The sequence below is a fragment of the Ambystoma mexicanum genome, chromosome 3q, assembly GCF_040938575.1.
Source record: "Ambystoma mexicanum isolate Mex_15411 chromosome 3q, UKY_AmexF1_1, whole genome shotgun sequence".
Lineage (NCBI taxonomy): Eukaryota > Metazoa > Chordata > Amphibia > Caudata > Ambystomatidae > Ambystoma > Ambystoma mexicanum.
The window spans coordinates 173121264-173265442 of record NC_090926.1 but is presented as its reverse complement, the minus strand read 5'-3'; the positions used below and the strand labels follow the sequence as shown (position 1 = coordinate 173265442).

Below are 144179 nucleotides of genomic sequence, written 5' to 3'. Positions count from 1 at the left end.
GGCAACAAACAATCCAATCTTGCAGCATCGATAAAGCCACTTGCCCTATATCACGGTGACCTTATGGTGTGCCGAAGCTTTGTGCATTGTTTCCACAAGCCCCGATTTGAAGGACCCTTTGAAGTTAAAAACGTCACACAAACAGCAGTGAAGTTACGTGGAAGGCGTGCCTGGATGCATCTTGGCGATGTCAAACTGTTACAAAGGCAAGACTCCCCAGCCACAACTCCCAGAAGTTGAAGACGCAGAAGAAATGAAGCAAATCCAAACAAGATTAGTCCCAAATAGAAATCAGCAATTCGGGGCTTCCAGAAAACAGTGAATTATTTGATTATATAAAATGAATTAAAAGAGACAAAGGAGATACAGCATTCTGTCTTAATGATGACAAAACCGACCTACTCCTGGTCGGTTCACAGAATCAACTAAAAAAACTAGTGACCAATTAAAATCCTTTAATATTGATAATATAACCATCACAGTTTCGAAAGAAGTCAAAACACTGGGCATATATTTAGATTCAGCCCTCACTCTTACCAAACAAGTAAATGCAACTGCCTTAGCGGCCGCCTACACCTCAGAACTTATAAGTGCATGAAGACCCTTTGGGCCTCATTACGACCCAGGCGGTAAGGGGTTAACGGCGCCGTAAAAGGTGGCGGCACCGTTAACCCCTTACCGCCTAATTACGAGGTCCCTTTGCGGGTCCCTGCCTTAAGGATTGGACCCGCAAAGGGACCTTGGAGGTAATTACGGTACCGCAATTTGCAGTAACGTAATTACTGCCTTCCCCATCTCCATTCAGCCCTATGGGGGCAAAAATGGGAATGGGGAAGGGCCAATGGTGAATGGGGAATTACCGCCCCGCCAACCTTTTAATGGGGCGGTAATTCCGCCATTCACCGTGGCGGAATCGGTAAAATACCGGTGGCAACCATGGCGCTATTAGCGCCATGGTTACCGCACAGGTCGTAATGAGGCCCTTTGTCTCATCTGACAGTTGCATTACCCTGGCCACGGCCCTCATAGTGTCCAGACTGGATTATTGCAATGCACTGTTTGTTGGGACCAATAGTCGTAACCTAGAAAAACTCCAAGTCCTACAGAATAATCTGCTAAGAGTGGCTCTCAACATCCCTAAGACTAGCCATATCTCAGTGGCCAGAGGCAACGCCCACTGGCTCCCTGTTCAGGACAGGATTGTATTCAAAACGCTATCACTTGACCCACAAGTGCCTATCTAATGTTGCGCCAAAATATCTAGCCAACAAATTCACCTAGACGTTCTACCTATGCTCACCGCCTAAACATACCCATACTCCTTACTTTCTCCTAGGCACTTACTGTATCAGAATTGTCCATGGACCTAGTATGATAGCAACCTCGTCTGTCGCTCCCCCTTCCCTTTACTGACCCCCTCCCCCACTTCCTCCAGCACTATCTGAAACATTGTCAGGCCTAGTACGATAGTCGCTTGTTTTGTTTCTCCCCTCCCTTTCTGCACCCCTCTCCCTCACCTTTTGTTTTTCTCCGGATCTACCAGAAATGTCATCAGGCATAGTACGGTAGTCGCCTGTCTGTTTCCATTTCCTTCCCACTCTCCCCTCCCTTGCTTATCTATGTCTTAGCTCTTGCACTATATGAAATGTCGTCAGGCCGAGTACGATAGTACATTTCACATCCTTACTATTCATGGTTGGAAGAATGTCATTGTATTTTCCTTTGTTCCCTCCCTTGCCTTGAAGCGCTTTGAAACACATTGTGTATAGGCGCTATATAAATAAACTATCATATCATATCATTCAAACTACAAAAATCAGGAAGTAACAGTTTCCCAGTCCAAGCAGCGAAAATCTGGAACACCATACCCTTGTCCTTAAGAGCAGAACTGTCCTACTGAACTTTCAGGAAGAAACTAAAGATGTGGTTTTTCATGCAAAAGTGTTAAGTCTTCAATAAATCCTCACCTACATTTACATCGGAATTACCTGACACTTGTAATAACTCTGTATCAAACCTTTACTACAACTTCTGTAACTCTTGCACCCTGTACTGTAATGATGTAATCAATCTTGATGTACTTACAATGTATAATTGTACTATAACTGCTGATATGAAGAATGTACTGAGATACCCCAGGGTTAGGTGCGCTATATAACTAACGAACTAAATAAATAAATAAATAAATGAAGCTTACCTGCACAACACCTTCCTTTGCCTTTCCTTTTCAGGAGAACTCAAAGTATTGAATGTCGCTTATAAAATTCATTTTCATTTTGGCATTGGCCTATCTGGTAAAAATATACCCTACCTTCAGAATACAAAGCATAACCTTTGCTGATCCGGCTAGTGAACATAAAAATATATGCTGTGTTTGAAAGGACGCTTCTGGCTGTGCTGACACCACAATTCTTGTGAAAATGTGATGATTTTCTTTTGCAGGTAAAAAAATGTCTCTCGAGAGACAAACAACACACCCTCCTCTCTACTGCCTCATTTATCTCTCTACCACACCCCCTCTCTCTCACCCTCTCTCTACCACACACCTGACCTCTCTACAACACACCTGATCTCTCTCTCTCTTCCACTCCTGCTCTCTAGAACATCCCCATCCCCACTCTCTACCTACCACACACCCCTTACTCTCTACCACAGTTCTTCCACTATCCTGCTCCTTCCTTTACCACAGCTCGCTCCTCCACCACACCTACTTCCTCTACCACGCCTTCTTGTACCACACCCCTATCTTCTAACTCACCCCCTTTTTATACCACATCCTTCCTCTACCACATAACCTCTGTCTACCACACGCCCCTCTCTCTCTACCAGCCCCTCCATATCACCCCCCTCTAATGTCCCCTCTCTTTACCACACCCTCTGTAACAACCCCTCTCTACAGACCTCTCTCTCTATCACACCCCTTTCTCTCTACAAAACATATGATCTCTCTACCGCACACCTGATCATTCTCTCTTCCATTCCGATCTACCACCCCTGTTTTCTAGCACATCCCCATACTCTCTCACTGAGGACCACACCCCTCACATTCTCTGCCACACAGCTTTGGCTCTCAGAGACCTTCTTCTTTTCTCTGCCACACCCGTTCCCCTATTATACTCCCTCTTCTATCTCACCCCTTGCTCTTCCTCACCCCTACCTCTACCAGACACCCTTCTTCTACCACATCACCTTCTTCTACCACATCTCCTTCCTCTTCACTGCACTCCATCTCTCTGCCACACTTCCTTCCTCTCGGTCACCCCTACCTCTCTCTACCACACCTCTCTCTCTATGACACTCCCTCTCTATGACCCCGCCATTGTGCTGCCATATGCCCTCTCCTTCTCTACTTCACACCATATCTCCCTCTACCACGCCCCTAATCTCTCTACCAGACCCCCCCACCACTCTACCACACCCCTCCTGCTCTACCGCACCCTGTCCTCTCCCTACCATGCCCCCTTGTTAGGGAGAATTCTCCAGAATGGCTAATTTCCCTTACCCACTGAGTCCCTCAGCAGCTTTGCAGGATTTCTAGGATTTGTTTTTTTTTACCTGGTAAGAGTGTGAACCTTTTTTCCCACCCTTGCATGTGTTTTGCTGTGTGTATTACATTTTTGTGTTCATAGACTGTGGAGCCTCACCTACTCCATAGGCATCATCTTTTTACTATGCGTCACACAGCACCTTTAGTGCAGTGACACAGGGTTGTCTTTTTTCGACTTCCCACTTTAAACTCCATTTTCTGGGACTGACTATGTCTACCAGAACATGTAAAGTTGCCATTGACTTTATTAGTCTTTTTAAATTCACAGACTCAGTACAAACTATCTTCCATAGAGTACTGGAAAGCATTAATAGTTATCCCTTTTTATCTGTTTCTCATGGAACATTATTTTGTTCCCCTTTCTTTAAAATTTGGTTGGTGGCAGTGGTATCTACCATATTATTCCTACCACGGTCTATGAAAATAGCCTTGGTACTGTTTTAGGATATGTTAGTACCCTAGAACTTTAATCCACCGGACCTCATTTAATTTTATTTGCTTCTGGCTGGGTTTATTCGCCATTTCTTTTTGTAAAGGTCTTTCTTGTGTTTTACTCTGAGCGCCAAACCAAGTTTGGTTCCTTTGCTGCCCTTTGGCGGGCTTCTGCACAGAAGCCCTCTTTAGGTACCCGACAGTCTAGGTAGACAGGATGTGAGGGAGGGGTTTTAGGCCCCCTGCACAGGGTCTCCTTGGAGACCCAAGTCGCACTCTTGTTTGATTGGCTAGGTGACTGTCCTGCCCAGACAGCCAGACTGCTGTTTGAATGACAGCCAGGCTGTGTGAATTGGGGAAAACTGCATGAAAAGCAGGTCTCTGGGACTAGGAAGGCAGAGTCGCCACTGGATCGAGAGAGCCAAAGAGAAGCTGAAGGAAAGGACTGCTGCAACTAGTGAACCCCCCGGTGAAGCCCTACTGCGGGTACAAATCTCCTACACTTTGACGACAGAAAAGATCTGCAAGGAATCTTCTTTCCTTGAGCTGGAGGGACCAACCAGTTCGCCAAACACCAAGCAAGGCCTCCCTCCCCTGGTCGAATTTGCTGTGCATCGCTGCAGTAAACCGGATAGCAAGGAGCCTCGGACCCTGTTTGCGTTTTAGGGAGCGCACCTTTTATTTATTGCTTTGCTCTGCTGCTGGTTTCTTCCCTGGGCAGTGCAGGTCCCTCCAGTCTTCCTCCTTTGTGTCAGTCCGAAAGTCGCTCCAGGAACCGTGAATCTGCAGGACCTGCCAGGAACTTCTGCCTCTGCTACAGCCTTCTTCTTCATTTAAGATACTGTTCAAACCCGGTTGTTCGTTCCGTCTGACCGTGGTGAAAGTATTTGAAATCCTTCGCCAATCCGAGCGCTTGTCCTTCTCTACTCTTTTAAGTAACTTTTCTTCTGACCAACTTCGTTTCGAACTCTTGGCAAAGACTTAACCGCAAACTGATCCTCTGTAAAGACTCTGAACCCTTAACATTGGCCCAGGCCTATTGATTTGAATCCTCATTGTAGCAAGCCTTTTCTAGATTGCCCTGCCTACTTACTTGTTGGTGCTGCTTAATGTTGTATAACCTTGTTTTTCCCTCCCTTTTAAATTGCTGGAGTGCTCACACTTCATTTTGAGCTTAACTTGTCCAGAATTCATCAGGTGTGTAGTATATTAAGAGTGCAATTTTTCTGCTGCTTTACTTAGTGAACTGTTTTACAACTGATGTATAAATAAAAGTATATTATTTTACTCAGAAACCTTGAGTCAGTGTTTGTTTGAACAATAGTAATTTGTTGTCCTTTGTGTAACTATTGATACCGCTCACTTTATTATTGAGATAAGTCTGGCACCTCAGCCATCGCTACCACTTTACTGTGTAGTACAGGCTTGTACCAAAGGTGAATTTGTACTTGCACTTGTAGTCTTAATTGTGTGTGGTGTTCCCAAAGGGTACTGCATATGATTCTGCCTAACACTAAGGTATCTCTCAACCTTTTTCGGTTGATCGGAGAGTTAAGACCGTTAATGTTGAGCGATAGAATCTTTAATAGGTTAGCTAGAGCCATGTTCGGTGTCCCGGGGTCCGGTTGACCCCATGGGAAGTCCCCTTCCTCTTGGTGTGTGCTGTCCTGCCCTCCTTTCTCTCCTGGCTGGCCCCCCCTTGTTTTGTCTCTATAATGGAATTGCTGCTCCATTCCCCCAACCCCCCTGTTCCCACTTCCCTCTCCCTCTCGCTGGGTGAATCCAACTGGCACTTAGCCCCCTTCGTATGTATACGAGAGCAGGACCCTTCTGCCCAGCGTGTCCCCACGCAGGAAATCCCATTCCCATTCCAAGTGCCTTTCTCTCCCCCTGTTGCTCCCGCCCCCCTGAATTCCTATGGTTTCATGTGTCTCTAACTTGTAAACTGCTTTGTTGTGTGCCCTCCGCTGGGTGTTCGTGGTTAGTCGAGTCTGGGCCTCCTGTTGTTTGTCATTCGTCTTGTGTTGCTGCTTGCCCTGCCCTAGCGTGATCTGCGTTAGAGGAAGAGCTGCAACAAAGGGATCCTCGCCCCGCTTTCTTGTTTTTCTTGGGCTCTATCGTTGTCCATTCCCAGGTCTTCTGGTTAGCCTTTTGGGTGGGTGGTGAGGGGTGCAATGTCTGGTTATCCTCTTGGATTCCAAGGATGGCTGCATCTTCCTCTATGCAGTTTCCCTTGCCATGTGAAGCTCAGTGCCAATGGGTGTTGCCATCTGTACCGCACTTGTTGGCTTTGTTGGCCGAGGGGTCTCCTCCCCTCGTTGTTGGCCTGTGGGCCGCTGTTTGGGGTGGATGAGGCCCCCTGGGCCCTAGCGTCTTGGGGCTCCTAGGTGTTGGGTGAAGTTCGGTCAGTGGCTTCAGGTAAATGTGGCTGAGTGCTGGCTGATCCCTTGTGTCCCTGTAGCATCTTCGCTGCGGTGCCTCCTGCGTCTCCTGTTGCATCGCAGCACCTTGGCTGTGCGGCGGTGCCACCAGGGAGGAGCTGCAGACACTTTTATATCGGCGAGCTGGCAGTGGCGGGTCAGGGAATGCCCCTGCATCCTTGTCCTCGGGGGTTTTCCGGGCCTCCCCAACTGCGCCACCCCGGGTGTATCACCGCTGGGGACCCGCTACTGAGCGTTTGTGAGTCTCTTGTGGGGGGCAGTGGGGCCCCGACCCTAGTCTGTGCCGCCCGTTGCTGTTCTTCCCGTGCAAGGGGGCGCCGGGCAGGCTCGGGGACCGCAGTGCCCAATTGAGTTGGTCTGCTGCAGAGTTAGAGGGCACTTGGGTCTGGCCCCTGCTTCCCTTGCCTTTGTCTCGAGTTCTGTGCTGGTGGCTCAGAGCAGTGGTTCCAGGGGAGGGGTTTTCCACTACGTTTTATGCCATTTTCTGGCCTTTTGATGCAGGAGCTCGGGGGACATGGTGCTTACACCCTGGCGGCCATCTTGGAATCGGTGAGTTATTTTTTAATAAACTTCCGAGTGCTTTCCTGTTGGACAAACTCTCTTGCCATATTCAACCTCCAAAACACAACATTCATAACCCAAGCGATTCAACCATTCTACATGTTCCAAAATGTATGTTAGGGTAGTACTTGCATAGAGGTATACTATCAACATGGGATTAGATATATTCTCGCAAATGTCTACAATTCTGATGTCATTACTATGGATGTGTCACGACCCTCGCCCAAAACTCCCTCTGGCAAACCCATTGGCCAGGTGGAGTCAGGACTCAGGCTCTATGGCGCCAGGCTCATACACCATGAAAAACAATGTGCTTGGGAACTACTTTATTTTATTGTCAGCCAACATGGAGGCATCCACATAGCTTGGTTTGTAAGAACCAAGCTATGCGGTCTAGTGTTTTGGGTGTGGTAGCCTAGGGACTACTTTACCTGTACTATTTGTTGGGGCTATTTAAAACACACCGAGCAAGAAAACACGCTTTGCGTTACTTTGCAGCTTGCCACGTGACGCTCACCATGTCCAGCTATTCCCTCGAACCTCGGAGAAGCAGAACCTGCAAGGAGACAAAAGGAACATCATTAGCAGCAGCATCTTACCTGCAGTCTTCATCTTTAAACACTCGCAGCTACTGAGACCAGCTTCCTCGAATCTGCACGCCTCCCAGACAGAACGACCTGAAAGAGGAATATAGAGGCAACATTAAAGAAAGCAGTAGAGACATTTACAAATTACGAACTACTCAAAAGGCTTACCTGGCTGGTCGCCTCTCGGCTGACACCACTCCAGACATTCCACTCGCTTTGAAAAACACCGCGACCTACAAGGAAGGAAAACACAGGTTAGCAAAGGCAAGACTTTGCAGCGCTCCGCATAGCGCTTACCGCATCATAGCGCTCTTAATGCGCCATCATTTACCAGCGGGGCTCAACCAAGCCAGTTTGCCGTGCTGAAGCTCTGCATACCTAAGGGAGAAAAAAGAGACATTTTAAACAAAGAAAGGCATGCAGGATAGCAACAAAACTAAAGAACAGCAATAAGACCTACCTGAACAATATCAAACGGGCCGGCGTCAGTGAAGCAACTGGACCGCACTCGCCCATGAAAGACAACGCGCCCCTGCAAAGAAGGCAGGACGGAGAGCACGCCTAATTCTACCACAAGGTGAGGAGAGGGCGCCAGAGGGACTGAAATCATACGGGGGTGGAGGGAAGATACTTATCCCAGTCGGCCAGTCTTGAACACAGTCCTCCTGTATTTTCAGGCAGAACATTCCCCGCAGACCACATCAGGGCAAAGCTGAGAAGCATACCAGCGAGTAACCCGGCTGGGTGGCGTCCCTGTGGATACCAGGTGAGCGTAATAGGATGTGTCTTAGAGGAATGATAATGTGGAATAAAGTCAGCAAACAGGATCGATTTAGAGGCAAGCCATTGTTGTTGCTAAATAAACTCTTAATTTGGAGAGCCTGTGTGCTGCAAGTTCGTTTTCCGGTTGGCTGCCTGCGATCGCAAGGCCCGGTTGTAAGAGGATTGGCCACTGCTGCTGCCCCAAAGAGTGGAGACGTTGTACGAGATCCCAGTGGCTGCCGAAGAGATGAAATAAAGTGGGCTACAATGTTCCCTCCTTGGTTTCCTGGAGGTATTTTGGGTAGAGATTTAAATATATAGGTACAGTACTGTGGGGTCACCCCCGAGGCAAAACATGAGCTTCTCTGTGCTGCATATGGGGCCCATGTCCTTAGACGCAGGGTTCTTGCTAAAGGCATTTAGCGTACTTCTGATTGATGTAGCTGGATGCAGTCCGGAGGGGACAGCGGGGGTCACAAGTTTGAAAGGGTCATTAAATGCTTCCACATTCCCCTTGTCAATTACTGCACAGTTGATATCCGGTATCTGGCTAGGGATGCTGGGGATCCTAGACCCAAAGAGTGGGAATAAAGCGTTAGTTGAGGTGAGAGATACCACTTTTTGGTTGGAGGGGTTGTTACTCTGCTGTGCCTTCCTCGTTGTTTTCTTTTTGGAGGCTAGCAATTTATACATTAAGGTCGGGCCATGTGTTTTCTGCTGTTTTCTCCCAGCGAGCGTATGGGGTTCCCCAATATCCATGAACATTGGTTGTTTGGTGGCATGCTTCTGGGTGATAGATGGCAAATTAACCAGTGCTGAGGATTCGTCGCTCGAGGGGTTCATTGAGATGGTAGATGTATAGACCAAAGAACAGACATCTTCCAAGACTAACATCTGGGCAGCCAAGTGGTTGTGTAGAGTCACAGTCAAAGCACTATTTTCCATGAATTGTTCCCCATATGCGCTCATCTTGTCCTCAATGGACTCACTGTCATGAGACAGGGGCACCGGTGGTCTCTATGGCAATGCTGGAAGCATATCGCATTGGTTTCCCTATTCCACCCCAAGATGGCGACCAGCAGTGTTTGTTCCGCTCCAGTCTGCCGGCTGCCTTGTATGCATTGGGCTCCGCCCCCTAGATCTGCAGGAATACATATGGAGACACGAACCAAGTGACGTTGCGTAGCTGCTCTCTTTAGCAAGCACACCGTAAATTTGTTTCTGCCTTTCTGACATCGTACTTTCGTAGAATTGCCCTGTCCTTCCTAACCTTGGTTTTCTTTCTTTAGATTTACACACGTTTCCCAGTCCTCCCTGCTGGCTTCGACTGACGCCCTTGTTCCGGGTACGAGTCTGAGTCTTGGTTTCCTAGGCAACCCGCGTTACACTGGCTATCATTAATCTCTCCTTCCTGTTTCTCCCGCTTGACAGCTGTATCTCCATGCTTACGAAAACTTTGCACAGTCACTACGGAGGCTTCACACTGCCTTAATTTCATTGTCAAAACCATCTCGAACACCCACGAGCCCCACGGTCAGCGCTTGACAAGAACACAATCACAGTTGGGCTCCCTGACAACCGGTAGGCGGTAGTCTTTCTCTTTACTCCGCATAATGCTCTCCGCTGCCCCCCTTCCTCTTGGGAGGTAACGATCATTCTGATTCTCCGTAACTTCTCAGAAGGCAGACTCCGGGCTTCATGTGACACTCGGCCCACATTCCTCAGAATCCTTGAATTCTGGAACCCCAGAACTCTCTCGCCACACTAGAAGAAAGCACAGGTAATCACATCCACAGCATTGCTCATACCGGGGAAGGGTGTTTACCTCTATCACTAACTCCCTTTCTGTTGCAGTTCCATAAGTCCATTTGCATACTGAAATTGGTTCCTGGGTAGACGATGCCTCCAGAAAGCCGTAGACCCAACTGTTGATACATCGAAACACCCATTGGTAGAGGCGCTGCAGGGTTTTATTCCCCAGAGGGTTTCCCTGGAAACCCTTTCTGTTCTTTGCCATCTTGGCAGGAGGCGGCGGGGTGACCAGGAGGATTCTCCTATCTTCTACTGCTGCGACTCCCCAGGTCAGTGGTGTAACCTTTTGCGATTTATGATCATTTGATGTACAGATATTACACTCACACTTGGTCAAAAGTACAGTGAGCGTAGCTTCTAAAATGTTAAACATTGCTACAGAACAGATACTTGCTTCTCTTAAGTCCAGGTCAATCGAGTTGCCACTAGACGATACTGAGGGGAGGTCATTTTGACGAAAGAGTTTCACTGGATGTTGGCTCAGAGAGACAGTCAAACCGTCCGGGTCTGAGGGTGTAGTCACTGGCTGCCCTTTTTGCTCCGGTTCTGATGGAAGCTTAACAGGGTATGTAGCACATTGTTGTTGCTGCAAAATTGGTACCACTGTTGCTTCAGAATGGTCAGCCGGCTCAAAGCCATGCATCAAGGCCTCCACTACAGTGACTATAGTTTTAGAGCCGAGGCAGGAAAGTGACGATGTAAATTCCGCCGTCAGCTCCTTGTTTAAGGTTTTAAGCGGGTTCACATAATCCTCCTTGATTAAGATGGTGTTTGCTCCTTTTGAATCATTAGCCAAAGGGAATGTCAGTCATTGGCTTTGAATTTAACATTCCCCCTTGGTGTCGGGAGGCTTTTCCCCAATTTGACTGTGTGCTGAGGGCAAGTGCGAGCTGTCTGCCAGGTGTTTATGGCAGGATAGTCTTTACCAGATAACAGAAGTCCATCATTTTTGACACCTTCTTCCGAGGCCTTTTCACATGGAAGCTCCTGTCCCCCCTCCGGCGTAGGGCAGATAACACCCAGCGAAGCGGAGGGTGCTGAGGCGCAACATGAGGCAGGTAGGGAGGGCTGGAGTGGAATGCTGGAAAAGGCTGATACCACTGTTAAAACTGGATTGATTAAAATGCCTAGAGGTGAATTTGTCATACTGGCAGAGTCAACCCTCATGCTATGTATATGCATGGTCGCCCACTTGTTATGCCGCACTGAGGGGCTCCCTGCACAGCGTCATAGCTCTCAACTCACACGCCTTGTAAACAGCTGACTCACCCGCCAAGCCTCCTGCACACCCATTCCTTTCAATGGGCCTCTCTCCCGCCAAAAATAAAATCGTGTCTTTTCACCCGCCTTTGTGACACAAATGGTTGAGAGCTATGCAGCGTTTACGTTTATATGGCAACGTAGTTGGACAATAGTACTGATGGCATACAATGAAAGGGAGGGCAGCTAAAATGAACCGGACAAGCTGGTCGCACTAATCAGACTAAGGACTAGAGGCAGTCAGATGATCAGGCAATCAGTAGGGAGTGGGGAGTGGAGAGAAAGGTCCAGACAAAAAAGTTTCCAACAGGCAGTTTAAGCAATGAAAGCTGTGAAACTGTGTAACTGCACACAGCCGCACACTGCACACATAACGTGCCGGGTGCAGGCTGTGTAGTCAACACGTGATAGCACTGAGAAGAGTAAACGAGGCACACGCCATCTTGCCCAAGATATGCATAGATTAATATATCCCTTAGCTTGCCCTGATTGTATCTGTATTCTTGGCACCGAAGGCTCCAGTATTACAAATATATATACTTTTCTTGTGTGACGCATGTGTGAACGCTTAATGTTAGCCTTAAAACAATTTTGCACTGGATAGCCGCTCTGAACTCCCTAAAATGGCGGCCCTTGAATGATAAAGTGAGTGCCTTGCTGACGAGCTAGTCTCGCCAGAGGATTATCATGTGACCATATATACAGCAGCGCTTTCTTTACGTGCAGCTACTTGATAACAATGCCGACATTCGGCTTGTCCATGTCTGGCGGGCTCCTTCGGCAACTATACGGTCCGTAGAGCTGCGAAAATACAAAGTAAGTCTCTCAACACTTGCAAATTTCTCATTGGTTTTTGCGTCCATGTGCAGTGACAATAATTTTGTCCATGCACTGGTTGTTTTGTCCTGTCGTATATAGGAATTGACGGACGCAAGCCGTTTACCGCGAACCACACGAAGAAGCATTTGTCTTCACCTGCAGACGAGCAATAGCTGCCTCATTAGGTAGGAAATATGAGCCCATCTTTTCCTTTTGCCTAACGAACACGCAGCTTCCTAAATTTAGCTAGACTAATTGAACACTTTGATGTGTTTGTTTTCAGTTATCAGTCGATACGGAACTTTCGAAAATGGGGATCCTTCTAAGAAACTTTGTGTTTCTTATTCATGTATAAATGAATATATGAATATATGACTAACAAGAAGCCATAAAGGTATATGTGAGTTCCCAAACTTTTGTCTCTTCCGCTAAATAAAAAATGTAGATAACTTTTTTTTTCAAATATTTTTCAAACCGTCAAAAATCGAATAAGTTGATAAGTGTTTTAGTAGCTTAAAATACAGGTGCCCAATGGAAAAAGGGAAAAATAGAATACCCTATAAAATGTAGGGCATAGAGTTAAATGACACCAAAAGAAGTAATCAATAGCACTGTAAAAATCAGATAGTACAGTAATATGCAATAAAATGTATGATGCCCACCGAATTAGCTTGAGAGGTTGAAAATTTGGCCTCATCCACTCCTTGACAAAAAATACTGTGAATAATGAGAGGCTCTTCGCTCGTGTATAATAATGTGTATGTCTCTGTTTTTATAGATATTGAGAGACAACTTTGCAACAGTACTTGTGACATTCTGCATCCCCCAATATGAGGGTTTGATGTGTCCTGAGGAAAGCCTTACACATACGACCAACCAGCACAAGAACAAGGGACAGTCATTGTGTTAATTAAATATTAAGGTTGGAAATAGATCTACTCATGTCGACACAACTCAAATGGGGACTTTATATCAAAGCAGGCATGAATGGGCCATTCTAAAGTCACTCATGTGTAACTAACATCACCTTTTATATAATGCACTTTATGAATGAACGCAAGGATCTTAATTGTTGAAACAATTGTCTGTTTTATGTTGTTGAGATTTGCAAATGTGACCTAATGGTCTGTTTTATGATCTACCATAGAATAATAAATATATGACTTATATTTTTTTGCAACACCTGAGCCTTCCATCTCTTTATATTTGTTAAAAGAAAGATGGTTCCACAAGTATATGTGGATTGAAACCTAGTCTTGTCACCTCTGGTGTGGACATCGAAAGGTAGCTTGTTGGGATCCTCCTGTATTACTTGTGTAGTAAACACGCCTCCAGGAAGAAGAAACAGCAAACAGACTGCAGGCAGGACTCCAGGCACCACCAGGCGCTTCCAGGCTCTGTGTAACTGGACAAAGGCGCACACCGGCATTAATTCCAAACAGGCAAAACTGTAAGAAGGGCTTTTGTCTGCCTGCTATTAAAATGTGCCTACTGGCTGTGTTCATAATAATCAATCAAATGTGCATTTGCATTCACAACAATAACAGTTTAGCATTTTATGTGCATCTCTTCAGATAACATTCACGTTACTTCTAAGTGCTACCATGATGCTGAATGCAAGGGTTTGCTGTTTGCATGAGATATTTATGGGGGATAAATGCTCACATCTGGCTTGGAGCTAAGGACTTCATAACAGCAATGGGAGGAGTGAGGTGGTACGGCCAGCTCCCAAGAACCCTAAAACATGAGTTGAAGAAGAATAGCATGAAAGATTGGGTGTTAACTGTAATATCTGTCAAACAGGGTACATTGCTATTGTCTTTGTATCCCAATTATAAACACGAGTGTATGATACAGGATTAGAGGGTACAGAAAGACGGAGAATGATGTACTGTTCACTTCTTGGGTTTTTGTTGTGTTATATATGTACAAGAATAATATATTTTCTCTACATATAAAAATGCATCCATTTGTGCTGTGATTCACTCTGTACAATCATATGTTATTGGAAATTCAACTGGAATTAATCAAATGAGTCTCAGTGGGACCCCTTCCCTTGTTAGCAAGACTATTGCATTTTTGGATGCATTGTAACATCCCGCTGCTATCCCTGATTTGCTCATAGGATATCCTATGTGTACAATATTGAAAGCTAGAAAGAATTGGTTTATTTTATTTTCTTGGATTGTTATATTTACATGTAAAACATGAACACTAGAGTTTTGTCTAGTATATGTAGGCTCTTCTCTGCATTAGAATGTGCTTCTCTGAAGAATTCAGGCAATTCAATTGTTTGGTTGAGATGACATTCAAGGATTAATTTTGGTTAGAATCTTAGATGTGCTAAAGACCACAGGATCCGTGTGTATTGCAAGGAAGGTCTCTTCCACTAACATGGCCTACAGTTCTCTTACCTTTCTTGAGCAAGAGAGGCAAAGCTCCACCTCACTGATGAGGCCCGACTAGGCTGAAACATGTGTCTGGGGTTGCTGTTGGTACTCTTGTTCAGAGGAGAATTGCCTAGCATTTTGGTGCTGTTTGGTGCTGGACTGCCCCTGGGCAGGACAAAGACTGATATGCAGAGAAATGTCTCCTCTGTGAAAGGGGCAGTGAGCTAAAGACTTGGTAGAGTCTCTCCCAGGGGCCATCCACCTAAGAACAGGTCAATGGGCTGTGTCCGTGCTGGTAGAGGGACTCCAAGAACCCCCTTGTTTTGCATATTAAGTAACTTTGGGTCTCACCCTAAGTTACCTGGGGAATCCAGACGTGGACCCCTTGCTCACTGTTCTTAGAGAGGCACAGCTCCACCTCACTGATGAGGCCCGACTAGGCTGAAACATGTGTCTGGGATTGCTGTTGGTACTCTTGTTCAGAGGAGAATTGCCTATAATTTTGGTGCTGGACTGCCCCTGGGCAGGACAAAGACTGATATGCAGAGAAATGTCTCCTCTGTGAAAGGGGCAGTGAGCTAAAGACTTGGTAGAGTCTCTCCCAGGGGCCAGCCACCTAAGAACAGGTCAATGGGCTGTGTCCGTGCTGGTAGAGGGACTCCAAGAACCCCCTTGTTTTGCATATTAAGTAACTTTGGGTCTCACCCTAAGTTACCTGGGGAATCCATACGTGGACCCCTTGCTCACTGTTCTTAGAGAGGCACAGCTCCACCTCACTGATGAGGCCCGACTAGGCTGAAACATGTGTCTGGGATTGCTGTTGGTACTCTTGTTCAGAGGAGAATTGCCTATAATTTTGGTGCTGGACTGCCCCTGGGCAGGACAAAGAATGATATGCAGGGAAATTTCTCTTCTGTGAAAGGGAGAGTGATCTAAAGACTTGGTAGAGTCTCTCCCAGGGGCTATCCACCCAAGAACAGGTCAATGGGCTGTGCTTGTGCTGGTAGACGGACTCCCAGACCCCCCTTGTTTTGGAAAAACATACAAGACTGCAGCTGTGAGTACAGTGACAAAGTCAAATGTTTTGGACTCGATGATGGGCCTAGGATGACCAGGGGTGCCAATTGCCCCCACCCACTATATGATGTTGGCCCCAGAGTAGGTAATAGGTAAAGGGAGGATCGTCCGGGTTCCTGCGCTCACCACCATCCTAGGCAGAACCACTCCCACAACATAACTCACTGGACTCTGGGAGAGGGGAAACTGGCACCCCAGGAGAGAGAGGGAGCAGGAGAAGGGAAAAGACAGGGACCATGCCAAGGGAAAATGGTACTACCTTTGAAAAGAAGAAGCAAGAACAATTCCCAAGTCGCCCCTTTCCCATGTCAGGTCCCTTAAAAGCATTGATCCCTGTCAGCAAAACAGTCAACTGGCGGCCACAGAGCCGGAAGCCTGCCACAGCGAATTCCGAAACCTTGTGAGATTCAAGATGTTGGCCATCCATCTTCAAATTCGGTTTGTGCGCTGCACCAGCTTTGAAGGGAATTTTGAAATCGGATAACCAATCTCTATAATCAGCTTGTGCACCGTTACAGAAGAATGCAGTTTGGACTTCACTGCCCCTGAAGGTGGGTCTGTGCTATTATTTAGGCAACCTTCATTCAATGCTGGGTAGGAGAAAATGATATGAGGTAGAGGAGTTTGGAAAGACCTGGGCGAGGAATAAAAGTGCTAGAAAGTTTGGAGGAGACCGGAAACATCTGAAAATGAAACAGGAAAGGAAATTGGAAAGACCTGGACGAGGGATAAAAGTAGAGGATGTAGACATTTGAGAGAGCAGAAAGAGGTAGAGATAAGAAGAAAGGAGGTAGAAACACAACTGAAGAGTAGAAAGGCCTGCAGAGGGCAGTAAAATTCAGAGGAAGTGGAAAGTTGACAGGTGGAGGAAAGAGCTAGAGAAGGGATTAGTAAATTGTGGAGGTGGGCAATTAGAAGGAGAGTAAAAAGGCGAGACAAGAAGAAGGTGAAAAGATCTAGAGAGAAGGACAATGAAAGGATGAGATACAGTGGAAAAATGTAAGAGGGAAAGAGTAGGGAAAGGTAAGGAAGTAAAAACAAAAGTGGAACAAGGAGAGAAAGAGAGAGAGAGTAAGTAAAGATGGATGAAAGATAGCCCACAAACCTAAGAACAACAGATTAGCACACGAGAAAGAGAGAGAAGGAAGGAGAACCGGGTATAGTGATGTAGGACAGAAAGGCTGACTTGCCATAGGCTCTAAGAGAGGAAGAGGTGAGCAATTATGTGACAAAGGAAAAGGAACTAACAAAACCTGCTGACAAAAGAGACCGTCTATAAACTCAGTATCATATCCATGACAAAGCTAGAGAAAAGCATCATCCAAACCAAGAAAGTCGTGCAGTGGACACTTGAAACCCCAATGACTTTGAGTGACTTCCAAGGGGGTGACACAGAAGGAATGGTTGGACCGATGGAATATTGTCTTTAGGCAAGCTGAAATTGCTCCCTTTTCATTTCTTTAAAAATATATGGGGTTCACTTCATTTGACACCAACTGAATGCATGATATAATCATTCTGAAGATTTTTATCACATTCCTCACCAGCAGACCATGTGATGTCTTGGTAAAGGCAATCCATTGCATCTTCTTTTACTATGGAAAAGCTAGTGCCTGTTGGGAATTCAACATGGCTACCAGGAATGTTGTGTTTTGTGTTTGGAGGTAGACTAGACATTTCCACAGTCATCATAAATCTCAAGTGATCTAGTTAATGCACTGAAATGCCACAGTGCACCTTGAACTGAGAGGCAGTGTATGGGTGAGCATGTACTGTTTTTTTGGTCGATGTTTTCTTTACTCTTGCACTTTGACCCCAGATCCTCTCTCTGATACTTTATGCTATATACTATTGTAGATTGACAATCTCACAGTAGATAAGATCTCACAAAAGAAAACGTATCAAATGCCACGAGTTCTCACTGTTGCTATCATCACAGAGTACACTAATGATACAGTTACGGATATCACTATCTCACTGCTGATGACATCACAGGACACACTATAAAAGCAATTGAATGCATCATTGAGTGCTGGGTGGCCCCATGGAGCACACCATTTTACTGTTCATGGTATCACAGAGCGCACCATCTTACTAATGGTGAGGTCACAGGAAGGACTATTGCACAGCTGCTAGCATGTCATCCGAGAACGTAATACTCATTCTCCCTATGTTAGTACATAGTGCAAGAACATCTGGTAGCCACACACAAGAACATCAGGTAGCCACACACAAGAACATCTCGTTGCCACACACAATAATATCCAGTAGCACGTATCTGAATGTTTCATGTTATAATTTCAATGCTTTGTAGCAATGTGGTTTAACAAGGTGTGTGGCTATTTCTTTCTGGGGCAGGTTGCTGCTGTTTTCATCATCGTCAAACCAATTCCTAAGTGTGCAGCTGAAAGCATGCTGAATGATGCTTTCACAAGGTCGCCACGTGGATCTCAGGATTCAGCTAATCTCATGTCTGCCCAGCCTGGAGATCCAGACAAGAGATGTGGAACACCATTATAGAAGCTCACTGGCCCAATATCGCTCAGTAGACATGGCAGATAAGAGACTAGACACACATTGGCTGCAGTTATCCGGTGATCGCAGCCAAACAATGGAATTCCATTCCCCTGGCACTAAGATCAGACCCCTCCCTCTGGTCCTTCCGTAATGGCCTTAAAACCTGGCTCTTTGCCCAAGACACTGAGTAGATTCACTTACCTTTACCCGCTCCACCCTCTCACCACCACCATTTTCCTAATAGCCTTCTTCCAACCAACCTTCACAAAGAACCACTCTATCACCAGATAATGCAACATATGTAAAGTAACAACTTCAGTCACTATGCATCCATGATTAACATGGCAACTCAATGCACAATCATATAGACCCTTGCCTAATGCATTTGGTACTCAATGTTACTACCTTCTGTAATTTATGCAAACAACATCTGTAACCTATGTAAGCGATGTCTGTATTCCGACAGTGCTGATGTTACCCCGAATGCAAGTACTGATAATGGAGAGCGGCCACCTTGAATCAGAAATAATTCTGATGCTTGTCAAGCACTGAAAAATAAAAATAAGACTCTTTCATGTTGATTGTGGTCCTATAGCATCTGTGCTGAATTAAGGATTTGATGTACAAAAGTGTTGTCATTTTTGTGACCCCACAAATCAGTCGAGTGGCCTGACATTAATTATTGGTCTTAATGCTCTGTCTTTCTTTGGAACGAGGAAGTGGAATAGAAACCTCTGTTTCTTTTTTCTCTGGGACCTTAAGCTATTTCCCTCTTCTACGGGAGGATTTTCACCTCTACTAGCAGAAGAGCTTGATGGCGTAGTCTTGTTCTCTCTGCCCTGGGTGGTAAATGGCACAGGTTCCTTCTCTCTGGCCTGGGTGGTAAATGCCATGGTTTCCTTCTCTCTGGCTTGGGTGGTAAATGGCTTGGTTTCCTGTTGAACTAGATGCAGTACCCTTGCTTATAGGACACTTCTCACACACTTGCTTGTGGTGATACCACTCCATCATGTTGCTATAAGCTGTAATGCTTCCCCTGTGCGGGGAAAGTGTGAGAGAGCACTGTTTTAGGGAGAGTGTTCCCATGTAGGGGCCTCCCTGTCCTCTGTTTCAGTCTATCTGACAATGTATAAAGTTTTGTCAGTATGGTCTTTGTGTGTAGTGTGGTTGGTAGTGTTGCCATCATGGTGCTGAGGTAAGAAATGAGTGTTGATAAGCTGGTGTTGCCTGGCCTCTATACCCTATCATAGCAGCTGGATCACTGCTTTTATGAGATGGTATAGTATAAGCTCCACCCAATGACTGTGCATTCGCAATCTCCTTTTTGGGACGCTCCATTGGCTCATCCAATTGATTTCTAATCAGGGATTTTCCCATCAGTACTATAAAGATGATTGCTGTTTCTGTTTCAGATTAAAAACCTAAAATAACGGTGTTACCTGTGTGTGGAACACTTGCATCCCCTGAACACTCAGAGTCTTTGACAAAAACAAACAATGCTTAGTACAAAATTATCTGAGTTTGTCGGGTAATTTAAGGATGTGGAGTGTCCACATAGGTCATTCGTACACAAACAATTTTACAAATTCACTTGTAAGTGTTTTCATCAATAATCATAGGCTGTCATATAAAATATAATAGTAAATGTTCTACAATATTTCAATCATATTGTCCATAACACATATATCCATATTTTTCCTTTTCCAAAGTAATAACAATGAGCTCTACGCGTTTTGGGATCCCTTAGTCAGGAGCAATTTGTCATTTAATTTTCATAATTCGTGTTCCTTTCCTGAGTTCAATTTGAATAATTGGCATAACATGGTGGGAGCAAATGATAAACTAAATGCATATTAGCTACACTCCAATTGCGGATGGCTCTTTACATTGAATATTCCCTGGTAAACTAGTATCATACCTCTCATAAGTGCCGCCTGGACAACCATTTGTGTTAACGTCTGTAGGCTTGTGAAACACATTTGTCGTCATCTTACCATCTCTCAGCTCCAGTTGCACATCCAAGTAATGTATATTTGGGGTTCCCAGTTTAAATATGACATAAAACTATCTAGTTCTTCCCTCTCGCCTGTCCAGATTATAAAGATATCATCGATGTACCTCTTCCAAGTTATTAGTTTCTGGCCCCAATGTTGGTGGTTAATTATGAATTGTGTTTCCAGATGATGCATAAAGAGATTTGCATAAGCCAGAGCCTTGGTTGAACCCATGGAGGTGCCGGATGCCTGTAGGTAGAATTGCTGCCCAAATCTAAAAAAGTTATTTTATAGAATTATCTTAATCAATTTCAATATGAAGAGCTTGGAGGCTTTGCAGTGTTCTTTCATCAGTAGAGCCCATTCTAATGCTTCGAGACCCCCCTCATGGGGTATGGATCTATAAAGAATCTGGACGTTAAATGTCACCAAAAGATCACCTTGCTGGAGTCCCTTGATTTCTTGCAGTGTGTTCAAGAAATGTGTTGTGTTTCTCAAGTAAGTACTTGATTTATGTACTATAGGTTGTAGGACTTGGACCACATAGATTGCCAGAGGATCACATATACTCTCAGTACCGCCTACTATTGGTCTGAGAGGTGGGTTGTGAAGCTGTTTGTGGATTTTTGGAAGTCAATAGAAGACAGGAGTAATGGGATTGATTTTATGAAGTAATCTCTGCGTCTTTTGGGTAATCCAACCATTGTCCAACACCTTTTCAAGTGTGGTTTCGATTATTGTCATGATCCCCAGTGTTGGGTCTCCACCGATGGGGACGTAAGTATCAATGTCATTGAGGAGTGTCAAACACTGGGCGTTATAAAAGATAGTATCCATAATGACAATTGCTCCCCCTTTATCAGCCAGTTTTAGAGTGATGGTATGATCATCTGCAAGGTCTCTGATTATTTGACTCTGATGTTTTTCGATGTTATAGCTGTTTGTCTTGCTGTAGTTGATCTTTTTAAGTTCACTGAGCATCTGTGACTCAAAGAGTTTCAATGCTGTGTTGTTTATCTGAGGATCAAAGACGCTTTTAGGTTTCATTTCCAAGTATTCGCAGACCAGTGGTTCTTCAAAGGGGGTTATATTTCAAAAAAGATCGTAAGTCGCACCTTTCTGATTCTAAACAAATTGTTTCTTTCCTCCATATGTGTGGAGTTCTGTGTCGGGGTGAAAGATAAAGCTAAATTGAGGCCTTCTAACTGACTTTTAGACAGATGTTTAGAAGATAAATTCACCACTCGGTGTTTCCTTGCTTGTTCCTTGATCTTAAGTTTCCTGTAGCCTTTTCTTGTCTTTTTTTGTCTAAAAGAGAGACCTGGGCTGTAGACGATGTGGAACCCGGTTGTTAGTTGTGGAAGATAGAGTTAGGTAAATTAGTAGCGACTGTTGATTCCAAGTTCTTTGTGCCTATAGTTATGGAGTGTTCTCCACTCGTGGGGGTCTGGCTACTGATGTTACTTCTGTATTGTCTACTTGGACGCGATGGACGGGTATTTTTCTAATATTCCTGCCAAGAATAGACTATATCTTGTGAGTAGTCCAGATTGTCTCTTCTGAACTTGCAAACCCTACGTTGTTCTATGTCTTTTTTGTAGTGGTCCAATGATGTATTGATATCCTCAAGTATGTTTTTTGGTTTCTCACTACTCTTCAGGGCCCCAGTTGCTCACAAAGAACATTTGTCTCAATGTCCAGTTTCAATACTGATTTAACCAGTTCCTCGATGGTCAATAGGATCAGGTCCAATGAGCACTTGTTTAGGATTTGTTACCACATTTTTACTAAATCAGGCACCTCCTTACATAAGGTTGGTCGGAGATAAACTCATAGGCCTCTAGGAATTCTTTGTGTGCGAAAATATTGCGCTAAGGTGATTGTGTGAAGTTTTTGGGAGATCTCGCTTTGTATCAATTTCTCCAGTTGAGAAATAATGCGTTCTGGATTGGTTGCAGTTGGTGTGGTAGTTTCAATATCCTTAATTAACCACCATATAAGGGTAGCTTCTTCTTCATTAAATGCAAAAGTAGTTGCATGCTTATCTGTGATAGTATTGATCTTGGAGAATGACATATTCTATCTATGCAAGTAAATGGTGGGGTGCTGTCCGTATGTTTGTGTCACACACTATTAGCTGTTTTTTAACCTTCACATTTAGGACAAGATTTCTTGGGAGACAGGCTACTGCCCTCCACCATTATACCTAAGAAGCCTCAGTTACATGTTCACAGAAGGTTGTCCAGGCGGCACTTATGAGAGGTATGATACTAGTATACCAGGGAATATTCAATGTAAAGAGCCATCGGCAAAAGGAGTGTAGCTAATATGCACTTTGTTTATCATTTTCTCCCACCATGTTATGCAGATTATGCAGACTGAACTCAGAAAAGGAACACGAATTATGAAACTTATATGAAATATTGCTCCTGACAAAGGGATCTTTATCCCGAAATGCGTAGAGCTCATTGTTATTAGTCTAGAAAATGAAATATAGGGATATATGTGTTATGGACAATATGATTGAAATATTGTAGAGCATTTATTATTATATTTTATATGACAGCCTACGATTATTGATTAAAATACTTACAAGTGAATTTGTGAAATTATTTGTGTACAAATGACCTTTGTGGACACTCCACATCTTTAAATTACTCGACAAATTCAGATTATTTTGTACTAAGCATTGTTTGTTTTTGACAAAGACTCAGAGACTAAGAGCGTGCAGGGGATGCGAGTGTTCCACAGACAGTGGACACCGTTTTTCTCTAAATCGCAACCTAGTGTCAGGGTTGCTACACACTCAACTGCACCTCACTATAGCCTTAAATAAATTACACTTATACAATAATCAGGTGTGCGCCTGCATAATTTCTTCCTCAGATTAAAAACCTGCCACTCTGTGCCAAGAGTATCTTTTTAACACTCACCATGTGGCTGCTTGTCTCCCTTGCATCTCTGATGCACCTATCATGCACCATATGATGTCATGCAATGCAATTGGACCCTCTTGTAAATTGGTCTGTCTGTGCACTTGCTTCCTCTGGTAGCTTACTTATAAAAGGTTGGATCTGTGTGAATAGTCATACCTTACTAGTAATGATGTGACATTCGAATGCATATGCTGTACATATCTGTAGTAGCCGTCATCTTTTGCAGTGCATGAATGTGCCTGCTTTCTATGTCAATGAGTGCCTGCAATGTAGATGATTGGGTGCTGCATCACCTGATGACTTGAAATTGCTCGATGTAAAAGGCCAGAATCCCCAGTTACACAGCATTAAAATAGTCCAAACGAGGCTGGATTTTAGCTGTAACCCAAGAAACCCACAAGAATGAGTGAGGAAGGGAAGGGTTTGTCTGAGCACATGCAGTTAAAATAAATTACCTGTTTGATTTGGGGTCAAAATTCAAAGTAATGATTAATCTTGAACCCATAATTTTAGAGCACAAGGACTAGGTGCGTGAATTGGCCCACGGTGTCAGGCCACATCTGAGGCCTGCAGAACCATGGATTGCTGGTAACCAAGAGGACCTTGGCTTTATCACGTTTCAATTTCAGATTATTGTAGGAGTTGACATTCCGAGACTGTTGGAACTTACTTGAGAAGCTGCGTCATCATCATAGGAATAGAAAATAAATCCAAAGGAGTGAATATTTTTTCCCGGTGAGGAAGATAGATAGTAAAGAATAGAGGGCAATGGGAATATTGCTATAGACCCCCACAAGGTATAGACTGAAACGTAGATGCAAAGGGGATAGGAGGAATCGCCTGCTTTCTGTGAGAGGAAAAGAATGACCCACTGCAAAGCACTGCGGGTACAACAGTAAAGGTGAAGGAAGCAGATAAGGACCTGATGGTTGATTGTCTGGAAGGCAACTGAGAGATTTAATATGGCCATCACCCAAACACTGCCAATGTTTGACAAAAGATGGATGCCACTGACCGGAGCCACAATAACCTATTCAGTGCTACATCCAGGGTGAAGCAGGATGGCCTGGACAGGATGGAGAAGAAATGGTACCTAAGGGTATTTTGAAATACTTCAGCAACCCATCCTAGTTCATGCATTAGTCTGTCCTCCTCATGGCTTCTAGCACTTAGATTTTTGAGATAATTTAGTGTTGTTCTACTTTGTGGGATTATCATTTTCTTGGGCATTTGCTGTAATACTTCAGCAGTCCTTCTCCTGGAACAGGCATCTTGAGGTTAGTTGTAATGCTCCTCATACGGGTGCACAGAGCTGATCATTTCGAATAACGAACTGACTTTCGTGTCTTTTTTGACACGCATTTGGTTCTTTTTGGAAGTGATTGTTGCAGCAGATCTACCTTGACATAATATGAATGTAAACAGGATTCCTAATTTCAGTGATACTGGTTTATTCAGAGAAGGGCACATAAGCTACTAAATGCTGAATCCTAGGTGCAAATAACCAGATGCATCTTATGCTGTTACTGCTGATAACTGTCCATAAACCCATATTCATTTCATTCTGTGTAGGTAAAAGTGATTATATTGATCCTTTCTTCATACATTTCCAGTTCCTAATCTCTGGTTAAAGGGGGGCTTTTTTTTTTACAATTAATGAATTGGTCCATTTCCAAGCCCTGCAAAGTCAGAGTATTCCTATACATTTCACTGATTTGAAAAATAAATATTTTTACAATCTCTTTGTTTCTTATTTCAAATGACATATGTTTTACTTTCTTTCAGACAAACAAAGCAGCAACGGTACTAGTTTACAGAAACTCGCAGCAAATTACACATATCCAATCAGAAGTGACACTCCAGGAGGAAGCAGCATCTCCCCCAGTGACTCATGAGGAGAAGAGGTCTGGTGGCTAAGTTGCCGACTTCGGAACCTGGATACCTGCGCTCTGTTTCCAGCTTTGGAACTTGACCAACAAATTTGGCCAGTCAGGGCAAATCAACTTCCTGAACCTGAAATTGAAAACATGTTCATGTAAATATTCAGAAACCAACTCTACAGTGTCTATAACCAATCCACTAACATGCCCTCACCCACTGATCACACTATGGTTTCTGTAATACATTGTCAACCTGACCCATCAGACTGTCGTGTTGTATGTACAGCATCTCATGGTTGAGACTCTCCTTCTACACTAAATCGTTCCCTGAAAGTGATTGGCTGTCATTCGACCTAGGGACACCATTTTTCAACTACTGGCACACAATTCAGTAACTTAGGTGGAACAAACCTTAGTAAATAGTGCATGGAAGGGCGGTTATTTGATTGCATATCCAATAATGTGAGGTGCAGTAGGTCGCAAAGGAAGTGGAGCCCTGATGTGCTGCAGCTTCATCTCTGAGAATGGAGCCTTCTCCAGGTCTTTCCAGGTCTCTCTGCAGAGGTTGCACCCGGCAAAGACGCATTTCCAGGAGGGATCATATATTTTTTGGAAAATATAGGTCCAGGTTGAAGGATCTGCACATACGTGCTCCATAAAGAAGAATGCTCCACCCTGAAAACAACAATTCGGAAAAACTGTAAATAATGTTATTTTATCAATACAATAAATGTGTAAAATAAGGCAAGATGGGAGTTTTACAATAGACCAAAACATCTCCTTTAAGGAGTGCATAGGAAAGAAAGCCCAGACTGCGAGGCATCAACTAAGCCTTACTCTGGAAGATGAAATCTTGCCACCCAGCTATTTGCGATCTACAGTCAGGCACTTGCCCTCTTCCACCGTGACGATGGCAATGCCAATGGTGGCTGCTCCAGAGATCGCGGCATGTCAGTGCTCCTCTACTTTTTGGCACCCTTTGTGTCGTGCTAAGCACTACATTCACATGTATTATGGAGAAGTACTTTTCACTCACTCCATGATCTTACTTTCCCTTTCATCCATTCACACTTCCTGTAACTCAGCCCTTATCACTGCAAGAAAACAATACTTTTCTAAACTTATTGTCTCATATTCTCCTGACCCTCTGCTTCTTTTTCAGCTTCTTAATAGTATTCTCTCCCCATCTCCTGACCCCCCTTTCTTCTTCACTTACTCCTACTGACTTTGAAAACCTCTTCATCTCAGAAGTTGCACACCTTTTTTTCCTCCTCATCGGCCATTAGCAGCACCTCATCCTTTATCCCTCCTCATCGTTGGTCATCCTTCTCCTCCTACTCTCCTCTATGCAAGCCTGATACTGCTTCTAACTTTGCTCGCATTCATCCTACCGCTTCTCCCCTCGATTCTATTCCTTCCCCTCTTTTTACTAAGCTCTTTCCTTTCTTGTTGCCTTAACTAACTTCTCTTATCAATCTATCCTTTTCGTATGCAACTTTCCGGCACTGAGTATAAGAATGCAGTCACAAAACTTGTCTGGCCACTTCTGCACCTTCATGCTTCCACCCCATCTCTGTTCTACCCTATCTTTCTAAAATCTTGGAACATGTGTTCTGTACTAAAGTCTCATCCTACTTTGATCACAACTCTCTTCTACCACCAACTCAATCAGGCTTATGTCTGTTTTACTCCACACAAACAACCCTCCTCTCAGTTTCCGATTCTCTTTTATCTTCCAGGAACTTTAAACTCTCTTCAATTCTTATTTTACTTGATCTATCAGCTGCTTTTGATACAGTTGATCATTTTACACTCCTTTCCACACCACATTCTTTACAATTATCTGGTACTGTTATTTTTTGGCTTCGGTTGTATCTGTCTGGCCGTTCTTTTGTTGCTTGGAGTGGCTCAAAGTCCTCCTCTTTTCCACTTTGTCATGGAGTTCCCCAAGGCCCAGTCCTACGACCTCTGCTTTTTTCATTGTACACTTCCCCTCTGCCGTCTATTATTTCTTCCTTTAGGATTGTGTTGCATTTCTATGCTGAGCAGTCTCAACTCTATATCTCTTTCTCCTCCTTTTCTGATACTCTTCAACCTCCTATTTCTGATTGTCTTCTCTAAATTCAATCTTTGATGCACTCACATTATTTACACCTCAGTCCATAAAGGCAGATATTCTAATATTTCCTGCCTCTACTGTCCCTACTCCTGTTCCCCCCTGGTATTAATTTTACTCCAGCCTCTCTTCTCGTCATGTCTTCCACCTGTAATTAAGGTGTCCTTTTTGACTCTTTACTTTCCTTTCACTCACATATTTCTAATGCTTCTCGTTCCTGCCTTTTAAAGGTTTTTAATGTTCACAAAGCTCAGCATTTCCTCACATTCCATGTCAACAAGCTTCTTTTCACTGAATTGGTCTTCTCTCGTCTTGATTACTGTTCCTGTCATCTTGTTGGTCTCCGTGCTTCCCATCTTGCTCCTCTGCATTCCATCTATAACTCGGCCATTCGCACTCTTTGAGGAATTCCCCGGGGTTCTTCTATTTCTTTCATTCTTCACTCTCTTCGCTGGTTATCTTTTGAATTCGGATTGCAGTTTTGCGTTCTCCGTATTACGTTAAAATGTCTCCATGGGCTGGCCCCTGCTTACCATTGCTCACTCGTTTGTTTGCTCCCTCTTGTACCCTTTGATCCCAGTCCCAGTTTCTTCTAACTGTCCCTAGACCACCCTGCTCCTAATCTCGTTTTCGCACTTTTGTCTCCCTAGGCTTTGGAATGCGTTATCACTATATATTAGATCTATTGCCTCATACTCTCTCTTTCGCACACATCTTAAAAATCATTTGTTATCCATCATGTCTTACCTGCTACATTTGCTGAGAATCTAAAAATATATAGATTCTTGCAAAATGGAAAGATTGGAGTCCCTGCCACCCTGCAACGTGTAATATATAGGACATTGATTGGGCCATCAGCAGCCCAGACCCTGATGCACGCACAGCAGTGTTCAGGGTATTACAGAGAGTAATGACTGAAAAGTCGCTGCCTTCATTCAGTTGGCACTGAAAATTGCAGCTCAGTGAACACAATAAAGGACTTTTCAGCCGCCATCTCTCTGATTGGCCTACGCCTGTGGTGGGGTCAGAATGCTGACCCACCACCCTGCCTGCCTGTGTGCTGTCCTCAAGACTGTGCCGCTTGATCCAAAGGAGAAAGAGAGAAGGACACCATCAGCTCCTTAGGCCATCCAATGTACGTGTTAAAAAATATGTTGTGTGTTAGTGCGAAGGTGTGTGAATTTGTGTGTGTATGAGATGGTGTGTGTGCATGTATATAGTATGTGTCCTTCTGTGTGTATGTAGGCGGGAGATTGAGTTTGTGTCAGTGTGTGTGTGTTCATACTTGGTGAGAGAGGAGTGCCTGGCGTTGACTCTTCAGTAAGAGTAAGGGGGTTAGTGATTGTGCAGATTGTGCCAGAACGATGAAACTATTTGTACAGGCCAATACTGACATATATCGAGCACAGCAAATCAAGGGAGGTTAGAATTAATCTTAAACCTCTTAAACCTAAACTGCTCTAGGCAACCCTCCAGACCATTATTCTTCAGCCTAGAGAAAGTGGAAAGACTGTATGTAAATCAGGCATGTTACCACCCGAAAAGGGACAGTCCAGATCAAACTGCTAGGTCACATCCCTACTGGAGGAGACCACAAGCAAACCCAGGCATGCCTCATCCATACTGGGTGTGACCAGTGAAGTGTAGCTTGTGTTTCTACACCAAGCAGGCTTGGGGCTAACCTCTGAGGACACCCACACCACTTGGAGTGACAAAGCAAAACAAAAGAGGTGATGGGTGGGATTGCTTGTCGTCTTGGCAGAAGGAATGTGACCAAGCAGTTCGGGCTAGACGGCCCCTTTTATGGTGGGGCCAAGCATGATTTGCATATGGCTTTTCACTTTGTGTAATGGCTTGGCAGCTGGTAAACTAAACACACAACACTGAAACTGCGTCTAGACAAAATCAGTCCCTATTGTCCTCAGCCTCCAAACGATTCCAAAGAACGAATTTCCTTTTTAAATATATGAAAAGGGTTTTATTTCAAACCAAATAATATATGAAAAATAATTATTTAAATTGTATACAAAGTAAATAGAAATCAAAACTAAATAAAAAAAATCCACGCAACAATCCGCTAACAAAACAAAAATCCACGCAACAATCCGCTACCAAAACAAAATGAAAAACACACAAGAAAAAAAAGAATTAATAAAATCAGTCTATTAATACACCACTCAATGCCTGTTGCAAAGCTTGCCTACATCGCATAGACAAGACAACCCCGACATGTGCACGCTTACGGCCTTCTCCAGGCTTTAAATGCTCTGGACTTTCATCAGGGGGGAAATATGATTTCTTCAATTTTTTGTGCATGGACTCCTAATCTGTTTATCATATTAATAAACAGACAGTTTTCCTTCTGAAAAAAACATACATTCTAAGGCTGTATAAGGTTTTTAGTGGACATTTTGTTCACACTTGCCAACATTGTTCATTGGATTTCCTCCAGAAGCTAGTGAAAAACATCCAATTGTCAACATCTTTGTTTTTCGTACCTTCTTAGTGGGATCTTTCAACATTTTTCTGTCAAGAGAAAACACTGTTCTCTTTTCTAGTTTGAACCGTTGGTTAGCACGGTCTGTAATTAGTTGACGCCTGACTTGGGTTGCCCAAAGGACATGATTAATTCTAAACCTTCCAGCCTTCACCTCTTCATTTCTCAAACCATCAATTTCGCATTATCCAGGCCAGAAAAGGAATGCTAAATGCAAAGAATGATATTCCAAGGTTTAACTAGCTATGGTAATATTGGTGGAGGCGATGTGCAAAACAGTATACATTTTTTAGACAGAAGTCTACAAGGGTCACGTAAAGGGCACCAAGGACTGAAATTCCCAAATCAAGACTTCCAAAGTATTTCAAACAAGGGGAAGACCTACCGACATTAACTATCCCTATTTTTAACATAACTGTCTCTACTCTAGGTGAAGCACCAATATCTTAATGTTCTAAAGACCTGCCATTTATTCTAACACAAATAACATCAATATTCTAGCTAGAGATTGAAACTCAAATTTGTGACAGAAGATATGTTTAGTGATAGCGCTTGGGACCCAGAAGATAATACCAGTGGCCCTCGAGGTTCTTTCAAAACATAAGCACAGAAAATAATCAAATAGATTTTTAAAAACAATAAATAGCAGCCATATAACCTAGAAATTGAAGAGTCATTCTAACTTGAAAGCCCACTGAAAAGGTTAGAGGTATTAATGTCCCCAGCCTACATAAATGTGATTATGTGGCATATGTGGCACACATGTTGATGGATAACAGAGAACATGATGAAATATTACCAATCAACCCCCTTGAAGAATGAAAGGTTCTAATAGAAGAAGTACCAGGCATAGCTTTAGTACATGGTCAGATCAACAAAGACGAACATGCTTATTTGAGTAAATAGATGCTTCATCAACTGTTCTTTTAAAGTCTTCCAAAATTGTACAAACAGGCATTGGATACACCTGGACACTGATAGTTTCTGGATGTCGGTCAGTGGTAGAACCAATTGTGAAACTATATTGACAACCTTTCTTAGCCAATGGCAAGTACATCCCCCACATTGCTATCAGATACAAGAGATGTAATTCATTGTGTAGATTGTATCTGTTTTAATTCAGCAAATGAAAATTGGGTGATCTTCACTATTTCTCCTCATAAGGATTGCATCACTCAGGTAATGGCAGTCAGCAGAATAGAAAGGAATATCGATGAAAGACCAGCATCACATTCTGCCCCTACTGTACTTATAGTAGATTTGTTAGAAACTGGGCTTGGGAACAAATATTCTCTATATGGTGGCGTGGCCAGTTCTAACTCCAACAAAAAGGAATGATAGTGGGAGCAATATTTGCATTCAGTCCTGATAACATCTGCAAGGTGCATTTCGAAGAATCACGTGTCTTTGCAAGTATTCATTCAAATTAAATGTATGTCTTTGAGGAAGATACATTAACAATATTTTGGTCACATGGAATGGAGCACCAGAGCGCATGAATGAGTTGTAAAATGCCTAAATTAAGAGATCTTGATTAGAAGCTCACCGACAGCGGATGTGAGTGATGGAGTAACAATCTCCGAATTGTATCAGAAACTGTCAGACGAAATACTATTTTTCATTATAATAATCAGCACGCAAGGTCCGAGTAGCATAGTATTCCATTTGGTCGGTTTTGGAAGAATGCGATGAAACTGCAACAAAAAAAAGGATGATTACTTTATCCAAATAGCACATGGATATCCAGGCAGACTGTGATGGCATTCCCTTAAATGGACCAAAAATAATGACTGCATAGAACTACTAACACAATATTGAAAGAAACACTGGCACAGCACATTATGCACTCAACGACTTTTTGTCAGTACTCCAGTGCTTTTAACAAGATAGCTATGCAGAACGGCCAATTTGTAACATTGTAGAATGGGCCAACCGCTCTTTCCACCAAAAATGTGGACAACTTAAGAGAGCAGTTAGTTCACTGAATCAGCAGAAAAGAGGATAGAAGCATGAGTACAAAATTGTGGGGGTTTTGCCCAAAAACTGGATATCTCCAATGTGAGTTATGCAATCCCTGTAAGCATATTAGGACCAATAATGAATATCATTATGGTGACATCATTTGGAAACAAAACTATTTTTCAAATTGCCAAGCACAGAATGTTGTGTACAGAATAGAATGTCTGTGCAAATTGCTATATGGGGCCATGACAATCGAGGTTGTTACCACATGAATTGTGGAACCCCGATCTTAAATTAGATCAGGACTGTCACAAGGACCTGTAATGCATGACACCACAATGAATTGCAAAGACGGATCTACCGGTGAGAGAACGCTATGTGGACTAGCTGCCAAATTGCATTTATATTATATGCTGTTAGGAATGCAAGAATGTTTTTCAGGTTGGAAGTCTGTATACAAAATTAGGAAGTTCCGAAACCTAACCTACGCATTCAAATTGTTAGATTGTGAAGATAGCAATCAGACAAAGTTACTCATCATAGTAACTACTGTACTGCTAGTCGGTAGTCCTCTTTCCAGCATGCATTTGGGATATGGCATCACAATGAATGGCGCTGGAACACTTTTTGCCTAGCAGAAAATTATGTCCTTCTTTTATTTTAATGTTGAAGCCAGCACATGCGTGGGCTAGGCATGCCCCTCCAAGCGCCACTCTCACCTTCACCAGTCAGTGTTTTCCATCCGCTTAGGGTGTACTTGAGCAATTTCTATGTTTTCACTAGCACCCCAAAGGTAGGATGTTCCTGCCCCTAACTAAGCTAAAGAGATTGTTTGAAATTGTTTGACCAAACTGAGCAGCATTGCTAGAAGCAACGTCCATGCAGTAATGTCCATGAAATAATGCTCACAGAAGGCTGATGGTGGATTCACATTGTGATCTGTGACAATCGGCCTCCTTACACGTAGTGTGGTAAGGGTTTACCGGTACCGGTAAGGGCACAGGTACCGTTAAACCCTTACCGCCTTACTACGAGGTCCCTTTCCGGGTTGGTACTTTAACGCCTGCTGCTTAGCAGGCATTAAAAACCAACCTGCAAAGTGACCAGGGTGCTAATTACGGTAACGCAATTTGCGGCACCGTAATTAGCGCCTTCCCCATTCCCATAGAGCCTTATGGGGCAAAAATGGGAATGGGTAAGGGCAATGGGGGAAGGGGGAATTACCGCCCCGCCAACCTTGGAATAGGGCGGTAATTCCCCTTTCCTCCAAGGCGGTGCCGGTATTTTACCGGCATGGACCAAGGTGCTAATAGCACCTTGGTCCTCCGCCTACCGTGTAATGTGGCCCAATGTCTCATGTTCCAGGATAGATGATGGCACTGAAGATGCCATGGGACTGGAGACCACCACTTAATCCATAAATGAGGCCACAAACTAGATAAATGGTGGATCCCTTTTGATCCCCAGTCCATTACCCTTTCCTCATTATATGAAGGTTGCTAGCCATGTTCAGGAGGCCACTGTTGTCCAGACTCAAAGACATGAACATTATAATGTGAAAATGTACACTGTGTTGGTTACAACCCACAACCAAGAATGGCGAGCTGTGGAAAGAAGGATGTATTTGTCCATGCACCACTCCCACAGGTCCACACAAGCTGGACAATATCAACAAGTAGACAGTCTACTAGCGATGCTTTCCCATGGAGCTGCCTGTGAGCCTGTCTCACTGAAGTCATCGGAAGGCAACACTATGCAGGGAATCAAACAGATACTCATCTCTTCAAATCAGGAATGAAAGCCTCAATGGAGCAGCCCCAGCCATCAATGGCAAAGCAATGAATCAAGGTTGGGTCCCCCCAGATTGAAACCATAGGCCGCCAAACTGCTTTGCTTGATGCACAGAAATTCAAAACAACTGTGGATTTTAAGGTTGTTTAGCAAGTTAGCCAACCAAGCTTATTTACAACGAAACCCCAACAGAAGTTTATTATGTAATTATGATACATTTGGACAGAGTCGCTAGAAGTTGAAAAGGGGAAAAGGTTTATCAGAGGCGTGGGAGTTAGGAGTTGAAGATAAGAGAAGCAGGGTTGTGTGTGGCTGGGAGTTAGAAAAAGAGGAGTTGGAGAATGAGAAGTAGGCGGCAGAGATAGAGATGAAGATCTCAGGGAGTGAGATGGAAGGGACTGACTATGTGGAATAGAGGAGGTAAAGGAGGATGAAAGCAGCTATAAGGAGAAGGTGGAGAGAAAAACTAAGAACAAGAAGGTAGTGGAGGGGCAAAGGACTTATTCAGAGGATGACATGAGAACAACTAGAAGGATCAGTAAAGGAGATGGCTGCTAGATCTATAAAAAGAAAGAGGCGCAGGGAAGGTAGTGACAACAAGAGGAATTCAGAAGAGACCATTTTTTAATTTCTTTTTGTACATAGTTTAATCAAACTTTTACACATAGTATAAGAGATAAAAGAAGTAAGTAATCATTTACAACATATTTTAACACATTCATAAAAAAACAACTTCAAATAAAACTTTAACTAACTTGCAAAAAAACCATGGTATAAGTCAGACATAACAGACCAAGTAGCGTCTCAAAGTAAATTCGAGAGAAAAAAAAGACGTAGATAAATGAAACAATGCATGAGAGACATATCTTATATAGATGGAACAATACGCAGGGAACATAGATATACCCTGAAACACATCTGAGCCAGAATATTTCTCTGGTAATATCCTCAATATTCTCCACATAATTACTAAGATAACATTCATAATTAGCCATAATAGTAGGACAAGAAGTAAGGACATGTCTAACTGACTCAATAGATTATATGTCATTACAAATCCTACAAGATCACTTTTCCAACGAAAGACCTAACCAGGCTCCCCTGGCCCCAAAAACCTCCAGTCTGCTCAGTTGTAAAAGCATACATATCCTCTGTGTTACCGGGGGGACAGGAGCCTTAGATAGTTTGGGGGTTGTTTGTAGATTAAATGAATCCTTGAGAATGTTCTTAGGGATTTCATACTGGCCACTTTTTCATTACTCCTCGCCCAGTCCCATTTATCAGCACTATTTTTATATGCTTTTTTTGTATTTAATTGTGGTTAGACAGTTTTTACAATGTAGCAACTGCAGTGTCATGTTTTGATTCTGTCTTTAATCTTCTGTGTTTTCATCCTGTGGGACTGGAGACTTAGCTTTTCCATCCAAGTCCAGGGTCTGGAGGAGTTTAGCTGTGGCTATGGTTAATGCGGTAGAATCTCCACTCATCATCCAGTCTCACCCGTCTTCTAGATTTAAGGTAAGATGTTTAAGCCTGTGTGGTCGGAGGTAGGCATCTCTGAGTGTTTCTGTTCCAGGGCAAAGTAAGAGGATATGTCTCACTGTCTCAATATTGTTTGTTGGCATGCAGTAGCGACAGGTATTTTCCTTTGATTGTTTCCGGAAAAATAGAATTTCATTTGTCTTCAAGACGTTTAGACGAGCTCTTAAAAAAGTTGTTCGGAGGAGTTTGTCTGGGAATATTTTCACATACTTTCTGACCTTGTTTACCTTTTGGATGTTAAGTGTCAGGTGCGCTGCAGATTTGTACTCACTTGCTTTTTCTAGTGTTACGATCCAATCCCGGATTTTCAGTTTGTCTTTGACTTTGTCGGGGGTTTGTTCAAGATCCCATAGGGAACATCTGATTTCTTCAGCCTGATCAAGTTTACTTTTGAACCATCGGGCCATCATCCTATTTTTCCCATTCATCATTTCTTTTTGGATGATCTCCAGAATTGTTGAAAGAGGTTTTCTTAGTATTTTCCCCAGAAAAAGCATACTATTCCTCACGACTACTGACTTCATTGATGGCAGACAGAGCTCCCGTCTGATTACCGCCATGGGAGTCAAAGTTGGGAGATTCAATACTTTTCACCAAAATAAAGCTTCAAGTTTTACCCAGAGTGTGGGCGGAAGTTGTGGCATTGCTTCTGCACTGTATGTTATTGCTGTGTTGCTTTTGCTTTAAAGAAGTTTATTACTGGCAAAAGTGAGAATTTGCAGAACCTTCTTCTAGGATCAAGGCTTAGGCAGCAAGTGCTTTTGTCCTCGAAAAGAGATGCTCCTGCATGGTGAGTTCTATTCTGCTTCGGCAGATTTTAACCCCCAAGTAGGTGAAGCTTTCCACCGTTGTCAGTTTCTCAGAGTTTATAAACCAGTTTAGCTTTCTTTTTGCATTTTTTGATTTCTCAATGATCACGTTTTTTTTTGTGTTGACGTTGAGATCAGTTTCCTTTAGATAGGCAGAGAGACTGTCTAGTTGGCGTTGAAGGCCAATAGCCATTTGGTCCAAGAGAATTATGTTGTCCATGTAGAGGAGTCTTGTAACCTTGGCCTCCCCTATTGTGGGGGGAAAGGAGTGGGTGTCATTTTCAGTGTCCACAATATCGCCCATGTGAGCTTTGTACAGCGCAGGAGCCAGGGGGCAGCCCTGCTTGACCCCTCTGGCTGTCTTTATTGAGTTTGACAGCTGTCCAGCTGCATTCAATCACACTCTTATTGATGTATCACTGTACAATGCTTTGATTGGTTCCATGAGCGAAAGTGAACATCTTATTTTCTCCAGTTTGCCTAAAGCCTGGACCAGATCTATAGAGGCTCAGAATACTGTTGGATGGCCTTCCAACACTCTCGCCTTTAAAATGCTAATCAACATGATATTGATAGAAGTGCCGAGGTTGTTTCCAAAGACCGTTCGGTACGGGTCCACTGTTTTTGCCTCATCTGCCAGTCCTGGAAGTCGTCCAAAATCAGGGCCCCAAATAGCTTACCTATAACATTCAGTAAAGCTATTGGTCTATAGTTTTTGGATTGCTTTTTGTGCCCTTTTTGTAAATTCAGACTATATTAGCCATTTTCCGGGAACCGGAGATGTTTCTTGTGGCGAGACATCTGTTGAAGATCTTTGTGATCAGTAGTGCCCAGCCTTCCGGATCTTCTTTTAGGTGCATATTGGAGATTCCATCTGGGCCCAGAGCTCTGGAGTTTTTCAGCGTCTTTATCTTTTTCAAAATGTTTGTTTTGTTGAATGTTGCGATCCAGTCGTGAGGAAAGTGGGTTGTCACTTCCGGTTCTACAGGAATTTTCTGTTTGAACAGGTTGGTAAAATGCGATGGCCATTGTTCTTCGCTAACAAAATTTTGTATAGTTGTGTTTGTAGATGTTGTAGTGCTTTTGATTATTGACCAAAAGTCTTTAGAGTTTCTGCTACCGACAGCTCGTAACATTGACTCCGCATCATGTTAATATAATTTCCATCGAGAGGTTTTTAACGAAGATTTGTAACTTTTTTTGGTTCTGAAGCGAGAGCAGCATTCTCTCGGATGGAGTGTTTTTGCGCACATTTTAAGGCTTTTCTCGAAGTTGCTTTCCTCGTCCTAAGTTCCTCGTTATATTTGTGAAGGTGCAGATTTTCCAGACCGGTTCTTGTTGGTCTGGGGTGTAAGTAAGGGACGAGGAGTGGTCGGTAGTCCAAGTTTTCTGTTCTCGACTCTTCAGTATTCAGACAGATTTTATGATTGTAAGCAGTTGTGATGGAAATGATTGCTTCTTTTGTCAGCTTCAGCGTGGTCCCTTGTGAGTTGACTTTGACCTGGTACGGCATGGTCATATGTGTGTCTCTGAAAGAAGACCAGGTTGCTGTTAATAAGTTGTGGTCACTTGAGGTAGTTTTAATCACCTCGAATGATTCCACAAGTGAGTACAGTTCTTTAGAGGCATATATATAGTCAATGGTGCTTTTGTGACTATCCCTTTCCCAAGTCAGAATGGGCGATAGGGCTTTATCTAATGAGTTAAGATTGTAAAGGTCACGAGAGTCCATAAGGTCAGACCATGCTCGGCCTCTTATCCGCACTTGTGCTTTGTGGTTAGACTTGATTAAGGTAACATGATTTGTTTTTCCTGAATCCGGGCAAATAGCGTTTACATTGCCACATATCAAGATGTGGTCCACGTTGTATGTGCAAGTTGTTTCCGTTAATATAGTTTCTATGCTATTTATGAAATCTCTGATGGAGTGCACCATAGAGTTCCAATAGATGTTAAGTAGTAAGATACTATCACTCTTTGTACTCCTAAGTGACCTCTGGTTTTTGTCCCATTCTAAGAGAATAGCTTGGATAGCAGAGGATGATGCCAAATTGCAATCTATTTGCACGCTTCCTCCTTTGCGGACTGCTGTTAAGAGGCCAGAGGTCGGGCGACCTTTCATTCCTTTGTATGACGGGGCAAGTAGGGCCTGGAAGCCATCTATGCTCGGAGAATATTGAAGCCAGGTTTCTTGTAAGCTTAAAAGGTCAAATTGGCCTATGTTGATCTCACCCGCCTGCGTGAGGTGGGTATGGCCTCTAGTGTTCCATGATCCAATGGTGAGTCTTTGTTGAACGATCTTGATATTTCTTAACGTTCTTTTGGATCTAGTAGAGGATATTGTTGGTTGCTATTTCCTAGTATAGCAAGCCAATGCTGCCGGAATCCATGGCCACCTTTTCGAGTTGTTGTCGTCATTCTTTTGTTGCCCTGTTGTTGTTTGAGCTGGGATTAAGTTATTCCTGGTATTTTCGTTGAGGGTTGACCTACGACTCGGTCCTGCCGGTTTACGAGTTGAATTTCTCTCTGTGTCTCTCCGTCGGTCGCCCTTGACCAGTGTTTGTTCTGTTATTGATTTCTCTCGAGGTTGGTTATTATTGGGCCTGTTCAGACCTGTCCGTCCTTGTTCTCTGAACCGCACCTTCACCATGTTCCCAATGAGGATTCCGACCAATCTTGGCAAAAAATATCTTGTTTTTTTCCCCTAAATTCCTGCAAAATACCCCACTTGTCAATTATTGTAGATTTCAGAGAGGACAGCAAAGAGTCAGGACTGGAAGACATAATTTTTATGTATAGTTTTCCTCTGTTCATATCAATAAGAGTGGCTAGGGCTATCAATCCCATCTCAAGTCTTATCGCTGCAACAGGGGTATAATTGGTAATCCCCAGAATCCTTCTCCAAACTAGCCCTTCCAAACCTTCAGATCAATTGCCCCAATCTTCATAGGATGATTCCAAGGCATATAGAAAGGCTGCACACAGTTTCTGCTTGTAGATATTTAAGATTCCAAGCAGACTTTATCCAGCCGTCTTCTTGGAGAAGGTCATTACAGCAGCCACAATAGATAGCACTTTTGCCCTCTTGTTTTGCTGCACTACTTCAATTTTCTTTATTTCAGATGAAAGGTCATACCCAAGATATCTGTAACAGGCTGTCCTTTTAATATGGCACAACGGGCTGTTAATTCAAGCGCTACTACAGCATTTTTTGCCTACTGCCATAAATTGCGTTTTAGCTACATTTATTTTTAAGCCATTTAGTTCTGCATATTTAGCTACCGCTTGGGCACTGTGAGAGATTCCTATAAAGGTGTCATCCATAATAATTAGGTCATCTGCATAACCAATCCATCCCACTTTACAACTTCCTATTTTTGGGAATGCATTTAACTTTTCTACAAATATACTACCAAAGTCTTCATGAAACACACTAAACAAGATGGGTGCAAGAGCGCACTCCTGTCTAACTCCCCTTTTTATAGATATCAATTTAGACATTTTACCACAATTATCAAACCTGACTCTTGCAGTATTATTTTCATACATCATTTTTACATGAATAGAGTAGATTTTCCGGCATACCCATATTTTCCAGTTTTATAAACAATAGATATAGTGGTAACTCTTGTTTACATTTGGCTTGTTCTATAAGAGTATTTATGACAAAGATGTTAATATTAGTAGAGCAGCCCTTTCTAAAACCAGTCTGAAACTTACTTATGCTTTTGTCTTTGGCTATCCATATGTTAATTGCCTTCAGAATTATACTGCAGAATATTTTACTTGCAACATCAGTTAATGAAAGAAGACAATCATTTTCTGGCAATAATCTTACACCTTTCTTGAAGACAAGTACAATATGAGAACTACTCCATGATTCAGGCATAATACCTGTATTTATTATCTTCTCATAAAATATCACAAGAATATCAGACCAAAAGTCCAGGTTATCTTTCATAATTATATTACATATGCCGTCAGCTTCTTAATAATAGCTATTACTTCATCGCGGTCTATGTTTAGATTTAGTATAGGTTTCTTTTCTAATGGAAACACATCACCAGAACATTTCTCACTGAGATAGTTTACCCATATAGTCTCATTGATGCTGCATATCAAATCATCCTGCCCATTACTAGTGACACTTTTTTAATTGGCCCAGAATTTATTGGCATCTCCATACTGCAAAATCCTGGCCCTCGGATGCTCTATATCTTTTAAACCAGGTTCTATATTCATATTTTAATTATTTGTTTTTTTTTTTTTTAAAAAAAGGCTTAATCAGAATGTAAATTTGGTCAATAGACCTAATTTCCCAATGAAACTTTTTCTTTTTCAAGCCTATGATCTTATCATAGGATCTACCAGATTTCCCTCCCTGAATATTGGATGAACATTTGGCCATAGTCATAAAGCCATGCATACATGTAGACAGCCAGACTACAATTTCATCGGCAGTCTCCATATTCCTATGCTCACCTCTCATTCCTCTACTCCAGTTTCTAGCTTTGTCTGAGTTTCTATCAGACCAGCCCAATCTATTTCTACTTTTAGTTAAATTTAAAACACCAAACTTATAATAATACAACACCTTCTTATTAATAGCGGCATATCCAAGGACCAGGATCGCATGATCACTAAATTCATTAAATGAAATGTGCATATCAATTATCGAGGGATACATCCTTTCATCAACAAAAAAAAATCCAGAGTGGATGTACATAGGCCATTGCACCAGGTAGGGCCTGTCGGCGCATCACGACTTACAGACCCATTCACAATCCTTAAAAAAAGGTCTGCAAAGAAGGTTTTCCATCTCATATTTTTCTGATACCTTTTCATTAGTGTCCCATGTTACCTTTTGTTGTTCCAGCATCAGCAAGGCCTTTAGCATTGAGCTCACCCCCGACTAAAAGGTTAACATTTCTATCTTCGAAATATTTACTGATTAAGCCTTCAAAAATATTTTACTGAATCGCCAAAGTGATATCATCACCGGGAGGGTCATATACATTAATTAATAGAATATTCTGTTCTTCTTCCAATTGTATTTCAATCATTAATACATTCTGATTGAACTCCACCAGAAGACATTCCTACGAGTGAATATCATTGGCTACCAATATCGCTAGACCTCCATAGGGTCTTCCTTTATCACCCCTTTTAGCATGACGAAAGTAAGAGTTGTAACCATCAAAGTGGGCTGAGCCCAGCAGCCAAGTTTCTTGTAGAAATACAATTTCTGCTTTATTAAATAGACTGTTCGAACCATTACGGTCAAAAAGGTGTTCATGTCCTCTGGTATTCCAAGAGATGATTTTAACATCACCTCACTTATGAGTAGTGATTGGAGGTACAAAGGAACAGAGCCACTACCAGTGCGACTTCACAGTAGTATCAGATAGAACCTCTGGGTCAGTTCTCACTAAATGTCTTTCCTTTCCAGTCTCATTCCTGTCGAACTTATCGACTTTCTTTTCAACCTTAATCAAGACATGTTCTTTACAATTATAGTCCAAATCATAACCACCTCTATTCAATTGTGCTGCTTTATCTCCAATTAAACATACCACATCTTCAGATAGGGAGTGAACCTTTGTTACAAAATTGTGACACTTTTCCACAAATTTAAAGTCACTGCTTTTAATAATCCTCAGTGGTAAAAGGTAGTTAAGTATCTCCAAGAGACTACTTCTGTTTATCAACTTCTTCTTCCTATTATTTGAGTTCGAGATGGTGAACAATTTCGGTGGCAATTGGCGTTTCATCACAGCCAGATCTTTCTTCCTTTCCCTAGGAAGAGTGGGCTTCACAATATGCACTGACTCATCCTCTGCTCTGGTCACATCGCAGATATTCTCATCGTCAACCAATTTGGTGGAAATTGCACTGCTTTCCAATGATAAATTGGACCCTTCCAAAGAGCTTCCACTTGATTCATCTTCGATTACTTGTGCTACCAAACTGGGTTTAACTCTCTGTGAAGTAGTACCAAGGAGCCAGTTGGTTAAATTGCCAGTTTTAAGAGCCATTGTTTTCGCTCTTCGCGCAGCTTTCTTTCTTGCTTGTTTAGATGAGCATTTTTTTTCACCATCATTTTTATCTTTTGCCTCCTCACTTATTGCCAGTTTAATCATAATTACAGCTCTTAATTTCTGTTTCCTTCTCCTTTCCATTTTAGTAAGCTGACAGTCATCCTCGTCATAACTCCCCAACAGAATCTCTACCTTGGTGGACTCCATATTCTCAGGGTCTTTAACTATTGGGATTAAATTAGGTACTCCCGAAGAGATAGAGCCATGCACTTTAGGACATATGCAACTTTAGTATCAGATCGATTACATCTCACCAATCCGGCAATACAGTAGCATTTTTTTGAACCTGGCAAGGGATGGTATGTGATAGTTTTAGCAAGATCTTTAATACAAAGCTTGTAGCAACATTATGTGCCTCCAAATCTTTGAACCTCTCAATATACGTGCTTTTAGTGCCTTCCAGATTGTCCAGGGATGTAATATGCGTTCGGCAGTCTGAATCCCTATGAAGGGTTCCGTCAGCCAGTGCTGTAAGACAGGGTGAGCATGATAGAGGCTCCGGTACAACACCTTTACGATTTGGAGAAATGTCATTTGTTGCAATCCCCAATGAATCTGGAAGCCTATTACTCTCCTTGAGGACAGCTGCCTGTTCCAAATTCATTATTTGACCTTCCAAGCTGTATCATAAATTCACCAGAGAGTTGTTATTGTCGAGTTCTGCCATGGTACATGCACCTTCATTAATCAAGGCACCATTAGGATCAGGCTCCTCATGTATTTCAATTAACACATTCTGGTCCGGAAAAAAGTTAGTGATTTTATTAGATTTTACAGTCTCCAGTTGTGGGAGTTTTTCAGCTGTAGTCAACTCATTATTCACAGCGCCTTCTTTTTGTTATTGGCTTTTTGTTTGCTGTGCAGCTTCATTGTTGCAGAGAGTGTACTCCGTACCAGGGAAAAAGAAGAGTATCTGCACGGAGACGATTGATTAACAAAAAGAGACTGATGGCTCCAAAGCTACAGACAACAGCAATCACCACTAGAAAGGCTAATTAATCACCGCTCAGCAACAGCCAATGATCGTATCACTTACAAACAAAGTTCGAGTATAGTATGACACCAGTAGCCAGACCGTTTCACAGTCAGCCCGCTATAATCCAATGTGATGAATATCCTCCAGTAGCAAATAGGTATTCAAATGTAGAGGCTTCAAAACAATACCTTGCGGTTCACTTCATGGGTAATCCACTGATAACATGTATGCGTTTCAGCTCCCAATATCCCTGCCTGCCTACCTGCTTCAAACTGAAAATAAAGTATCCAAAGGTAAGTTTAGGAACCAGCTCAGGCTGTCACAACAACAGTTCAAAAGCACCCACAGCCCACAGTCGCCGCAGTCATGATTATTCCCACTTGCCGTCCAATCCGCTTTTGTTATACATATTGCAAGAAACTGAAGTACCGCGAATCAAGCAGCGTACCCGACACCGGGACAGATATCACAGATCACTTATCCATGAGTCAGATATATTGAATTCCTTAATGCTCCCTCACACCCTGTGTACTGCAAGCTGTATTCACTTAACAGTCACTTTGCAGTCTGCTTCGCGGAGCACGCAAGGTTTAGTAGAAACAGGGAGCAGAGCCTCCAGTAAATCCACAGCAGGAAAGTAGAACACAAGCAAAGCACTGTCACCAGGTTCAGCAGGTACTGTAGACTGTTTTCACTTAACAGTCACTTCACGGTCCGCTTCGCGGAGCACACAAGGTTTAGTAGAAACAGGGGGCAAAACCTCCAGTAACTCCACGGTAGGAAAGTAGAGCACAAGCAAAGCACTGGTAGCAGGTTCAGCAGGTACTGCAGACTGTATTCACTTAACAGGCACTTAGCAGCATGCTTCGCGGAGCACACAAGGTTTAGTAGAAACAGAGGGCGGAACCTCCAGTAACTCCACGGCAGGAAAGTAGAGCACAAGCAAAGAGAGACTATATGGAAGAAAGCTAGACACGAAGGTGGGGAAAAAGAGAGCATAGAGTTATTGAGGAGGAAAAGAGGAGGTGCACGAGAACAAGGAGAGGAGGAGGAAGAGGAGATAGCAGAGGAGCAGGAGTTGCACAAGACATGGAGTAGTAAGCTAGAGGCATGTCTGAAAACTATGTGCTTGGAGAGACTGTGGCAGAGTCTGAGAATGGCACAAAGGGGGTTAAGCCTGGAATCCCCAGGGCCCATTGCCATGTTTGCTAAGATCTTAAAGAGAGTGACACCTGGCGCATGTTTAGACAAAGTAGCACCAGGGGTGGTGGTGCCAATAACACATCAAGGAAAGAAATACATCCTGGCAACTTCTCCGAAAGCAAAGAATCCAACTTCAAGAGCCAAGAAAGAAGTGCTGGATCCCTTAATCCTCAAAATACTGTGAGTGATTGTTCAACACCTCGGTGACAAAGACTAAGCAAAAGAGAGAAGGACTGAATGACAAAACAAGCAACAGAGAAAGAAAGCCCGATTACTTCGTATTCTTTGATTCCCCACAGTGCAAACTAATCTCTTAAACGTACTTGACCCTTAGAGTTCCTTCTTGACCCATCAGCCGTGACAGGCTTTAGCAATAACTTCCAAAGGAATATACAACTGGAAAGTGAATAGCCGTCTTTGCACACAACACATACTCGAGAGTTCATTTTAGAGGAGAAATCTTTTGAAGGGAATAATCCACCAGTATGCAGCAACGCACGCGCAGTTTGAAGTAAGTTGCCTTTTCTATGTTGACTGGAGTATAGTATGCCTGTGGCCACTAAATATTCCTTAGGCAGTAAGGCACGCCTCAAAAAGAAAGATATACAGCCTGCAGGTATTAGAATAAAAACAATACAAAACAATTAAAATATAACTGAGGCAGTGGCATACCTGCCAACCCTACTGATTTAGGGAGTAGGCTACTGCTTTTTAAGCAGTCCTACCGCCTACAGATTTTGGTGACAGATCCTACTGCTTTTTACAGTGGCAGGTAATTTATGTGACTCTAAGGCAATTAATCTGTCTGTGTGGTGGGCGGGTAAGTGATACATTTGAGTGATGGGCTCAGATCAATCCACTGCCCTGACCACTACATGACTCTTCCCTGCGCTCTTGCCGGCCTTAGGTGAACCAACAGTGAAGGCAAGTGGCAGAGCGTACCACCATCACACAGCCTCTGCCTATCAGACTGAGGAGAGTATCAGTCTCCATGTTGTTCAGTGTTCAACCTGCACTGCAGGAATACATATGTACTGCCCAGGCTGCTGCTACAGGCAGTGGAACACGTTGCCTACCAGCTCTGTGTGATTCCCTTCTGTGAAGTTAGGGAATTGAATTTGGTGTTAACTTGCCATTCACAATTATACATTTTAAACATTTGAGCATCTTTCCATGTTGTGCTGTTTAAAGGGTTGTGTATTTTAGAATGCTCCAGTGGTGCCAACAATGTATGTTTTGTAATTTCCTGTGATGCTAAGTATTATTTTTGAAACTTGAAAAATTCTACATCTTTTTGATCACAGAATGTTGGCAAGTATGCAGTGGTGAATTAATTAACACGTTGTGAGGAGTCAAATGCAGTTACTAAAGGGAATATATATTACTGCTTTTTTGAAACCGCAAGCTTCTTTACAAATTGAAAAAGATCTTTGGGAAGCACACATAAGTAACAATCAAGCCGCAGTACATACGCAAGCATACCTTTCTGCCATCAACCCAATAGATAATAACTCCCTTTTTAATCTTTGGTACAGTCTCCAGAAGGAGACCGTGCCGCACTGGACTTGGAGCGAACCGACGATGGTGAGCCAGTGGACGTTTCTGCAACGTTGGGCAATATATCTAAAACACCAGACTCAGAATAAATTACAGAATATGTTCAGACCTTCTGTCCCCTATTTACTTCTAAAGTTTCCTGGATAGATACATATGAGGAAGCTCCCGATAGACAGGTAGAAATTATGGTTATGCTGAAAGCCTTGTTATCACTCTGCAATTTCCTGTACCGTGAACAGCAGAGTATTAAGAACTGATTAATATGTCTAGTCGATACGGTGATGGAAGCTAACACCCAGAAGGGTTTAACGGAAGTAGAAGTGGACAATACAAAGTTGAAAACATTGGAAGGAAAGAAACAGGACTCAGTAATAAGTATACATGCAACAGAAATGCAGGATAACTATTGTCAGACTGAAGCTCCGGGGTAGTGTAACGAGAATGTGACCAACAAAGAACCGGCCTATAATAAAAGAAGTAAGAAATCTGTGATTAAGAAAATAAACAAGAAAAACGTGGTGTTCAATATAAAGTGCAAGTCATCCCTACTTCTAAGAAGATAAAAAACAGGGAGGCCATGGAAGCATTATGTTTGGTGACTCACATTTCCTCAGTTTATAGTGATGGAGAGCTATTTGGAATCAGCGGGCCATTATCCCCCTAAAAGATACGTAAACCTAAAGGGCTGATCAACATTAATAAATCATGTAAACCGTTGGATAAATGGATAAAGGCACACTGTAGAACAACTGCCTCAGTGGGAAAAAAGTGCAAGGTGATTGAAAGTGCCGAAAGTCAACAAAATTAGCAACCCCAATTATCATTATTATTTTTTTAATGTTTGGTTTATTACAAACCTTTCATATTTCCAATTATTCCAAAATATCTCAAATGTATATTCTTAAAGTCTTAAAATATTTCTGCTTCTTAACAAGCAGAGAGGAATCGGAAAAAACAGAATACAGCATTTCTCAAATCACTTTCACATATAGCGTAAAATTTCAATCAAGAATATTGTTACTCCGAAAATCATCACTGTACTCTCTCCAATTATAAACATAGACCTCCAATTATAAACATAGACCAACATTCCTCCCTTGTCAAGGATTCTAGATTATTGCATACATCACCCAAAAATGTTCTTATCCTTGTCAGTGTGTTACATTCTAACAGTAGGTGCTTTGTGGACTCTGTAAGATCTTTCTTTTTACAGACTCTACAATAAAACTCAGACGTCGGTATCTGACCCCGTACACTAAGCACCTTTCTGGTAGGAAGAAGATTTAACCGTAGTCGCAAAAATATATCTTGGAGGCAGGGGGAAGGAAACTTTACCAGGTATTTTGGAAGGACCCTGTTAGGACTCACCGGTACAGTACTGGAGGCGGGAGTTCTAAATGTGAATTCACAGTAGCCGTAGAATTCTTCCTACAATTGTAACTCTCTGCTGTTACAAAGAAGCAGGCAGAGAGATCCAATAGTTGGAAGAGGAGACACACCACCGCACGCCAACTATGAAAAGACAAAAACACAGTATATCAGAATACTAGATACTGAATCACACTCACTCCCTAACTCTAGGTTTACTACCAACTTGATCAGTTAGCGAGATGGTAATAATAGAGGTGGTATGGGTGAAGATCCTCCTTGGTAATCAAATCCAACCTAAGAAGAGGAACAATAGGAGTACTAAGCTAAAGCAACATGAGCAAGTCTACACAAGGCAAACGGGAATAGGAAATAGGGTGAATAGGAAATAGGGTTTCAGGAAAATCTAGACAACAAGACAGGAGGGAAGATCTTACCACAGGATCCGGGATTACAAAAGATGTAGGAGCAGGTCCATAAACAATCCAACAGACTATCCAGACGGCACAAGTGCGCCTAGGAAAACCTATCCCGATGGCACGAGGACGCCTGGTTGATTAGATCTGCTAAGCGTCTCTAGTCCATAGAAATATCCGGAGATGACGAAGTTGGAACCTTTTTGATGAACATATGAGAGAACGTGATGCTAAAATAAGGTTGGACTGGTGAGTCAGCAAAGAGCAATCCGTGAGACAAAGGTGAAGTCATACACTTGCAAGCTGTAAGGGGTCAAAATCGGCGTGCAAAAGAAGTCTTTTAAGCAGAAATGAGGTCGGCACTTGCAGGCTGCAGGGGTTGAAATCGGCATGCAAAAGAAGTCCTTTGGGCAAAAATGAGGTTGGCACTTGCGGGCTGCAGGAGTAAAATTCGGCAGGCAAGGGAGTCCATTAGGCAGAAATGAGTTCAGCAACCAGGTGGGTACGAGAGCAAGGAACAGAGGAAGGGAAGAGTTAAAGGGACAGGAATACACGCACCGTGAGGATGACAAGGGACAATGTGTGTGAGATCAAAGGACTAAACAGGACTAGGAAACAAAATAGTGAACCAAAAGCAAATGCAGACAAAAACTGAAAGCAAAGCACAAAGCTTAAACCAGAACTGTAGTCCAAACACTTCAGTCAGAAGCAACGACCACGGGTTTGTGGACAGGCTTTATTCGTATCCTGTCACGTGTATTGTTGTCATGTGACTTATTTCTAATGACGGGACATTTTGTTGCAAGCTTACCATATCTCCATGGCAACAAAGAGCGGGTGAGAAACGTGGCTGTCCTGTGTAGAGGACGAAATGTTTTGCTCGCAATATTTCTAATGTTTCCAGTATGGATTTTAGAGCTCGGAGAAGTAGAGCAAAAACGGAATGATCCTGGCCGGGCAACGTGATTCCTAACAGACCCCCATAGATCTTATTTAATGAGAGAGGTGCAGTGCCAAATTATATTGGTTCCTACTATCCTGGGTATTAATCCAGTCATGTGGCCAAATTTTGTTTTGAACCTTTTCGAGATTATTACACAATATCTCTAGGGATAGATCTAGAGTCATTATCCATGTAAGGCATTTCTGTTTCCAAGTGTCAAGGAGCCATTCCGGCCTCTGTTTGTCACCATTTCGAAGAATATCCCTCTGGGGAAGCTTACCTTGCATACACACTCGCTGAAATATTGCCAAGGACTTCCAAAGTATAATTGATTGAAGCAACTGTGAACCCAATTCATACCTCACTAGGGACATAATGATCGTTTTAGGGAGGCCTAAAACCTTTTTCCAAAAGGCACCCTCCAGATATTCCCAGATTTGCCCTTGCAGATTAAAGGCAGTTTCTGTGTCATAAGATAAGATGGGAACCACCTTCTGTTTGTAGAAGGTAATAATCGTCAGGATTGTAAACTTGCCATATTTCCTATGGAGCAGCGGGGCATGTCCTGAGAGATTCTTACATTTAGATTTTAGTAAAAGCATCCAGCGACCTTCATTCATACTACAGTTAATCGAGACCCCTAGATATGTAAAAGAGTCCACCCAATCCAATATTTGATTTCCCATACACCATTTAAACCCAACCTTTTTTTTTGCTATATCCTGAAGTTAGGACCATCATCTTAGATTTTCTTTACATTAAATCGAAGGTCATTCTGTTTCATATAGTTCTCCAGCTGATTCAATCTCCTTTGGAGTCCTATAGCTGTCTGGTCAATCATGACCAGATCATCAGCATATAGGATCCACAGGATTAAGGTGTCATATATTTTGGGTGGGAAAGCTGTTATATTGCCCCGCCCTTCACCCAAATCCAGAAGATACAGGTTGAAGAGTATTGGAGCAAGAGGGCACCCCTGTTTTAGCCCCCAGAATGTATTGATTCTTTCAGAGAAGATCCCCTCTGCTGACAATCTCACTTGAACCAAGGTGTCTGTATGAAATGCTTGTATTGCTTGAAGCAAATCCTCTGGGCATTTCTAGCCTTGTAGTTTAACCCACAACCTTTCCTCACTGACACTGTCAAAGGCCTGTTCTAAATCTATAAAGGCCAGATATATTTTAGTTTTCATTCCAATAGCGCTTAGCTTTAGCAGGTTCAGCAGGAAGAGGTTGAGGTTTGTGCCAACACCTAACAAACCCGGATTGTCTCGGATCCAAGTGATCAATTTCCAAAGCCCACGCCCTCAAATGTCTCAACAAGATAGAATCGAAAATCCTTCCAAAAATATAGAGAAGCGCAATTGGACGATAGTTTCTCAGATCTTCTCTGTCGCATCTCTTTATTATTGGAATGATGGATGCTGCTTTCCCTGATGCAGGGACTTCTTTCGCTACTAATATCTCATTAAACAACAAAACACAAAAATATGCCCAAGCCCCCAGATTCTGTTTTAGTATATTGTTCATAGGCCCATCTGGTTCCGGTGCTCGTAAGGTATTCCATTTAGTTATAAAACCCTCAATGTCCTCTTTACCAATTTCAATCTGCCATTTTCTAAGAGGACCAGTATCCTCAGGATGCTTCCCACTTTTGGGCTTAGCAAATAGAAGTGTAAATTGCTTAATCCAGCTCTCTTCAGAGACCACACTCACTAGTGCCGCAGGTTGAAATTTTATGTCATTATTGAATAAGGCTCCTAAATTCCTTGTATTAGATTTACAGATTATTTTAAGCATATGCTCCGCATCGCTTGTATTCTTTGTGCTTTTGAGGCTTTCATCCAGTTTCTATATTGCTGTTTTCTTTATTTTCCTAAAACACAGGCTTACGCCAAGTTCCATTTTATTTAATCTCCACAAATCTTCACTGTAACTTTTCCTTGTCTCAATTAGATCGCTGCCAAATGTATGCAATTTAACAAATTCAACCCTGGGTCCATTACAGGGTTTTTCCCTAAAATCTATTAGTACAGTTGCGTAATCGAAGGGGTCTTTCTTCTCATGCACCTGTTGCGCATATGACCCTATGATGGGACTCACCTCATAGGGTTTTATTCTCAATCTATTACCCCATTGGGAAACCTCTAGTTTTAGCATAAGGGCTACACCAGGCTGTTTTTGCATGCCTTTCCAGGAGATCATTATTAAATAATGATCAGTGGTCTCCATTGGTAGTATTACTAGCAAATCAATCAATTCTATCATCTTCAGTGATTCAAAGCTGTAATCCAAATGTGCTTTCTGTGTACCCTGCACCATGTACATCTCCCCGGCCTATCACCCGTTGTTTGTCCATTGAGAATATGGAAGCCCCTTTCATTCAATCCTCGAATCCACATGGCTGCACTTGCCTGCAGGTCCACTTGCAGAATCACCATCCCCTTGGTTATTCAAACACTGGATATTTAAATTCCCACAGATCATTATATAAGGGTCCACTAATTCTATATATGACTCATCAATTAGTGTGATTACCGCATTTATAAAAGCTGCAGATCCAATCTTAGCCCAATTCCAATATAGGTTAAACAGTACCAGCGTCTTCTTTGTGAAGCCCATAGAATTATGCCATGTGCAGGTCAGCCTTTGTATAAAGGGATTAGGGTTTCTTGATTCTATAATGAGATCCCCAGCCCAGATTTCACCAAGGTCAATAAACATGAGTATGGTCGGCCTCTGAGACCTTTTGGGCTGGATTCAATAAGGTCACATAATCGTCACAAATAGGCATCCTACAGAGCCATGGCTCTTGAAATAATACAATATCATGTGCCTGAATACTCATATCATTCCTATTAAAGAGATGCATGAATCCTCTCGTATTCCAAGAGGTCAGCCGAAGGACCGCAGGATCTTTCTTCAACAGTTATTTGTCGCCCGATGCTGTCATTGAAGCCGCTAACCATGACCAATCTTCATTCTTATCTTGGGTGTTGTCATTATCCCTTTCCTCCAACGCTTCCCTATATTGGGGATTTGCAGACTTAAAGGTCACTTTTAGGTTGGCCACAAACTTCTCTAGGGGCTGCTCGTCCTTTGTCTTTATCGAATAGCTCCTTATTCGAAGTTTGATGTTGATTAAGTTTCCCTTCATTTCAGCTTGTATACGGCAAATTTTTATTTAATTTAAGCGAGCCTCTTCTGTTATTTCAAAGCCCAATGGTAGAAAATCAGCCGCTGCTTACAGCGGCATTGTACGGACCAGTGTATGATCTGATATAATAAGTTATTTATAACGCGCTTAATACCCAGAGGTTTCTAAGTATGGACCCGGGGATCGAACTTGTGGTGCTCCATGTCATCTTGTTTCCAAGGCGAGCATTTTGCCCCTGAGCTATCCTCCTGAGATTTCATAGTTTAAGTGTAGGATAACCCAATCAAAGGACTCCTCATTTACAAACTGTACTATGTGTATATCTTCCATGACAATGTTGTGTAGTTTTGGAAGGCAGTGAAAAAGTTTCATCACATTAGCTTTAAAATTAGCCCATCATCACAAAATGCTAGTCTATCTACCAGCACATTTATTCTTGATGTAAATGCCACATGAATGTTCCCTGCTGATTTCCTCTATCCTGCCATCTGTCACTCCCTTGGAGATTCAGTTGTATTCATAGACAGTTTTTGGGCTCTACTTATTAATGCTTGTCACTCTTGTTACAAAGTTTGAAAATAGAGGCCCCCCTCTTTTTTTAGGCTTTTCTCCAGCAATTCTTCTTTTAGCTGGTTCTGGCGACCTGCTATCATTGTTATCCATAGGCAATTGTTTGTTGGCACTATTTCCATCTTCTGAGATCGAAGAGAGGTCCATTCTTTCCTCGTACTCCAAGTCATCTTTCTCTAGCTCTGAAGCACATTCCAGAAAAGCTAATATCCCTAAATAACCCTCCACATCTGAAAATCGTCCTCTTACTTGTTTATTTCCTCTTTTTGAAGGGCTCATTTCTCTTTGATGTTATTAAAACTCACCCAAACACTATTTTGTAGGTTGAATGTGCTTGTCGTGGTCTTTGGGGGCATGTTCAGGTTCTCATACATGCCTGTGATCCATTAGATTTAGCCTTATTTGTCCCATGCCTGTTTTTGGGCTTTTTCTTTTGTAATTCGGTAGGACAGTCTTGGGGCTGCTGATGTTTTTGGGCATTTCCACACTAGGAACAGGGTTTCACAGTTTGTGCCTTGATCCCCGATAGTGATGGGTTATCCACCTGTATAATCTGCAACTTTTGGGAGATTTCTGCTATCACCAGTTGATCCGACTCAACTATAGTGCTTTTCATGCCTTGTCGTTGTGCTGGAGCAGACATCACAGCCCTGAGTGGAGAGCCCACAGCACTAATATCGGGGGACCCCAGAGCGACCTCTTCTTTTAGGTCCATAGCAATCTCCTCAATGTTATGGTCTTGTGATGTCCTGCCAGAAACTTTTGTCACTTTTTGAGCCTTGGCTGACATAATCAATTCCTCCAGGGCAGTGGCCATTCCAGGTACTGTTCAGCTGCCTTGTTGGGCCAGCATTTGAAGCGCAATATATTTCCCTTGGTTAAATCTCATCCATTTCATAGTTCCCAAAATTGCGTCCATCATTATATTTTTATCAGATTCTTCACCTCATGCCAAATCATAGAGCCTTCCTTGCCATTGGGCAGATAATGTCACCTCTTTATACAGCCTCACTTGTATGGCTGTTGCAAAGGACTGTAGCTATATCAACCTGGTCTGCTTCATTGCCAATAATATAGCTTGATCTTTCGTAGTATCATTCATTGCTTCATCAAACAGTTTCATAAGTGTTTAGAGCAATTGTTAGTGCTGATATTATGTTAGATTGAAGCTTCCCCATTGCTAATTCACACAGTTGTTGCACACCTAAGAAGAGGTTTTCCTTCTCTTTGTCTATCCTTGGATGGTCAGTTGACAAGGGTAATGATGCTTGCACGACGTGCACACAATCCCCCCTCTGTGCCTCAGTTTCCCACTAGGGTTCTCTATCCAGCATATTTTGTTTTTGAGTTACTAGGTCACCCAGAGGGACAGCCGTTGAGCTGTCTTCAAGTGCAGAATCATCATAGAAAGTTTGGCCTTCATCTAGCTTTCTACCAGCCTTGAATTATATATTTGACTTTGCAGACTTAAGATTCATTGTGACAGTCTGTCGCCCTTGCTGTGCTATCGTGTTTTTAATCTCTGCTATGTCACGCGTAACATGGGTGGCCAAAGGTGAGGACTGAGTAGTCAGCATATTTCCACCCTTATTCGGGTCATGAGGAGTACTTTTCTGCTTCTTTCCTTTTCCATAAGTGTTAAATCATTCATATTCAGACAAATCGGGATGAAAGGCTAGTTCATCTAAAAAATCCCAGTCCTAATCGGTGCATAAGGAGTTGTTCCCTGCAGGCGATATCAGCTCTGAGTCTGTCTCTATCTGTCCAACTCCAAGGGTCGGCACTAGTCTCACCCACTAGCCTGGGGCTAGTCATTACTCCTGCATCTTTACCCTCCATGGAATTTATCAACCTCTGACCCTCCCACCCTCTTGCATTCCCAGGGGATCTATGGTCCTTAGGGGTCTAGGGATCATCCGCAGTGGCCGGTTCCATATGTTTTTGATGGTTTATAGGCAAGACGGGTGGTTCTGTCCTTCCCTCCCACTCCAAAAACAAGAAGTGTCTCTCGTATTTCAAAGTTATTGCGGACTCGTCCCCTATCAGAGTCAGGAATAACATTAGGTTCAAAAGGATGAGGGGAGCTCACCTCCATCGTAGTTGCCGAGCCCTCTCAAAGTTTTCCTTGACGGCACATACATGGGCCGCTTGACACCATGGGTCTCTCCCAGTAAGTTTGTTGACTAAATGTCACTCTCAGTCAGGGAGAATCAGGGCCTCGACTCAGAAATGACCAGCTTTCAGCCGAACACCAAGGCTCCGATATTGATACCACTCAACTGCCGCTGACTGCTGCAAGCAGTAAAACTCAGCTGGACTCTGCAGGGCTCTGAAAGGGTTTAAGAGTAGGCATACCCCTTCTCTCCACCAACAGCATAGACAGCCTCCAAGCACAAGCGACTGCTGCAGACTACAAAATTCAGCCTAAAAAGGTTACTAGGGAGGATAAGATTCGAATACCTCAGTTTGTGGAAACTACCAATAAGGTTAGGATGAACAAAATGCACTATACTGTGGGGTAAAAAGACAGCTCCAGAATGACAGAGATGGAGAGGCCATGCTAGGCCTCCATTGTGCACATGAATCTGACTAATGTAGAGTTCCATTGAAATATAAAAGCCAGTACAAGACATAGCTTTCCGATATAAGGCCTAGTGAATGAACAAAAATTGGCCTATTTCAACTTAAATAAAATAGCAAAACACCAAGCTGAATGAGAGTGTGCATTAAAACTGGAATGTTGTTAACTGTGTCCAATGGATTCCAAAAAGACATGTGTGCTGCAGATACTGACTTTGTGTAAACTAGAAAAAGGTGCAGGAGACAGATTTAAGGCTGCAGAGGTGCACATGGAAGAAAATAAATACATTTGAGATACTGTGCATTTGAAAGACAAAAAGGTGCAATGACGTCTTACATTTTCGAAATAAAGTAAAGTGCTAGATTGTGTCTACTGATAATAAAAGACATATTTTCCTCATATGAAATGACAGCATGTAAAGAGAAAGGCCTATTTCTTTTTTGCATGAATGAACACTGGTTCGCTGTGTTAACTGTGGCCTATCTGTGTGCATGGAACCAAGAAGAAATCTACCTCTGTTCTAATATGGTAGAAAAGAAAGATTGTCTTTATGAACAACAGGCCTAAGTGTAATCCAAAATGCAATATGGAAAGAACATTGTGCCAATGTAAAATGTTATTGTTTTAGAATTATACGTGTAACTGGCTGCTGTTGTTTTTCTCCATTGAACTGCTGGGTATCTGGAACTGTGACCATGACTTTTGGGGCTGGGCCCACCAGGGAAAAGCAGGCCTTGTTCAGTTCAAAATACAAAGAATGATGAGAGAGAGATCTGAACTGCAGTGATTCAGATAACATGACCAACAGAAATTAACCTTAAGGTCAAACCTCCCCATAAATTGTGCATTATCTCCGTGCAAAGATCTTTGAAGCTCGGGAGCAGAGGGCAAAATCACATGGGCTGAAAAGCCAGATGTCCCAGTCATGTGGTTGTGGAGAAAATGAAACTTCTGGGGTTTGATCTGAATGTGAAACTAGAGGACTCATGTAATGCATGGCCATTGATTAACATTGAATACATTTTCTCAAATAAAATGTGCAGTGTGTGCCCCAACAAGCTCATCCTGGGTTTATAATAAAGGGGATAAAAAGCTTGTTGCAACCCTGTAAAAATGAATGTTGTGTGATGTAGATAACTTAAGTTATGAAAAAATGATTATTCTTACATTTTCATAAGTCTAAGGAACTGGAAAATTGGTGAAGTGGTAGATTGTGAATTAATGTTTGAATTGAGAAGTGCGCAATTTTTTGCTATTTTGTAGCAGCAGCAAACCGCGAAAAAGGGTGGTTCCACCCGGGAAGGGCATGCCAAAATAAAATCAGTATTTTCTGACTCGTCTAAAATGTAGAATTTGAAAAATATAAAATATATAGGTTCATGCAGTTATCTGTTATCTGAAAAATCAAGGAAAAATCTGATTTTTCAACACAAAAAGGTAAAACCCACCTGTCATTTAAAATTATGTATTTTTCCTCCTCCCTCAGCTTCCATAACTCATACCTCTCAACTTCTGGTCCTATCAGCAACCAGTGGGTGTCTTGGTGGGAGGGGAAGGGAAAAACGGGTAAATCCGTTGCGTGGGAAATATAATAATGTAGGAGTGTCATCTGCCTTATAAGAGCCCTATAAGAGGTCAATTTTGCATCAGAACAGGGCCTTTTCCACTTTATTCCTGGAGGTAGTCTACTGCAGGACTCTTTTGAGGAACAAATGGCAGAGAGGCCTCAATCCTTTCATTGGAGGCAGTGACAGGGAAATCTAGAAACTAACTGGGAACCGCATTAGAGGAACAAGAGGAAGTCAGGGTGCAGGAGAGAATCCTTGACTGAAGCCCTTGACCAGATCTCTGCTGTCCTAAGAGGAGCCCTGCCATTTTCCCTGGATTCTCCATAACCAAGGCCTCCCATGTAAGTAGTCTAATTTAAAAAGCCATCAATTGTGTGGGTAACTACCTTCCTTTATCCCTTTCCATTAGGGGGTAGGTGGGTGAAAATGGGTAGACCTGTTGCACATTTTATTAAATCTCATTAAATTCTTTTCCCCAGAGAAAACCACCCTCTCTGTGGAAATAGAATTGTGTGGGGGAACGGCCTGTCTTAATCCTTCCCATTAAATTGTGGGGGGGGGGTGAACACGTGCATATCCTTAGCACCATTAATTAAAACAAATCAATTAATTCCACTGTAGAAAAATCAAGGGATGAGTGTTGTTAGTGTTTGAAACAAACAGAATTTATGCCCAATGGGTTACAGCCGGAGTAGACAATAAACCTTTGGGTGACTGTCCTTCTGAAAACCCTAACTTCTGTCCAGAAGGGGGTGGGAGACCTGAATCATAAAATAAGTAATCCCAAACTGCTAACTTTCAAGTGAATGGGTAAGGGTTAAAAATGAAATTTCCCATTTATTCCTGTGCATCCCAAACCAGAAGCCCAAATCACTGCATGTCCTTTGAATGTGTGCTGAAAAATGATTTTCCCATTGAGTTCCTTTTCCCAACCCTGTATTTCAAATAAAAGCCTAAAAAACAATTTCCCCATTTGAGTTCCTTTTCCAAAACGATTTTCCCATAGAGTTTCTTTCTCAAACACTGCCTTTCACAAAATAAAGCCAAAACGATGTTTCCATTGTGTTCGCACTCCTTGGACCTTGACTTCAAATCAGAGAAGTCATATCCAGTTGATGCCTGAAGGGTGGGGTTGCTGGGAGTAAAGTGTATTGGGACACACTAAGTAATCACTGTGTATTGTGAATGTTTTCTATTGGCTAATTTGAAATTGAATCTGATGTAAATTGTGTCTGCATATTTCATAATTCTACCTGTGTTGTTTAAATAATGGAAAGTAATTTGGAGTTGTGATATGGTGTAATGCCACAGCGTTGGTGGTAGATGTTTGTGTAATTGTTCTATCATTCTTGGTAAAAACTTAAATATGTATATTCTTACTATACACCTGCCTGGTTCCTGTCTTATTGGTGGTCCAGAGGGTATTTGTTGGGGTGGTGCAAGATAGGTTGGAAGCCTCACTAAAGTTGAATCTGTATAAGCGCTTTGGGTGTGCGTCACCTTGCTTGGGGGGGAACTCCCTGAGTTGAGAGTGACCACCTGATTAATTGCAAAAAAGCTGGGTGCTCGTCCAGGATACTTTGGTTGAGAGTCTTGACTTGTGACAGTGCAGTGGCAGCAAACTATTCATTTGGGTGTAATTGCATTGCAGTGGATGGAAAGTTGTGTTGCATTGTGAAGGTTCCATTCAGACCTGTACCCTGGGTTCCAGGGCTGTTTATAGATAAAACAGTGTTGATTATGAGTTGTCATTGTGAGAGGAAACTAAGCAGGAGCAGGGTTGAGATGTTTGCTCTTGCATCGAGAGTGTATCAGGTGCAGAACACATTTCAGAATGAGCACTGTAGAAATCAATATGACCAGGAAGCACCTATTGTCCAAATAGTTTATTAAAGGTGAATGGATAGAACATGAAATGTGGCAAGCCAGAAAGATGCAGGAGATTACCTCTGCAAATGTTGACATGTGGCAGGATAATGGGCTGTTACATCATGCCTGATAAACGTGTACCTGACACATAACAGTAAAGATGAGCAAATTAAAATGGCTCAGCTCACAGCATACATGTATTTCCAAATGCTGATCATGGAAGAAAGACACCAGAATAGTGTGGCCTCTGTGGAAAACCAGGCTGAGCTTTTGAATCAAGCCCAGAAAGTACTGGAAAAATTAGAAGTGAAAGTACAAAAGAGCCAACATTTGGAGTTAAAATTAGGAAATATTATCGAACAGTTAAAAGATGAGTTGAAAGCACAGCAGCAAGAAAATGGAGAGCGAGAGGTTCAATGTTCTGCACTGCAAGGGGAGTATAGCGAATGAGTTGAAAATCTGAGCACAACTCAACACAAATTAAATGAGCAGGTTGTTCATAATTGAGCATGCTTAGGGGACATTTTTACATTTCAAGCACAGGTTAAAAAACTGAAAGCTGAAAACAGCCAGTTAATTATTAAAGGGGTTGATTCTCAGGGGGGAATTCGATCAGATGCAGCAAGATCCGAACACCTTGAAAGAGCAGAGAGAGCAGTTGAGGGAAGAAAGTAACAAACTAAGTCAAGAGAATAGTGCCCCGTTTCAGGCAGTGCATCATTTTAGGATGGATGTGGAAAAAAGCGAGTCATGTTCTCAGGAAGTGGCTGAAATTAGGATTGAAAATGTTAAATTAATGGAACATGTGAGGTAAGCAGAGCTTGACATAGAGCAGGCAACACAGGCCAAAATTGCAAAGAGGGGAGATTAGTCCACTGAAATATAAACGCTCTGAATATGCACAGACAATGCAAGTGTCGCAGAAGGAAAATGATTCCCATTGTGAAGAGAACAAGGGACTAAGAGACCGACTAATGGCACAAATTAAAGTGCTAGAAGCCACTCAAGCACTGATGTCAGAATTAAAAACTCAGGTCTCTGCATATCAACAAGAGATAGGGACTGGGAAAAAACAAATGTGAGAGGTTGGAAAGTGAAATAGCCAAATGCAGGCCATGTGAGTGCTCGACCCTGGCCACTCTCCAGAGAGAAGTTGTGGTGCCCAGCCCCTAAGAGTTGGCCCTTCCTGCCCTCAGGCTGTTCCCGTAGTTCTGGAGATATCCTGCACTCACTCCCTGGCACAGGAGTCCGAGGCAATGCCCTCTATTTGTTCACCCAGGGCACCTCGTGGGGGCAGGTCGTGAGGAAGCTGAAGATTTTATTACATTTGAAGACAGACACAGCCAAAGGCTCAGCCTGTTGCATCATTTCCAAATACGTGCCTTCTCCCTTATCATTGGTCATTGAATGGTCCTTGGGGGACAGCATTCAGCTAACTCTTAATAGATCTCGCGTAATGAAGCTGCTGACCAGAATATCATCCCTAGAGCCCTAGAGCACTTAAACTCAGCGGGCATTCTCCAAGTGGAGTTTTGGAATAAAATCAGACTGGACAATATTATACTGCACTTCGCATCTTGCCTGGTACTAAACCTCTGACCAGCTGAACGCTTGCTTCTCCTCCTCCAAAAACATCCTCGAACCATGAGGTCTATAAAAGCCCTCCATCGAGTGTGTCTTTAGACTCTGACCCTTTACCAACCTTGACTGTAAAACGCTCAACTTGCGGGAATGGAGAGTCTGAGTGGAATTGGGTTGCTGCCTGTTTGAATGAACGTAAAAAGTAGCTGATTGCTGTCAAGGACAGGGCCCCCTGGTACGACATAACCTGTGTATCATGGAACTCCAGGGGCTTTGTCCACCTATGCGCTCTAGGGGGTTCATTCATATTGAAAAAAGATATGTTTTGTCTGCAAGAAAGGTGGCTCAGAGCTCCTCCCTCAGTCGATGGGTATGAGTGCTTGCTAAATTCTGCCTTCAAGGGTGAGAAGGGAAGACCGGCCTCAGGGCTAATTTTTGGTATCTGAAACAACCTGAAGATCTTGGCATCTGACTACGCAGCTCCTAACGCCTTTGTACAGGCTGTCGAGTTGGAGTGGGACAGCCTGCTCTACATGGAGAGGGGATTTACTTTGGTTCTAAATCTTTATTGGAACCCGGGCGAAATTGAGAAAAAACTCTTCCTGGATTCCATAGAGGAGATTTTATACTCATGGCAAACCAAGAGGAATTCAAACTCAATCTTGATCTGTGGGTATTTAAATATATTTTGCCTCACCCCTTCCGGCTTGGGGGACGTAACTCCGCAAAACAAAGCCCAGTTAGTCAGAGCAGCAGCATGTGTGGCGCTTATGGATGCATCGGGCCTCTTTATTCTAAATGGCAATGTTATAGGCGACTCTCCTGCACACGTGACCTTGCACTTGAGGACAGCTGTAGTAAATGTACTACTTTTTTTAATCAAACAACATTCTTCAAAATGCCAACTCTTTATCAATTGTACACTCAGACCTTAGTGACCATAATCCTCTCTTTCTCAGTTGGGCTGTGGAGAGAGAGAATCCTTCACCTGAAATTTACAGACCCACATTAAACATTAATGCAGGGAAAACAGAATCTCTTGGCACCCTAAGAACATGCTGAGGTTCCTTGTCCTTTTGGAGAGCTTTTTTGAAGGGGGAACTTTGATCCTAGGTTAATGTCGACTATTTACCAAGCAATATTGATCAGAATCTATGCAGAAATGCCACTTAGAAAACAAATGACCTGCCAGGGGGCCAGGAACCATTGACAATGCATCCAGGAACTGGGTACAGTCCTACAAACAGAAGCTGATATTAAAGGATGCACCAAAGATGTTAGAATGAATCAGGTCTCGGGACATTGGTACTTTTGGGCGAGCAATAACCAGTGTGGGGTGTTTAACATCGCACTATCTAATAAACCCCACTAGTGAACAGGACTGGGTAACGCATTACTCAGAGGTTTATAGGGAAGCCTGTGACGATGAAAATCACAGAGGGAGGTGTGCACAGAAGGGCCTTGGTACCTGGATTTTACAGAAGATGAAATTGAGTTAATCACAGGCCCAAGGCCTGACAGGCTGTCAAATGTAGTCCTAAAATGGGCTCACCTACTGAGCACCCTTTTTAAAGACATCCTTGCTAAAGCACACCTCCAAGACATTTGGAGGGAGTCGATTATTTTGCCAATTCACAAAAAGGGCCCTCAGGTGCTCCCTACTAACTATAGGCCAATTGTTCTATTGGATATCCCCTATAAGATCTTTGCAACTTTGATGCTAAGGAACTTAACTGGCTGGGCAAAGGGGGCTGGCAGACTGGATCCTTTACAGACTGGCTTCTGGAAAGGGGTGGGGACAAACACACATCTTTTTCTGCTGGGGCTGCTAAAAAGGGAGGCCATGGCAAGATCTAAGCCGGTATATGAAGCTTTTATTGATTTTTCCATGGTCTTTGATAGCGTGGACAGGAACCTATTATGGTCCAAATTGCCAAAATGGGGCTGCCCTGATGCACTTTTAAACATGATCATGGCTCTTCATTCAGACACGACCATCAGGGTCCGGCTGAATGCTCAGGGCAAACTCTCAACAGCCTTTCAAACCACCAGAGGTTTGAAACAGGGTTATACACTGGCCCCGTTCTGTTTATTCTCTTTACCTCCTGCATCAGTGGAATCTTTAGAAACATCTGAAGTTTCTCGCCTCGCCTATCCACACTAAACCTAGACTACTTATTCTATGCCGACAATTTGGTACTTTTTGATTGTACTCTAATCGGCCTCCAGCGGAAGCAGGACGTATTGGCGGCTTATGCAAGTCTAAACAAATTAAACATCAATTTGAAGAAATCAAAGGTTTTGGTTCTTCGACAGGCATGAGACAAAAATGCAGACATTTCCGCTGGTGTCTTAATAGGGAGGCTTTGGAAAATGTCCCTGTTAGGGAGAATTCTCCAGAATGGCTAATTTACCTTACCTACTGAGTCCCTCAGCAGCTTTGCTGGATTTCTAGGATTTATTTTTTTCCCCTGGTAAGAGTGTGAGCCTATTTTACCCACTCTTACATGTGTTTTGCTGTGTGTGTTTAACATTTTTGTGTTCATAGACTGTGGAGCTTCACCTGCTCCATAGGCATCATCTTTTTACTGTGAGTTACACAGCACCCTCAGTGCAGTGACACAGGGTTGTCTTTTTCAGACTTCCCACTTCAAACTCCATTTTCTGGGACTGACTACTGTCTCCCAGAACATGTAAAGTTGCCATTGACTTTATTAGTCTTTTTGAATTCACAGACCCAATACAAACTATCTTACATAGAGTTCTGGAAAGGGTTAATAGTTATCCCTTTTTGTCTGTCTCCGGCACGTGAAAGTCTGGGTAGGCAGGATGTGAGGTAGGGGTTTTAGGACCCCTGCCATGGGTTCCCTTGGTAACCCAAGTCACACTCTTGTTTGATTGGCTAGGTGACTGTCCGGCCAGGACAGCCACCCTGTTGTGTGAATGACAGCCAGGCTGGGTAAATGGGGGAAAACTGCATAAAAAGTCTCTGGGTCTGGAAAGGCAGAGTCGCCACTGGATCGAAAGAACCGACAAGTAGCTGACGGAAGAGGACCTCTACCACGACTGAACCGCCCGGTGAAGCCCTGCTGCAGGTCCCAATCCTCGAACTCCAACGACAGAGAAGATCCTCCCGGAATCTTCTTCCCCTGCACTGGTGGGACCAACCAGTTTGCCCAAACTGCAAGCCAGGACTCCCTCCTCTGGTCGAATTCGCTGTACAGAGCTACAGTGGGTCGGATAGCCAGGAAGGTCGGACCCTGCTTGGGTTTTAAGGAGCGCACCTTTTATTCATTGCTTTGCTCTGCTGCTGGTTTCTTCCCTGGGCAGTGCATGACCCTCCAGTCTTCCTACTTCATGTCAGTCTGACAGTCGCATCAGGAACCATGCAGGAACTTCCAGGAACGTCCGCCTCAGCTACAGCTTCTTCTCCATTTAAAAGTACTGTGCAAATCTGGTTTTTCGTTTCCAGCCGCGGTGAAAATGTGTGAAACCTTTCGCCAATCCGAGGGCTTGTCCTTCTGTACTTTTTATACTAACTTTTCTGCTGACCAACTTCGTCTGGAACTCTTGGCAAAGACTTAACCGCGAACTATCCTGAACTGTGTGATCTTGAGCAAAACACTTTTGTCCTATTGACTTGGGGCCCTAAGCCTATTTGATTTGATCCCATCACTGTAGTTCCTCTTTCTAGATTGCCCTGCTTACTTACCTGTTGGTGCTGCTCAATTTCTGCCTAACTTTGTCTTTCCCTCCCTTTTTAATTACTAGAGTGCCATTTTGCTCCCACTTCTTTTTGTGAGCTTAACTTGTCTGGAAACTAGTGGGAGTGGTGTGGTGTATTAAGAGTGTGATTTTTGAACTGCTTTACTTTAATGAATTGTTATACAACTGAATAAAAATGTATATTCTTTTACTGAGTCAGTGTTTGAATCATAGTAATTGTTGTCCTTTGTGTGACTATTGATCCTGCTCACTTGCTCTTGAGATAAGCCTGGCTGTTCAGCCATCGCTACCACATTTACTGTGTAGTACAGGCTTGTACCAAAGGTGAATTTGTACTGTCACTTGTAGTCTTCATTGTGTGTGGTGTTCCCAAAGGTTACTGCATATAATTCTGCCTAACAGTCACGACTTTTGGCATCTCAATGGACATATTCCGGGACTCCCCTTTGAAAACTAGGACAACATTTAAAGAAAGAGACTGAATCCTGACAATTGGAAAATTAAGATCATACAGCCATTTCGAAGATATGCTCATTGATGTGCATATCTTTGATGGTATGCCACCTACATACATACTTCAAATCCCTGAGCCTGTTATGGTGCAGAGCTGCTATGAGGTTGAGACTCAATTTATTACCAAAAAAAGAAATTGAGAGCGCTGAAGCCAGGATAATGTGGGAGTCAAGGTCCTGTCGCTACTGCTCTGAGCAGGGCCAGGTTCAGTCATTGCAGCATCTGCTGCTACACTGTGGGGCTCTAGATGACAGGCGCCATCACTATTTCGACCATTTGGTCGGACAATCATCCACTGGAAGAGTAGGTGTGATCTGCAAGCGAGTTATGGGCTCTCAAGATACTAACCATTGACGGACGACAGCAATGCATTTCTTTAAAGAGATTTTGGCACCAATGTAAATAGTTTGCTTTCAAATGAATAGTGATTTTTCTTTTTGTTTTTTTATATTTATGATCCTGGGTAAATGTAATGAATTTTGCTAGCTTTGTTCACATCGGTCAGTAAAATGAATTGTTATGGTATAAAATTAAGATGTTTTGTTTTAATTAAATCATTCTATGAAATTAGATGATTTATTTTTATTGAAGGTTGTTAAAGGTTATTTTATAACCATATAACAATAAATAAAAAAATAAAAAATAATAAGAAATAGCCAAATGCAAACAGGCTTTGAGGCCCCCCGACCAGTCTGGGTATGGAAAAACGATCTCCCATTACGGAGTGATGACCTCTCTACCAGGGACTTCAAGCCAACCCACCACCTCATATGTACAGAGTGCAGCTGACTTCATACCTGCCAGTTGTCAAGAACAGGGAAACATGAGCAGCTGGACTCAAGCAGGCGTGGTCCAACTGATCCAGAATTTCAGTCCTTATCCAACATCGATGAGGGTTCAGGGTTGCCAAGTAGAAGGGAAAGTGGCTGGACCAAAGGTCTCTGGGAATTAAAAAATACCCTTGCATGGAATTCTGACCAGGAGGGCTCCTATGATTAAAAGGTCAACGAGTTGGACTGGCAGAAAATGTTATGCTCACCTGGACCCCAGAGGGGTGTCGATCGGACCCGGACAGCTGCGGTCTCCTTCAACGTGATGCGTAGTGCAGAGATAACTGTCTGGACTGGCTCGCCTAGTCTTGTCTGCTGGACCCGAAGAAGTATTTTCCTGCAAGTGGAGACAGGGATTAGCCACCTGTGGGTTTTAGTGATGGCCTCCCAACTGTTCTCGCTCTCCCCCACTAATCACCTCCAATATCCCCTTAGTAACCTCACCTTATGTTTGTAAAAGATGAGCTCTCCATCCTGTGTGTCTTGCAGGGGCGCGTGGATACCAGTTACTTCACTGGTTTGAAGGCGTTGGGAGAGTTCCGGTAAGTATTGACTCTGAAGTCCCAGACGGGATTGGTAAGTATCAAGTTCAAAGAGTTCAATGTGCCCGATGTTCACTCTTGTCTCCTTCCTTCCTTAAGTTGCACTGAGTTTGTGAGAAGAAGGTCTCGTAGCTGCTGCTGGCGTTCAGGTAAGAGTCTGTGTTACCCAACGCTGTCCGGTAACTATTGCATGCGTTAACGTGTTGTTTTTCTCCCTCTTTACAGATGCGGCATATGAAAATGTGGAGAGTTATGGAATAATAGCGCCGGTGGTAAATCAGGTAAGTCTATGGTGGTAAGAGGTTGTATTTGTTGATTCCCTTGGCTCAACTTGTTTTTTCTTGTGTCTCCTAGGTGCCGGATTACGGCGAAGAAATGATGGAGACAGTGCCGGATCGAAAGATGCTGTGAGAACTGGTGAGTATGGCGCCGTGCTGGAAATGGCAAAACGACGCGTGCAGGACTGATGTACTTTCCAGGTCCGGAGATGAAATGGTTCCGGAATTAGGTGAGGAATTTGAAATAAGTTTGTTTTCTAATCTTGTCCTTTTCTTCTTCTTTATTCTAGGAGCTCTGGATTCGAGGCGGGCGTGGCAGAAGACTGGATGCTGGCTGCAGGTACGCGGGTGTGGCAGAAGATTGGATGCTGGCTGCAGGCACGGTGAGCGTCACGCTGCTGGATGCAGAATAACGCGAAGCATGTGCTGCTTTTCGGGTGTGGTTTAAATAGCCTCCAAAGTAGTTCCAGGTAAGAAGTTCCCTAGAGCCACGCCCGAGTAAAAAATAGTCCCTGTAACAAAATAGTCCCATCCAGGCCTCATGTAGGCTTGGACTCTTTTGCAGCATGGTCTGCATCAGGTAAGTAAAGTCTATGAGCCTGGCGCCTATGGCGCCAGGACTGATTTCTATGATGAGCCTGGCGCCCAAGGCGCCAGGACTGAACCCAGACAGCCCCTAGCCGGGGCTGCTGAGGTTTAAACAAATGTCTGGATGCCTGCTCCCGGAGCTGAGGGCCTTGGAGAGTTTAGGCCCCAAAAGAGTGTTTTAAAAACCTCCACACATTCAGGGAGGTGGGGGGAATTTTCCACCGTCCCTGGAAGGAGGGCTGAGGAGGATGAGTACTCTCCAGTGTGAAAAGGATCCCAAGAGCCCACAGCACCACAAGAGAGAAGAGTCCAGACCCTGTAATTCTGGGAGGGATTCCAAGTATCATAGAGGTAGAGAGTGCCTAGAGGGCAGGGAATGGACGAGAATAGCAGCAGCTCTGAGTCAGAGTGTGAGTGGTCTCTGCTTCAGCGGAAAAGAAAGACTGCCAAACACAAGAGACGTCTTGTGAAAGACCCAATTCTGCAGATAAAGGCCAAAAAGAGCTTTATGACTCCTTAACATACAAACGCCAAATATTAATCATGGTAGCATCTGAAGCTTTATGACCAAATGATCACATCATTTGGTATTAAGAATGATAGAAATTCCATGGAGTTTGTCAAATGGAAATTCTCCCCTGAATACTCCAGCTTCTTTGCAGTGCTGGAGGACCAAGATCACCAAAGATGGGCCACCTACAAGGCGGCCATTCTTTAACACTTCTCCATTCAAAAGAACACGCAGGAGGCCCGCAAGGCGACATACAACCTGCAGTGTGAGGGAGACCAAGCGCCTGGAGAGTTTGTACAGGAGCTGAAATGAGCATTTGCACAGACCTCTAGGCGGTTGAACACCAATAGACAGGAGTTCATCAACACATACTTTCATGCGCTCCCAAAATACATTATGACCCAACTACTAAGGGATTACTAGGATCCTGGATTGGGTGATAGACAGGTCACCCGGATTTATGAGAAAACAAAAATAACCCTAAAAACCCCAAACCATCAAACACACCCTCTGCTGCAAAGGTATCAGATGTGAAAAATACTCCCACATTGGACTGGGAGACGGGGCGGCCTAAATATACTCCTCCCACAAACAAGCAGAATGAGAGGCAGGGGAGACCCTTGCATACAACCGAATCAGGTGGTAGCCAGACAGGTTACCAGACCAACGCTCCATCTGACCCTGCCACCTATATCAGTCCAAGATACAAGGGTAACAGACCCATCCCGGCACAAGGGGCAGGTCCAATCAAGTAAGTACTGCTCCAGGAAACCTCCCTCAAAACTATCCTCAGAACTTCCATCAGGAGGGATGTAATACTCCACCTCCCAACCTAAGCTTCTTTCCAGATACCCTTCAAACTCTAATTCCCAGAACAATCCTCCTCTCTCTCCCCGCTTTCAGGACAATAAATTCCCAAAACCGGGAGAAGGGAGACCTAGGATGGAAGGTTATCAGGGAAACTTACAATACCCAAGCTACTCTGGGAGAACGGATATTTACCCTTTTAGGGAGCAGCAAAGACCTACCTACCAACCAGAAAATATTCCACAACTGGAGCGAAAAGTCCAACAACTAACTCAAGACCTGGGTCACATGTTGAGGGCTCAGCAGAACCCTCAACTGGAAACTGCTGCCCAGAATAGCTCAACACCCGGGTCTGGTGCCCTCGGACAGCAATGATGGGAAGAAACCTCTGACAACAAACAGGTTCCAGGGGAGGGGTCCCGGGTGGAAGGGAAATGCAAAGCGCTAGAGGAAGCTTCCTTTCCAACCAGAACAAAAACCCTGGAATCCTCTGAACCAGAACATGAATCTTCTACCCCCGAAAAGCTGGAACCTTAAAGAACAGAGGGTAAGTAAGAGAAATCAAAAGCAAAAGAAAACCCACTTTGTGGAGGAAGTCTGCATCATACCTTTTGAAGGAGAAGAATCCCTGGAGGATTCAGGGAAGAACATCTTCTCTTTTAGGAATGGAGAGATCCCTCCCCCCAAGGGCAAATGGGTCCCAACAGACCCTCATTTACACTGGGTAAGTATGGAGACTGACCCAAAGCAAAACATTTTAAAACCCCAACTAGGTCACCCAGATGGCCCTGAAAGCACAGAGGTATCCTAACCCCAAGCAGGTTTGGGTAATCGTCTCCAGAAAAAGGGGGACAGCAAAGAATTGGGGGAAAAGGGGACTTCACAATCCCACTTGTTTCTGGGTACACAGAATGCCCATTTTCTTTGCCCCCTTGAGGAGAGAGAAAGAAGAAGTTATGCTTTCGAAAAGGTACAGGGTCAGTGTGCATAATCAGCATTGGCGGGCACTGGAATTACATGAGAAAGCATATAAAGAAACAATCATGGAAGCCAAGCGAACCTATTATAACGATCAAATTGACTCAGGAGACAATTATACTAAGGAACTTTTTCCTCTCTTCAGGTCCTGGGAGAAACACGAAGTTCTAAATCACACTATCACACCCACTGAAGAGGATTGTGTTAGAACACAGAAAGCTTTCGCAAATAAACTGTTATGTGTGCAAGATAAAATTAGGAGAGAATTACAGAATCAAACCCCAAGTATAAATTCCTTCATCTCAGAGAATGTAGAAACAAATCATTTGACTGATCATACATCACCTTCAAATGAAGAACTGAAATCCCATATAGGATTTAAATTCCCAGAGATTTCAGTCACTGAGATTGAAGACATTATGAGAGCTATGAACGCAACTAGTTGCTTGGGGGATCTCATACCTTCAAAGATAATCCTGGACCACTCGGGCATTTTTGCTCCATTCCTATGTAGATTCGTGAATGCCTCTTTTAGACACTGCACGGTTCCACAGGCCATTAAAACAGTGGCGGTCACACCCCTTTTATGAATCTATGTGCATAATTTATGGCATGAAAAGGTATGAACCTACCTCTCTTGCCAGAAAGGAACTACACTGGCTACCCATATCTGCTAGGATCTCCTTTAAAATGCTGACCCTGTGTCATAAAAGCATCTATGGGACAGCCCCAAGCTACCTAAAGGATAAGATTACTACATACCAGCCCACAAAAATCTTCGCTCCACCTCCACCCAGCTTCTACAGGTGGCAAGGACTAAGAGAGCTTGTGGAAATGGACGCTCTTTTCCAGTGCTTGCATCCAAGGCATGGAACAATCTACCGTTGGCGCTCAGAGAAGAAAGCAATCTCTTGGCTTTCCGAAAACTTCTGAAAACGGTACTCTTCATCTAATCTTAGGCTCAACCTCACTGACCTTTTCTGCTTGTGAAGGAGCGCTTAGATGCCTGAGGGTTTTGGCGCTATAGAAATGTTATAACATAACATAACATCCCAAGCCACCCTCCTGTCCAAAAAGGCCTTCGACCAACTAAATTCAGGAAGGGGGCAGAATCACCAAATTCCCCTCAAACCTCTTCCCAAAAAACTCCCAAAACTTCGATGGAAATGATATTTCCGTCAAGGGACTGCTGATCTGGAGATCAAAAATGGGCACTACAGGGTGAAACACCTTCTCTATTGGGGAATGACCTCCTTCAGAGGTTGTCACCCCTGATTAACTGCATGAACAAGGTCCTCCGGACTCAGACTAACCAGCCAATTAAATAAAAAAGAGCACTCATTATGTCAGTTTGAATGGCACATGCCACATGATTGAACAAGGGTTCAACAAAACAGAATTCCATTTTAGGAACAATCAAGTCCCAGACATCACCGTCATCTCTGTTTGAGAACAAACTGGTGATGGAAATCCTTCTCCATTTTTTAAAATCAACATCCCTCCCAGTTTTAAGTGGCATTTAACACTGGGGGGAAATACTCTGAAGTTTTATACCAAGCCACAATCAGAGGAAAACCCAAATCCCAGGGCAAAAGATGATGGAAAACCAGCTCAAAGTTTGACCAACATCCAGGTAAAGGGTGAACAGCTGTTTTTCAGATAAATGAGGGGGAGGAGCCTGTTTTCGCCAGAGTATGCCTGAATAACGGAAGAAGCTTAATCGGCGAAGCATTATTCAGGAAACCCCCAAAAGATTAGACCATTCCCACGTTTAAATTGATTGATAAGTAGGAAATCGGCCTGGAAACTCTGAATTTCAAACATCTGCTGCCTAGCAGGCGTATGCTAAGAATTTCCATTGGCGTCAAAAGCATATAACATAATTGTTGGGTTGTGAGAGATGTCTTGTCCACCATTTTATTTAGGTAGTGACATTCTCAATCGATTCGCAATTAATTTGGACCTAATTAATAACAAAGCCTGGTCCCGACTGGGGAGTAATGCCATGGGCTCTGACAACACTGAGAAAGCATTTCAGTCAGCTCAATTGCTGCAATATGCGGGTGAAGTTCAAGTGAGAGAAGATGTTACCATCCCAGGACAGGGGCGACAAATTACAATTCCCCTAAATATTATGCGACGACAGAACCTCAAAAACCAGGACGCCTATATACATTTTTGAATTATCATCTACAACAACAAGGTGTGTATTAACATCCGACACCCTTAGTTGACCTAGAGCACAACACCATTTGAATATTGGTGAATAACAGCAACCCTCGAAGTATCACTCTGGGCGCATACACCTTTATCGGAATGGCAGTTGATGCCCAACATTATTCTATTGATTTAGGTAATGAGATCATTGGACCAATTCCAAATGACTGCTTGGATATAGACGATGAAATCCCTCTGGAAAGAATTTTCACCACGCAAGGGGTGAATTTCTTGGTCTACTCTTCCTGCCCTTATGGTGTGGAAGAAGTGACCTCTGACGTCAGGAAGAATGAAGTGGTATTCCGAGTGAACAGTGACTACCTCCCATCCTTGGAACCTCCTTGGAACCTCACGTCGAGGCCAACATCATAACTAGAGATCGCTCCACCCAACTGGAGGATACCACTGAAAATGCAAAGCCTGAGGTCTTTCCAGGCTCTAAGCAGATGGTCAATGAATGAGTCAATCTTGCTGATGCCTGTGAGACCAAGGAGCAAAAACAGATGCTGAAACAGGTGTTTCTAGATTTTCAGAATATCTTTGCAGTGGATTCATATGATTGTAGAAGCACAGAGATACATTCAACCACCATATCCACATACTCCAAGATGGCTCCAGTATTTTTGAGGAAATACCGGTTACCTATCGTGTCTATGGAGTCAGAGAGATTATTAAAAATGTAGAATCCCGTGGGATAATTTGTTGAATCCACAGTACCTTTAACAACCCGTTACTGGGGCTACTCAAACTCAATGGCCAACATATACTTTACACAGACCTAAGGGAGTTAAATAAACGGGTCCACAGGTCAAGATGGCCCGTTCCCTACATCGATCTGGGTCTGGCCAAGATCAAAGGGTCAAAGGTGTATACCGCTATTGATCTGACCAGCACCCGTAAATAGGGAAGACCAGTACAAGCTTGCTTTACCTCTGAGGGCCAGCAATACATGTGGACCCGAAACCCCTTTGGATACATAAACTCCGGCAATTAATTTAATATCTTCCAACATAAGGTCATGCCTGATTTGGGCAAAAGGGGAAACCTGGCCTATGTATTGTATTTATTGTGTTTATATAGCGCATGTAGATGATGTCTTAATCAAGAGCTCAACTGTGGAGGAACACATAGCTGAAATACGCTATGTTCTGACTGAGTTGCAAAAAGCCGGAGCAAAACTGTCCTTTCAGAAGGCACAGTGGTGTAAGACCCGCGTGAACATCTTAGAGCATGAAATCACCCCTGAGGGTCTCAGTCCCCAGGCGAAAAAGGTGCAACCATTATTGCAATTGAAAGACCCTACTACCCTGTGAGAAGTAAGAAGGCTTCTTGGACTCACTAATTATAGCAGAAAGTTCATTGAAGACTACGCACAGGTCACTCGGCCCTTGGTCCATTTATTAAAGGCAGGGGTCAAGTGGGAGTGGGGTCCGGAACAATCTAAGGCAGTAAAAGAACTAAAGAGAAGCCTTTCCCAAGACCCTTGTTTGGCTTACCGCATAAAGAACAAGGAGTTCTCCCTGGAGAAAGAGTTCTCAGATACTTAACAGCAGTATTATACCAAAAGCATGAAAAGGTGTGGAGGAAAAAATTCAACGATTGCGAAAAGGCACTCCTGGCAATGGTGTGGGGATTGAAGAATTACTGCCCATTTGTTAGGCAGAATTCTCCAGAATGGCTAATTTCCCTTACCTTTGCTGGATTTCTAGGGTTCATTTTTTCACCTGGTAAGAGTGTGAGCCTTTTTTTCCCACTCCTACATTTGTTTTGCTGTGTGTGTTTAACATTTTTGTCTTCATAGACTGTGGAGCTTCACCTACTCCATAGGCATCATCTTTTAACTGTGTGTTACACAGCACCCTCAGTGCAGTGACACAGGGTTGTCTTTTTCAGACTTCCCACTTCAAACTCCATTTTCTGGGACTGACTACTGTCTCCCAGAACATGTAAAGTTGCATTGACTTTATTAGTCTTTTTGAATTCACAGACCCAATACAAACTATCTTACATAGAGTTCTGGAAAAGGTTAATAGTTATCCCTTTTGTCTGTCTCCCATGAAACATTATTTTGTTCCCCTTTCTTTAAGAGTTGGCTGGTGGCAGTGGTATCTACCATATTTTTCCTACTGCGGTTTATTTAAATAGCCTTGGTACTGTTTTAGGCTAAGTTAGTAGCCTCGAACTTAAATCTGCTGGACCCCATTTACTTTTATTTGGTTCCGGCTGGGTTTATTCACCATTACTTTTTGTAAAGGTCTTTCTTGTGTTTTACTCTGCGCGCCAAACCTAGTTTGGTTCCTTTGTTCGACGTCTTTTGGTAGGCTTCTGCACAGAAGCCCTCCTGGAGCGCCTGAATGTCTGAGTGGGACAGGGTGTAAGGGAGGGGTTTGAGACTCCCTGCACAGGGTCTCCTTGGAGACCCATGTCACACTCTGTATGATTGGCTGTGGTTACTGTCCCGATCAATGTGGGAAAACTGCATAAAAAGCATATCTCTGGGACTAGGAAGGCAGAGTCGCCACTGGATCGAGAGAACCGAAGAGAAGCTGAACAAAGAGGACCAATGCAATGACTGAACCTCCCGGAAACAGAAACATGTCAAGACAACTCTCTGGATTAAAAACAGAGACATGAACATATGATATAATAATCCGAATGGAGTTTGGTACACTACTATTTGTCTTATTTGAACCCTGTGTTTTCTTTTGAACTTGTTTGTGCCTGTTACGTATTCCTTGTTTTATATTGGATGTGAAGTTTTGTATTGTGGACCTGTGAATTTAATCATTTGTTTTATCCTTGATGATTTATTATTAAAAAAGATGCTTATTTTTTAGAAGTGTCTGGGCCTTCCCCTCCTTTGTAGAGGTTTAGACTCTAGCCCCTGTTTCAGTAGCTTTGTCTCTCAATATATATTGTTCCCAAAGGGTACTGCATATGATTCTGCCTAACACCATTCATCCAGGTGAAGCACATCATTGTTGAGACTCCTCAACAACCCTTGCAATTTCTCCAAAGTGACTGAATGCAAACACGGAATGTGAGTAATTTCAGAATTAGTTCCTGGATTCTGTCTTTGCAAGGCTTTCTTGTGGAGGTCAGATATGGCCAAAACAAGAAGAGTCAACTAGCTCAAGGATTGTCTGACTTGAATGAATGTGCTCAAGAAAACTGTTTCGAGGACGAAAGTCTAAGGGCCAATGACAATATGGAGGCATACCTTACTTCCCTGCACAAAGTCTATGAGGGAGGCATGTGTCAGGGGATACCCACAGTTTATATGGATGGGTGCTCCTACCATGTTTACAATCACAGGGTCAAATAACTAGTGGCTGGTATTAGGAATGCCTTGGTGAATAATTCCCCGGGACTCTGTGCTGGGTACAAAATAGGTCCCTGAAGTAGTCAGGTGGCAGAGTTGATGGCGGTACATCAAGCCATCCTCAGTGCAGCACACCACCAACTCAAACAACTGGTCTTAATCAATGACTCTGATTATGTCAGGAATGGGTTTGTGGAACACCTGATTAATTGGAAAAATCAAGGCATGCTGTGTGCGAATAACAATCTGTTCAAGCACGGGAAACTAATCCAATCAATTGATGATCTAGTGACCTCTAATAAGATTACCATCTTTTGGAAAAAGATCAGAAGTCACTCAAAAAAAGAGGGAACAGACATAACTGGAAATGACATGGCTGACCATTTGGCCAAAACCGGTGCCGTTCACAGGGGTCTCATAGAACCCAAATCCCTGTTGGGGGAAATCCAGGTTACTGTTGTCACCTGGTCCCAAACACATGCCAATAATTAACTCTCAACTGCCCAGTGGAGAAAAGAAACCCCAAATGCAGATTTGATTACTGCACAAACAGAGGACCCAATTATTGGGAAATGTTATCAACATATTGAAGACCCTATGAATTTTCCTCTGACAGAATCGAATTATAACGGGAAGGAGGATCACTGGGTTTTATGATTTGATTTGATATGATATGGCATTTATAACGCGCCTATACACAAGTGTTTCAAGACATGACGAGGCAAGGGAGGAGGAACAGAGCGAAGACAGAGACAGCAATCTTACTAGGCATGGTGACATTGAGATTGTTCAAGTGCACGGGTAGGGGGAAGGGGAAAAGTGCAGTGGGGTAGGGGTGATGGGGCAGTGCAGTACATGGGATAGACAGTAAAATAAATAGAATAAATAAAAGCAATAAGCAAAAAGTGTGGGCAGCTGGTAGCAAGTGCAAGGGTAAGTGCAGACATCAGGTGTCAAGTGCTGGTAGGGTACTGTAGGGATACATAAAACAGTCCCCTAGTGTGGGGGTTGCCAGGGAAGCAGTGCAGTTACAGTTTCAGCCAGGGGTTCAGCAGGGGAGAGGAGGAGAGAAAGAAGAAGCAAAGAGGAACGTTTTGTGGTGCTTACCGAACTGGAGATGGTTCTCCTCAAGTTTCAGGGAGGCAGGGAGGCTGTTCCAGAGGGAGGCCCCAGCCAAAGAAAGAGATCTACCACCAACTCATTGCCTGACCCTGAGGCAGTTGGAGGCAGATAAGCACAGAGCTCGGGAAGGAAGATATTTAGGAAGAGAGAGTTGAAGGTATTGAGCTCCCAGGCCCCACAAGGCCTTGTGGACAATGCAGAGGGTTTTGAACTTAATCCTCACAGCCACTGGGAGCCAGTGCAGAGATCTCAGTCCTGGAGAGATACGATACCTGGGCTTAAGGCCAAGGACAAGTCTCGCAGTCCTGTTCTGGATGAGTTGCAGAGGGCAGAGAGTAGAAGCAGGCAGATTTAGAAAGAGGGTGTTGCAGTAGTCCAGCCTAGAGAGAACCAGAGCTCTGGAGACAGTGAGCTTCTGGGGGAAGGAGAGGAAAGGAAGGATACCTCTCACCTCTGTTGATGAAGTTTTCCAAAATGTTCTGAATATAAGATGGTTTGTTGGAACGGAGATCCATATCTGGATTTCACCACGAGGTGGTACATGCCTCATTCTGAAGCCTGATGTTAAGTCACACCCATGACACAGACACAGCTGGTCATAGGGGGCTTTATACAACATTAGAAATCTTGTGTGAGGTAACATATTGGCCACACATGGGCCAGGACCTCGACATCTACTCAAAGGGGTGTCTTGTGTGTGCTAGGTTTCAGCCAAGTTCGCTCACACACACAGAGCTCCCCTACAGAAAAGGTAATGACACTGCCTTGGTCGGATTTGCAAGTCAATTTCATCGGGCCAATGATTCATTCCTCTAGAGGAAACAAGTACATGTTCACCTTTAAATGCTTGTTTACCAAGTGGGTAGAATGTCTTCTGGCCCGAAGGCGGAGACAGCAGCTACACTAATGATGAACCACGTCTTCTCTCATTTCAGCTTTCCCCAAAAGATTGAGTCCGACCGGGGAAGTTATTTTACCAGCTAGGTGATAACCAAGATGTTGGAGATACTAGGGGTAAAAAGAAAACTCCACATTGCTGACCACCGAGCCTCAAGCGGGCGATTTGAAAGGTACAATAAGACAATTGTGGGCATCTTGAAGAAGTTCATGGTGGACTCTGGACCTAGTTGGGACACCCACTTGCCGCTTGTCCTAATGGCCATCAGGTCCACGCCGTCTTCTGCAGCCCAAATGTCCCCATTTGAGCTCATGATTGGATGAAAAATGGTGATACCTCAGCATCTGCTCTACAGAACTCAAGAGCCGACCGTGGTCAACTGCGTCCACTACAGAAATAGAGTCAAGTGCTAGATTGTGTCTACCGATAATGAAAGACTTATTTTCCTCATACAAAATGACTGCATGTAAAGAGAAAGGCCTATTTCATTTTTGCATAAATGAACACTGGTTCTCTATATTAACTGTGGCTTATCTGTGTGCATGAAACCAAGAAGGAACCTACCTCTGTTCTAATATAGTAGAAAGAAAGATTGTCTTTATGAACAACAGGCCTAAGTGTAATCCAAAATGCAGTATGGTAAACACATTGTGCCAATGTAAAAGGTTATTCTTTTAGAATTATGCGTGTAACTGGCTTGAACACTTATGGTTACTTTAATTGAGGTAACACATCGTACGATGGAGGGGATGCAGAATAACTCTTACACCAAATAATAAGACCAATTCAGAAAGTTGGCAAAATGTCTCTCTTCACTGTTTTATTTTCAATTGTCTAAAACAAGGAGTTACAAGGGACATCAACAGACGTTACACAGCATGGTCTCAATGCATTTCATAAAAAATACTTCTTTTATACCACAAACGCATCATATGTGACATCACACTACGTGGAAAACTAAGAACACCTGTGTGGGATTGTGGTTGGCTTAAGGGGAATATCTAAGTATACTTTCTATAAGGGATTGGATTGTGATTGGGTCTCTACAAGCAGGTGGACAACTTATGCCCACACCTAGTGCAAGTCATCTTCAACAGTTACTAGATACACGGTACATCATTGGCTCTCAAACTATAAGGCCCTTCGTTATATGGTCCTCTTCAATTGGTCGGCACACTTGTACCACTCTGGAATATTTTATTCACTAGTAGCATGTAAGCTGGTACCTCAGGTGTCAGTGGGTGGACTGGACAGTGCCTCCCCACCCAATTAGCCCACCATCTCTCATTGCTCATGCCGCCTGCCATTCAGATTGTCTTTGAACTTGGCTTTGCAAAGTATCATTGCTCCTGAGAATAGAAGGGAGTATAGGCACATCCTTATCATAGTTCAGGACTCCTATTTTCATCCTCCGTTCACGTGACTGGAGACCGTATTTCAGCCTGTTTTGCAGCATTTCATTGTTTTGAATAAAGAAACTTGGCACCCATGGTATTCTTTTCCTCGCACCTTAAAAAGAACTAATTCAGCTTCTAACATCCACTGTTCGTCGATGATAGATAACCAGTTCTTGGCAGCTCCATCCTTTGACACCAAGCCAGACAGCCTTTCTTGGTCTTCTTTCGAACTTAAGCCTATTTCTTTGCTGCGACACACACATAGCTATCAATCCTTCTTTCTCCGTGGGTTTGAGCTTACTAAAATTGTGACATCGAATATCCAAATTATATATAATGGCAGTACCGCCTGCAGTCTATCCACTACATATAGAGTGCATTAAAACGGCTTGCATTCTCTGCAGTGCTTCTTCATACGTGCAATCTTTATTCCACATATGAAAGTCTTCTTGATTCTTTACTACACTATCAGATTATATAAGGTCTATACATTCTCTTATTCAGCCACTCTTCTCAGTGCGTCATGTTCATCTCTTATGACATCACCAGCCTCGCTTTCTCTTATCTTCACACTCCTTCGGGGACCTCCTCCAAGAGATTGGGCCTCATTACGACCCTGGCGCTCCCGGATTGAAGGGGGCCGGTACAGCACCAGCCCCCTTCATTCCGGAGCACCGATTACAAGCATCCCATCGCGGGACCCGGATTGCACGCCTGGTAAAAACAGGCGTGCTTTCCCAGTCCCGCATAGAGAAGAGGGAGGCAATAACGGGCCAGATGTAATCTGCCTGTTATTACCTCCCTCCCCATTCCCATTGAGCCCTATGGGGTCTCAAATGGGAATGGGGAAGGGTTCCTGCATGGAGGACTTACCGGGTCCTCCTATCTCGGAGTAACCCGGTAAGTCCCCATTGCAGGAACCCGGTAATGCAACACAGAACGGTGGCAGCCATGGAGCTATTAGCTCCATGGCTACCGCCGTTCTCGTAATGAGGCCCATTGTCATCTCTATGGGGCTACATCATATAGGGTCTTCTCAATGGATACCTTGTGTCGAAGGTTCTTCGTGGAATAGGCACCATTACTCGTGTTGCACATGTCGCAATTGTCGGCTTCCAACATATAGGCAGAATGGGGGTGGAAATTCCTGCAGAGGCATTCAGCTGCTCCTCTGCATTGCCCCCTCTGGTTGATTTATCGACCACTCCTTCATCACCTTTCACATCTTGGTATCCTCTCTTGAAGAAGTATTTCTTCGAGGTCCAAACCTTCACTACTCCCTTCAGGGAGCCTGCTGATTCCTTGGATGCAGAAACTTTGTCCCCTTAGGTGCTAAGATGCTGGCCTCTTTATATTTTCTTATTTCTTCATCTGTCAACTCCTTGGGTCTAAACCCTTATTCAACATTTATCATGATCTTCATTCCTACTGCCTTATTTGCTGTCTTCTTACACTGTGTGATTATTATCCTTATCACACAGAATCCAAACATCACTATCACCAATAATGCTCCCAGGAACTTGAAAATGTTTGCCATCCATTGTGGAACCCATGAGAAGATAGACGCGAGCCAGCTGTCATCTGCAATATCTTCTGTCTCATCTTCCATCTGAGCATGTAGCTTCATCAGCAAAGTTGTAGCCTCTGTCAATGTTCCATTCTTGTCATTGTGAGAAGGCATGAATGTGCAACATGATTCTCTGATTTTGGCACAAACTCCTCCATCCATCACTGTGATCATATCCAGGAAATATCTATTCTGGAGGGTCATTCGTCCTATGGCCCTCAATTCTTCTTTGATCGCATTAAATCCCTTTATGGTAGTGTTGATCGTCTGTAGAAGCTCCCCGCGTTTGATTTGCAACCACTTTGCATTCGCCATTGTCTGGATTCCTGGCATAAAGATAGTTGTGAATATTGCTGAAGTCTGGCTGAACAACCTGCGCCCATTTGGAATAGAATCAAAGGCTTCTATCGATTTAGCTGAGAAATAATTCTCCCTCCTTGTCCGGTTGAGGAATTCGAGTGATCTTCTCTTCCTCAAATGAGCATCTGCTTTTGGAAACCCTCCAATTTTCAGGTCATTTTTCGGAATAGCTAATGCTGGAACATGAATAAGCACTATAGAGCACATCCCTCCTCAATAGTTGGGCAGCTTCATGTCTGGTACATCAGAAAATCGGCCACACTGATGATTTACTCCAACTTTTCTTGTGCCATTGTTTTAGGAAACACAAGGATGGACTTGCTAGAGGTATTATCTGCAAGGGTCCTCCTTTATTGTCAACCCATGTCAATAACTTTGCAGTTTTCAGCCATTGGTGCTTGCATTCATTCTCTGCAGTGTATATAACTGGCTCATAATATCCTGTGAATGCTGCTGCATTACACACAATCAGGCCTTCAGCTCAGCCTACTGGAGTCAGCACTGTTCCTTTGATTTGCAATTGGCCTCTTTCCTTACATCTCTGTATCTCTTTTTGATTCTTCCCATGACAATTTAGCATCTTGTTTTCTTCCCTTCTGATTCCTGCTCTGTCCATTTCAGGACATTCATATCTTATTACTATATTTTGTGTTTCTGGCTTCTCCTTTGTCTTCAGATCTTGCTCATAGTTATCTCCTCTTTGGGATGTCTTTTCAGTAATCCATACTAAGAATGCTTTTCGACCCTGAAACTGTCCTCTTGTCTGGCATAGTGTGAGATGCGTCAGGCAATGAGTTTTATGCACTGGTACTTCTGTAGCTATGAATATATTAGAGGTTCTCATAGCATATGGTATGATAGCGCAAACGTCATGTAGGCGGAGTCACTGCAAACTGTCACTCCCTGTCCTGCATGATTTTCCAGCATGACAATAAGCGCTACCAATTCTGCCGCTTGTGTTGAAAAGTGATATGGTAGTCTTGCACTTGCAACAACCTCAAATTCGTCATTTGCTCTGTGCCTCACTACAGCTGCGCCAGAATGCCTTTCTCGACTTGTTTGATCCATTTTTGAATACCCATCAATAAAGAGAAATTCCCCTCCTGACTGCGCATTTTCCTTTACTCGTGGTATGTTATCATAAAACTCTATATAATTTGCGAAGTCATGCACATGCTCGACCTCTGCCACTGGATCTGCTACAAAGATGATAGGGTCCACTATTTTACATCTGACAATTTTAATTGCTGGATTTTATATTATCGCTTCGTATGCTGATGATCTCTGAGATGTAAAGGTACCCTTGGGTTTCTCCAAAATGGCAAACAAAGCATGTTCCACAAAAAGCATCATAGAACAACCCATTAGAATACTTGTAGATTTCTCAATTGCGAACGCGGCGGCTGCCAATGACTGTTCGCAAGGAAAATGCCCTTTCATAACTGAATCCAAAATCCCACTGTAATACGCCAAAGGTTTGTACCCTAATGTAGTCCTCTGTGTAAGCACTGCTGTCATAACTGTGCCATTTGTGTGTCAAAACAAGAAAGACTCCTCAGCATAATTAGGGATTCCTAAAACAGGAGCTGTACAAATTGCTTTCTTCAGCTCTTCAAATCTTCCCTACATTTCCTCAGTCCATTCTATGTTTTCCGTGTTTACCTGTGCTTTCTTTAGAGCCTGAAAAAGGGGTCTTGTGTACAAACTAAAGTCAAACACCCATGCTCTTACATAATTACATAGCCCCAGAAACTTTTGCGTCTGCTTTACCATGTGCGGTTTTGCAGTCTTCATGATCGCCTCAGCTCTTTCAGGAGTTACCCTCTTTCCCTCATGCGAGACCAACCGGCCTGTGTACCACACATCTTCTTGACAATACTACAGCTTCTCTTTGTCTACTTTATATCCTTTGTCTGCTAGGATAGTCATTAATTGAATCAAGTCTTGTCTGTACTCATCTTCTGTTGTGCTGCAAATCAAAATGTCATCTACGTACTATATCATGGCGCTCTTCAAATTAAATATTGTCTATGTCCATCTGTAGGACTCTGTTAAAGATCGATGGGGACTTGAAATACCCTTGAGGCAGCCTAGTGTATTTCAGACGGATTTGGCGAAATGTAAATTAAGTCAAGTCTTGTGGGTATTTGTCCAACGGGATTGAGAAAAACACATTTTTCAAATCGATCACTGTGAAATACCGTGCTTCTTCTGGGATACTGCATAATATCGTCGCTGGGTTAGAAACTAAAGAAAACTCTGCCTCTACAATATGGTTAGTCAATCTCATATCTTGTATAAATCCCCACGACCCTCACTTCCATTTTTTCACAGGGTACACCACAGTGTTGCACAATGATTCTGACGGTACCAGAATATTGTGTTCCATCAGTGATGAAATAGTCTTAAACATACCCTCATCCACCTCTTGAGACATCGGGTACTGTCTTGCTCGAGGTAAAATCACTCCTGACTTCAATTTTATCTTAACTTCCCCTATCCCCTTCAATAGGCCTACGTCATAAGGGCCTGTAGTTCATTAGGTGCTTGGCACCTTGTCCAAGTCTTCATCAAAAAATGCTGAACGCTGCCGTATTATCGCCATTTGCTGTGGGATCTCCCTTTTCTCTATTCTAATCCAATATGTAATGCTCATAAAGAACACCACTTCCTCATCTGATGGATCATCCCTAACCATTTCATCATCAGTGACGTCAGTCAATCTACACCCTTCCTTAAAGGCAATCACTGTTTTCCATGGCCTACCTTTGTCATCCGTTCCTTCGAGCATTGCCATTTCCCCTTGTACTATGGCTGCATCTAATTCAATAGGGATTGTCTGTCCCCCCTCTTCGCCCATGGGTATCTGTGGTCTGAATACAAATTCATAAGGTATTCTCATAGTCCTTCCCACTAAACCAGGTAGCCATGTTAACAGAATGCTCACCCCATAAAGGAAAACATCTGGTTCTATTGGCACACCTCGCAGAGCCATTTGCCCTGCAAATGCCAATATAAACTTGCCTACATTCATATAGTGTATTCCAGGAGTGGAAGACACTAATATTTTGTCAGTAAAAGAGACTGTCATATTGAGCTTTGTCATTAAATCTCTTCCTAGAATATGAACGGTTGTCTGTAGTGAATACAATAATGGAACAGACATGTCACACTCTCCTAAAGAGACTGGTATTCATCAGTAAAAGGAACTCGACTCGTAGCTCCAGAGAACCCTTGAGCATTCATGGCAATTCGCGACATTGGATATTTTCCCTCTCGTATGCATGAGGGAGTGGCTCCAGTGTCTACTGAAATAGTCACATCAACCCTTGGTTCCTCTTGGGGGGTCTGGTGTCAGTGATAGTACTGAATGCATCAAGTCGCCCTGTGAGCTGCCCTATTGTGGATACATGCATACCCCTGTACCTGTGAAAGGATTCCCTCCCACCACAGCGACACACCCATTTCTAGGTGTCAGTAATTGTCCTGTGTTTGCATTCTGCTGTATCTACATGGGGGGTGCTGTGACTGCCCTTGCAGTGGATTCAATGTTGTTTGCTGTGGTTGCTTTGCCTGTTGCATTTGTGGTGCTTGTGCCTGATACACCGTTTGATATTGGGAGAACCTTTCCCTAGCTTGTGAGCTATATGATGGATGATAAGCTGTCCCCACTCTTGAGAATTGGCCATTCTGTACATACCTTTGGCTCCCACATACGTGCGCAATTTGCGCTGTCATCCCACATGTCCAGCATATGGGAGGAGCCCATCTGACTAGTCCCCCTTGGTTGAATCCTCCTTGCACATTCTGATTCTCATTCTGCGCATTCTGAAACCCACATTGATTATTTTGGAATCCACCCCTTCCTCTGTAGCCCATGCCTCTACCTCGTGGAATAAACCTATTCCCTCCTTGGTCCATCGGGCACTGATTATTCGCCTGTGATGTACCCATTGCTTGCTGTACTCCCAGCCCTTCTCTGCTCCACAATACTGCCCCCTATATGGTATACTTTGACCATTTCTTCTGAACTACCTGGTTTCCTCAAGTTTTCTAGCATCCTCTTTCTTCTTATTTTTCTCTTGCAACAGCCGACAGTGATGCACTATACTAAACTGTATTTCATCCCATGACTTTGCTTCCATTCCCATTTGCTTCTTGAGTTGCCTCTGTACATGCTCGAGTAACCCTTGACATAAAATGTGGTACAATACTGCCACTGCTTTTCCCCACGGTTCACGCGTTTGAAGAGTCCAACTCTCTTGACTGTCCTGAATATAAGCAAGAGGATCCTCATCTTCTTTCATCTTATGTGTCATAATTGCACCCATGTCTGATGTGTCAGCATACTGTACTCTGAGATACCTTCTGATATCTTCTCTGCAATTATTAAACGGCGCTCCATCGTGCACTGTGTTCTGTGCCGTGACACCTGAATAACCTGCTCTCCTCCATATGTCATCAGTTCTTTCCCCGAGAGTGGCTGCTAGGGCACCCTTAGAGTCCCCTATTGCCAAGGTATTTCCTCCTGTCATTTTTTCTAACTCAGAAATCCATTTTCCCGCACCCACTGCTAAACTGGGGAGTTTGCACCTTAAATTATCCTTAGCCATCTGTGGCCAAGTAATATACTGTGGCATCATGCCACCTTTTTCCAATAAAGGAAACTGCTTAAATCCTACCCCGCAATCAGCTCCCATTGTCTGCCTATCCATAGTGGGCACAATGGTTCCTGATCGTCTTTTTTCTGGCAATGATCTTAACCTGCCCACATGTGGCAGTGATTCACCCTTACAATTATTAAATGGCGCTCATTGTGCACTGTGTTCTGTGCTGTGACACTTGAATAACTTCCTCTACTACATATGTCATCAGTTCTTTCCCCGCAAATGGGTGCTAGGGGACCCTTAAAGTCCCCTATTGCCAAGGTATTTCCTCCTGTCATTTTTTCTAACTCATAAATCCATTTTCCTGCACCCACTGCTAAACTGGGGAGTTTGCACCTTAAATTATCCTTAGCCATCTGTGGCCATGTAATATACTGTGGCATCGCTCCACCTTTTTCCAATAAAGGAAACTGCTTAAATCCTACCCCGCAATCAGCTCCCATTGTCTGCCTATCCAGAGTGGGGACAATTGTTCCTGATCGTCTTTTTCCTGGCAATGATTTTAACGTGCCCACATGTGGCAGTGATTCACCCTTATCACTATACGATTCTCCTTTGGGATGCTCTGGTTATGCTATAGGAGGTGACAATCTATCCTTAGGTTGCTCCAGATGAGACCATCTTACTTCCTTGTCCGCCTTTGAGCTTCCCTTGGGGGCAGAATGGCTTGATTTCATCTGACAGGTTGTAAGCAATTGTGTTCACCTCACATAACTTGCACAAACATTGAACTCAAAAGCAGTCTTAATAACCTTTAAGGCTGTCTACTAGTGTAAGATGATTCAAATAAAAATGCACCTTCAAGTATATGATGACTCAAGTGTCTACCACTCATTTATAGAAATAGGTCATAGGCTAAAAGTGCTATGTATGCATTAACTGTCAAGTGACTCAGCTTATAAATTCCAACGACTTAAAAAATGAAGGTGGTAATTTCACCCAGACCACAGAGATCATTTGCGAACTAGATTCAAAAGCTAAAGGTAAGTTAAAGGTTATCAAGACTGCTTTTGAGTTCACCCCATTTTTACTTTCCCTCTTGTTTTCTTCTCTTCCTCCCCTCTTATCTCTCTTGATATGCACACATATGTGGAATACAATTGTAATTTTGGCCTTGGCGGCAGTTCTTTGTTAACTTGAGCTTATGTAGCATGTTCATTTGAGGTTCTATTTTTACAATGCAAACAGCAGCATTTTGAGTCAGATTAATGACCACCAAATGTTCTTTTGCGTGTTATTTGAGGTTACACTAAGTTTCTTTGGAGTTGGCAATTTCAAGGACTTGGCAATGACCCTTGTGTGTGACATGAATGGACTTTAAGCTTTTGGAGCACGCCAAATCGGCAAATGTCACAAATTCTCACTTTTTGTGTTACGATATCAGAGTGTGTTCAAATAAGATGATTTAATAACCTGTTTGTGCATGTTATGTGAGGTGAACATAATTGCTTACAACCTGTCAGATTAAATCAAGCCATTCAGTGTGTCTTATATAACTGGTTTCTCATCATATTTTGACAGTGAGCGCTGAGTGTGAGGTTACACACCTTTTTCCTGGTTCAGTTTTTAGGTGACTGTGAGAAGTCACCTTCATTTCCTCACTACTGATGCACACTTCCCCATTGTTCACTCATTTGTACTTATGAGTGGTAACACACATCCAGCATAAGGTTTTCTCACCCACTAGTACATTCCCTTGGGGGGACATGCACCTCCTCCCTCTTCCCCACGGAAGGATTCCCTTTCTTCATCTGACATATCTAGTCCCCAACTAGTGTGTCTCTCATCCCCTTCACCCTTATCTAAGGTCAGTCTACTTAAAGACAAGGCTTTATGCTCGAGGCTGAATGGATTATTCTCTTTGCTTCGTGATTGGAAGACTAAGGTTTAATCTCCCTTCCCTCGGTTTCCCGATTTTCTACCTTGCCATAATTCTTGATAGGCTTTATCAATCTTATCCCTGATGCTTCCTATATCGAAGTTCTCTTTTAAGGTTACTCTAGATGGCCCTGGCGTTGCTCCCTGTAATGGGAGGAACTCTTCTGTACTGCCCCATTGTATTGCTGGACTTGGCTCCATTAACTCTTTTTGAATGTGGCTAATATTGCGCTTCCGCTGTCTCCCCTTTCGCTCTATTTCTTTATCTAGTTCTCTTTGCTTTTTTGCTTCCCATCTAACTCTTTCCTCTTCTTGTCTTATCTCTTCTCTCCTTGCCCCTGCTCTTCTTTCTTCTTCTTCTTTCCATCTCTGTATTCTTTTGTCCCTTAATTTCTGCTCTTCCGCCTCTTCTCTCTTCCTTTCTTGCCTATCCCGTTCTTCAATTGCTCTTTGTCTGTTATCATACTTCCTTTGCTCCTCTGCCCTTTCTTCTTTCTTTTGTTGCTCCTCCTGATATATCTGTTCTCGCTGCTGTCTATTCTTCCTTTTATGCTCATCTTCTTTTAATCTCTTTTCTCGCTCCTTGTCTTTTCGATCCTGTTCGTCTTGATCTTCCCTTTGCCTAACTTCCTCAATGCTCTTCCCATCTAGCATGAGTATTATCTGTCCTCCCATCCATTCATTCTGTACAAGCGTTACCTCGTCAGCGTTATCCTTCTCTCCTTTCCATCTCTTAATCTCTCGTTCTATGTCTGTCAATACATTTGATCGCTCACTTTTCTCTTCCTTGTTTCGTAAGATCTTAAAGATCTCCTCTATTCTCTTAGTCTCCTTTGGACTATCGTCACTGCGGTTCGTATATTGGATTAATATACCCCGTCACTGCTTTCAGTTGCTTTAATGGATACAATCCTATGTCTTCCATGCTATCGCTTTTTACTTCAGACAAGGCAAGGGGAGCAGAAGGCTCGACACCTTCCTCCTTACACTGGTTAAGCATCCATTCCTTGGGTGGTGGATCTTCCCTCTCTTCTTGGTACATCTTCCAAAGCTCTAAAATAGCTAACCTTTTCTCTAATTTCTTTCTCGTGTATGAAGTATCCCTTTGCGCCCGGGTCATAATGACCCCAAAGACTTACTAGTCAACTCTTCACATTAAATCACAGCAATCACCCTCATTATCTTACCCCTAATCAATACTCTGATCGCAGAGTTTAGGTGGTCTTCTTATATGGACCTGTCCATACGTGGCCTATTGAATCTTGTGTAAGACAACCTCTTCTAAAATAAACCTTGGGTTAGGAATTTCAGACACTATCTCTCACTCTCATTACTCAAAAACAATCTCCCATTACTTTCCCATTACTTTCCCGTTACTTTCTAAATTACCACAATCCCATCCCCTCAGTTTGCCATTCCCTCAGTATACTCACCATTCAATCATTCAGTTTGAGCCCTTCGGTATTGACTCATCCAATCGACCACTTTCATCTTCCATCTGCAAAGCACCTGTGGAAAGAGGGACCTTGCCCACTGTCTCGATTTTCTTGCAAGAATTCTATATCGGCTGCTCTCCACAGGAAACCCGCGTTCTTCCGGCTACATGGCAGAGAATGCCCGATCATCCGAAGCTCTGTAGTCTACAGGTCAAATGGTCTTATTTTCAACCATCCGACATGCTACCAAGTGAACCCTTATGGTCCTTTTAATTGAGGTAACACATCATACGATGAAGGGGATGCAGAATAACTCTTTCAGCAAATAATAAGACCGACTTAGGAAGTTGGCAAAATGTCTCTCTTGACTGTTTTATTTTCAATTGTCTAAAACTGTGAGTTACAACGGACATCAATGGACTTCGCACCGCTAGGTCTCAACGTATTTTATAAAAAAATACTTCTTTTATAGCAGAAACTTGTCATATGTGACGCAATACTATGTGGCAAACTAAGAACACCTATGTGAGATTGTGGTTGGCTTAAGGGGAATATATTAGTATACTTTCTATAAGGGATTGGATTATGATTGGGTCTCTACAGTCAGGTGGACAACTTATGCCCACCCCTAGTGCAAGTCATCTTCATTAATTACTAGATACACAGTATATGATTGGCTCTAAAACTATAAGGCCCATCGTTATATGGCCCTTTTCAATTGGTTTGTATGCTTGTACCCTCTGGAATATTCGATTCACTAGCAGCACGTAAGCTGGTACCCCAGGTGTCAGTGGGTGGACTTGGCCATGCCTCCCCACCCAATTAGCCCACCATCTCTCATCACTTATGCCGCCTGCCATTCAGATTGTCTTTGAACTTGGCCTTGCAAAGTATCATTGCTCCTTAGAATAGAAGGGAGTATAGGCACACCCTCATCAAAGCTCAGGACTGCACATCCAATCCTCTTTTCATCCTCAGTTCACGTGACTGGAGTCCGTATTTCAGTCTGTTTTGCAGCATTTCATTGTTTTGAATAAAGAAACTTGGCACCCAGGGTATTCTTTTCCTCGTACCTTAACAAGAACGTATTCAGCTTCTAACGTCCACTGTTTCGTCGATGATAGATAACCGGTTCTTGGCTGCTCCATCCTTTGACATCAAGCCAGACAGCCTTTCTTGGTCTTCTTTCGAACTTCAGCCTATTTCTTTGCTGCGACACACACATAGCTATCAATCCTTCTTGCTCTGTGGGTTTGAGCTTACTAAAATTGTGACATTGAATATCCAAATTATATATAATGTCAGTACCATCTGCAGTCTATCCACTACGTATAGAGTGCATTATGATTGCTTACTCTACTTACTTTACAGCATCTGTACAGTTATAAAACGGCTTGCATTCGCTGCAGTGCTTCTTCATACGTGCAATCTTTATTCCACATATGAAAGTCTTCTCAATTCTTTACTTAGCCATCAGATTCCATAAGATCTACACATTCTCTTCTTCAGCAACTCTTCTCAGTGCAACACATTCATCTCTTGTGATGTCACCAGCCTCCCTTTCTCTTATCTTCACACTCCTTTGGGGATCTCCTCCAAGAGAGTTTCATCTCTAGGGTGATATGTCATATAGTGTCTTCTCACTGGATACCTTGTCCCAAAGGCTTGTTGTGGAATAGGCACCATTACTGGCATTGCACATGATGCAATTTCCGGCTTGCAACATATAGGCAGAATGGGGGCGTGCCTTTCTGCAGAGGCATTCAGCTTCTCCTCTGCAGACTGCTGTTGTTTTTTTCCATTGAACCGCTGGGTATCTGGAACTGTAACCCTGACCTTTTGGGGCTGGGCCCACCAGGGAAAAGCAGGCCTGGTTCAGTTAAAATACAAAGAATGATGAGAGAGAGATCTGAACTGTGGTAATACAGATAACATATCCAACAGAAATGACCCTTAAGGTCAAACCTCCCCATAAATTGTGCATTAGCTCAGAGCAAAGACCTTTGAAGCTCAGGAGGGGAGGGCAGAATAAAATGGGCTGAAAAGCCAGATGTCCCAGACATGTGGTTGTGGAGGAAATGTAATTGCTGGGTTTAATCTGAATGTGAAACTGGCGGTACCATGTCTGGCCATTGATTAACAATGAATACATTTTCTCAAATAAAAAGAACATTGTGTGCCCCACTGAGGTTTATATTAAAGGGTATAAAAAGGCAGTTGGAACCCTGTAAAAATGAATTGTGTGTGATGTACCTAACTTAGTTATGATCAAAAATATGATTCTGGCCTTTTCATAAGTCTAGAAAACTGGAAAATCGGTGAAGTGATAGATTGTGATATTAATGTTTGAATTGGGAAGTGTCCCATTTTTAGCTATTTCGGTGCAGCAGAAAACATGAAAAATGGTGGCTCTGCCCAAGAAGGGCATTTAAAAAGAAATTAGTCTTTTCCGATTCGCCATAAAATGTTGATTTCAAAAATATATAGGTTCATGCAGTTCTCTGAAAAATCAGGGTAGCTGCCACGTTGTGAGATTTTTCCACATAAAAAGATAAATCCACCTGTCATTTTCAAATGATGTATTTTTCTTCCTCCCTCAGCTTCCATAACCCATATCTCTCAACTTCTGGCCCTATCAGCAGCCAGTGGGGGTCTTGGTGGGAGGTGAAGGAAGAAAACTGGCCAATCAGTAGCGTGGGAAATATGATAATGTAAGAGTGTCATCAGCACTTTTAAGAGGTCAATTTTGCACTAGAGCAGGGCTTTTTCCACTTCATTCCTGGAGGTAAACTACTGCTGGACTCTTGCGAGGACCAACTAGCAGAGAGGCCTCAATCCTTGCATTGGAGACAGTGACAGGGAAATCTAAAATCTAGCTGGGTCACCATCAGAGGAGCCAGATAAAGTCTGGATGCAGGAGAATATCCTGGACTGATGCCCTTGACCAGATCCGTGCTGTCCTGAGAGGAACCTTGCTGTTTTTCCCTGGGTGCCCCATAACCAAGCTCTCCCATGTAAGTAGACTAATCCAAAAGCCATCAATTGTGTGGGGAGCTACCTGCCTTTATCCCTTTCCATTTTTGGGTAGGTGGGGTGAAACTGGGTAGGCCTGTCGCACATTTTATTAAATCTCACTCAAATTATTTCCCCATAGAAAACTACCCTCTCGGTGGAAATTGAATTTTGTAGGGAACTGCCTGCCTTAATCCTTTCCATTACATTTTTGGGGAGGGGTTGAAAGCATGTACATTCTTAGCACCTTCAATTAAAATAAATTAATAATTCCCATATAGAAAAATCATGGGATGATTGTTGTTAGAGTTTGTAAATAACATAATTCATGCCCAGTGGGTTACACCCGGTATAGACAATAAATACTTGGGTGACTGTCCTTCTGAAAACCCTGACTTCTACCTTTCAATTGAATGGGGAGGGGGTAAAATTAAATTTCCCACTTATGCCTTTGCATCCCAAACCAGAATCCCAAAGCACTGCATGTCCTCTGAATGTGTGGTGAAAAAACGATTTTCCTATTGAGTTCCTTTTCCCAACCTTGTATTTCAAATAGAAGCCTAAAAAACGATTTCCCCATTTGAGTTCCTTTTCCAAAACGATTTTCCCATTGAGTTTCTTTCTCAAACAATGCCTTTCTCAAGATAAAGCCAACATTATGTTTTCATTGTGTTCCCACTCCTTGAACCTTGCCTTCAAATCAGAGGAGTCATATCCAGTTGATGCCTGGCGGGTGGGGGTTGCTGGGAGTAAAGTGTATTGGGGCACACTAAGTAATCACTGTGTATTGTGAATGTTTTCTATTGGTTAATTTGAAATTAAATCTGATGTAAGTTGTGACTGCATATTTCAAAGATCTACCTGTGTTGTTTTAATAACAGAAAGTAATTTGGAGTTGTGATATGGTATAGTGTCACAGCTTTGGTGCTTGATGTTTGTGTAATTGTTATATCATTCTTGGTAAAAACTTAAATACATATATATATATTCTTACTATACACCGCCTGGTTTCTAGCTTATTGGTGGTTCAGAGGACATTTTTTGGGATGGTGCGTGATGGGTTGGAGACCTCACTAAAGTTGAATCTGTATAAGCGCTTTGGGTGAGCGACACCTTGTTTGAGGGGAAAAGGAACTCCCTGAGTTGAGGGTGACCACTTGATTAATCGCGACAGAGCGATGGAGGAAAAGTGGGGCACCAAGTACCGTACTAATACAATAACGATTAAGGAAATTCAAGCTGGGAATGACAGCCTCTTTTTTAAATAGAAGCAACATCATAACCATACTTTATAGTTGTATTGATTTGCGTGTAATTACCTCCAAAGACATTGAATTGGTAGAATTACCCTGGTCTGCGGTAGTAGAAAATTGGGCAATAGTCCATTTAATTTCACCTATCATTGTGGAACTGACAACTATGCACAAGTCAGCATTGGACGAAAAGGGGCTTATAGTGGAAAGAGTGTTTAAGGTGGATTAAAGGACCATACACCTACAGACTTTAAGCGGGGAAGGCGCCCCAACACAACAAGATATACAGAATTTGAACAATTTAGCACAAACAATACTTGTTGCAATACATCAGCACACTCTGGAAAGTACAGCTTGCCAGATAACCAAGAACATGAGTGAATGTTATAAGGAAGGCAGGACCACTCCCACCCAGGTCATGTCATGAAATACGGAAGGATTTAGATATTTTAAGACACTAATAGTGATGGGCAGGATTATGTCTTTTCAGCAGACATATTCCTTTTACAGGAGACCTGGGTGTTGGATTGTTACTCACTTGATGGTTATCAAATCACTGAAAGGTTTGCGACATGACTTAATAGGAGTAGGCCCCCAGGGAAACTGGTTATAGGAGTACAAAATGATCTCCATATGAAAGAATGTGTATTGTCAAACAAGAACCCAAATAGCTTGGCTATTGTTGTGGACCTCTCCAATTCTAATAAAGAGAATCATCTCCTTTTTACTAATGTGTATAACCTGCCTGGCCAGAACGATTTGAATTTGATAGTAGATGTGTTGGAGGCAACTATGGCTGAGTGGTATATGCAATGGCTACAAGGCTTTGCATTATTGCTGGGGATATTAATTATCAGCTGTTATACTGCAGAAATAAGAGTGTACCCTCCTGATATTCCTATTTAATAAATCAGTATAAGGTGAATGGTAGAGATCATGTATTGGAAATGTCATCTTGTGGGGAGGGACAATGGCATTCATTTTTTGCGATACAAGATTTCCTTTTGCTTATGGAGCTTGCGAAAAATTCAAGCCAACATTCCTTTACGTGGATTAATGGGCACCGATTCTCACTGATAGACAATATATTGTTATCCAAAACCCTACTTGAGAACATTAAGAGGTTTCAGTTGTTAGATACTGTGCTTATTGACCATAAGATGTCATGGTTTGAAATGGATTTGAAGAGGAATAAAGTATGTGAAAAGTTGGGATTCGACATTCAGGTAAATAATGCAGGTAACTGGTTGAGATGGTCAGAAAATAATGTTTCTACATTTGATACATGTTGTTCTGGAAGCTTCATGGAAGAGAAGCTTTTGTCTTTTGTTGATGTCCCTGAATATGAAGGAGTAGTTAGTGATATTATCTATACCTACCTCAGCCTATCGATTAGGGGAAATCATTTTCAAAGATCTTGTGATGTAGGAATTAATGACATGGCAATAGTCAGCAGGAAAAAAACTATAAAAAATGTCTATTAAATATACTAGACAGAAGTCAATATCTCAGTTGGAAAGGAATAGTGAGGTTGCACATTTAAAGATTGTCTATAAGATCCGTGTACATAAGAGTTCTATGATGTCGGTTTGCTGGATGATTATGTTTAAGGCACTTAGAAGTTTGGATCGAAAGAAACTGGTCACTTATTATAAGGTATACCCCACTGGTTCTTACTAATAGGAAATGTAATCCTATAGAGGAAACCACTTGGATTACTTATATATGAGTTACAAATAATTTGACATTTCTCTCCATTATGATCACCTGGCAGGTGAGGCTCCCTTGGACATAAAAGTGGAGGATTTAGAGCATACAATAAATAGTCTTAAATCGTCTTGAGTTCCTGGACTAGATGGTTTGGCAAAAGTGGTCATAAATACAAATACTCAACAATGGGCAATAGTCCTAGATAAAATAAATGTTTCTTTTCATGTCCAAGACAGGAATCATACCTCAGAGCTGGAGGAAGTCTATCTTTATTGTGGTGCATAAGAATGGAGCCAGGGATAACCCAGATAACTATGATATATTAGCCATGGTAGATACCATGGCCAAGATATTCTCCTCCTTTTTACTTGATTACCTTAAAAGTTGGGTAAATAAAATGCATGATTCTAAGTATACAGCCGGTGGGTTTCTGCAAGGGAGTGGGTACCCTTGATGGGTAATGGACACTGATGTACCTGTTACGTAAGGACAAGGAAGAAGGATCAACCTTGTTGTACATATGTTGCATAGACTACAGCAAGGCCTTCGATTCTGTGGATCGAAACATGGCGTGGCATAAATTGGAGGGTTTGGATATTCATCCCAGATACTACATTTTTTACAAAGTTTGAATACCAAGACTACTGCTCAAGTTAGACTTAGCCAAGATGGCATTCTTAGCCAAATCATTATTGCTAACCATGGTCTTAAGCAGGAGGGCACTCTAGCACCCAGGCTATTTAATTAGTATATCTCGGACCTTGATATTGCCTTGGATAAATTTAGTAATTTTCCACCCTGGCATTAAAACCAATGCCATCGCTTGGTTAGCCTACACAGAAGATTTGGTTATATTTGACACCACTCCCACAGGTCTACAGAGGAGCATAGCATCTATAAAAGAACACACAAAGTCAACAACTTAGTCATCAATCTTAAAAAAATCAAAATTATGGTAATTGCAAAAAGAAAGTACAATAGTTTCAGGTGGAAAATTAATGATGAAACTATTAAAAAGGTTGATAAATATACATATCTGTGCATTCCACTTACAGATCCTCTCAGCCTATGCAATGGAGGTGCTATGTACCAACAAGGTTAAGTGGCTTTTGAAACTGAAAAGTAGAATTTCACGTGTTACTTTAGGCCATTCCTCCTTGACTCCCATTGAAGCTATTTGATGTGAGCTAGGGCTCACATCACATGTTACTTTGAAAAAGATAGCCACAAGCATCTTTTATGTAAAGATAGTTGAAGCGAGTTTGTTTGTTTGTTTGTTTGTTTGTTTGTTTATTAATTTATTTATAATGCGCGCCAGACCCTGAGGTAACCGGGCACAACAGAACAAGAATATGCAAAACTTACATTGTTACAACAATCTGGGAATTACAGTGTTACAGAATTTACAATAATACATGGTATCCAAATTACATAAATACAGTGAAACATTATAGTCGAGAGTTGAGAGCAATTAATATACAAGAAGCAGAGGTTATATAGAAGTAACCGTATATATACAATTAGTCAAGGTACAGAGGGATCTGAGGTGACTACAGGTTTTTAGTGTTAAAGTGTTTGATCAGGTTTTTTCTAAGTTGTGAGAATGGTTGGTCTACTCTCAGGTTGTGTGGTAGAGCATTCCACAATTTGGCAGCTGTGACGGGGAAACTAGTGCCGGCAATTTTGGCAAATTTAAATCTTGGTACTTCCAGGCGTTCAGAGTTGACAGTTCTTATTGGTCTGCTAGATGTCTTTCTTTTTATTTTCGCCGTCAGATAGCTAGGGGCCGCGTTGTTGAGAGCTTTGTGTGTCAGGGAGATAATTTTTTGTTGAATTTTGTCAACAGTGGAGAGCCATTTGTGTTGTCGTCTGGTAGTGGAGATATGTTCCCTTTTATTTATGCCAAGTGCCACTCTGAGGGCATTCGTTTGTAGGATTTGGAGCCTTTGGGTGATGGTTTTATTGGCGCCACAGTAGAGGACGTTGCAGTAGACGAGTCGAGAGAGTATTAAGGCTCTCGCTAGGATCATACAACTATCATTAGATAGGAACGGTTTGCCTGCTCTTATTAATTTGCAGGTATAGGCCATGGAAGATGCTAAAGAATTGATCTGTTTGGTGAAGGCCATAGTAGAATCAAGGTAAAAACCAAGCGTTTTTACTTCCCTCGAGACCTTAATAACATTACCATCTATACTAAACTCGGAGTAGTCAGGGCCTAGTTTGTTGATATTGGAATGTGTGCCTAGAATGACCAGCTCTGTCTTGTCGCCATTCAGGCATAGGCCATGAGATGCCATCCATGCCTGAATGAAGAGATACACTCTATTCACCAACTCCCTGTCCCTGTCATGATCCCCAGAAAGCGGGAGGAGAATCTGTGTATCATCTGCATAGTTGGTGTAAGTGATACCTAGATGGTCCAAATCATTGAAAAGGGGTTTGGTGAATATGTTGTAAAGAGTTGGGGAGACACACGAACCCTGGGGAACTCTGCATGTGATCGGTATGGGGTCTGCTGCAGCCGTGGCCGAGAAGACTTGCATAGTTCTCTCGCTCAGAAAGGATTTTATCCATCTGATGGCCTGGGTGGAGAAATGAGCAGCAGAATCCAAGTGGTCCACAAGGTCAAATGGCAGCTGAAAGATCAAGTAGAACTAGGAGTGCTGTCTTTCCTTGATCTCTCATCTCATCTATTTGCGTTTTTAGGTCGATAAGGGCTGTTTCAGTTCCATGTAATGGAAGGAAGCCAGATTGTCTGGCTCCCAGAAGCTTATGAATTTCAAGGTGTTTTTGAATTTGTGTGTATGCCACTTTGTCCAGTATCTTCAGTAGACATGGTACCGTGGTAATAGGACAGTAATTGGTGGGGATAAGAGGGTCTAGTGTTTGCTTTTTGAGAAGCGAGAGCACCCAAGATTGTTTTAAATTAGCAGGGATATTACCTGTGGAGAAGGAGGCATTAATAAGTTTGGAGATGAAAGGAGATAAATCTCTGGCAGCATCTTTTATTAACTGTGCTGGGCAAATATCGCCTTTGCAGTTAGAGGGTTTGAGGGATAGGATGATTTTCTCTATCTCTATTGTGGTCGTTTTGGTAAAAGAGAATTTGTGTGTTTGTTCATTAGGGGTAGCAGAAGGCAGTGGCTGAATCTGGTTAGGGAGGTTAAGCAAGTCTTTTTTTTTTGGATTTTATTTTGGAGGGTATTTTTTTTATTTGCTAATGCATGTTGAATTTCAGCACACCAAGCCTGATCCTTGATACAGGTGTCTAGTATGCCAATGGGTGACTCCAGTTCTTTCCATATACAGAAAAGTTCCTTCATGCTTGAATTAGAGTTGGCAATACGATCATTGTAGGAATTTCACTTTTCCAGGCAGACTTATTGTTTATAGTGACGGAAAATAGTGGTTAGGTTGGCCTTATTCTCATCAGTTGGGCACAGTTTCCAGGTGGATTCACTTTTTCTTTTTGTAAGGCGTAGGGCCTTAAGTTTGGGTGTGAACCATTTGTTTAAATGGGCCTTAGGCTTACTTGTTCGCATTTTTAGCGGGGGAATTTTATCCATGGTATCAAGCATGATTTTATAATATTCATGAACTAGTACACTAGGGTCTAGGTTATTCAGTAGTGCATTTAGAGTTGGGAGGATAGCAGGAGTGATGTTGTCCATTGTCATATTTTTTTTAATTTCTGGTAAGGCATGATGGTGCCATGGGTAAGGCTGAAGTAGATGATCAGGAGAATAGGAGGTTAAAGGACACGATTGAGTGGTCAGTCCAAGGTAATGGGGAGATGGAAGAGATGGCAACTGTGCAGTTGGAGTCGGCGACCCAGTCTAGAGTTCTGCCCTTTACGTGGGTAGGGGTGTTGACTTTTTGAGAAAGTCCTAGTGAGTCGAGAGTATTGGCAATAGTTAAGGCGTGCACGTCTGCTTGGTCATTGAATCCTAGGTTAAAGTCCCCTAGTAGTAGCAGTTGTGAGGTAGGTTTGGCGTTGTTGGATAGCAGACTATGCAGATCCTCCTCAAAGGTCCCAAGCGGGCCTGGTGGTCTGTAGACCAAGTGAATAGTTAGCGATTGAGTATGGTTTATAGGAAGTTTGGCAGTCAAGGTTTCACAAGATTGTAAAGTTTGGGTGGGGGTTAGCCGTATCGATACATTTATTTTGGATATGATGGCAATGCCACCACCACGGGAACCCTTTCGGTCATGCCTAATTATAGTATAGCCAACAGGGATGGCCAGCATAAGAGATGGGCCTGCCGCGTTATGTAACCAGGTCTCGGTTATAGCAATAAAGTCTAGGTCAGCTTCAGAGATTAAGTCAGCTACATCTAGGGCATGGGCAACTAAAGATATTACGTTAAGGAGTGCTCCTTTGTAACACTGCACTTCTGTTTCCACTTTGATTTGAGTGACCCTAGGTGGAGTTCTAGAGTCAGACTTGTGTTTGCGTTTAAGGATCCGGGACTTTGATGTGGCTAGTGGAGCACGAGCGAGATTGGGACCAATGCATTCCCTTGTGTGTTGGGAGTTAATTTCCCTTTTGGTAGATGGGAGCAATCTTCTACGCAGCTTGTGAAGTTTGTTAAGTCTGGCACGTAATTTGTTATTTCTGTCAAGCGTAGAGCTAGGCTGGGCAGTGTAGGCTCCTAGTTCTGGTACAGCCTGGTGCTTAGAGCCAGCATGATCAGAGTTAGTTCTTAAATTAGACATATTTGGTGTGGTGTATACTGCCACATTCAGGTGACTAGGTGTTGACTTGGATGTAAACCCACTGTAACAATCCTGATAGTTATTGACAAGGTATGTGGATAAAGCTATTATGCAGAGGATAATATGTGGTCTTGACATTATGTGAAGCTTTCACCTTAAATATAACAGGTTCTTAGGTAACTGCTAGTATACTGTTATAGTTGGGAACTGGTAAGCAGGTAATCTGGGTCCAATTTATAGGATAGTCAAGTGGACTAGTTAGATAGTCTGGCTAACTAGGTTCGCTTTATCAGGTTAGTCCAAAACGGTGCAGGCATTGGGCACGCTGGATACAGTTTTGCAGTAGTAGCCAATCATTGACCAAGTTTCCTAGCAGTCCAGATAAGGTTTGCTAGGACCGTTCGGTGATCTAGATGCAGTATTCTAATACACTCCACAGAAAGCAAAGAACCTTGGATACTCTTAATGCGATTTGCTGGTGTGGCCCGTGCTCAGGCCAGTTTCCAATAGTTTAAATGTAATTTGCTAAGAAAGGCAGTCTAGATGGGGATTTTTAAAACAGTTCAAGTTGGAGCAAAATATTGGGCACTCTAAAGAAAGGTTCTTACGCACTCTATATGCAATTTACTGATATAACCAGTAGTCAGGTTTACATACCATCTAAATGCCGTGTGCTATGGGGAGCAGGCAATCTAAGTGCAGTTTTTCTGATATGGCCAGCGTGTGGCAGGTTTTCAAGAGGCAGCATGTATACAATCATGTTAATAAGGTGGGGTAAACAGGGTTCTAGGTAATCTGAGTGCACCTTAAACACTGTGTCTGGGACTGGTGCTTGAGCAATGTGATCTACTATGGCAGGTATAGAATGTCTGGCCAGTCTGACATGATATAGAAGTGGAGTGAAAGCAGAGAGACTGGAGGTACCACGCTGAGTGTAGTAAACGTAAGAATAAGCAATAAACAGTAAATAAGAGGGTAATTAACTTTCCCTATCATACATGTCTGAACATTTTATAAATTAGATCTAATCTCAAGTAGATGCATTTAAATTACACAGCAGATAGGAGCGACTTAAAGAGTCTTCAACATATCTCGATACATAACCTTTTTGATAAGTTACTCTATTTAAAGTCTCAGCTCAAGATCTTAAAGAAATGGCTGGAGGACATTAAGTCTTTTCTTGATATGATTGGCTTTTAAATTAAATATCCAAAAAATATTGGGATTGCAGCCAGAGAAATAAAAAGAAGAGCTGAAATTTGGGAGTGAGATAGTAACTTGCGAGAACTGGGGAAAAAAATCAACTTTTGTGGATTATGTAAAACAAAGTTTTATTATTGGTGGACCAGCCAAGTATATTGTGAATATCAGGGAACCTAAGGTGAGAAGATTCATTTTACAGCTGCGAGTATAGCAGCTGCAAACCTGATCTTGACTTGGTGCCTGATTCGCCATTCCTAGACAGGAAAGACTTTGTTGTTAATGTCACATTGAAATAGAGAGCTAGACATTTGTTAACAGGTTGTCCAACATTTGCCGGATATTTATCATAAAGGTTATGGAAGTCTTAAGAGTATTAATATCATAAGGGAAGATTAAACGTGGGCAAATATTTACGCAGGTCAAAATATATATTTATGTTAAAATCTCTATTATATATGACAGCTCATGATTAAGAGAATTGAAAAGGTGGATAGATGATTTTAATCATTTTAAGTATTTTTAGCATATGTACGATTTTTAGGCATTAGATAAAAGTATAATGATTTGTTAGGAATTAAAGTGTAATGTATTATGTGATGATGTGAATAGTTTGATATTATGTGTATTGCTTAATTTTATGTAGGTTTTAAGGTTTTTGCTTTTTAACCACAAACAATTTAATAAAAATAAAATAATGAGTGGAATTCTAATGATGGCTGGATATAATGATAACATTATTTTTAATATATTGAATGAGTTTTATGTTGTCAATAGTGATCTTGTATATGAATTAGGTAGATTGCATTGAATTGTTGTAAATGTTATATGTTAATTGTGGATGTCATTTGGTGACTACTTTGCACCAAAGAAAGCATGTTCACTGCCTACAACTCAGAATTATTTGTAAGGCTTCCCAACTTTGGTAGTTAAAGTGGGGTAACATTATTTGGCCAGAATCACACACTTTGGTCAAGTGGTGAAGTCGAGATTTGAGCCCACCTTGTAATTTTGGCTCTTGACCATACAGCTTCCCAGATTGTTTGTACAAATATGTGTTAACAATATCATAAACAAATCCTTTTTGGGGTTCTACAGCTGTACTATGGATATTTAGAGTCACACAGTGAAAGAAAAAGCATAATAAGGTCGCCTCTACATAGTCACTGTTTTACACAGCACCCCTCACGTGTCTAACCACACAAATGTGCACTTCGTAAGGTACATCCCACTACAATACTGACTCAAAGTTGTGTCTAACAGTCATCCACTACTAGTCGCTCCCTTTATAAAACACTCTGCTGAGACATCTTAAAAAAGCATTTCACAGACTTGTGATTTTCTTTCTTTCTTTGTACTTAAAAAGTACAGAATAAACAGGCAGTAACAGAGCTCATGAATTAGTGTCAGAGCATTGCCTGGGAATAGCTGATACTGCGACTTGAAAGTATCTTCTGCCTGGACAGCCTCATCCTCCCACAACAGGAAATGGCTTCTCATATGTTGACATCCATATACAGAAACAGAAAACTGTAAACACACATTAGCCAACTTCATAAAACCTTGAGTTAATTCTGACTTCGGTTAGGAGTCACTGTCCTTAGAGCAAACACAGCCTTCTTATGAGATTATTGCATTGTGAGACCACTGGGTTGTTTGCAGCACTTCTCAAAGCTGCAGCACACCATGACTGAGCATGCTCCTTCATGAAGATTTGCTTCCTCCGGAAGCACTCATGGCAATGAGGTATCATGTGTGTGCCTCGTGTAGCCTGGGAAAGTGACTGGTGGTGAGTGAGATCCATATAGATGGAATGGAAGTGACAACAATCATTGCAAACGTAAGAGCTTTGCAGAGCAGAGCTGGATAGTGAACTCATGCAATATTATTCTGCAGCTTGTTTTTTCATTTGGCATCACTGTTACAATATGTGAGAAATTCGCAAACTTGTCTTAAATCCCAATCCCTAAGGTTTGTATGTCAGCCTTTCGTCCTTTCACTATGATACAATTAGTGTCATTATGGACGATACTAGCAACTGGCCTAAAAGGAGTTTAGTTCAAATGTACTTCACAAACTCTATTTTATGTGATTCTTTTCATTGGTTCTATAAAGCGCTGCGTAGAACGCTGGTGAACAGTAGCCCTGCAGCCTTAGCAAAATATGGAGGACTGTCATTTTATGAAAAATCATCCAGGGTGAGATAGCTCAGAAATTAGAGATTACACTATAAGAAAATTAGCTATACATGTTAATGTACCTGCCGTAAAGATCTGTGAGTAGCCTTCTGGTTACATAGTGTTAGGGAGAATTCTCAGAAATGTGCTAAATCCTCTCGACCTAGAGAACCCCAGCAACTTTGCTGGATTTTGAGAACTTTCATTTTTAACCTGGAGAGAGTGAGACCCTTTTTCCCACTCTCTCATGTATTTTAATGTGATTTTGAAATCTGTGTTTCTTTTGGTTGTGGAGTCCATAGGCATCATCTTTTACATTGTGTCACACAGCACCTTCAGTGCAGTGGCATAGGTAAGTCTTTCAGATTTCCAAAATGTTTAAATACCTTCTCTTGGATAAACTACTGTTTCCAAGATCAGTAAAGTGAAATGGACTTTACTTAACATTTGTAACTTTCTAGAGCCAGCACCCACTATTTTACAGTAGGGTGCTGGGGGATTACTCTGTATCCCCTTTGTCTAACTTCTCATGTAACAATTTGATGTTACCCTTTCCTCAATGTATGACTGGTGGCAGTGGTTTACTTTTAACTACTGTGTTGTGCATTTACCGCGGGCTGTGTTCGCAGCTGCATTAAAGCATCAAAGGGTGCCATTTTTGTCAAAATGGCTCTGGTCTTTCTTTTTTCGCCATTTCTTATTGGAAAGGTCCTTCTTGAGATTTACTCTATACGCCAAACCAGGTTTGGTCCCATTGTTCATTTTGTCTTCGACGAGATTCACGAGTGAAGCCTGCCTCTGGCTCCAGGGTTTCTGACGGGGGCAGGAAGCGAGGTAGGTGCCCGATACTCCCTGTGCTTAGTCTCCTAGGAGACAGAAATTCATTCTTAGGTGATTGGTCGGTTGGCTCTACGGCAAGGACAGCCACCCTGCTGTGTGACTGACAGCTAGGATGGAATTAATGGGAGAAACCTGCATAAAAGGCAAGGCTTTTTGGCTTGGAAGGCAGAGTCGATCACTGGATGAAGGAAACCAAAGAAGAATTTGAAGAGGACGCCTGCTGCAACTCCCGGACCGCTGTTTTGCCCGGTGAAGCTCTGATGCTGTGCTGAAACTACAAATTCATATCAACAGAGAAGCCCCTGCAAGGACGACTTCTCCCTTTGAGTTGGTGGGACCAATCAACTCCAAAGTACGCCACTTGGACATCCTCCTCGGAGCTGGTTGCATTTCCACTGCAGTCGCTGCTGGAACATAATGGCCAGGGAGAGGAACACCAGATCATGTGGGTTGCTTTTAACCTGGCCAAGAGCTTCAGGAAGATCCTCTGGACTTCCAGGAAGGAGGACTGGCCGAGCCTGAGCCCCCTCAACAGAGTGTGGGACCCCAGATGCAAGGAAAGCCCATCTCGTCAGCCAGGAACCACAGTGTTGCTATTTGCAGTAGACGCGAGGAGTGAAACACTGAAGTGCCACTTGTTTGAAGATTGCCGTTGCGGTCGGTGGCCATCCCATTGCAGTGCAGGAGTCCCCAGAAGTCCTCCCTCTTGTCCCCACAACTGAGGCCCAGGAACACCAGGGTCTGCAGAGCTGCACAGGAACAGGAGCCACCTGCTGCTCTTTTCTTCAACCAATAGGTTCTGTAAAGTCTGAGAGAACTTGCCTCTTGTTGTGCCACCTTGCTTGTACTCGTTGAGACTTGTCTTGGTTGCATCTATAGAGTTGCTAACAGCTTCTTTACCTCACAAGCCTAATCAGCTTGTGGCCCTACTTTGATCTCTTCTTAGTCTACCAAGACTTTTTAAACATTGTGAAAGACTTTCTACTTACCTGCAAGAAGTGGGTCAAAAAAGGATGGAAGAGCATTCATTCAATGCTCGCAGTTCGTAACAGTTTTTACATTCTCTCCACCTGCAATATGAATAAATGAGGTCAAATGGGATAGTTCCAGCATGAAATAGTGAATATCATCCAAAGTCTTTAAGGATTTGTTATCATACCGTTGATAGTCCGTCTTTGCTCTTAACCAATTCAGATCCACAAGCTCATGAGCAGGCACCTACAGACACAACATCTCTTACAATGCTCTTGCCCGATGTGCGTGCATATGCGCGTGCATTTCAAAAATATCGGATTGTGGGTCAAAAAAGGAGGGAGGAGCTTTCATTCAATGCTCGCAGTTCGTAACAGTTTTTACGTTGTCTCCACCGTTGATAGTCCATCTTTGCTCTTAACCAATTCAAATTCATAAGCTCACGACCACGCTTTAGATGTTAATGTCAATGTGCATGTTAAAGTTAAAGGACATTTATACCCTGCACTATCACCGCTGGAGTGTTCCCCTGGCGCTCTGTCGGCTCTGAAAGAGGAAAGAAAGGGGGGTTGGTGGGAGGAAGCTAGAAAAGTGTAAGAGAGCAGTGATGTGCTGTTGGCAGCCTCAGCCCGTTGGGTCCGTTGGCTGGGCCTGGGGTGTTTGCGGCCGGTAGTCGTCGTGTACTGTTGTGCGAGTCTATGGGCCTCATTACGAGTTTGGAGTCAACCATGGCTTTTAGCGCCATGGCTGCCTCCAAAATCGTGTCCGGGTCCCCTGAATGGGGAATTACCGGGCCATTATGACTTTGGAAGGCCCGGTATTTCCTCCTTCAGGGAACCCGGGCCCGGTCCTTCCTCATTCCCATTCGAGCCCCCATAGGGCTCAATGGGAATGGGGAGGGAGCTAACAACGGGCCCGTCAATACGGGCCCATTGTTAGTTCCCTGGTTCCCTCGCGGGACCCGCTATGGACATCTGGAAAAACCAGACGTCCACAGCGGGTCCCGCGAGGGGACCTTGTAGGGGTGGGTTTCATGGCACCAGCACCATTACTGGCACCGTTAAACCCATTCTGCACTTCTCGTAATGAGGCCCTATGTGTTTTTTTGTTTTGTTGTTGCAATGTAGTGAAGTTTGTGCGGTTTGTTGTGCTGTAGGTTTGTGGATGCGTTTGGTTTAGAGTTTGAGAGGTGTATGCAGAGGGGGAAATTGTTAGTGCAATTGGTTAGTTGGCATCTCTATCCTGAATTGAGGTGCTGGGCTTGTGTAATATCCCAAAATGGGGTTCGGGAGCACCCCTGCACCTGTGTCTTGATCTGGGCCTGTCTGGCCTTCAAGGTCCCTTTCACATCTGGCCCCTCCTCCACCAGCCTCCCTCACAGCCCTACCTGTCTTCACTTCCCACTCATAAGGCCAGTGCACCTGCGATTTGTATAACTATATTCCAGATAACACCAAAGAATATTACAAGGACAGTGTACTTGTAAATGGTCAGGTGATCCCTGCCATTAGAGACACTGGGGCCAGCATAACAGGGGTGGAAGAAACCTTTTTCGATCAATCCTGAGTATGTTGCTAAGGCACCGAAAGACCCCGCTAAGCTTGCAGGAGGCCCTGTCCAGATGGTTCAAATACTACCAGCTCTCATCTAGTGCAACAATGTGACTGTAAGAATACCTGTCAGTGTACAGAGGGAGGTGCCTGGGAGAATCCTGCTGGGGAATGACTTAAGAACTCTTGGAGTTGTATCAAGAACCCCCATGCCTTCCAGTAAAAGGGAGCAGGAGCAGACTAGGAAGGCCAGAGAGATTGCTTTAGATAACTCTCAGTGGGTTGTTAGAGATGAACCTATAACACCCAGTCCACAGGAAGAGCAAACCTCTATTTCCAGAAAGAAAGAGACAAATGGGAAACCCAAGGTCTCAGGAAACAACAAAAGTAGAACTCCTGTGCACAAAACAAGGACATGCCCGGGAGGACAGTTCCAGGTCACACCAGTGACCCCTCCGCCAGCTGATGCTGAGTGTGAGGTTCAACCAGAAGATGGTGAACCAGCTACTGATGACACAGAGCTGGAAGAAGGCCTCCCCCTTGTTGGAGATATGGATCATGAAGACCATCATGAGCTGCAGACTTTGCTTGCAGAAGGTGGCCCCTGTAGGGCAGACTTCAGCAGAGGTCAAAGAGAGTGTCCTATTCTTGAAGGTTCCCAGATGGAGGGGATGGCCTACTCTACAGTGAACATATTGATTCTACCCCAGGTGACTACAGAAGGCTTGTAGTGCCTCAGGAGGTGAGACCACAGTTAGCCCATGAGATTTCTTTAGCTGGTCACTTAAGTTTAAAGAGGACCAAGGAAAGGATCTCTCTTTATTTCTACTGGCCCAAGATGGGGGTCTGATGTAGATAGGTTCTGTAGAAGCGGTCACACTTGTCAGACTTCTGGCAAGAGTGGAGCCAAGAATGTGCCCTTTGGTGGGAGGCCATTTTGAGAGGGTAGGAATCGACATAGTTGGTCCCTTAGACCCACCCACATCTTCAGGCAACTGATTTATATTAGTGGTGGTAGACCGTACTTCCAGGTATGCTGAAGCCATACCTGTGAGATCTGTTACTGCTCAGGCAGTGGCTAAGGCCCTCATTGGTATTTCTACCAGGGTAGGTTTTTCTAAGGAGGTGTTCTCAGACAGGGGGACCAATTTTATGCCCCACTACATGTAAGTCATATGGAAAAACTGTGGAGTGACCTACAAGTTCTCAACAGCCTACCATCCCCAAACCAATGGATTAGTGGAGAGGTTTAATAGAACAATGAAGAGCATGATAGGTGCTTTTGAAGAACCCCTTAGAAGAATGTGGGACCTTCTACTGCCACGCCTTCTCTTTTCTTATAGAGAAGTCCCTGATGAAGGGGTTGGCTTCAGCCCCTTTGAGCTCCTCTATGGTCATCCGGTTAGAGGTCCATTGGCCCTATTCAAGGAGGAGTTGGAGAGTGTTCCTTCCCACAAGCCAGTGAGAGTCACTGACTATGTGTTAGGTCTGAGAAGGAGAATAACACACATGATGACGGAAGCTTCTGTTAACTTAAAAGCAGGTCCGGCTCTGGTTAAACATTGGCATGACCAGAAGGCCAACATGGTTGAGTTTACTCAAGACCAGCTAGTTCTAAGTATGGTACCTACAAGGCAGAGGGCCTTACAGAATAAATGGATTGGATCCTTCAAGGTTGTAGGCAAACTTGGAGAGGTCAATTATTTGGTCGACTTAGGCAATCCTAAGGAGACCCCAAGGGTCTATCACACCAACCGCTTAAAAGCCTATGTCTCTAGACCATAACTGAGAGATTTGCTTCTAGCCTCTGCTCAGGAGGAGGAGGAGAGTGAGCATCTACCAGACCTCCTCAGGGGACAACCTTTAGATGGAATGATAGGAGTTAATTTCTCTTCTGATCTGACACTGGAACAGCAGGAGGAGTGCAAAATTCTATTAAATCAGTTTGCCCCTCTGTTTTCACTATCACCAGTCTTGACCCCTTGGCCCAGCATGAGATTCTCACTGGTGACTGTCTCCCTGCAAAAGCAGGGGTTACAGGATGTCAGACCATGTAAGAACCCACATAAAGGAAGAGGTTAAGCTGATGCTTGATCTTGGGCTAATAGAGCCATCTACAAGTCCATGGGCTAGGCCAGTTGTACTAGTACCAAAGGCAGGATCCAAGGAGTTGAGATTCTGTGTGGACTATAGAGCTTGTGATGCAGTCACCACGACTAATGCCCATCCTTTACCTTGGAGAGATGAGCTGGTGGACAAACTTGGTTCAGCCAAGTACCTCAGTACATTTAACCAAACCTCAGGCTATTGGCAAATAGCTCTGACAGACCATGCCAAGGAAAAAACTGCATTTCCAACCCCAGGAGGCCTCTTCCAGTTTAAGGTTATGCCTTTTGGACTAAAGAATGCACCTTCTACATTTCAAAGGATGGTGAATCATGTTCTGAATGGGATGGAGGACTTCTGTATGGCATAGTTGGATGACATTGGAGTGTTCAGCCCTACTTGGAAAGAACATATTGACCACTTGGGATATGCATTGCAGGATCTGGAGCAGGCCAATCAGACCTTAAAGGCAAGTAAATGTCAAATTGGTCAGAGTAAAGTGGTCTACCTTGGACATGAGGTAAGAGGAGTTGAAATAAGGCCATTGCCATGATGCCACCGGGCTGTTGTGAGCTTTAAAAATACGAATGAATAAATAAATAAATAAATAAATAGCAAGGTACAAGCTGTACACGACTGGGCCACTCCTACTACTCACACCCAAGTGAGAGCATTTCTAGGTCTCACAAGTTACTATAGGCACTTCATAGAGAACTATGGGACCATAGCTTCTCCCTTAAATGTGATCTCCTCACCCAAATTCCCCAAGAAGGTCAGGTGGAATGAGGAGTACATTAGGGCATTTGAAGGACTTAAGAAAGCCCTTTGTCAAGCTCCAGTCTTGAGAGCTCCTGACTACAACCAATCAGAGGTGGACTGGGAACCAAAAGAGGCCCTGGAAATAATTTTCAAAGTGGCCCCATATTACGCATTTTCAGCAAGCCCAACCCGTTTCCTGTGAGAACATCTGGAATTTTCTACACAAAAGAGGCCTGGGTGCAGAGGCCGAATGGGAAATCTCCAAAGTTCCCTATAGGCCAGTCCAACCCCACTATTAACTAACTGTGCCCATGACCTCTCAGCCCTCCCCTTCATGCGCCCCCAGTTTTAAGCTCTGCCCCCGTGACAGCAGTGACAGGAGGGTGAGCGGGAGAGGGGGCTTCCACCTCAGAGTTACTAGACAATGTGACAACCACAGAACAGAAGCCCTTTATGCACTACACCAGGGATCTGCACCCTTTGGCTCTCCAGATGTTTTGGACTACAACTCACATCAGTCCTATCAGCATAGTCAATGGGTGAGGGGCTGTGGGAGTTGTAGTCACAAAAATATGCCAAACCACCAGTTGCAAGTGGCAGGCTCTGCTATGAGCCACGACCAGAGCAAAATGCCTACGCTGTGCAGTATGCATGCTCTGTGAACACCGACGCTCTGCGCAAGTCGCCTGTTGAGCAAAACATAAAGGGTCTGATTCTCGAAGGATTGCACTAGAGCAAATCAAAGAGAGCTGTGAGCATTTCTGATTTGCACCTGCTTCCTTTCACCTGATTCACAAGGGGAACAAAAAAGCAAATCTGGAAGTGTCTGAAGCATAACTGAGATGCTCAAGTGCTAAAGTAATCCTCCAAGAGTTGCTCAAGGACATCTCACAGAAGCTCCAGCTTTAGGCTCTATGAATCGGGCCCCACTCTCCATAAAGCCATTGATCGAAGTGAGCAGAGCAGTGTTCCCCTACATTTATTTGTATCTGTTTACCATTCCTACGACCATATTCACCATTCTATACAGAAATCTTTCCATTCATGTCCCCGTGCAAGTGTAAAGTTACAAGAGCCTTAGGGCCCGATATATGGAATTTTTTTGCATGGTTCAAAGTGACTTTGCACTGCCGACACAAACCCTGATTCATGGTACTGTGCAAAGTGTATTTTTGCAGTGCAAACTCATTTTGTACTGCAAAAATGACTGCACTGACTTTGGAATGCAAAAATACACTTTGCACAGTTCGATGAAATAGGGGTTGTGCCGGCAGTGCAAAGTCACTTTTCAGCAGTGCAAAGTCACTTTGAACCTTGCGAAAAATTCCATGAATCAGGCCCTTAGTTACTAGTCACTAAGACTATTGCAATGTCCCGGCCGCAACACTTGTCACATATTGCACTATGCCTACGCCTATCATCTCCCCTGCCGAGACCACACTTCTACCACTGCATACAACTCACACTGCGTACAATGCACACTATTCACAAACTGTGCACCATGCACAAAACACAGCCTCTACACATTGGCATGTGGTCTTTGCAGCATATACGCTATGCACAAAGCACACATTCGTTTCAAAGCTCATATGCTGTTCAAGACTGACAGTCTGCTCTCGAGGCACACTGCACAAACGTGCACACTACATTGGGCACACATGTGTACACTGCGCAGAATTCACGTCTTCACAAGATGCATACTGCACAAAATGTACTCTCACTACCAAATGCACGCCCTTTGCAAAGCGCATTCGATGAGCAAGATGCCCACACTGGAAAAAGCGCACACTCTCTACAAGACTGACACTGTGCTCAAGGTGTACACTGTACGAGGGCTCCAACGGAGGGGATTCTTAAACAGGTACAGTGGAGGATAAGAGGCCCCCTTACACTGCTGGCAGCATTCCCCCCAGAGCCTCCCCACCTCGTAGCAAGAATGCTCCATTTACATCATTAGACTGGTTATCAGTGCAGGTACATCGCCTTAAAACTACAGGTGAACAGCAGAACTGCACAATATTAAATGTATCATGAACCAACTGAAAAATAATCCAAATATAATGTGCAGTTCATAATGACATCACAGCTTTCCGATTATAATACAATCAGTTTCTTTTGACAACATTGTACATTAAAGAGACATTGTTTCACTGCACTCTAGAGACTATCGCTCCGATTCATAGAATTTTTTGCATGGTTGCACTGCCGACACAAAGTCAGTGCAACGTCATTTTGTACTGCAAAAATGACTCTGTACTGACTTTGCCCTGCAAAAATACACTTTGCACCGGGCCGTGAATCAGGGTTCATGTCGGCAGTGCAAAGTCACTTTGAACCGTGCAAAGTCACTTTGAACCATGCAAATAATTCCAAAAATCAGGACCAAAAGGTTAGGCTTATCCCTGTATGTCACCCAGGGACCATCCCTGATCCGTGCTAAGACCCCATTCCTGTCCAAGGCTCATCTCCTACCAGACACCCAACCCTCCACTGTAGCCAACCCCAGCTTTGAACTCCAGGCCTTTTACTAGGTGCATGCCTGCCTGAGGCCCATTCCCACACGTAGGCCTGTCTCAACCTCAAAGTCCATCACCAGCCCAAGGCCCTTCCCGACATCAACAGCCAGCCGTACCTTAGGCCCATTACCACCCTAAAGTCAATCCCTGTTCCAAGGCACATTCCTATACTGAGACCAATCCCAGCTGTGGGGGCCCACACCTTCTTCAAGAACCACCCCTGACTGAAGCCCATAACAGACCGATGGCCCATCATGGACACAATGCCCATCCCTATCCCATTCCTCTGATCAGTTGTGTCACAACTTGGGGACTTTCTAAAATGTTGGCTCATTTACCATATTTAGCACCAGGTATGTTAATGTTAATGGGTCTTGTACTGCGCACTGTCACTACTTGTGTGGTCTCTTAGCGCTCATTGGATCTGGTCTACATGCTGCCATCACAGTTAAGCCTTGACTCTAAAATTGACTGCCCATTCCGTAAACTCGCTCTCACGGTTACTAATCAATAACTAATCACAGTTAAGAAACACGCGTCCCAGCTAACACAACCTGTATCCACCCTCATGTGTTGGACCCCTAAAAAGTTGCCAATTCCCCGTTCCTACCACTGCCTCTCCCTTCACCCCCTTATCCCTTCTTCTTTTATATCCAAAGACCACGTTCTGACGACACACTGGCGGGGTATCAATGCGCCACATCTCGGGCAATGTCAAGCGCTGTAAGACCACTGCAATGGCGGTGGGAGCAGTATAAATATTGAACAGCATAACATTTAAAATGTTTTCTTGGCGTCCATTTCCACTGCATGTCTATTTCAGCTCATGACATTATAAGGGTTTGAGGCTTTCGTCTTTGATTGTTTGGCTATTACAGAGAATAACATATCGCCAACCATATGCATGTAAGGGCATTAAATATCACCTTGGATTCCAAGGCTGTACAGGGAACTGCGCCTGCGGCTTCCTGCTTTGCATGCCACAGACCCCAGGGTCACTAGTTCTAATATCCTGATCATCGACTGATGGGGGTACTTTATTCGGTATATTGAGGGAACATAATAAAGAATGCATGTGTTCATAGTGTAATCCAACGAGTAGCTATTCTAACTCTAGATTATGCTACCCCCAACTCCCAGTGACTTTAAGGTTTAATCACTCTCAACTACCCCCACGACGAATATCGGGAAGAGTCTGGGGACTTTGTGGCGCCTGGCAGACAGTGCCTCGCGGCGCTCAGCTCACAGATAGCGCTGCATAACCACTCTAATTTAATGTTATTAAAGTGTCCTCCCCCCAGGCCTAATCAAGTGGTGCCTGTGAGCTCATGCTGGGCACTGAGATTGACTTTACAAGAATTTTATAGAGCTGTGTTATCTTCAGAATTGGTTTGCGGGATCCGCAGCGCTGCCTTGGGTGTTCGCTGCAGATGGGTTGCCGAGGTAAACCATCCACCCGAGAGGTGGCAGAAGTAGGGGTGCACATTGCAGGGGTTTTACTGTCAGACTCGGGGCTAGTGCCCCTCCCATAGGTGGATCTTACCTTAGGGCTGGGGGTTCTGGGTGCCCACGTCCGGGGGTGAAGAGATCCTCACTGTACTGGCCATCAAATTAGGACTATCGCCGATACCCCTTCAACTTCAACCGGCCACGGCCACTGGATATGATACATGTAAATAGTTTCTAGCACTTCTCTACTGATTCGGCCGAAACTCTGAGCATGTTACAAATAAGAGCTTTTGCTTTAGTACAGGCTTTGTAACAAGTGTTTCTTATCCACTCCTGTACTCTTAGCCTGAGCTGACAATGTGTGCACTGTGCAGGACACGTGCGGTTCTGGTGCCCAGGAGGCCCTCATGCACAGGCGCGGGCTGTCGGCCTCGGATTGTGTTGGCATCCGGCATTGCAGGCAGCCATTTTCGACTAAACCACCCAGGCAGATGCGACGTTCACGCAATGTGTATCCTTCCACTCCGTTTCCTTGCGCTCCAAAGAGGCCCTACGGCCGGAGGCCGGTGGAGCAGTCCAGCCCTGGCGACATGTCGACGTTTGTTAGTTTCAGGATGCAATATACTGTGACAGAGGTCTGATTTTAGATCGGGGCACGCTGGGGTGGGCTTCATGGCAGGGTCACGGATCTGGTACATCAAGAGAATACCTTACAGGGACACAAGGTTATACTGGCAGTAATTTTCCAACAGCAAGGGTAAGAGGGTAAGAGGGCATGGGCAGGTTTGTGGAGACGGATGAGCTGCAAGGCCTGGTTCAGCCGGTTCACACACGGGACAGTGATCTCAGAGGAAGAGCGAGATGTTACATTTGTTTTTGTTGCAATTGCCTCCGGCTCGAGCGTGAGAATGGAGCTGCAAAGCTTTCAGACACAGTGAGAAAGGGTGGGGGCCATGTGTGCGGTAAGCGTGGCAATGCACAAGGGAGAGAAGCCTTTTCGTATTATCGCAGAGAGGCCTAGTCCAAAAAGATGGAGTCGAGGGGGTACAAAATGGATGCCAAGTGTCTCTCGCAACAGCCCCATCTATGCCAATGCCAGCATATGGCTGATGTTAACATAAGGGCAATGGAGGCGTCCCCCACCATTGGAAGGGCAAGTGGTCTAAGCTGTACTGAATGTATGGCGGGGGGCCCAAACGATCCCTCACTCCCACACACTGGGACCAGATATCTGCTCCTAGGAAGGGACACCTGCCCCCAGGGAGGGCTACATGAAATGCGCCGCCCCTCCAATTGGGGTAGGGGTGGAGAGGTGCACCCCCCTTCACATTAGAAAATTCCCCAGCAGTGTAGGGTGCCCCTCAGCCCCCACTAAAGGGCAGGCTGCCATTTTGAATTATTTTTTTGTTTACTAAACTTGCCTTGGCATAGAGGGGCACATTGGTGTGCCAATCTAGCCCTGGGGTGCACAAACCTTGCTGGCTCACCCACTGGGGGGCCTGTCCCACAATTTGTGGGGGCCCTCACCCCCCCCGCACCTAAAATAGGTGGCAGTGGTACCTCATGCAGGCTTCCCTGGAGGCAGATATCTGCCCGTAGGAAGGAGCAAAAGGGTTTTCAGTGGGGGGTGAGGTTAAGTAGACCACCAGGGATGGCTTGCAAGGGGTGGTGCATGCTTGACAATTATTTGTTTTAGCTGGTGTGACCGTAGGTAACACATGTTTATTGTTTTGTTTATTGCTTTTTCTACGCGAGCAGCTGCAACGTTATGTGAGTACTGTTTATAATTCTATGGTTAGGGCCCACTGTCAGTGGGGTGGGTGATACTGGGGCTGGATTGTTGGTGGTGTGGATGGGAATGGGCCGACTGGGCAGATATGTTGGTGGGCTGGGACACAATTGCAGGGGCAGGCCACAAATTACCCCCATGCAAGCAGAACATTGGTGTTTCCCTGGGAACGATCCCTCCCATGTGGGTTGTCCGTCTGCAAGCCCAGGCTCCACCTCTGGCTGTGCTACATTACAGATGTCACCTCTGGGGAGGAATGGGGATCCTGCCAGGGCTTCCTGGAGCTGCTGGTGTGCTTAGGGGAAGTACACCCACATGGTACATGGATGTCCAAGGCCAGGGACATCACCTCCAACCATCCTGGACTTGCGGCTGGGCTGCATTACAGCTTTTCCCTTCGTGGAGGCATTGGCACACTGCCAGGACTCCCTGGTGGGGAGAAGGTGTAACGCAGGGCAGCCAGGGCTCCAGCAAAGTCGGCAGTAATATCCCTGGCCTTAAGCACCCTTCTCCCATGTGGATCTTTGCCGGGGGTTCTGGGTAATAAATTCTGTGCCGATTTGTATAAGTCAGACCTCTGTGGATTCCCACGGGTGTTCTCTTTTGGGAAATGCATAAGGTTCCCTGTTTTCCTTGCAGGCTTCGACACCCTAGGCCCACATCTGTAGGTTGCCCACATGAACAAAATGTGCTGTGCCGAAAGGCTTGGGGTTACAAGTGGGTTACCCTTTTCCTTTTGCCCCCTGGTAGGTGCACCTACCAGGGGGCAAAAGGTGGCTTGGACACCCTAGGCCCATATCGGTATGGTGTGCCCGTCTCGAAAAATTGTGAAATTCAGCTGTCAGAACATACTTGGGGTTAGGGGTCTTTTAGGCATTCCCCTTGGCACCCAGGTAGGTGCACCCACACATGTGAGGTACTGTTTTCATCAGGACACCTGTGGGAACGCGGGACAGTAGGCCATGTGTTGTTGGCGGCGTGTTTCGGTGGGTGAGCCGAGTGAAATGTGCGGAAAATGCATTTTTTTTGCCACATTTCGGACTTTGCTGGCGTTTCTGGGTAATACATTCTGGGCCGATTTGCGCAAGTCAGACCTCTGCAGATTGCCACGGGTGTCCTCTTTTCGGAAATACATGGGGTTCCATGTTTTCCTTGGTGGCTTGGACACCTTAGGCCCATATCTGTATGGTGTGCCTGTTTAGAAAAAGTGTGAAATTCAGCTGTCAGCACAGACTTGGGAAGGTATGACATTTGCTGTGTTTGTGTGGTTTTTATAAAGTTTTGACACATTTGCTGGTGCCCTTTGTCACACAACCCTTTAATTTCCCAAATGTGCCCAACATTTAGTCGCTGCTTTAGGCACCATACACTTTTGTAACCTGCACAAGTCACCTACCCTTGAAAAGGTCTGCCTGTGCTCTTTCAAAAATTGTATGCTTGCCATTCCTCTCCACATTGGTTTTCTTGATTTACACATCATAAGTACGTCTGTTCCGGCCGTAAGCATAAAAATCCTGTGTACCATGTATCATGGCTCAGTGTTTGGCTTGTGGTATTGCTTGTTTTGTGAAACACTATGAAAAATGTGTGCTTTCCTAACTGCAAGAGTCGGGGGAATGTAGCGGAGCATTTTTTTTCTCAGAATTCATAGAAGCCATTGCTATACCAAGCCAACCATATCCACCACATACCTTTTTTTCAGTCATTTTCCCGCTTTTCTCCCAATTTATGGCATTTTCCCCTACCTAGTTGTTGCCGGACCTGCGCAAATCACTGCTTCATAAACTTGGAATTTTCTCTACTTTTCAGAAATGTATGCCTTTCTGTCCTCCAATTCGGCTTTCCTACCCTTTTCTTCCATTCTGTCCGTGCATGTCCAATTGGCAAAAATGGCCAAAATCGCCTACCTCTCACAAAGCGGTTGATAACCACAACAAAATATTTTTTTTTCGTTTCCATTCAACCTGTTCTTGAAAGCCAGGATATTGGGGAATACAGCACAGCAAACCATTTGTTCCTAACTCTTACAAGGAAAAAACAACAGGCTTCTTTGTACATCATTTTATTTCTATTCTTTGAAAAAACACAACATTTTTGCCCTTTTTGATTATTTTCTCTCACCGCCCTTCAGCAACCTAGGATTCCTGGGTGGCGTTACGATCGCCTACATGTGGGAAAAAAAGGGGCCAAATTTGGTCGAGATATTGCATGTAAAAAAAAAGTTACAAGGCATTGAATGGCCACATACCGAAATCACCAAAAAAGGCTTTGGCACTGGGGGGAAATACGCATCGCACTTAAAGGGTTAAAGGTCACCACCATCGCAGCGATGCACAGTTAAACCTGCATGGCTGCATAATGTTCTGGTGGCTATCATCAAGGCCAAGACTCTTAGGTGCATGGCCTACACCCTTTGGCCATGCACCCAAGAGTGTAGGCCTTCCCCGCACCCAGCTGTCATGATTGCTGCCCCTAATGTCCCCAGCCCTCCAAGATGTCAGGCTGGAGCCAGGCCACGATCACCTACATGGCCCTCAAGGGCCTCTCCATCCCTTCAAAGACCCACTTGGAGTCAGACTTGGTGCTTGTGGCACCAGCCTCACTCACTCCCATAGGATAAAATTTGGGATTGGACTTGTAGTGCATTGATGGGGGCAAGATGGATGCCCCCACATATTTCGGTTCCCTGAACTGCATGTGCAGTCTAGTCTTTGGGTGTGGTTCAGCCCAGAGACACCTGGGATACCCAGAGACTATTTAAGCCACGCCCAGGCTGAGAAACATGCTTTGTGTTTTCTGCACCTGCAGCGTGACACTCACCGTTTTCGGATCAGTCTTCAGTAGGCCTGCATCTTTCTTCTGCGCTCAGCTCCTGCAAGAACAAGAACAAGGTTAGGAACAGCCTTACCTTGCGGCGCTTCTGCCCATCATTCATCACTCCTTCTGTTCTGCGAGCATCTTCGGCGGTGTCATTCCCATCCCGGCATGCCGCTTCCTAAGGAAAAGGGAAAAGAACAGAAAAAAGACATTAGTAAGCATTCAGCAAATCATCGCTTATTTATAAAGACTGTACAAGCTTCAAACGCTTACCTGAATCCCAGCCGCTGTGGGGGAACTCTGTCTCCGGAACTTCTCATCCATCCGCAAGAGGGAAAAGACACTCCAGGTTAGCGTGGAAACATCTAGAGGCGCCGCATACTGCACTTACTCACCGCATTTCTTCTTCATAACCGGCATCCACGCTGAAAACGTCGCGGCACCTAAAAGACACAGAAAAAGAACTCAGTTCAATACAAATACGAAAGGGTCGCATCGCGCTCTCACTCAACTTCAGCGCTACTCATCTCAGCAGCACGTCGCCATCCCCAGATGCCGGTCATCATCTAAGGAAGGAAAGGAACGAAGTTAGAGAACTGTTCAAAAGACTCATTATACTTACCTGTCAGACTGTTGCCAGTGAAGTAACTAGGCAGCAACGAGCCTGCATCAATCAATGCGCCCCTGCGCTGAAAGCAGGACGGAGGGCACACTTTCCAAGAAAACAAAGCCCAGTCTCCAGTTGAGTAGTGAAACACATGCAATGACCTACACAATATGGCAATGAATGCATATCAGCTCACTTCTGCTGTTGTACCACATCTAAAATGACCTCCACAAACATTCTTTAAAGATCGCCACCCTTGGAGAGATGCAGCTTTAAAAATACATGGCTGCATTATGTTGTGGTGGCTGTGGTGAAGGCCTAGGCTCCTCGGTGCATGGCCTACGGCCTATGGCCTTTCGCCATGCACCCAAAAGTGTAGGCCTTACCCACACCCAGCACAACATAACAGAACCATGCTGGCGAACATGTGGCCAGGTACCACAATCCACAAACGTACCATAGGCAGCAAGACTTCTACCCAACCCCTGCACCATAATACAGTGATGCATGCACACATGTAACAGTTACCAGAATCCACAAGCATACCACCGTGTCCGGCACCCCTACCCACTTCTATTCACGTAGCATTGTATTACTGCCAACCCAACCACAAACTTTTCTCTATTAATCCACTCTATTAAGTGCACAAAACAGATACTTGATGGTGCAATACAGTAGTCAGCACTCCGCGCAATGGACAGTACCCCGGCCGATAAAATATGCAGTTCAACCCTATCACTTCTATGCACCCAGTACTTCAACACTGCACCCAGTGGACAAACTGCAGGACTGTTCACTCCATCAGGTCCAGCCATGGACTATACGCTGTAGGATGTGCTAACTATCCCCACACCCATGGAACCAACAGCGTATGCAATGTTGACAAACCACATACACAAGGCAACAATGTGAAACCTACTTGTTCCCAGGGCACATAGTTGTCGGTGCAAGGCCTCCACCCATGCATCGTAGGGGCTACTGCCTTACCACACACAACACACCATAGTACACTCTATGTTAAAATGTTCATGTCACGTGCAATGCACTCCCCTTCAGCCACTGATCTGCCATCACTCACCACGGAAAAAGGTTGCTGCACCAGCTATCATGCCGCTACGCAGGCTACCTGCATTCACCACACAAGGTAGTCGCCTGTGGAGGTACCCGTGAATTGGCGCAATACGCACGGATACTGCAGGCACACCACCGTCTTCTTCCACCTAATGAGATATATCAGATGACCCACTTGTCACTCCTCCACACTTTCCATTCCTTCTTCCCACCACCACATGGTGTAAAGTATGTTTTCCAGGCCCTTCCGTCGCTGCACTGTCCTCCAATACACCATGGCGGCCTTTCCCAAAAATCTAGACGCACAGCGCGCTTCCCTCCAGCCAACCACCGGCCGCGTCCACTGTTCGCCGACATCATGGCGTACCGCAAGCCAATGAGACGTTTGTCCGCGGAGCAAACGGGGAAATGGGTTCACGGAGCGGAGCCAGATATCACTAATTTTTTGAGACGTACATTTCAGTTCTTTGCTTCAAAAGTACTGGTCAGATTTCCACCTAACACACAAAAGCATAATTTCGGAACCAAGCCCCCGCTCCTGCGTCACATTTGGTTAAAATACATCCAGATGTTGGGCCTGTAGGCGTATGCAAAGTTTTTGCCCATTCAGTCTATGGAAAAAACAAAATGTTGGGATCCCCCTATAAAAACCTCACCCAACTTTCCCAAAAAATTCAGAGCGGGACAAGTTTGGTAAGGATTGGTCCAGGGGGAGCAAAGTTATAAGCCGCCCAAAAAGTGGTCTTCCTATGGGTTTAGCAACTCAGCCATAACTACACGGCAGCTACCGCGGGCCATGTGATATATATATATTGTGTGTTTTCCCACATATACAGAGCTCCCAACATTGCTATCCTGGCTCACTGACCCTTCCTCAGCCCTACTGGCCTTTTTGAGGTAATTTGCCTGTAGCAATGGACTCTTCTTATCATTAAATACATTACCTCAGTAGTCTTTATTTAAGACAATTCAGCAGTATGAAACTTCATGTACCCCTAATGCAGGACTGACTCTTCCCCAGCCCTATAGGCTTTTCCGAGGTCCATGTCTGTTATGAATTCCCTAAATTGTAATATTGTAAACCTAAATAATGCACAGTGTGTCGACCTCGGAATGAAGAAACGCAGACTTAGGCATGCCTCACATGTGACTGACTGTGCTGGTCTGACATGCAATCTTGCAGTTCCCCACTTACACTTTACTACTTTGATGAACTTCAGAAGGCTGAAAGGCTTTGTTTTAAAGCAGATTCAAACCTGGGACCTGCTGGTTACAGTTATATCTCGGCAGTAGGTTAATTAATTTACAAGAAATATTCCAGCAGGGTTTAATTTGCTGCCCTACTAGTACCTGGGTAACATTCACAGATGGACAGGACTCAATTTCTTCTGAAAATCCACCCACCTACCCTCACCCAATCCCTCTCTTTCCCCTAACTTTTGTCTCCCTTCCCGCTGCCTTTGAAGCTATTTTGTGTATATTGTTTCCCATGAATAACCCAAACTTGCCCAAACTTCTCCTGGGGGTATGAGGCTTAAAGGAGATTCAAGCTGGACGAACAATCTGCGGGAACCCTCAAACCTACTCGAATCTAGCAAGAAGATTTATGGAAGATCACAGATCACTTTTGAGGAGGTTCGGCCAGCCAGGCTTACTCATAACACATAACTCATAACACATGCCCTGGTATGTGTACCTTCTTTGTTATGTTCAATCTGACTTCTGGACTAAGTATGGGGTATGTGTAACTTGTTCAAATAAATAATCTGGCACTGCGAATGCCCAACACTAGTGACATAGTGCCAACAATGTTCAAATGACCAGCCGTGCAAGTGTCCTAATAGTACAAAAGGCAGACAATACATCTTGCAAACACCCAGCTGTATGAATACCCAAAAGCTCAAATGTAGATCTTACAAATAGCACTGTAAATGCCAGACATTACAACATGCAGACCCTACTACTTACAGATTCACCAGCACTGCAAATGAAAATCCTACAACATACAGATTACACTAGTGCTGTGATGCCCCTACATTGCCTCTATGGATAAAACCTTTAAAAAGAATATACTCACGGGCTTGAGTATTCGCAACACTTCTTTAAGTGCCTTTTCCACGCTGTTCACCGAGCACAACACACCAGTGGAGACCACCACGTCAACCGAGGCATCGTCCACCTCAGACAAATTCTCAGCAGGTGCCACCAAATTGGACTGGAAGTGCAGGTGATCGTTTTCAGCCTGGCTCTTTCTCAAATACTCCTGGAAATGGGGGTTTGCATCAGTGCAGGTGACTTTGGTCCCTTCTGGATAAAATAGGAAATTGCAGCCTGGTCCGCACCCGATCTCCAGCACTTTTAGTGGCCCCGAGGGACCTGTGAAATCGGGCAGGCGGCTAAAGAGCTTCTTCTTATAGGAATGCATCAATGCGTGGTAATCTAAGGAGACCTTCGCATAGAGGTGTGGGAAGAGCCGCATAGCCAGTGGCTCCCACAGTCCCAGAAAGTCCAGAAGGTGTGCTGGTAGGGTCAGGAGCCACATAGAGAGGTGGATGGCCAAGACAATGAAGAACCCCATCCCCAGAAACACGATTGTGGCTTTCTGTTTCTGAGCAGTTCAGCAGCTTTATAACTGATGGGAGGTCATGTGATTTGTAGTTGTTTAGCACCACCCAGTGGCCGCTCTGTGACCTTTGCTGTCTCTTTACTACATTTTACTTTCTCTGAGCTTCTTTTTGCACTTTATTTAGACCCACAATAACCAAGAGCTTTGTGTATCACCGCAGAGGTGTCAATGCAATTTTCTGTCTCTCTTGAATCATGACCAGCTTCGCGTTTTTAGTTTGGGCTAATAGGTGTTGCATGCATTTGCGACTGATTCAAGTACAGATAGGAAGGAATGGCGTGTGCTGAAGGACACAGATAAATGCCATTTGAGGAGGGACACACAGTGTATAGGTGTTGTTTGGTTATGAGCCCAACCATTGCCTGCCTCGCGCCTTGAAACACGTGTATAGGCGCGTTATAAATGCCATATCATTTCATATCACAGCCATGCTAATCCCTATTGCCATCCCCATCCATTCTTGCCCCTCCCACTGTCCTAACCTACTCCTCTTGGGAATTCTTTGAGCTTGCTTTAAGGAAGGTTTTACGGCTTCAGATTCTGTGATAGATGGGGGAGGAAGGAGGCGGGGATTATGGAGGAGTGCAGCTGCAGCATTGCGTTTCTTGATCAGCTCAAGTTAAAGTTTCTGAGATTTTCAGAGTACCTGGCAAGTGCATTTGGCAAGTGCCTTTACCATGCCTACACAAAAGTCCAAACTGTTGGCATTGACGATGTTTGTTTTCTTTTACAGCCTGCACATCATGTTCTACTTGGGTGAGTAATTGCACAGCCGACAAATGGCCTCATGTTACGCACTTATATTTTGTACACGCACTTATATTTTGTACGAAACCAAACTGTCTCCACGTGTAGAGTTGGAGTGGAGCTCCCGGGAATCAGTCCCAGGTTTTCACATTATATACTGGGACGTGTACTAGTGTGGGGTCCCACGGCTGGCTGAAAAACTATGAGGGGGTGAGGGGGCATTTCAGATTGATATTTGGGGGGTCCCCGTGCCTGCAGCTGGGAAAATCTGCCTGCATACATTAATAACAACAATGTATTGATGTGGTGTAGTTTAATATCTCGCTAAAACAAAGGGATACTACATTTGTACATGCGGCTTTACATGCTAGGCAGTGGAAAAAGGGGAATACATTTTTTGGGGCACAAAGCAGTTTCCATTGGAGCATTATTGTGCTCCTCTTTCAGCATGTATCTGATCACACTATCAATATATGATACGGTCTGGGAATAATGAACCTAAGGAAAGGATTTTGGGCAGCAGTGTGGTGGTGGATTCTAGTGAAAAGTGTGTCCTAATGCACATTTCCTTGGTTTTATTCGTGAGGTTGAATAACATAAGGCCCCCCTCCTCCCCCAGTCACATGCATTCATCTCCAAGCATATTCACTGCTCTACACCAATGAGCTGAAAGCAAGGTGAAACACATCTATGATTATTAAACACGTTTTGGAGATGTCTGTCTTTGGCCAGCAAATGCACATTCATTGTGGCACAGCCTTCCCGTTGTGAATGCCGGTGCTTCTTTGGGGAATATGTGCATACCATTAGCCCCACCTTGTTGCTTCTTTTTGTGGCACAATCCTAGATAATGCAATGGAGGGAGGGCGTTAATAGTGGCAGATTATTACAGACAGGTGTATTTGATTTTTCACGGCAGAACAAAGAAAGGCAGATAGCCGGGGCATAGAACTCCTAAATTGCCACTTAAGAAAAACTATTAAGCTTTCCTGGTTGGAGTCAGAGGTCCCGCACCAAAAGTGGAGGACGGCTTACAAATGAAAAAGAGATGGGGCCCTTACACTTGGTGTGGGTATCAGGCATGCAAATGGACAGTTGTGTAGCCCTCCCCAGTAATGGGGTGTGGTCTGGTGCTTGTGCTTCTGCTTGTGTTATTTTATCTTGCATTTGAATAGTGCCTCTGGCCCTAATTTATGGTGTCAAAGTGCTTTTGCCCATCAGAGAGACAAAGGAGGAGTATGATAGAACAGTCGGTAGTAAAAGGGAGGAGTAAAGTGGGGTAGATAGGATGAGAGTGAAGGATAGACAAGATACTTAGAAAGTCATGAGAAGAAAAAAGTGAAAGAGTTATGTGTACAATTGGATCGAATTTATCATGGGACTCAACTGTATTGTATGGGGTGCAGCGCCGAAAGGAGAGATAGCTCGAAAAGAGGTGTTCGCTGTGCCAGGAGTTATGTCTGAATGTACTCACTTCATGTTGCTCCTGACCATGTTGAAGCCATGCCCATGATAGCACAGATAGCAAAGACCTAAAACTTACTTCCCGAGGCTCCAAACACATTTTGAGATGGGTTGTATGTCAGAATTCCGAATTTGTCAAGTTTGAAAAAAGCTCCCTGAAAAGCAAGTAAAAAAAAACTAACTTTTCTGGTTTCGTCATATATGTCATGGTTACCAAACTCAAGGCTTGTGCTTGTGTGCAAAGTGCTTAGGGAGACAAAGCCAGTCTATGGCTTAGCCATGTTCAGACTTTTGAGTCTTCCACAGTGTCATGTGAGCCAAGACATGTAGAAATGATGCTCAAGAAAACACAGCGTGCAAAGCCCCTCTGCTACTCTCCTAAACCAAGAACGGCAAGTTTCTTTAGATGGGAAAGCTGGAAGGAAATATGGGCACATTTAACTGAGGGTGGGATTTCGACCACAGCTTCATTGGCAGTAGAAGCCCCAGTCCGGCCTTCCTGGAGGTTTTCTGGGTCCTGCTAGGAACTATAAGTTAATGGTTATATTGGTGTGTGAAGCAGGAATCCGCTGAGGCTGCAAGGTTATAGAAGTTAATTTACACAATAAAGCCTTTGACTAGCTTTCTCACCATGGGCTGCAGTTATTGTGTCCTGTTAATAGAATGCATAATGCAAATGTTAACAGAATAGAGTTCCAAGTCTAACCTTCTTTCTTTTTTGTTGTGTATTTAGGGGGTTGCTACATGCAGTTTCTTGGCTGCTTCAAAGGTGCTTGACATTTTTATATGTAAAGCAAAACATTGTAATAAAACCTCAACATAATGTAACATGACCTGAGAAACTAGTATAAAAGGAAACCAACATCATATTCTCCCCCTTCTCCCAAAAGGAGTGAATAGTGAATAAGCACATGCAGTAGCACTCAGGTAGATTCTAGTTAACATGCATTTAGCTTTAGGAAAAGTACACATTGATCCTGGCCGAACAAGACATTACAAAATGTTTCTACAGCTTAAAACATGACATGGCATAGCACAACATAACACAATGTAACATACAAAACCTAACTGAGATTAGCACTACAAAACAGGGCAGGGCCTAGAGAATATGGTTTAGTATAGGTACACAGCAAAACATTTACAAGACAATAAGTAACATATGTGCTCACACAACCAAAAACAAACAGTATGTCATCGTCGTCAAGTTACACAATGACAAGATATTTAAACCCAGATCTAAGAGCAAGTACCATTTCCCATAGAAGCCAAAGGTGAGGAGGGGATAGCAGCCCAGAAAAGTCATGAAGCCACACAACCAGGACATGTTTGCATCTGCGTCAACATGCATTTACCCAACAAGGCTACCACACAAAAAAACAGATTATGTAAAAAGTATTTGACATCATCGCACACTTCACACTTGCGACCATCTTCTTCAAAACGAACCCGGGAATCTGGCTGCAAGTTGAAGATGACAGGGATGAGATCCTCTATCTCCCTGCAGAGCCCAGAGGTGAACACCGACTTGAAATGGAAAACTATACCAGGTTCCAAAAATGAAGAATTGTTGTCTACTGAAATGTCAACCCTAGGACAATGACAATGACACCTACTGCTTGTATCGCTTGACACATTCGTCAACATACAAACCTGCACCCACGCTCATCGCCGCAGTCAAAGACTCATCTGACTAGAATCATACAAAGAAATACTTGCACCATGCAAACTAGATAAACTCGATAGCCTTTCACTTTTAGCTAGGTGCCTGGCTTTGTAGAAGTGCAAGAGTTGGGTTTGGTGTAGTTGGATGGTTTGATCAGACTAATTTGACCAATCCCAAGTTCATCTTCAGTCTTGGTGTCTGTGTGCAGTTCTTTTGCAAAGTGGCCGTCATCACCCATCCTGAGTCTTGGAATCTTCACGGCATTTGGGAGAGAAAGGGCATCTAAGTGATAACCCCCTGGACCTTCGGGGAATGCAGACTTTTCCCGGTCTGTACTGATATGTAAGCACTGTTTTCTTTAATCCGGCGAACGAACTGTAATGCCTTGCAAAGCCCTCTGGCTGTCTGTCTGATTTTCTGAATTTCATACCATACAATCAGGAAAAGCAGATTGTATAGATAGAATGGCTTCTGGGGCAGAGTAGGCAGAGACAGTACAATCACGGCTGCATGCCCAGCTTCCACTGCAGGGTGAGCCTCAACTTCAGAAGGAGAGCCACTGAGCTCAGAGTGGGGATCGCTGCTTGAATGACAACTGCAGAGTCACAGCCTTAGAAGAACCAGGTGGCAACCACCTACCAGAGATGTCTTTATGGGTGGGACAACTTGGCATGTGCCCTGGGCCCTCATCCTGGGGGACCCCAACTGTCCCCCACCTTTTATGGAGGCCTCAAAACACCTTCTTATTTAGGTGTACATTTTGCATGGTTGCCTTGTCACCATGCTACAACAAAATGGGCCTCATTACAACCTTGGTGCTAAGTGCACCAACTTTACCACCATGGTTTAAACTCTGTTTACACCATGGTGGATGGCGGATTTACCGCCCCATTCCAAGGTGAGTGGGGCGGTAAATCCCCATTTCCCATTTTCCCTTCCCCATTCCCATTTTTGCCCCATAGGGCATAATGGGAGTGGGGAAGGCGCTAATTACGCAGCCGTAAATTACGGCGGCGTAATTAGCACCATGGCAGGTTAGCGCCATGGATTTTAACGCCTGCTAAAAGCAGGCGTTAAAATCAGAATCAGGCGTTAAGGGTTAACAGTGGCGTTAACCCTTAACGCCTGAGTTGTAATGAGGCCCAATGTGTTGATATGTTCCAAGTAATTATTTAAACTTTACTTGGGCACCTAATGTGCTTGGCGCCTGGTGAAGAAGAGACAAATACGTGCCTGTGTGCAGTTCAGGCAAGGGCACCGGTGAGAAGAAAAAATGCTTCATAATGGATCATGATTTAACAGGTTTCTGGCTCTGTTCCCCAGCTCTGCCCCCACAAGCATTACAAAAGCTAAACCAAGCACAGCCCTTCTCGTCCAAACGTTCAGGGGCTAGAGGACACATGATCACTTCTGGTGCCAGTTTGGCTGGCTGGAGCCTGGCACAATGTTGACAAGTAAAAAACAAGTTTGTTTGATGAGCCTCATGTACTGGCCTGGCTCCGCCCTGATAGTTTGCAGCTCTGCCACTCTACCTCACCGCAACCAACCAGGAACAAAAAACCTGTTGACATGCACCTTCCAGCTTTCAGTCAGCCAATGCTCTTCTTCAGCTTCTAACTTGTTCTGAGCGGAGCTACCTTTTTCCTTTCGACTGCTGGGGTGCACCAGATTCGAACTCAGCACGAGGCATCATGTGCTTGTCAGTCTTGTTCTAAGAAGAGGCCGTTTGTGACATACACTACCTACCCTGCCTCCTTGCTGTGTTGCCCTCAATGCCCTAAACCCTTCCTTGCTGCTGCCAGAGCTGCAGGCTGCAGCAACCGGCTTGGATGCTGTCTTCCAGCCATGCCTTCCCATAATGGCCGCTGGGGAGTTTTATAAATGGAGGGGTGTAAACATGGGATTTAAAAGGGAGTTTGGGTGGGTACCCCTCATCTACCGCCGCCATCAGCCTCCCCTTCCCTCCCGAGAATGGTTTTTGAATAATGTCTTAAAATGGTGCATTATACAGCACACTTTCTGTGAAAAATTGGGTAAAAAGCCATACAATATGCTATTGGTTTTGTAAGGTAACGTTTATCCAAAAACACAATAGATGCAGGTCACCAACCATTCACAGGAACTTTTCAATGATGCCTTTACCTACAATATATGGCAGTATAAAAACATGTCCATGCTGGCTGTGCCAATGCAGGTAAATAATGGCTGCACCAATAAATGCCAGTATTCCCATATAAGAACATATCGTAGCTTTGCGCATAATGCCAGTAACAATCCTATAAGAAAAAATGGCCAGGCTGGCTCTGCCTTTCGGAGGAACAGGGCCTTCTAGTCCTTGTCCTACCACTTCTGTGTATGTGTTTTCTCTCTGTGTCTGTCTGCCATGAGGGTCCAGTGTGGACCCCTGTCAGTGCAGCTCTTCGTTTTATCTTTTGGTGAACAACACGCTTGTTCTACCCTTATGGACTCCTTGGGTGGGGGTACAACCTTGTGCCCCTTGTGTGTGTTTTTGGGCACCTGCGTGTTGCCCACAGAGCAGGGTATGTGCTGGTGGCATCCCCATGCTGACTTGTCAGCGGCTCTGAGTATCCTCCTTTTTTGGGATACCCAGGCCCTGCAATAGGAATCAGTGGATTCCTGAACAAAGGCAAGATGGCAAACTGCAGCCCCTTGCTTTTGTAGAGAAGCCCCACAATGCTCATACCAGAACAAATGCAACGCCCTAGAGAGAAAGGCCCAGCGCACCTCTTCAAGGAGAACAAGGTTTATTTTCACAACAATAAGATGCCCCATCAAAGAGCTCTGCTCCCGCGGAACATTCTGGAAAAATCAGTACAAGCAACACATTAAAAAGCACACTGCACCATCAATGATGTACGTTACATAAGTTACAAATCCAAATTGCTGGTTGGCGCAAACCGATACATAGGCTACCTGCTCCATAAGGGATGCCAAGACATTGGTCGCAGCCCCTTCGGTCCATCTTCTTCCACGTGGGCTCCTTCTTGCACAACATCGGTCGTGAAGCTATGGTTAATTGCTAAATATAAGCAGAAAAACAATAGATTCTCTATCTCTAACCTAATGTATACCTGGTACTGCAGACATGGCCGCAGAGGACACATCTGAGGTCACTATGACTTACAACACCGGCTCGATCTCAGACATGTTGGCGCTTTTCCAAAGCTCTCCACCCTCGTTTTAGGTTTGTTGTTTTGACGCTCCCGGAATCTCGCAGCACAAATCACATGCCCTATCGGTTAAGGCAGCCTGTCCCTGCTTTCTGATCATTACTGATCGATTGGGCATCTAACAGCTTTATGGTCGGTGGCCTGAGACTGGCTGGTACCTTGGAATGCTGAAGTCTTGGGACGGGGGAATCTGGGCGCTATAACTTAAAGCTGAGGCTGGGGAAGTTCGGAGGCTTCTCGTGGGATAACTTTCTGCAGCTCTCAGCCCCCTCATGGCCTTGCAGGGCGCATTCCTCATGGGATACGAATGCTGGCAACATAAGACAATGAAAGCTCTATGAATCTCTGCGGCTATGGACTTTCTCACTACTGCCTATGTTACAACCTATTCTCTCGTGCATACCCTTTCTACATTCATGGCTTGGGCCCACTGTCTGGCTGCCATGCAGCATTTGGCCTCAATTTCAATATGGCGGCTACTTTCTAAAACAGCGTTTCATTCCCACTGTGATCCATACACAAAGCATGTGCTAACCTACCCAAACTATGCTCCCTGTGGACACCTCCTCCATCCTGTAACCTCCGCAAACGACAAAACTAAACTAGCACGTTTTTTGTGTCTTTTAGCATTTTGGATGTATGTCAGTTATGATGAGTTGCATGTGAATGAATGCACCATGAATGGCTAGTATGAGTGAAGTTTTTTTAGCTGATTATTTGGCATATTGTCGCTGCTGTTTTGCTATATTAAAGTGATTAGTGTATAATTATTTGTGATTTACTCACCAGTTTTCAGTTTTTGTATCACTTTATATACATTTTGATACATTATTTCTAAATATACCCTTCTCTGGACACTTTCTTTCTGTTCTTTGATGTTATTATAATACTCTGGTCCAGAGGCTAGAGTTACCCTGCTCTTTTCAGTTTCTGACCTCCGCAAACCACTACACCATGCTTCCAGGTCTATGCCTCATCTGAAACATCTTGGGGCCTGGGTCAATTGCCCTGCTTCCCAACATTCCCACCTTTCATTAATATTACATTAAAGAACTCCCAGGTGATTCTTTCCTTCTCCTTCTCTATTTTCTCCCTTTTCTGTCTGTGGATATTGTTCTGAGGTATATGTCATGTATATGCAACCTCTGTCCTGTGCTATATCCACGCAGTGTTCTCTGTAATTTTTACGGTCTGGTGGGGGAGTCGTGGTAGTGCCTGAGGGGTGTAGGCGTTGCTCTATTGCAAACATGCAGGGCCTAATCGGGTCATCAGTTTGGACTTGACTGTCGTTTGTACCGAGAGATGCACCTGGTACCCCAATTTAAACCATTGTCCTTGCGCTGCTAGGCATTGCTTTGGCACTGTGGGATGTTTTAACCCACTAGTCCATGCCCTGTAACATCATCGTGCTGTCACGACCCTCGCCCAAAACCCCCTCTGGCAAACTCATTGGCCAGGTGGAGTCAGGACTTGGGCCTCTAGAGCCAGGCATCCTCTTCAAAAGCCCTCATGGGGCCAGGCTCATACACCATGGAAAACAATGTGCTTGAGAACTACTTTATTCTATTGTCAGCCAACATGGAGGCATCCACATAGCTTGGTTCCTAAGAACCAAGCTATGTGGTCTAGTGTTTTGGGTGTGGTAGCCTAGGAACTACTTTACCTGGACTATTTTGTTGGGGCTATTTAAACCACACCCGAGCAAGACAACAAGCTTTGCTGTACTTTGCAGCTTGCAACGTGACGCTCACCGTGTCCAGCTATTCCCTCGAACCTCGGAGAAGCAGAACCTGCAAGGAGACAAAAAGAACATCATTAGCAGCAGCATCTTACCTGCAGTCTTCATCTTTAAACATTCGCAGCTACTGAGAACAGCTTCCTCGAATCTGCACGCCTCCCGGACAGAACGACCTGAAAGAGGAAGTTAGAGGCAACATTAAAGAAAGCAGTAGAGACATTTACAAATTACAAACTGCTCAAAAGGCTTACCTGGCTGGTCGCCTCTCGGCTGGCACCACACTGGACATTCCACTCGTGCTGAAGAACACTGCGACCTACAAGGAAGGAAAACACAGGTTAGCAAAGGCAAGACTTCGCAGCGCTGCGCATAGCGCTTACTTACCGCATCATAGCGCTCTTAATGTGCCATCATTTACCAGCGGGGCTCAACCAAGCCAGTTCGCCGCACTGAAGCTCTGCATACCTAAGGTAGAAAAAAGAGACATTTTAAACAAAGAAAGGCATGGAGGATAGAAACAAAACTAAAGAACAGCAATAAGACCTACCTGAACAATATCAAACGGGCCAGCGTCAGTGAAGTAACTGGACCTCACTCGCCCATGAAAGACAACGCGCCCCTGCAAAGAAGGCAGGACGGAGAGCACGCCTAATTCTACCACAAGGTGAGGAGAGGGCGCCAGAGGGACTGAAATCATACGGGGGTGGAGGGAGGATACTTACCCCAGTCGGTCAGTCTTGAACACAGTCCTCCTGTATTTTCAGGCAGAACCTTCCCCGCAGACCACATGAGAGCGAAGCTGAGAAGCATACCAGCGAGTAACCCAGCTGGGTGGCATCCCTGTGGATACCAGGTGAGCGTAACAGAACGCAAAGCCTACCAAAACAAATCCACCTGAGCGCCATGGTGACATCAGAAATGGACCAATTGGCCCAATTACTAGGAGAGCTTCGTGCTGAGGTTCATTCTGCCCGACAAGAGACTAATGCCCTAATAGTGACCAAATAACGCACTGAAGAGATTAGCAGGCAATACTTGCAATCACAGGCAGGACAGACGCCTCTACCTGGAAGAAATCCAACGATGCAAAACCCCGCTATACCACCCACTCCGGTACAGATCACGTTACCTGGAACAGTGCCCCTGGCACCACCAGAAAGGTTCTCAGGAGACCCACGGAAGTATGTGGCATTCATCAATCAGTGCTGCCTTCATTTTCTTTGAAGGCCTGGAGCATTTCCAAATGACCAAGCTCGGGTAGCTTTTGTCTTATCATACCTGAGTGGTAGTGCAGCAGATTGGTCGGTGCCGTTGGTAACCCTTAACGATCCTCTATTACATGACTTTGGGGGGTTCCAGAGAGAAATGGAAAACCTTTTTGCTTGCCATATCCAGGAACAAGCAGTAGACAATGAACTCTTGTCCCTCCGAGAGGGAAATCAGGACTTGTTAAGATACATTCCTACCTTCAACAGACTGGTTGGCGAAGCTAGGTGGCCAGAAAACAAAAGAACCACGTTATTCCATCAAGGCATACGAGGCGATTTAAAGGACGTTTTAGCCCAGGTGGTTGATCATCCCAGAGACTGTGCAGAATTCATAAATCTGGTCGTGCAGCTAGACCACCCGTTGCAGGACCGAAAGGCAGACCGGTCTAAGACGGACACTCGGACCATGTATGTTCGATCAAGGGAAAACACACCTGTGTACCTGAAAATGCTGTAGAACCCATGCAGATTGGAGGGATACGACTTCCATTAACAAAACAAGAGCGGGACAAAAGAAGACAACAACGGCTTTGTTTGTATTGTGGGAAACCAGGACATTTCCTGAAGGACTGTCCAGTAAAACCCCCAAGAAGAACAGTCAGGGCCACAGAGAAGGATGAAGTTAAGGAATGGGAAAACTACCAAGCTCGACAAACGTAGAGGTCAGTTTGTCGAGTGAGAAGAAAAGTTGCTGACCTCGCACTTTGCAATACCAGTGATCTTAATTAACCACCAACAGTCGTCAAGAATGCATGCCGTTGAAGCATACATCGATAGCGGAGCAGTTGGAAATTATATTGATCAAGAACTGGCAGCAGAGACGGGGCTTCCTTTGTATTCTAAGCCAACTATGGACAAGGTAACCACCGTGGGTGGGACAGAAATCGCTTCCGAACCAGTAACACCGGTGCACAGCCAGGGTAATCTTGCTGTGACAGGACGGACATCGGGACTCTATTTCATTCGATCTCATCAAGGCACCTCAGTTCAGGCTAATACTAGGGATGCCATGGTTGGTTGCTCACAACCCTTTGATAGACTGGCGGGCACGAAAATTAACCTTCCCCGCTGACTGCTCCCCTGCCTGCTATTACCAAGAGGAGAAACCCGACGTCTGTATCCCCATGACTCCAGAGCGACAGTATCAACCCTGGGAGCAACTAATGCCTTGCCTAGTGAATACTATGATTTCCAGGATGTTTTCCGAAAGGACCAAGCCAATACATTGCCGCCGCACAGGCCCCATGACTTTCAGATCGACCTTGTTCCTGGTGCACAAATCTCTTGCGGCAGGATCTACGCTCTCACAGAACCAGAAAACCTTCATTTGAAATCCTATTTAGACCAGTACCTTGCAAACGGATTTATCCGTCCTTCGAAGACCCCCGCAGCCAGTCCTTTGTTCTTCGTACCGAAAAAGGAAGGAGGCTTGAGAACCAGTATTGGCTATCGCGCATTGAACCAGATCACCGTGAAGAACCGCTACCCCTTGCCACTTAACCCTGAGATGCTATACCAAGTTAAAGATGCCCAGATTTGTGCCAAATTGGACCTTCAAGGAGCGTACAACCTGGTCTGAGACAGAAAAGCAGATGAATGGAAAACTGCCTTCCGTACTAAATACGGCTTGTTTGAATATCAAGTCATGCCCTTGGGGTTATGCAACGCTCCTGCGGCATTGCAGTATTTCATGAATGACGTTTTAAAGGAGTTAATTGATGTGTGCACCTTAGTGTACATAGATAACATCTTAGTATACTCAGCCTCGGAACAAGATCATGTCAGGCACGTTCGTTCAGTCCTCACCAAGCTCCGTCAACATCGCTTGTTTGCAAAGCTTGAAACATGCTTTTTTCACGTCACGGAAGTAGAATTTCTTATTTTTATCCTTACTCCAGGAGGCATCAGAATGGACGTGCACAAGGTAGATGCCATTCTGAAATGGCCTTCACCAACTTCTCTGAAAGTGGTACAAAGCATCCTGGGCTTTGCGAACTTCTACCACCGGTTTATCCCAGAATTCTCTCAGGTTGTGCACCCAATCACAGTACTATTACGAAAAAACAATAAAAAGTTTGCTTGGACCGAAGAAGCAGAAGAAGCCTTTCAGGAACTTAAACAAAGGTTTACCTCCGCTTCAATCCTGCAACATCCTCGTCCAGACCTCCCTTATATCGTTGAACCTGATGCGTCCAGTCTCGCAATGGGGGCTGTCCTTTCACAGAGAGACACGGAAAACGGCCAGCTACATCCTGTGGCCTTCTGGTCGAAAAAGTTCTCACCTCCAGAGATTAATTATGCCATCACGGACAAGGAACTCCTGGCTATCAAATCCGCCTTTAAAGCCTGGAGGCACTACCTTCTGGGGGCCAGACACACCATTACAGTCATCACAGACCACAGAAACTTGCAATATCTCAAAACAGACAAGGCCCAGTCCTCGCGCCAATTACGGTGGGCCCTTTTCTTCGCCGTGATTACATATGATTATGTAATCACATTTCGACCAGGAGTCAGAAACGGAAAGGCGGATGCCTTATCTCGCATGGGCATAGATGAAATAGTATATACAACTCCAGACCCAGTACCTATTATACCTGAAGACAAACTCTTGGGTATCACAACAGCCTTAACACAGCAGAACTACGAAAAGAAATCCAACGGACAATGAATCCTGATGCCTTCCCTCGCATGGCAAACTCAAGGAGAACAATATATCATCAAGGACCATTTACCCTTTTTTAGGGATCGCCCATATGTACCCAAGAAGGAATTACAACAGCATATTGTTTCAAACTATCACGATTCACTAATCGAAGGCCATCCTGGGATCGCCAAAACCCTAGCTAAGGTGAAAGAGAACTTTTGGTGGCCTACCTGGCGTAAGGACATCATTCAGTATATTCAGTCCTGCGGTGTCTGCGCACAAAATAAATCACAGAAACAAAAACCATCTGGTCTCCTACAACCATTGGACATTCCTCCAGTTCCATGGCACACTCTTTCACTTGACTTCATCACTGATATACCTCCAAACCAAGGGTTCAACACCATCCTTGTAGTTGTGGATTTATTCACGAAGATGGCCCATTTTATTCCTCTCAAAGGCCTCCCAGACGCAGCCACTTTAGCAAAAGTTTTCCTGGAGGGCGTGGTTAAGCTACATGGCTTCCCTTCGGTTCTGGTCTCTGATCGAGGCAGCCAGTTTGTTTCAAACTTCTGGAAAATATGTTGTGCAATGGAGCAGATCGACATTCGGCTATCTACCAGTCACCATCCCCAAACGGATGGCCAAACCGAGAGAACCAATCAGACACTCGAGCAATATTTACGATGCATGCTGCACCACGAACAAAGGAATTGGAAAGACCTACTATGGATAGCCGAATATGCAGATAACAATTCTTTGTATTTAAGCACGGGACAAACGCCCTTCTATACCCTTTATGGCAGATATCCACGTACCTCTGAACTAGACCTTCCAGCCAGCTTGGAAATGCCAGCGGTAAAGACTCTACACACAACCATTACTCAGGCTTTCAAAAGGGCAAAGGAACACCTTATTCATGCCAAAGAAAAACAAAAGAGATTCGCCGACCAACACCGGAAAAAGGCCCCTGATTATCAAGTAGGAGACAAAGTTTGGTTAGCTGCTAAATACGTACCCATCAAGGGAACCCGGACCTTTCATCCCAGATTCTTAGGACCCTATACCATTAAGGCAATTATCAACCCAGCAGCCATGAAACTTGATTTACCACCTAATCTACACATCCACCCGGTATTTCATGTGTCCCTCCTGAAACCAATGCAACCCGGCACACGGATTGGGACACCACCTAAACCCATACTTGTTGACGGAGAACCAGAATTCGAAGTCAAAGATATCTTGGACTCTAAATACTCTAGGACCAACCTATATTATCTCGTGTATTGGAAAGGATTTGGACCACAAGATAGATCCTGGGAGCCCAGTGAGAATATCCACGCACCACGTCTAATCAGGAAATTCCATCGGAACTTCCCAACCAAACCTGGGCCAGACAGAAGGAACACCATGGGAGGGGCCTTAGGGGGGAGTGCTGTCACGACCGTCGCCCAAACCCCCCTCTGGCAAACCCATTGGCCAGGTGGAGTCAGGATTCGGGCCTCTAGAGCCTGGCATCCTCTTCAAAAGCCCTCATAGGGCCAGTCCTGGCGCCTATGGCGCCAGGCTCATACACCATGAAAAACAATGTACTTGGGAACTACTTTATTGTATTGTCAGCCAACATGGAGGCATCCACATAGCTTGGTTCATAAGAATCAAGCTATGCGGTCTAGTGTTTTGGGTGTGGTAGCCTAGGGACTACTTTACCTGCACTATTTTGGTGGGGCTATTTAAACCACACCCGAACAAGACAACACACTGCGCGTTACTTTGCAGCTTGCAACGCGACGCTCACCGTGTCCAGCTATTCCCTCGAACCTCGGAGAAGCAGAACCTGCAAGGAGACAAAAGGAACATCATTAACAAAAGCATCTTACCTGCAGTCTTCATCTTTAAACACTCGCAGCTACTGAGAACAGCTTCCTCGAATCTGCACGCCTCCCAGACAGAACGACCTGAAAGAAGAAGTTAGAGGCAACATTAAAGAAAGCAGTACAGACATTTACAAATTACGAACTGCTCAAAAGGCTTACCTGGCTGGTCGCCTCTCGGCTGGCACCACTCCGGACATTCCACTCACGCTGAAGAACACCGCAACCTACAAGGAAGGAAAACGCAGGTTAGCAAAGGCAAGACTTCGCAGCATAGCGCTTACTTACCGCATCATAGCGCTCTTAATGCGCCATCATTTACCAGCAGGGCTCAACCAAGCCAGTTTGCACCGCTGAAGCTCTGCATACCTAAGGATTAACATTTTAAACAAAGAAAGGCTTGCAGGATAGCAACAAAACTAAAGAACAGCAATAAGACCTACCTGAACAATATCAAACGGGCCGGCGTCAGTGAAATCATACGGGGGTGGAGGGAGGATACTTACCCAAGTCGGTCAGTCTTGAACACAGTCCTCCTGTATTTTCAGGCAAACCTTCCGCGCAGACCACATCACGGCAAAGCTGAGAAGCATACCAGCGAGTAACCCGGCTGGGTGGCGTCCCTGTGGATACGAGGTGAGCGTAACACATGCACTGCTTGCATCAGAAACCTCAGAATGGCCGCTGGAAAGCATTATGCGCGCTAAAATCACACAGAAGTGCGCAGGAAAACCAGAAAAATAGGCCGCCAATCCACTTTTGCCTATGTCCGTGGTAACACATGACACCACTGCCAAAAACCATCATTTCGCTGCCCACAGAGGAAAATGAAACTATTTGAAAAAAAAGCAGTCCTGCATTGCAAGAGAAACACAGAGCTGTTTAAAAATCTGTTTTTCCTTGGCTGTGGAAAGTGCAAAAATCTTGGTTCTCAAACATCACAAAAGATCCAACATCCCTGTTGGAAGATAAATATCACTGTATATAAAGAATTCACCTAAGCACAATGTCAGCAGAAACATATTTATCAGAAAAAAATCCACATTTAAAGATGCTTGCATGGAAAAATATGTCAAAAATGGGCCCAATACCGCTGCTCGCCTGTGTCAGAAGCTGGCGATTACTTAACCTGTCGATCTAACTGATACATTGAAATCAAAGTATGAAAAGGAAAGACTTGCTATCAGATGCAATAGAGGTGGATACAATTCAAAACTATATTTTAAAAAGGCTGGAATTAAGAGATTGGTGGATATATTGTTAAAATTGTAATTTGTATTTTAGGACAAGACTACTTTAGACATTGGCCCTCATTAGGACCCTGACGTTAAGGGGTTAACGGTGTCGTACAAGGTGTCGCCACCGTTAAACCCTTAACGCCTTACTACGAGGTCCCTTTGCGGTACCCGACCTTAACGGCTGGTCTAGACCAGCCGTTAAAGTAGGGGCCCGCAAAGGGACTCTCGAGGTAAGTACAGTACCGCAATTTGCGGTACCGTACTTACCGCCTTCCCCATTCCCATTATGCCCTATGGGGCAAAAATGGGAATGGGGAAGGGCCATGGTGGCATGGGGAATTACCACCCCTCCAACCTTGGAATGGGGTGGTAATTCCCCATTCCGCCATGGCGGACTCTGGCATCGACCATGGTGCTAATAGCACCATGGTTTTCCGCCGGAGTCCTAATGAGGGCCATTATGTTAAAAGTTAAAGCCAGCTACACTGAGCTTCAAAGACATTCCACACCTTCTCCCAAACAAAGGAATCTTTTCCCCTGCTCTCTGCCAAGGAACTGGCAGGGAGGTGTGAAAGGAAAAGGGAGGAGCACTTTGGCCTGTTGCTCTGCTAGGAGACAAAAGACTCCCTTTGACTCAAAGGAAATGCTAATTCGGGTGTAGGTTGAAACCAGATGCCAAAGTCAGAGAGGCCTGGGAATGCTCTCTAGCACAGCCAAGACCTTGGAGGCAGAAAAAAACAATTTGTGAATTCAGAAAGCACAGAAAATATATGTTTGAGAAAAGACTTATAGAAAATTGTGCCGAACTGGTAAAAATATGGAATTTAGAGGTTATTAAAATGAAAATGTTGCTCACAAGTAGAAACTACTCTGGAACTTGTGCGATATTCAGAGACAGAATTATCAAAATGTGGACTTTGTAGCAGTTGTGGTAATGTTAAAAATATGAAACTTTACAGGAATATGCCCAGATGGTATGTGCATGTATGTAAAAAAATTGGTACAGAACTGACACTGAGTAACCGACCAAAAGCGCAAAAAACTGTCATTTGTGAACCGAAGCTCTCCAGAAGATGGGACTTTGATGGATGCGTGCCTTATTTAATTTGGGATGTAAATATGTAATATTAGCAAGTTGGGGATATTGTGAATATGTTTTTTGTGAAAAATAAGATATACTGTACAGAAACAAAGGGGAGGGTTTTATCCCTGGAGCATAAACATGACACATCATGACACATCATGACACACTGTTCCCTTCTCAAATCAGGAGAGAGGGATCCCTCTGACCAATCGGTTTCCTAGAGGGTGGGCTTAGTAGAATCAGCCACCCCACCCCTTTGGGAAATACATAAATAGGGACTTTTGAGGGCACAGAGACACACATTCACCCATCACTGATATACTGGCGAAGCGCTCTGAAGGAGAATCCAGATCCAGAAATATCCAGACTCCAGAACGATCCAGACTCCAGAACCCTGAAGCAGAAGGCCCAACCCAAAAAGCTGAACCTGTCACAATCTCATCCCCACCGAGGGTTCATGGGGCCCGAAAGACCTTATTCGGTTCCCCTCGGATTCCTTGGAGCCAGTCCTGGCACTGTTGGCATCGGAGACACATGCTGGGACGGGGTTTCAATGGGCAATGGACAAGCAGGGCCACCCCCACGAGTAATACTGGGGAACTGCATTCAGCGATCTAGCATCCAGGGCGGGGCCCACCCCGAAGGCACCTGAAATACCACCTTGCTATTTAAACCATGCCCGATTAGAGGCACGCGCTTCGCGTTATTCTGCTCTTGCAGCGTGACGTTCACTGGGCCTTGCTCTGCATCCTGACCTTCTGGGGCGAGAAGAGGCAAGAACCAACCCCACCCTTACCTGCTCAGCAGCATCCTCCTGCAATCGAAGTCGTCCAACGCACGTTGACTCCCTCCTGCTTCATCACTGGAAGGTACCGGGAAAAAAAAAATGGAACATCTTGGGAACTACTTACCAGTTCATCAGGAAGACCATCACCTCCAAGACATCTTTCATCCCTTTGGATTCCTGAGAACCATTCATCCTCAGTTCTTCTCGACCTACAAGACAAACAATAGCACAGGTTAGCCATTTGCAAGGATGCTCTCTGCGCCGCTTGGCGTACCATCTTACCTTCTTGAACTCGGATCCGGCTTCCATCACAACTTCCAACACCTGCAAGAAGAAGGGAAAATGTTACTTAGTGCAAACCCTGATAAAGACATTGCTTTCACCTTTAAAGACTTACCTGAGAAGAAGGAGTTGCAGCCGGTCTGAACTCCGGCCCTTGCCAGTGAAGAAACTCGATGGAACGGTGCCTTTAATAACGCGCCCCTGCCCGGTGCGGCAGTTCGGAGAGCGCATCCTTATAGAAATCAAGGTGAGAGACGTCCCCTGGGGAACTGCACGGGGATCCCGGGAGGTGGGTCACCAGGAAGGGACAGCAGTTAAACTTCACCTCCTGTCTTCTAGAGCCGATCCTCGACAGCCTGAACTCCAGGAAAGGTGAGAGGTCCTGAAGAGCATCCCGGCTCATCGTGAGGCGTCCCCGTGGAAACAAGGTCAGCGTTACAGAACCCTTCTCAGCTGGCCTTTAGAATCTTGGAACCTGATTTTAACCCCAAACTTCCACGGGGCCCAACCAATTCAACAGCCTGGCTGTGCTGTTTTGACTGCTTCTGGGCAAAAACCCTTGCTAGAACCCAGAGATCCAAACCAGTAGAGCCGAGCTGTACCCAGAACCAACCAGTCAGATCCAGTCCAGGAGGCTGTGCAGACCAGAGTGCTTTGCTGAGAGGAGAACCAAGCGCCTGAATCCTGCCCGTGGCTAGCAGATTCCAGTCCAAAACCCTTGACCAGATCCTGACGGGCCTATTCCATTCCAAAGCCATAGTTGTGAGTATTTAGCATAGAACTGTCCATAGCCATCTCTTAGTTTTAAGTAATCCTATCCAACCCATTCCAACATACCCAGAACTGCATTATAGAATCTCTTTTGTCTATCCTGACTCCTTCTCTCATCCATATAATCCTGTGATAATTGTAGTGATAATCATCTCTGCGCTAATATTTTTGCTGAAGAAGGCAAGTGTCGCAGCGGACAAAGATCAGATAGAGGCGCCTCTGGACTGGTGGCTGTACCGTTGGTATCTCGCATCTTCATAGCCTCCCTTAGTGTTAAGAAATCCTTGTTTGTAATCTTCAAAAAGCGCATCTCTCATTTGAAATCTTGACTCTTTTCTGAAAAATCGACCTTTACTAAAACCTCTGTAACTTTTGAACCGTACATGCTAGGAGCGAAATTTAAATCACACAACAGATCGCTGCAACAGGGTTAGATATATGGAAAGACCAGGGTCCCGTACATGTGGCCCTGAGTGAACTATATATGGCTCCTAAGGCCAAGGATGAGCAGAATAAGATTGCCAAAATTGCGGCATATCTATATTTATCTATTGGAGCCATACAGGATAAATATGCTGAAGGCCAATATCTGGCAAGTAGGCAACTGATGGCATTTGAAAAGGCCCAAACTGATCTGGACTCTTCTGAGCGAAGGCTACAGAGGAGCCAGGAGTCTGAAAATGAAAGCAGGCAGTATATAGTCAAAATAAAAGAGGACATGGGTATCCTGCAGCAGGAATACCAGAATCCTGGCCTTGCAGAAGGAGTACCAAGACAGTTTGGACTCCCTATTGCAGAGCCAGAAAAAGCTGGAGCAACAGATCAATTACAATAGGGCATGCACAGAGCAGGTAGCCACCCTGCGAATCCAACTAGACAGAGAGAAAGAGGAGAGCAATAAATGAATCCTGAAAGGCCTGGGTACCCAGGCAGAGTTTGATGAAGAGCACCAGAAAGCTGGTGCGCTTCAAAGACAGAGGGACGCCCTGGCAGCACAGAGGCAGGCTCTTACTCAGGAAAGGGACACCTTAGGCCAGGAAGTCTGTTATTTAAAAGAGAAACTGGACGAAAATGACCTGGCCCTCCAGGGACTGGGTGACCTCCAAAAAGACCATCAAAAACTGTTAGAGCACATCAGGAGGATGGAAGAGGCTCTTGCAAGGAAGGACCAGGCCAGTCTGGACAGGACTCAGGAGGTAACCCTCCTGCTGCAAAGACTGGCCCAGTACTCAAAAACAACCCAGGAAGCACAGAGAGAAAATGAGGCTCTCTGTGAGAACAATGACAGGCTCCACAGGCAGGTAGCCATGCAAGAGAGACTGATAGAGACTAGTAAGGCTTCAATTGAGGAACAGAAAGCTCAGGTTCTTGCATGGCAACAGGGAGCAGGGGCTGATAGAGATGAGGTTTGCTGGGAAAGGGAGACACCTGAGCATAACCCCAGGAACCCTAGTACCAGAGGCCTTCATCTCTCCCCGTCCCTGGACTCTGCCACCCCCATGTCCACTGGTGCACATGAGCCCAGGGCCACAGGGATGGCAGATTTCAATCCAATCAGAAGTATGGGGCTCATAGACCAGCACCTCCCAGGAATGGATGGGCGGGCATCTGGGTATGGGTTCCCAAGTTCTGTAAGATTTAGTGGGGAACCCCATGAGAGTAGGCCCACTAAGGGCATCCTGAAATCCTCTGCCCAGCTAGGACAGTGGGGGGGTACCCATCAAATCCTGGGCGCAAGGAGGAATCAGAAGACTCCTCTGAGCACCCCAGGACACAGGAGACTAGGTCCCCACATTCTGCCAGCCATTCCCAGGCTCGCAGAATCCGGGAAAACCTAGAAGACCAGAAGGGCACCTCTGGGAGCAGTGCCTCTGAGTCAGAGGAGGATTGGACCAGGGCTACCCGAACCAAAAAGGCCAATAAGGCAAAAAGGCCTTGCTCAAGGACCCCTTAAAACAAATCAAGGCGATAAGGAGCGTCATCACGCCTTATCATAAGAACGCCAAATATTCTGTTTGGGCGCACTTAGAGCTCTTTGAGCAGATGATGGAAACTTTCCATTTGAAAGACAGCAGTAGCTGCATTCAGTATGTGAAATGGACCATCTCACCAGAATACTCCAGTTTCTTTGCGGGGCTGGAGGACCAAAATCATTCTAGATGGTCCACCTACAGGGCGGCCATCTTGAAGCATTTTTCTGTTCACAGAAATCCTAAGAGGCTCGCAAGGCAGCCTACAACTAATGTGTGGAGGATCAGGCCCCACAAGAATTTGTGCAGGAATTAAAGTGTGCCTTTGCGCAGACTACCAGAAGGGTGCGCACGAACAGCAAAGAATTTGTCAATACTTTTTTCCATGCTGTATCCAAGTACATCATGACCCAGCTAGTGAGATATTTTCATGAGAAAAGATTACTAGACTGGGTCATTGAACAGGCCACACAAATCTATGAGGTGCAAAAGCCCATAGAAAACAAAAAATAATGCTAAAAGCCGCAAAACAACCAACACCCCTGCTGCTGCTAAGGTGGCAGAGGTGAAGGTTGCCCCCATTTTAGATTTGGAGATGGGGGGGCCTAAAAACCCGCCTGCACAGCAGAATAATCCCAAGCCCAGAAGGCCCTCGGGCCAGTCACAAACAGGGAGACAAGGAGGTAGTCCCACAAATGGGATCCTTCACTCCCCTGACTACATAAGTCCCAGAGACAAGGGGAATAGACCCATCCTGGGTTATGTGTGGACTCCTCCAGCCCAAGGGGGGGATTCAACCAAGCAGCACCTAACCCAGGGAACTTCCCTCCTCACTTCCCACAGGAGGGCAGAAATTCCCCAAATCCTGGACAGAACTTTTTCCCCAGGTACCCACAAAACTTCCAACCCCAGAACAATCCATCCTTCTTTCCCCACTTTCCTGAGCCCAGACAACCTAATCCGGGAGAGGGGGACCCAAGGGTGGAGGGGTACCCAAATTATCCAAACCCGGGGTATCTTCAGAGAAGGGATAGCTACCCGTCCCGGGATCAGCCCAGGGGTGAAATGAGAACCCTGCATCGGCCTGAGCGTGTTTCACAGTTAGAGCGCCAGGTCCAAAACATGGCACAGGATCTGGGTCGCATGCTGATGGCTCAGCAGAACCCTCAGGTGAGCATGCCAGCACAGAATACCTCAAACTCCGGACCTGGTGCTCCAGAACAATGACGGGGCAGCACCCCGGCAACCCACCGGTTCCCAGGGAGGAGGCACAAGGGGAAGGGGGGTGTAAATCCTTGGAGGAAGCTTCCTTCACCACTTGTAAAAAGCCCCTGGAAAACCAGGAACCAGAACCAAAATCTCCTGCCCCTGAAAGTCTGCCACCCAAGGAGCAGAGGGGGGGTAGGAGAAACAACGTACCCAAACAGACCCATTTTGTGGAGGAGGTACAAATCTTCCAATTTGAAGGATAGCGATCCTCAGAGGATCCTGGGGAAAGGATCTTCTCCTTTAGAGAAGGGGGAACCCCTCCCAAAGAAAAATGGGTCCCAAAGGATTCAAATCCAGACTGGGTAGATGTGGGGACTGAGCTAGCGCCGCCCATCATCCAACCCCAGAACCAACAACATGGAAATCCCCTGGTTCAAACCCATCCTGGTGACTGCCTCCAAAAAGGGGGGGCTGGGGGCGGCAGCCCAGCACCAGAACCAGGGGAACTCAAAACTTCTCCCATCTCTAGTTGCCTCCTTTTCTTTTCAGATTCCCGAGACTCCGAAGAGAATTCTGCCAAAATCTCTTCTCTATCAGTGTCCAAAACTAGAAAACGAACCCACCAGTTGTCGAAAAATGTACATTATCTGTGCCCCCTTGCGGAGAAGGAGGGAAGATTCTATGCCCCGGTACAAATACAGGGGCAGGGTACAATTTTGGCACTGGTGGACACTGGATCCCAAGCTACCCTTCTGCCAAAAAGGCCTTTGATAAACTGAATTTAGGAAGGGGGGAGAATTATCAAATTCCTCTCACCCTTCTTCCTGGACAACTTCAGAACTTTGACGGGAAGGAAATTCCCATCGAGGGGACTGCGGATTTGGACATTAAAATTGGGCGACACAAGGTGAAGCACCCGGTCATAGTTGTGACTCCAGAGGGTACCCCTTTTTTTTTAGAGAATGACCTCCTGCGAAGGTTGTCACCCCTAATAGATTGTGTAAACAAGGTCCTCTGGACCCAGACTAACCGACCAATAAAATTAAAACAGAGTGTCAACCATGTTAGTTTAAACGGCACATGCCACATGGTTGAACAAAAATCTGACCAAGTAGAATTTCACTTCCAGAACAACCAAAGCTCAGACGTGACAGTAATAGCAGTAGGACAACAAATTGGTGATGGGGGGTCTACTCTATTTCTGAAAATCAACCTTCCTTGCAGCTTAAGGTGGTATTCCACACTGGAAGGAAACACTCTGAAATTCTTTACCAATCCACAATTAGACATTCCTACTCCTATAGTCCAGAAAGATGAGAAATCAGCTCAGAGCCTGGCTGATATTCAGCAAATGGGAGAGCAGTTGTTCATCCCTGTTCAGTTAAATGAAGGGAAGGGCTCTGTTCTTGCCTGAGTGTGTATGAAAACGGTAAGAGCTTCATCAGCGAAGCCATGTTCTGCCAACTCCAAGAAGATCCAGCCATTCCCACATTTAGACTGATAGACAAATGGGAAATGGATCTGGAAAAGCCCAATTCCAAACATCTCCTGCCAAGCAGGTGTATGCTCAAAATCTCCATAGGCAACAAGAGCATAGTCCATAATTGTTGGGTCGTGCGAGAAATCACTGCCGCCTTTTACTTAGGCAGTGATATTCTCAATCGCTTCGCCATTAGTTTGGACCTAATAAACTTCAAAGCTTGGTCCCGATTAGCGGATAATCGCATGAGCTTTGATGACCCAGAGAAAGCATTTAGATCAGCTCAACTGCTGCATTATGCAGTTGAAATTCAGATTGGAGAGGAAGTCACCATCCCA

At 44.1% G+C, this 144179-nt stretch overlaps 1 protein-coding gene across 1 annotated transcript; it reads right to left on the bottom strand.

Annotated features, from left to right (window-relative positions):
* Positions 1-24569: 24569 nt before the first annotated feature.
* Positions 24570-120411, bottom strand: LOC138582280 (thiol S-methyltransferase TMT1A-like). Its single transcript, XM_069653421.1, has 3 exons — positions 119880-120411; positions 25427-25690; positions 24570-25148 (listed from the first exon to the last, which is right to left on the bottom strand). The coding sequence occupies exons 1-2, from the start codon at positions 120378-120380 to the stop codon at positions 25454-25456; spliced, it is 738 nt and encodes a 245-aa protein (XP_069509522.1). The 5' UTR covers positions 120381-120411; the 3' UTR covers positions 24570-25148; positions 25427-25453.
* Positions 120412-144179: the final 23768 nt, after the last annotated feature.

Bases quoted from the DNA above. Each gene is read 5' to 3' on its own strand.
- LOC138582280 (XM_069653421.1), bottom strand. From the start codon at position 120,380: ATGGGGTTCTTCATTGTCTTGGCCATCCACCTCTCTATGTGGCTCCTG. The intron at 25,691-119,879 runs GTGAGTATATTC...TGTTGTTTTCAG, and splicing joins TGTTGCGAATACTCAAGCCC to GGTGGAGCATTCTTCTTTAT.